This window comes from Lissotriton vulgaris, chromosome 5 (genome assembly GCF_964263255.1).
Source record: "Lissotriton vulgaris chromosome 5, aLisVul1.2, whole genome shotgun sequence".
Taxonomy (NCBI): Eukaryota; Metazoa; Chordata; class Amphibia; order Caudata; family Salamandridae; genus Lissotriton; species Lissotriton vulgaris.
Window position 1 is genome coordinate 1,930,658,753 of NC_141693.1, and position 141,608 is coordinate 1,930,800,360.

General features: G+C 46.0%; 2 protein-coding genes across 3 annotated transcripts; one reads left to right on the forward strand and one right to left on the reverse strand.

Moving 5' to 3' along the window:
- Nucleotides 1–54,208: 54,208 nt before the first annotated feature.
- On the reverse strand, nt 54,209–81,843 carry DXO (decapping exoribonuclease). The gene is made up of 7 exons (XM_086924555.1): nt 81,738–81,843; nt 75,095–75,541; nt 72,646–72,872; nt 71,258–71,477; nt 70,622–70,757; nt 60,650–60,744; nt 54,209–56,968 (listed from the first exon to the last, which is right to left on the reverse strand). Exons 2-7 carry the CDS (start codon nt 75,514–75,516, stop codon nt 56,848–56,850), a joined length of 1,221 nt encoding a protein of 406 aa, XP_086780681.1. The 5' UTR covers nt 75,517–75,541; nt 81,738–81,843; the 3' UTR covers nt 54,209–56,847.
- A 305-nt stretch (nt 81,844–82,148) lies between these two features.
- Nucleotides 82,149–119,742, forward strand: WHR1 (winged helix repair factor 1). 2 transcript variants are annotated; one of them, XM_086924557.1, is made up of 7 exons: nt 82,149–82,445; nt 99,288–99,401; nt 99,495–99,640; nt 110,982–111,217; nt 111,982–112,079; nt 115,045–115,192; nt 116,937–119,742. In XM_086924557.1, the coding sequence occupies exons 2-7, from the start codon at nt 99,290–99,292 to the stop codon at nt 116,980–116,982; spliced, it is 786 nt and encodes a 261-aa protein (XP_086780683.1). In that variant the 5' UTR covers nt 82,149–82,445; nt 99,288–99,289; the 3' UTR covers nt 116,983–119,742. The 2 variants fall into 2 exon arrangements, with proteins under 2 accessions (XP_086780683.1, XP_086780682.1); XM_086924556.1 differs by lacking the exon at nt 82,149–82,445 and adding an exon at nt 90,977–91,151.
- Nucleotides 119,743–141,608: the final 21,866 nt, after the last annotated feature.

The following is a 141,608-nucleotide window of genomic DNA, read 5'->3' on the forward strand; positions in this document are numbered from 1 at the left end:
CTCCTTCGACACCGCCACCTTCCCGGAGAGCTGGAAGCACGCCGAACTCAGCGCCCTACTCAAGAAACCTACAGCGGACCCCACCGAACTCAAGAATTACCGCCTCATCTCGCTCCTCCCGTTTCCAGCCAAAGTCATCGAGAAGACCGTCAACAAACAGCTGCCCGCCTTCCTCGAGACTAATGGATCCCTCGACCCCTCACAGTCTGGCTTCCGAGCCAACCACAGCAACGAGACCGCCCTCATCGCTGCCACCGATGACATCCGAGCCCTGATGGACAACGGAGAAACAGCGGCCCTCATCCTCCTAGACCTCTCCGCGGCATTCGACACTGTCTGCCACCGCACCCTAGTGCAGCGCCTCAGCAACGTCGGAATCCAGGAGAAGGCACTGGAATGGATCATCTCCTTCCTCGACGGAAGAACACAGAGAGTCCGTCTACCACTCTACAAGTCAGAGGCCACCGAAGTCATCTGCGGCGTCCCTCAAGGATCCTCGCTGAGCCCCACCCTCTTCAACGTCTACATGAGCCCCCTCGCGGCCATCGCACGCCAACACAACCTCAACATCATCTCCTACGCTGACGACACCCAGCTGATTCTCTCCCTCACCAACGACCCCGCCACCGCCAGAGCCAACCTTCATGAAGGGATGAAAGACGTAGCCGAGTGGATGACAACCAGCCGTCTGAAACTGAACTCAGACAAGATGGAAGTCCTCATCCTGGGCTCCTCGCCCTCCGCCTGGGACGACTCCTGGTGGCCCCCCGCCCTGCGCACCGCACCCAAACCGACAGACCACGCACGCAACCTGGGCTTCATCCTGGACTCCTCCCTCTCCATGACCAGACAAGTCAACGCCGTCTCCGCGTCTTGTTTTAACATCCTGCGCATGCTACGGAAGAACTTCCGGTGGATCCCCACTGAGACCAGGAAGACGGTCACCCAGGCCCTCGTCACCAGCCGACTGGACTACGGCAACGCCCTCTACGCTGGAACCATCGCCAAGCTCCAGAAGAGACTCCAGCGGATCCAAAACGCCTCAGCCAGACTCATCCTCGACATCCCCCGACACAGCCACATCTCCGGACATCTAAGAGACCTGCACTGGCTCCCCGTCAACAAGAGAATCACCTTCCGTCTCCTCACCCACGCACACAAAGCCCTACACGACCAAGGCCGAGCTACCTCAACAACCGCCTCAACTTCTACGCCTACGCTCCCAAACGCCACCTCCGATCGACCAACCACGCCCTCGCCGCCGTCCCCCGCATCCGAAGAGCGACAACAGGAGAAAGGTCCTTCTCCTACCTGGCCGCCAAGACCTGGAACTCCTTCCCGACCGCCTGACCCAAGACCACCTCTCCTTCAGGAAGAAGCTCAAGACCTGGCTGTTCGAGCAGTAGCAGCAAGCGCCTTGAGACCCTCCGGGTAAGTAGTGCGCTCTATAAATGTCTTTGATTGATTGATTGATTTAACAGTGTCTCCCACCTTTTCAACACAAGTACATCTATTCCTGCAATTTCACATCAAGGAGTTGCTTATATAGTGCCTGATATTAAGCCATGTTATTTTGGTTTAATGTAAAGCTGGGTCTGCAGTGAAGAGACTGCATTAAACCCTGGCTGTCGGGAACACGGGCAGAGGCGCAGTGAGGCTGCCGTGGGACCCTAGTGCAAAGAAAGGCAGTCTAGGCCCCAGTGCCACTGAACCTGCCGCACATTAATAGCTTCGCTCCTGAACACCGGACTTGAGATGCTGGTAAAATGCATATAGAAGGAGGTGAAGACAAAAGCAGAAAACACACACTATTTAAATGATGGTCTAAGGGCTAGTTTTACGACTCTGAACTGGACACATGCCCCCAACATAAGACTTACTACAACAAAAATATCCAGGAGTCACAACCATGTTTTTATACTTTAGACTGACCACCATACGACCTACAGATTAGATTGTGAGTTAAATACTATTCGTATGTAAATACCATTCAACTACTCATACATTAAGCATGCAACCAGGGTAGGAATTTTTCCCATCAGTTGCCGTTCTGTACCACCACTATCACATCATTTGGGTCCTCCTTACCCAGGAGTTAGTACGAAGACAGTCACACTATGTGAAAAGTGAGGACTGTGTGAGTGAGGAGACTGATGTTATTCGTTTCACTAGGTGGTGTCGGTATGGTGTTGGTGTGATATTTACAACTGAAAGAAAGCAGTGCAGTGAAAAGGGGGGTAGTGAGTAAAATTAGGTGGAGCTGAGTAGAATAAGTGTTTTATTGTTTTCTCTCAGACCCCTAAGTTTAAAAACAAGTGAACAGTGAAAAGTAGATTTAACATAATATCTACTAGCAAGTGGTCGACATGTTTCTGCACATAAACGGAAATTATCCTATGCATTCATCAGGACCTCGATGTTGCTACTGCTTGCATGACTTAGTGACAAGAAATAAAAAGGGAAAAATATCACCTGATTGTCAGGTGTTGATTTTCCACCACAATCTAAAACAGTCATATGGATAAGGAAAGAGAAAAGAGAAAAACAAGCATATTTATCAAAGAATGCACTCCTAAGTAGCGATATTCTTGTGGTCATGTACATACAACTTGATTGACATGATATCACTCACCCAGTATTTGTGGGGATGGCGCCTCACCTCACCTGGCTGCAGCTCAGGTAAATAAGGAGCACCGCTCTGTTAGCAAAATACAATTATAGAGACACTCAACCAATTCAAAAACCAAGGCAAGAAGTGTTACGTTATGTCTTAACTCTTATATTTAAAAATGCATATGTGGATAAATCTACTTATCCCGAATCTTTACTGATGGAGCAAGTGGGAGGCTCGCGGATACAATGTTAGGTCTTGGTTCTATTTTATCTTAACTAGAACAAATTGCTATGTAGAAATGAATTGATGTGCAAAAATGGTTTTATATTTTACACAAAAACCCGTTACGAGTCTTCAGATTCGAAACATGTATCGTCCCTGCCACGGACAAAGAAAGACACAGTAACTTTGGTATGGGCGTTTTCAAGTAAACCGCCCGGGCGTTTAATGTTAGAATGCCGCGGGATCGTATTCTGTTTGACGTGGCACTATCGTCGAAGTGGCCGACACTGCTGCCAGTGAGAGAACCTCTCACACACTTACCTCTCCGTCGGTGTCTCCCAACGTCCCTCTGGGCTATTCTGGGGAGGCACCGAACGAGAGAAAGGGTGGGTATTTCAACAGCGAACGACATACAAGTGTGATGGGTTCTGGGAATGGTAGTTTCCATTTTTCGTGTTAGCGGAAAAAATGCCGAACACTTTAATTTTTACCCCTTTAGATGTTAGCGTATTTCTAGTGTATGACGAAGGGACCTCTTTTTAAACTAAGCATGTGTCCAGGATGGCACAAGGATATAGATTTGCAGAAGTATCCTGTTTGCACCCACTTATTTAAGGAAATGCTCCCACACAGTATCAGAACCTGCTATAATGACATCCAAGGTATGGGTTCATTAAGACCCTCCTTGTCACTGTTTAACTTGTAGACCCATTTCTGTTCAATTTTAAACAGAAATTTGCCTATATCTGGACAGTGGTCTGGTATATTGGGTTGTTCCAGTATGGTCCATATAAAATCATTGGGGCCATGTCCCTTTTCCAAGAAATGAGCTGTTAGGCGTGTTGCCTGTTTGCGGCATCGGACAGTGCTCTTGTGTTCACCAATTCTAATTTTCGTTTTTCGAGTCGTCATGCCAACATATCTTTTAGGGCATGGACAGGTGATCATGTAGATGATATTTTCACTATTACAATTAGTGAATTTGCGCTGTTGCCATGGGCGCATGGTTCCTATATCTACGCTAGTGGACTTTGTTGTTTGGGGACATGCCGAACAATTTCCGCAAGGATGGTGTCCTTGTAAGGGCGGTAAATCCCACAGGGTGCCAACTTGTCTGGGTGATTTGCTTTTCGGTCTAGTATGGACCAATTGATCTTTTATGTTGGGTCCTCTCTTAAAGGCAAAGAGAGGAGGAGGTAAAGTGTCTCCACAATAGACCAGTGTTTGGTTATAATTTTGCGAACCTGGTTCGATTTTGTGTGAAAGGTATTCACAAATGTCATCCTTTTGGTTTTTTCTTTTGGGGTGGCAATGTCCAAAAGGGCGTCCCTGTTGTTATTTGACGCCCTTTTCTTAGATTGGCGGATGATCTTAGTGGGGTAGTTCTTTTCACGCAGATATTCAGATAGTGTCTCTGAGTGTTTTTTTCGAAGGCTTCTTTTGTAGAGCAATTCCTCTTCAGCCTGAGAAATTGCCCGAAGGGCAAATTCTCCCTGAGGGCTCTGGGATGACAGCTCTCGAAGTTGAGGAGCGCGTTCTGTGCCATTGGCTTCCTGTATAGCTCTGTTGTCCATCATTTGTTGCCGATATAAGAAGGTCCAAGAAGGGCAGCTCTTTTTTGCTGAATTCCACTGTGAACTTCAGGAATTCATTACAATTGTTTAACCAGTTGTGAAATTCCAGTAGGCTGGCCTCAGAACCTCTCCACACGACAAAGATGTCATCTATGTACCGCTTCCAAACAAGAAGCGATACATAGTAGGGGTTGTCCTGATTCAGTACCTTTGTCTGTTCTAGCACATGGACGTATAGATTTGCTAGACTGGGCGCGAAAACACCGCCCATACTGGTTCCAGAGATCTGGAGATAGGTGGTGTCTTCAAATTTAAAATAGTTTTCTTTCATAGCCAGCTCAGCTAGGTCCATGATGAAGGCAGCTGGGGTTATAGATTGCAGGTCCCTCTCTTGTAGTATGTTACCCACAACTTCCAGGGTCTCTGTCTGGGGGTTAGATGTATATAAAGATTCTACATCGAATGAGACGAGTAGATCCGTAGAGGTGTCAAAATTTATGCTAGGCAGTAGTCGTAGCATATCTTTCGTATCTATAAGATACGTTGGCATCTCTTTAACAATAGGGTTCAGAAAAAAAATCCACAAATGTGGATAATGGCTCCAAAACTGACCCTATGCCGGAGATGATTGGTCTCCCTGGAGGCGGTCTCTGTGGTTTATGTACCTTTGGCAGGCAGTAGAAGTAAGGGACCGATGGATGAGAGGTACATAAGTATTGGCCCTCTTGAGGGGTAATCCAGAGTGGACGTCGAGGAGGTTCCAGCTATGCCACCTCAAGCTCTGATGACAACTCAAGTGATTCTGAAACATCCCAACGTGGCAATGGACACCCCTTTAAGGGACGTGGCAATAGAAGAGGACGAAGAGGCAATTTCAACAACTTCGGCCAAAACCAGTTCCAACCCTTTTGGCAACCAGGTCCGTGGATGTATGGTCCAAACTTTCCCCAAATGGGCCCACCTTTCTTTCCTCACCAAATGCAACAAGCACAAGGACAGCAGTCTTTTTTAGGGTTTGGCCAGAGGACCAACAGAGGAAGGAGAAGACAGGGACAAGGATCCCAGGTCCGATGGACAACGCCAGTACAACAACCGACAATGGACCTGAGGAGTGGCAAAAAGATTAGACAGGACGGAGCGGGAACGAGCGGAACAACCGATCAACCAGTCTCGTGATAAATTTGAGCTCCTATTCCCTGTCCAATGAAGAAGAAAACCTTCTCAACCGCGGATTAGGTTTTGTAGCTACACATGAGGGTGATCAATTCAACACTCAGGTGGAATTATCCAAACTATTCAGGAAGGTCAGACTTCATTATTTCTTTGCCAAACAGAACCCTGAAGAGAATATAGAACTGGTCGCCAATACCGGTCTGAAAAGACCATCGACCTTTAATCCAACGACCATTGGATTACCCACACGAGTCCAAACTTTTGAAGAGGCGGTGGAGACAGACATCAATCTACTTTTCAATACAAAGAAATCCAGATCCTTTGTCAATCTACCCAACAAAGAAAGATCAGCTCTGCAGGCTTTAACAACTAATGAAGCCATCACAATAAAGCCTGCAGACAAAGGCGGTGCAATTGTCATCCTAGACACAGAGACTTACAGACAGGAATGCCTAAGGCAGCTACAAGATCGGAAGTCATATTTACCTTTAAAGGATGACCCCACAGAAAGATTGAAGACCAAGATCAGTCAACTAGTGGAAGAGGCAACATCAGAAGGATGGATTACCCCTCAAGAGGGCCAATACTTATGTACCTCTCATCCATCGGTCCCTTACTTCTACTGCCTGCCAAAGGTACATAAACCACAGAGACCACCTCCAGGGAGACCAATCATCTCCGGCATAGGGACAGTTTTGGAGCCATTATCCACATTTGTGGATTTTTTTCTGAACCCTATTGTTAAAGAGATGCCAACATATCTTAAAGATACGAAAGATATGCTACGACTACTGCCTAGCATAAATTTTGACACCTCTACGGATCTACTCGTCTCATTCGATGTAGAATCTTTATATACATCTATCCCCCAGACAGAGACCCTGGAAGTTGTGGGTAACATATTACAAGAGAGGGACCTGCAATCTATAACCCCAGCTGCCTTCATCATGGACCTAGCTGAGCTGGCTATGAAAGAAAACTATTTTAAATTTGAAGACACCACCTTTCTCCAGATCTCTGGAACCAGTATGGGCAGTGTTTTCGCGCCCAGTCTAGCGAATCTATACGTCCATGTGCTAGAACAGACAAAGGTACTGAATCAGGACAACCCCTACTATGTATCGCTTCTTGTTTGGAAGCGGTACATAGATGACATCTTTGTCGTGTGAAGAGGTTCTGAGGCCAGCCTACTGGAATTTCACAACTGGTTAAACAATTGTAATGAATTCCTGAAGTTCACAGTGGAATTCAGCAAAAAAGAGCTGCCCTTCTTATATCGGCAACAAATGATGGACTAACAACAGAGCTATACAGGAAGCCAATGGCACGGAACGCGCTCCTCAACTTCGAGAGCTGTCATCCCAGAGCCCTCAGGGAGAATTTGCCCTTCGGGCAATTTCTCAGGCTGAAGAGGAATTGCTCTACAAAAGAAGCCTTCGAAAAACACTCAGAGACACTATCTGAATATCTGCGTGAAAAGAACTACCCCACTAAGATCATCCGCCAATCTAAGAAAAGGGCGTCAAATAACAACAGGGACGCCCTTTTGGACATTGCCACCCCAAAAGAAAAAACCAAAAGGATGACATTTGTGAATACCTTTCACACAAAATCGAACCAGGTTCGCAAAATTATAACCAAACACTGGTCTATTTTGAATACAAGTGGAGACACTTTACCTCCTCCTCTCTTTGCCTTTAAGAGAGGACCCAACATAAAAGATCAATTGGTCCATACTAGACCGAAAAGCAAATCACCCAGACAAGTTGGCACCCTGTGGGGTTTACCGCCCGTACAAGAACACAATCCTTGCGGAAATTGTTCGGCATGTCCCCAAACAACAAAGTCCACTAGCGTAGATATAGGAACCATGCGCCCATGGCAACAGCGCAAATTCACCAATTGTAATAGTGAAAATACCATCTACATGATCACCTGTCCATGCCCTAAAAGATATGTTGGCATGACGACTCGAAAAACGAAAATTAGAATTGGTGAACACAAGAGCACTGTCCGATGCCGCAAACAGGCAACACGCCTAACAGCTCATTTCTTGGAAAAGGGACATGGCCCCAATGATTTTATATGGACCATACTGGAACCACCCAATATACCAGACCACTGTCCAGATATAGGCAAATTTCTGTTTAAAATTGAACATAAATGGGTCTACAAGTTGAACAGTGACAAGGAGGGTCTTGATGAACCCATACCTTGGATGTCACTATAACAGGTTCTGATACTGTGTGGGAGCATTTCCTTAAATAGGTGGGTGCAAACAGGATACTTCTGCAAATCTATGTCCTTGTGCCATCCTGGACACATGCTTAGTTTAAAAAGAGGTCCCTTCGTCATACACTAGAAATACGCTAACATCTAAAGGGGTAAAAATTAAAGTGTTCAGCATTTTTTCCGCTAACACGAAAAATGGAAACTACCATTCCCAGAACCCATCACACTTGTATGTCGTTCGCTGTTGAAATACCCGCCCTTTCTCTCGTTCGGTGCCTCCCCAGAATAGCCCAGAGGGACGTTGGGAGACACCGACGGAGAGGTAAGTGTGTGAGAGGTTCTCTCGCTGGCAGCAGTGTCGGCCACTTCGACGATAGTGCCACGTCAAACAGAATACGATCCCGCGGCATTCTAACATTAAACGCCCGGGCGGTTTACTTGAAAACGCCCATACCAAAGTTACCGTGTCTTTCTTTGTCCGTGGCAGGGACGATACATGTTTCGAATCTGAAGACTTGTAACGGGTTTTTGTGTAAAATATAAAACCATTTTTGCACATCAATTCATTTCTACATAGCAATTTGTTCTAGTTAAGATAAAATAGAACCAAGACCTAACATTGTATCCACGAGCCTCCCACTTGCTCCATCAGTAAAGATTCGGGATAAGTAGATTCATCCACATATGCATTTTTAAATATAAGAGTTAAGACATAACGTAACACTTCTTGCCTTGGTTTTTGAATTGGTTGAGTGTCTCTATAATTGTATTTTGCTAACAGAGCGGTGCTCCTTATTTACCTGAGCTGCAGCCAGGTGAGGTGAGGCGCCATCCCCACAAATAATGGGTGAGTGATATCATGTCAATCAAGTTGTATGTGCATGACCACAGGAATATCGCTACTTAGGAGTGCATTCTTTGATAAATATGCTTGTTTTTCTCTTTTCTCTTTCCTTATCCATATGACTGTTTTAGATTGTGGTGGAGAATCAACACCTGACAATCAGGTGATATTTTTCCCTTTTTATTTCTTGTCACTAAGTCATGCAAGCAGTAGCAACATCGAGGTCCTGATGAATGCATAGGATAATTTCCGTTTATGCGCAGAAACATGTCGACCACTTGCTAGTAGATATTATGTTAAATCTACTTTTCACTGTTCACTTGTTTTTAAACTTAGGGGTCTGAGAGAAAACAATTAAACACTTATTCTACTCAACTCCACCTAATTTTACTCACTACCCCCTTTTCACTGCACTGCTTTCTTTCAGTTGTAAATATCACACCAACATCATACCGACACCACCTAGTAAAACGAATAACATCAGTCTCCTCACTCACACAGTCCTCACTTTTCACATAGTGTGACTGTCTTCGTACTAACTCCTGGGTAAGGAGGACCCAAATGATGTGATAGTGGTGGTACAGAACGGCAACTGATGGGAAAAATTCCTATAAGTAGATGAATGGTATTTACATACGAATAGTATTTAACTCACAATCTAATCTGTAGGTCGTATGGTGGTCAGTCTAAAGTATAAAAACATGGTTGTGACTCCTGGATACTTTTTGTTGTAGGAAGACAAAAGCAGCCCTTGAGCTTGCATTTATGACAAATGGGTCGTGGTGGCTTTGAAGGGATGTGTGTAATCAACAACAATTTGACTCAGAGCCAGAACCCGGGGACTTTGAGATTACTTCTTGGATTCACGCCACTCAACCAATCCCTTTGTTTCATAAAACTATAAAACGGGTGCATTTACTGCATTTGCTTTATCTGGAGAGTGAGCGCAGTCAAAGTTTAATTTTCCCACGAGGCTGAGCAGTGAGACATTATTATTTTAAGTGGTTCTTTCATTCCCCGGCTCTCACATACACCGCCTCCGTGGATTGCTAAAAATGTAGGAGCGTGTCTGCTTCGTGGGAGGGCGGACCAACGGGATGTGCTAGCGCTGAGAAGCCCTGTGACAAAGGATGCGCCTACCATGTAACAAGAGGTCGAAGTGTTTCTTAACCTTATAACACCCCCGTATTTTTATCTGATCATGGTTTAATTTTCAACATTACCATCTATTTAATTAGACGCTTTCACTTTTTTGAGCGTGCATTTCTTTTTAATTGAATTCACATTTTATTATTTTTTCAAACATCTTTTTTTTTTCTTTGTTGCACTTTTGTAAGAAGGCTTTTTCCCGATCTCTGATTCCTCCTTTGTTTTTTACTGGTTTGTCTTTTCAGGGGAGCTTTCGTCAAAAAATTTGACTTTAACGACCGCAGGTGCTATTTCATATATTATTTTTGTCAGATGTGCCTCTAGGAAACATTTTCTTTTTGTACCGATGTTTTAAAATGTGAAAATGTTTTTCCTTATGTTCGTTGGTGGGGAGATCGTTCAGCGCTCGCTGCAGATAACTAACTCAGTGTGCGTTTTGCACATTGGAATTGAAGTTTACACATTGAAATTGAAGTTGATCCCACTCACTTTACCCTCATTGTGTGGCGGGTGAACTGCCGCCACCGGCGCAAGGTGCTTGTAAATAAGGCCCAGAGTATTAATTTATTTGGGCAATAATACGCTTGAATTCGAATTTCCATGTGAAGGATTTTAAAAGATCAGATACAAATAATATATTAAAACGCTATCTATGTCATGGAGGGAACAGAGACAGCCACGAATATCCTGTCTCTCAGGTTGTTTGATTGAGACCCTACAGCCACAAAATCATCACCAGTAAACAGTGCAATGTCGCATTTATTTATTGACCTGGGATGGGCTAGACAGCTTGTTAAATTTCATTGTCGTGAAGAATGTCCACTCCGTGGAGAGGAGCTCTGTACATAGGTGCATGTGCTCTACATGTATGTCCACATATGTGTGAAACTCTCACACACATTCCCTGTGAAAGGGTCCTTTATCAGAGGTCTATCAGGATCGCGTGGCTGTGTTTTGCGTTAGTGTGTGTGACTGGGGGTCAGACCAGGAGACTGATCATCGCCTACCCATGGGCCCCCTCCCTCCTGTGGTGGAGAAGGGAGGAGGTCAGGGGCAAACCTCCCGGGACAGGTAAAAGTGCACAGCTCTGCCCCTCACCTCACACCACTAAGGTGTATCTTGTGTTCCCTGGGTTATGGGCAGGCAGTAGTTCTAGTATGTGTTTGGAGGGCCAGGTGACATATCCATGGTCCGGCAGTGGCACCTCGCTGGCTTTCCTGTTATATACATCCAAGGTGGCATTAAATGCACATCGGAGAGCTATTGGCCAATGAGCGGTTTAGAACAGATGTTTCGATCATTTACTTTTCGAAGCCGCAGTCATTATGCACCCTCTTGCCTCTGCCGCAGAACATGTGGCCGTGCACACGGACGGACGGAGGCTGTGTTTCCAGTCTGCACACAACCTCTGCGGGGTTCCTGGAGATTTACTCGGGTGGTTCCTTGTGGCCCAAGCTCTTCTGAGTCATCTGGTCAAAGTCTTGACTTCAGTCGCAGTTCGCACTCCACATCTTGAGTATATGGTATGGTCTCCCCTGAAGACCACTATGTATTTGTGCTTACTTCCCTGTTTACATTTGAAATATTGTGTTGATCTCTCCGGGTAGGAAATATACCAATGTGTTAGTGACTTCAACAGGTCCAAGACCTCAGTAGCTCATCTAATTACAAAGGTAAAGGAAGCACTCTCTTCTGTTAGAGACCAGATGTGGGTAATCAACATTGTATCAGGGGAAATATTAAGCCCACTGGTCCATGCAAAACTGTCATAATCACAATGTGGGGATAAACCATCACCATGGTCATCTTCAGGAGAAAAACTGTGAACAGATTTGAAAGCAAAAAGATGATGGAGCTTCTGAGGACAGCTTTGCAACAGTGGGTGTATATTGTCAGAATCCGGCTCTTCAGGAATAGGGTGTGCTGGGGTAGAGTCAAAGGGCCACCTTGGTCAGGGTCGGACATTTGTGTTCGCATCAGATACCCCTCTGGTGTTAAGCAGTTTGCACAGCTGAATAGGAGTTGACACAAGTGTCTGGAACCCATTACAACTTCTAGGGTCTCCAGTGGCACCTAGTAGAGATCTGTCGGAGTAACCCAACTTGACCCCCTCGCTGTGAATCCTTGGGGATGAAGCACACTGGAGGGAGACGGAAGAGTGTCAAAAATATGCAACACAGTGTCCTTAAAGGCCTTGACTTGCTGGAGCATCACTGATGGCCCAGGAAACTGAGGATCAAGTGCAGAATGAGCTTCTCATTTAGGAATCTTGAGCGAGATTGGTTGGCACCTTGACGCAACTGCAACTTCTTCTTAGATAGAGGACGGTGGGATGGGGTCTACTACTGGTTCATCTTCTTATGTTTAATCTTCGATTTGGACTTGGACTTACCGGATGACTTAAACTGTGAGGAAGATATGTTCTGGGATCGATCTCGAGAACGTCTCGAAGTATCCATCAGAATGCTGTCTCTTCCTCAAATCTTCCCATTCATAGACACAGCAGATAGGCTCTGCACAAAAGACCTGCAAGATGCCTCTTACTGTATTCAGAGTTTGAAAGGAAAAGTTTCAGATCTATCACATGCTAGTGCAGTCAGCTCCCAAGAGTATTCTCTAAGTATATAGAAGTAAGAGCAGAGCATCCCTAACGTGAGGAATTACAGTGCAGGTTGGAGGACTAAGAGTCCCAGTTCTGTTCAACCCAAAGTACCACAACTGGACATTGAAGCCTGTGTGTACTCCTTTATACCCGAGTCAATATTTAAGTATGGAGAATGCAAATGCTTTCTTCTTTCCCATCTACAAGCACTTTGTGGGCTAGGCGCCGATGGTGTAGAACACAAACGCTCCTCCTGCCTGGTGAATCCCATCCAGTGTCCTCCTGACTCAATATTGTGGCCGAGGGGGTACCTGAGTTGTATTCTGCACCCCACCTAACACCTGGGTGCACCTGTCGGTGCAACTTGGTGATTGACTGCCCGAGTGTGTGGTAGCTGTGCCTGAAGAAATTGACTGTGTGGAGTCACTCCCAAGTTGGCCGTCATGGGCTGCCAGCAGGCAACACCAAAACCTCCTTTGCACTCCGGCCTGAGCTCACCCCGGCCAACGGGATACTGTGGCACAAACCCAGGGAACTAGACCGCTACCTATGTAGCAGCTTCCGCGGAAAGTGGGAGTCTGCAGGGTCGACCGTGGTGGTTACCCCGGAACTCTAAGGTAGCAAGGTCCTGTAGGATCTTGGCCGGCTACCCCCTGTTCGAGGTGGAGGGAAACTCGCATTGGGAGCCCAGAAGTAGAGAGTTTGGGCCTGTGGGGCAGACCCAGGAGATTAGGCCGACCACTGTACTAGGCCCCTAGAAGGATACGTGGGTGCTGCGGGTATGATCGGCCAGACGATTCCGGCAGAGACAGAGTGAGGCTCTTTGTGCTGGAAAATGTGAAGAGGGGAGGTGAGCTGCCATTTCTCCAGTAGAGGGCCCTGAGTTGAAGTACACTTAAGTGAACTGTTGGCAGACTGCATCCATCACATCCCGCAGGGGCAGGATACAGTGCAGTGGGCCCAGGTCTATGGGAGCTGTGGTCTGCAGCCTTAATGTGTTTTCAGCCTTGCCGAGGCGCACAGGGAAGACTAGTCTGCCTCAAGGCCCCATATGCCTGGACATTGGACAGGACTGTGCGCTATACTCTGAGAGGCCTGAATACCCCCTATAACTCAAGTCGTGAGCTCCCCCAGTATCAGAAATAAAGTGCCAGAGAGGCTGAAAACTGAGGGGGAGTGGCTAGGCTTAGATGTGCTCCATGCAGGTCTCCTCTTTTATAGAGCCCAGAGTGGGTGCACCAATTAAAGACACTGTGGTATATAATATGATTGCAAATAATATTATCCCAACCACTTTAATACACTACCACAGAAACCAAAGGATCCCCAGGGGACTCAGGATAGCGCTCAAGCCAATGCTTTGTTCCAACAATAAGAAATTTTTGGAAAAATGGTATCAAATATTGAATAAGTGCTCCCTCGATCTAATTCTGCTAATAGTGGAGGAACTGTCGAAAGTGTTGTTAGAAATAGAAGAAGAGATTAAAACTTTGAAAGATGAACTGAACAAAATTCCTGATCTAGACAAACTATTAGAGGAGGTTAACTTGAAACTTGATCGGTACGCGAAAGAGGTGAATGAAAGGAAAATCCGGAAGTATCGTCGTGATACTTTAGATTATAAATTGGAAGAGGTGTACTCTTGGGCTGAAATATACAACAAAAGGAAATGGCAACCACAACCTCAACAAAAACAATCAGCAACCACATCCTCACAAGAAAGTGTAGTATCCGATACAGATATCGCACAGAAAAGACCTCCCTTAACAAAAACCAGCAAACAAACAGCGGTACCTTCAACCAGCCAAACAAACGTTCAACAACCGACTTTTTTAGATATAAATCCAGCAGCAAACGCTCTACCTACCATATCACAACAAGAAGGGCTAAGAGGAAAAGAAACAGCCGAAGAAATCGCGAAGCGAACACGGAGTCAAGTACAGAAAATAACTTAGTGATCAACATCTCTAAGAAACCGTTAACTCCTATGCAGCTGGCAGTATTAAACAAAGGGACCACTTTTGTTCCTACGTATAGGTCTAATATTGGAGAGACGGAAATTTCATTATTCAAATTCTTCAGAAACCTTAAATTAAGGTATTTCTTTAAGGACACAATTCAAACTAACCTCACCTCAACTTGGGACCAAGAGTTCAAACCACCGAGCACATTCTGTGCTCCGACCACGCACAAAACCCTAGAAGCATTTGAAAGATCAGTCATGTCTGACATCCAGAAAATTTCCTTCAGCAAACCTAAGAGGTCCAATTTAAACGCCAAAGAATGGAATACACTAAAAAATCTCAGTAACGACAAAGAGTTAACTTTTCAAAAAGCCGACAAGGGCGGTGCCCTGATAGAAATGGACACAGAGTTCTACACATCAAGCGTCAATAATCATGTCCAAAATCAGGAAATCTATCTACCATTAACTGCAGATCCCACAGCAGAGTACCAAAAAATCTTATACCAGATTGTAGATCACGCATTGACCATGAAGTGGATTAGCCAGAAGACACATGCTTTCTTTCATTTAAAATATCCAAGGAGACCGCAGCTTTACATGTTGCCTAAGATCCATAAGGACCCCATTAGACCACCATTCAGACCCATCGTCTCGGCCTGTGGATCGATCTCAGAACCCATTGGCAAATTTGTGGATAAATTTTTACAACCGCTTGTTCAGAAAAGTGTCACATACATCAAGGACACCACATCTTTTTTGAACATGTTAAACAATGTGAAATTGGCACACAGTGAAACGTATTGGTTATGCACGATTGATGTCGTTGCATTGTACACTTCCATCCCACACAGAGAGGGCATTGAGGCCCTTGAATGGAGCTTATTGCATAGCGAACTTGAAGAATACCAGAGAATCTTGATTTTGGAACTGATGCAGTACGCACTATATCATAGCTATTTCGAATGGAATGGAGAATTTTTCAATCAATCGAATGGAACATCGATGGGCTTTGGGGGGGCCCCCTCATATGCTAATATTTTTATGCAAAAATTTGAAAGTGATCACATACTTGCTAATCAAACATGGATTGAAGGTCTAACCATGTTCAAGAGATTCATCGATGATATTTTTTTGATTTGGTGCGGATCAAGAGAAAAACTGGAAGATAACATCAAAATGCTTAATTGTCAAAATGAAAGAATCAAATTCACATACACCATATCCAAAGACTCCATATCTTTTCTTGATGTTCAAATCAACATTTACAATCATGAAATCAGTACTAAAGTATTCCAGAAACCCACGGATAGAAACTCGAGTTTGCTCCTTCAGAGTTTTCACCCTGAACCATTGAAAAAACATCTGCCTTTTTCGCAATATACACGATTGAAGAGAATAACATCTGATAGCGAAAAAGCCAAAGAATCAATTTCGCAACAAACTGCAAAGTACAAACTGAGAGGGTACCCTGACGATATCCTAATACAAGCGATGGCTAAAGTTGATAAAATCAAGAGGATTGTTTTGCTGACACCCAAAACTAAATCCACCATCCAAAAAACCGTATGCGTACTTAAATACTCATCAGATTCAGAGAAAATGAAAAGAATCATTAATAAACATTGGCATTTGGTACAATCTGAACCTGATCTGAAAGATATATACAATGAACGCATTACTTTTGCATACCAGAGGTCGAAAAACTTAAAAGAAGTACTCAACACTCCTATGAAAGAGAAGAAACCATGGAAGGGAATGTCTAAATGTTTTAATTGCATCCACTGCAACAATGTTATCTGCGGAAACACCGTAATGCATCCCACCAAAGGTTTCCCTATTGAATTAGAGCATTCTGGTAATTGCGACACCGCAAATTGCATATATTTGATTAAGTGCCCATGCGGCAAGGTATACATTGGGCAAACCGAACGCAAACTGAAAGTCCGTATCACGGAACACAAAAGTAACATCAGACTCAACAATCTTAAATCAGCAATTGCATGCCACTGGAAAGAAATGAATCATCAGATATCCCAGTTAAAATTCATGGTGATCGAGGTTATCCATCAGCGTCCTGACATGGATCCCACGAAACAAAGACTGAAAGCAGAGTTCCACTGGATCAAAAAACTGAATTCGTCCCACCCCATGGGTTTGAACGATCGCATTGAACATTCATGGGTCCTATGACTCATTTATTGTGCGCATTGACTCGTTCCATGGTCTGTTTCCCCGAATAAGTGACATTGTTTATAACTCACAACATATTCAATTGTATGCATTGCGCATGTAGTATTGCTCGTTTTATTGATTATTTCTGTTTTTCGTTTCTGTTGTTCAATGACAGGTTGTTAGCATAGCCGTAGCGTTATCACCGGTGTTTGAAGTTCAATGCGTGTGGGAGTTCTGATATCTCTGACGAGTGCATCTTTATTTATTTTGAAGCCATCGTACTCCTCTCACGTGACCACGGCTCCGCAACGTCATTGGTTGCGATCGCGGTCACGTGATACACATCTCATCCTATTAGAACCTCTGTAGTTAGCTTGTGGTTATTCGTTGAATCCACGGAAGCGCGAATGCTCCAGAAAGCTTGAAAGTTATTTCACGCTCATCATTTGAATTTCTGAATCGCTGTACTCCTTAGCTAGTGGGAGAATCCAGCGTTATTATGTTTGCACGCCACTCAGGTGGAGCACTCTTCTGCTCAGTTCGTTTGAGTTTAACGTTATGTGTGATGGTACTTTGAACTGGTGTATTGGGTCTTATTGTCAATCACGATGCCTTCGTGTTTTCTTTTTCCTTATGTTACGTAGTTGAGAGTGATGCTATGCTATATTATTTAGAATGGTTGGCCATCTGATGGGTGACTAATTTGGTCCTGTCTGATTTCCTTTCTATAGACCACTGACGAAGGGTCATGGCTGTTATTTGACCCGAAATGCATTGGGTATGAGCAAAACGTGGATTAATGTATCGACTGACAGCCCAGCATAAGAATTGTATTATGTTGGCAAGAAAGTAATCATCACGTTATTGAACCAAATTAAGTTAAAAAAGTATTTGAACTGAATAAAACTGAATGAACTTGAATGAGAAAACATAGTTTTCGTGATTATTGGAGAGCCCAGTCTAGAGGCTAGTGTCTCTAACCTCAACACTTGTTTGATATAATATGATTGCTCCATGTCAGCAACATCTCAGTGATCTATTCTGACCTCCACCATAGACTACTGGGCCTTGATGTTGAATTGTGAACCGGATGCATCAGTTTATACCGGTTGCCCTGAGTCTCGGAGCACTCAGGAGAACACCTGAGGGCACAATCACGAACACCAGCGCAGTGCACCGCCAGAGTCATACTTTTGTTGTTGGGCCCCTGCTGCAGTGGCGATCTCTACCCTTGCATCTCTAATCTCCTAGGTGGCTGGCTCGAACAACACCATGAGGGAGAGACATCATACCTAGCTTTTGCACTACTGCTACCAAGGAACTATAGGTAAGGCCACCTGAAAAAGGGATGCGGATGCTGGGGGACTGACACTGGAGGAATCCACTACGCCCCCCTCCGGATGAGGGTGCGGTTTGCTCTTAGCCAGGGGCCATGGAGATCCCCACTCTCCAAGATATCCTCCAAGCCATCACTACCTCTAGGGAGGTCCTGAAAACGAAAATCGACACCCTGGTAGCTGACATGGGGACCATGAAAGGAGACCAAAAGATGCTTGCAGAATGAGTCACAACAGTGGAACGAGGATTGACAGAGGTCCCCCCAACTCTGACGACCATGAAAGAGAAACTCAAAGATATGGTAAACAGTATCCAGACATTGGAGGTCAGAGCGGAAGATCAGGGTGATCGGACTACCTGAACGGGTGGAAGGAGGTCATATGCTGGATTATCTAGAATGCTGGTTACAGGAAGAAGTAGCACCAGAAGGAATATTCCCCTTTTATGCCTTAGAAAGAGCACATCGAGTGCCAGTGAGGCCCACCTCCCAGAGCACCACCATGTCCAGTGGTAGCCAGACTATTGCACTACAAGAATGTGGACCATATCCTGAACCAAGCCAGATTGAAATGTGACCTCAAAGTGGAAAATAGTATGGTTGTGGTCTTCCAGACTTCATCAGGGAAGTCCAAAAACAGTGCTCCACTTTCTTAGAGGTGAAACATTGCCTCCGCTAACTGGGGATTACCTATGCCACCATGTTTCCTGCCAGACTACAGGTGTTGACCTCGCATGAAGTACAATTTTTCCAGACCCAATAGGAGGTATGGATGTGGATTGATCAACACTCGCAACTTAACTCACAACAGGGATCACCCTGTTGGAGCTCTGCCACAATCAGACCAAGGTGCAGAGTCAAAAGTGGAGGTAGAGTGGCACCCTCCAGGGCAGAGGCCCAGCAGGAATGACAGCAAGCGGTGTGTTATAAACAAAATTGAGGCCTTAACATAGGTACTGTCTCAGAGGCACAAATCCTTTGTGTCACAGAGACAAGCAGGCCCTTTCACAGAGACAGGCAGGCCCTTTGACCTAGATTAGCCCTCATTTCACAATCCTAAATACGTAATCTCCATGTCCAATAGTGACTAACCTACGTCACAACAAATTCTTGGAAACAGACCAAGAACACATCTTCCTCTGACCAACATTACGTCAATCCAAGACACCTATGCAGTATAAGTATACCTCCCTTTGCCCAAGTAAACCAGAGGAGACAGAGACTTCCAGGGCGACACTCTGCCCGAGGCGCTGCAACCTGCATCATGCCACCGCTCCATCTGGCAGAGGTCTATCACCCATCTGTGGGTGTCCAGCTCAAGATCAGGATGAAGTCCCACTAAGTTAAAGGGGTTAGACTAACTCCTAGGGGGATTCTTGGCTCTATAAGACCTACACACATGCTAGGTACACTTAGGTACATCTACTTAGGCATCTGTAAGCGTGGGAGAGGGGCTGGGGACGCTCTCTATGTTTGGAACAGGTGCCACAACAGGAAGAGGCTGACCAGTATACTTGTTTAGACTTGGCTTTATTTTCAAAGTTCGTCTTGTCCGGTAAGTAAGTCTCTCTTTCGCGAACTCCCGGTTATCCGTGGTGAGGCTGTCTTCTACCAGGGCTCTGGGCACGTGTTGTCCTCGCGGGAACGCCTTCCCTGGTGCAGCGATGGTGGAACCCAAGGGAAAGAAGACGGACTGAGGGAGGCCGTTAGTCGCTAGTCTGATAACAATCCTCACCCAAGGGGACCCAGTGGTTGTGAAGGAACACCGGTGTTGAAGTACAGGCACACTCGTGTTTTGGTGCTCAGGGAAGGCAGGAGCGAGGTGAGGAAGGGAGGTATGGGAAAGGGGGACACGGGAAACACAAAGGAAAGTCACGTACGGGTAAACTCTACACTATTTACATGGGGCACTCTTTCTCCCCACCCAGGCCGCCCAACGCCGTCGTACCTGAGCAAGCCACACTCCTCCCTCGGGAGTATGGCACGGCGGAACACAGGGTCGTTGGCCTCCTGGCTCTCCTCCGCTCTCGGGTACTCCGGTTCCTCCGTCCTCTTCGAGCTTCTCCGTCTGGTTCTCCTCGCGTTCACTTTCCCTCGAACCGTCGGTGACGTCACACGCCACGTATAGGGCTTCCCCCGTTTTCAGCCATCCAGGCGTGTCCACGTCAGTAGTAGGCGGGGCCTCACCGCAGTCGTCGTACGCCCACTTAAAGGAACCAGTGGACGCTTACTCATTTGATTCCTGTCATAGGTTCCAATCATCCCTCGATGTTTCCGACTGTAGGGCAGAAGGGGAGGTATCATCAGGGGTCCACCAGTCTTCCCGGCCACCCGTCCCGACCCCGTTACACTCCTCCCCCCTTGGATTCTCCCGGTCGGGGAGAATGGGTGCCCTCGACAGATAATCAGCGTTGCCGTTGTCGACCCCTTTTTTGTGCACTATCCGGAACGCAAAGGGCTGGAGAAATAGAAACCACCTGAGTATCCTGGAGTTCTGAGTCATATTTCTCTGCATCCATTGAAGGGGAGCGTGGTCTGAGTATAGAGTGAATGCTTTTCCTTCAAGATAATATCTCAATTTGTCCACAGCCCAGCGGATCGCCAAGCATTCTTTCTCGACTGTAGGGTATTTACATTCCCTAGGGTGGAGTTTGCGGCTTATAAAGAGGATAGGGTGTTCTAGCCCATCCTCTCCCAATTGAGACAATATGGCTCCAATCCCAGTATCAGAGGCGTCTGTTGCTAGGGAGAAGGGTTTTTCAAAGTCTGGTGGTATCAGCACTGGGCTTGAGGTAATGGCCCTCTTTAGGTCTTCGAAAGCCCTGTTGGCTTCTGGGGAGGGGCATTTCCCTATGCTATTTTTGTTGTTGTTTTTGAGGAGGTCCGTCGAGGGAGCGGCCATGTCAGCAAAATTCATGATGAACCGCCTGTAATACCCTATTAGTCCTAGGAAAGCCCGAAGTTCTTTCTTTGAAGACGGAAAGGGGGTACTAGTGATGGCTCTTATTTTCCCTTCTAGGGGAGGCAATAACCCCCTCCCCTAGCATGAATCCCAGATATTTCACCTTGGGAAAGGCCGCCCTTGACTTCTTTGAGTTTATGTGTAGGCCTGCATTTTGTAAGGCCTTTAAAATGCGGTCTATGTGTTCTAGGTGGCCCTCCCATGTCTTGCTAAAGATGACAATGTCATCCAAGTACACCGAGCTGTATTCGGTGTGAGGGGCCAACACCGTATTCATTAGTCTCTGGAATGTAGCAGGGGCCCCGTGGAGCCCGAATGGCAGTACCGTGAACTCAAATAACCCATCATCGGTGGCAAATGCTGTTTTGTGCCTATCTTTTTCACGTAGCGGAACCTGCCAGTAGCCATTAGACAGGTCTAGAGTGGTGATGTACCTGGCTTCTCCTATCCTTTTGATTAACTCGTCTACTCTGGGTATTGGAAATGCATCGAATGAGGATATAGCATTTAAAGCGCGAAAGTCCATACAGAACCGGGTGGACCCGTCCGGTTTGGGTACCATCACTATGGGCGATGCCCAGTTACTTCTTGATGGTCGGATAACCCCTAGCTGAAGCATGTCCTTAACTTCCCTTTTTACATCGGCTCTCCTGGCAGCCGGGATACGGTAGGCTCTCTGTTTGACCACCTTGCCTGGTTCAGTGTCTATGCAGTGCTCTGCTAGATGTGTACGGCCTGGAACGTCTGAAAACATTGGTGAGAACCGTTGCAGCCTTTGCAGGAGTTCTTCCTTTTCAGACTCTGTCAACTCGGGGTTAATGGGTAACATGTCTAGAGTGGTGCCATCGTCTCTTGATGGCAACGTTAGGTTAGCTGATTTGGGCGGGGGCCCTATCCACTTCTTCAACATATTGATGTGGAAGGTTTGTTGCCTTCCCGGGGTGATTTGTACCCGATAGGTTGTTTTACCTATGGTCTCCACTACTTTGTAAGGCCCCTTCCATTCGCTTCTGAATTTTTGGGTGGACGACGGGAGAAGCACTAAGGCCCAATCTCCCTTGTTCATGGTCCTCCATTTCTTGCCCTTGCCATAGTGGTGTCTCTGGTTCTCTTGGGATTTCTCCAGGTTGGAGTACGCCAGGTCCCTTAATTTACCCAACCTAGACTTTAACTGTTTGGTGTACTCTAACAGGGATCTTTGTTCAGCCGCCTCTTCTTTCTCCCACGCTTCTTTAGTTATTTCCAGGAGAGATCTGAGTTGACGGCCGTATAGCAGTTCGAACGGGGAGTACCCTAGACTACTCTGTACTTGGGCCCGTAAAACGTAGAGAGCTAGGGGCAATAACTTGTCCCAGTCTCTGTTCTCGGCGGTTAGCATTTTCTTTAACGTGGTCTTGAGTGTGCGGTTGTACAGCTCAACCATGCCATCCGTTTGGGGGTGGTAGGCCGAGGTACGTATGTGTCTTAGTTCTAATGTTTGGCATACTTCCTTCATCATTTTGGAAACGAAAGGGGTTCCCTGATCTGTGAGTATTTCCCTGGGGAACCCCACCCTTGAGAATAACTCGATTAGTTTGTATGCCACATTTCTTGTTGTAGGCGCACTGATGGCAAAGGCTTCTGGGAACCTGGTATTATAGTCGACAACGACTAGGGCGTAAGTGTGCCCCCTGGTTGTACGAGGAAGGGGACCGATAAGGTCCATTCCCACCCTCTCGAATGGGTTGCCTATGATGGGTAGCGGTTGGAGGGGTACCTCAGGTGGTCTATTCATGTTCTTTTTCTGGCACACCTCACATTGGCGACAGTACTCCTCTGCTGTTTTGTAAATACCAGGCCAGAAGAAGAGTCTGGTGATGTTCTGTAGGGTCTTCTCGGCCCCGCTATGTCCTGCCGTTAGATGTGTGTGGGCATAAAACAATATTTGGTCCCTAAAGTCTTTTGGGACAACTAATTGTGGAGGGTCGCCTGCCTTCCCTTCCCTGTACAAGAGGTCGTTTCTGATTCTGAATCTAGGGTACCCTTGGGTCGGTGTTGTCTCGGCTATATGAGCTGCCTCCCATGCGTTCAGAAGAATTGGGTCGTTTATCTGAGCGAACTTGAAACCCCGATCTAACTCCCAAGGGTCGGTGGTTAAGTATGCTCCCTGTGGTTGTTCTATTTTTTTCCGGAAGAGACTCAAAAAATCCGGGTTATCTACCCCTGAGATCAGGTCCTCAGGTAAAGATTCCACTACTCCTACCTTCACTACACAAGGGTCTCCCCCCAGGGGCCTTATGGTCAGGTGAGCCACAGGGTATGGTTTCACGTCTCCGTGTACACATCTGATGTGTACCACCAAGTTGGGTCCTAACTGGGAGGGTCGGACTGGCTGCTTCTTTATTACCGATTGTTTGCAGCCAGAGTCTAAAAGGGCTTTCACACATTTACTGTTCACTTGTACCCTTACATAGAAAGATGGACCCATCTCCGCTGTGTACATCACGGCCTTTGGGATATAGCCAACCTCCATGGGTTCTTCTGTTGGTCTTTTCCGAGGACACATTCTGGCGATGTGTCCCCAATCCCCACATTCGAAACATTGCGGACCCCTTATGGGAGGTATCTCAGGGCGCATGGGGCGGGTTTTCATCGTCTCTGGAGCCTGTTTCGGTTTTCTGTCCTGCTTCGCCATTCCTGGGGTCCCTTTGGGACCTTTGTCTGTTTCCCAAGGAAAGGTACGGGGCATCGCCCTGTTGTAGTTTGAAGCCATCTCGATGACCTGTTCAGCAGTAATGCATGAATGTTGTCTAAGCCACCGCTGAGTGCCGTACGGCAAGGCCTCCATAAATTGTTCCAGATATGTGCTGGTCATCACTTCCTCTTTACTCCTACTCTCTGGTTTTAACCATTTATCGGCGGCCATCTTCAGTCGCAGGTATAATGTCTTTGGGTGTTCCCCAGCGATCCCCTTTTCTTTTCGAAATCTCAGTCTATAGGCTTCTGCATCTAGACCTAAGTGGTCCAAGATCACAGCTTTAATTGTTACATACGGTGTTATCCCCGCATGATTGGCCACTTGGTAGGCTGCTTGTGCCTCACCAGATAACAGGGGCGCTAGAAAGAAGGGCCATTTGTCTTCAGGCCACCCACAGGCTCTTGCTGCGCGCTCAAAATTAAGGAGAAAAGCGTCGGGATCTTCCCCTGGTACATATTTCTGCAGTTGCATTCCCGAGGGATGGGGTCCAAAAGCCCGTCTCTCCGTTGGAATAGGGATGTTGGCGCCCTGTACTACTTTTTGCAGACCCTCAATTTGGGCTGTAATAGTGTTTTTAAACATGTCGCGGTCAGCATCCGCAGTCGACATCTGTTGGCCGATAGCCCATTCCAATTTCTGCTGTCCCTCTATTAACTGCTGCACCACTTGTTCCATTGCTGTGTCTTGCACGGAGGGACTAGATCCCACTTCTGACACCACTGTAAGCGTGAGAGAGGGGCTGGGGACGCTCTCTATGTTTGGAACAGGTGCCGCAACAGGAAGAGGCTGGCCAGTATACTTGTTTAGACTTGGCTTTATTTTCAAAGTTCGTCTTGTCCGGTAAGTAAGTCTCTCTTTCGCGAACTCACGGTTATCCGTGGTGAGGCTGTCTTCTACCAGGGCTCTGGGCACGTGTTGTCCTCGCAGGAACGCCTTCCCCGGTGCAGCGATGGTGGAACCCAAGGGAAAGAAGACGGACAGAGGGAGGCCGTTAGTCGCTAGTCTGATAACAATCCTCACCCAAGGGGACCCAGTGGTTGTGAAGGAACACCGGTGTTAAAGTACAGGCACACTCGTGTTTTGGTGCTCAGGGAAGGCAGGAGCGAGGTGAGGAAGGGAGGTATGGGAAAGGGGGACATGGGAAACGGGTATCGGGAAACACAAAGGAAAGTCACGTACGGGGAAACTGTACACTATTTACATGGGGCACTCTTTCTCCCCACCCAGGCCGCCCAACGCCGCCGTACCTGAGCAAGCCACACTCCTCCCTCGGGTGTGTGGCACGGCGGAACACAGGGTCGTTGGCCTCCTGGCTCTCCTCCGGTGTCGGGTACTCCGGTTCCTCCGTCCTCTTTGCGCTTCTCCGTCTGGTTCTCCTCGCGTTCACTTTCCCTCGAACCGTCGGTGACGTCACACGCCGCGTATAGGGCTTCCCCCGTTTTCAGCCATCCAGGCGTGCCCACGTCAGTAGTAGGCGGGGCCTCACTGCAGTCGTCGTACGCCCACTTAAAGGAACCAGTGGACGCTTCCTCATTTGATTCCTGTCGTAGGTTCCAATCATCCCTCGATGTTTCCGACTGTAGGGCAGAAGGGGAGGTATCATCAGGGGTCCACCAGTCTTCCCGGCCACCCGTCCCGACCCCGTTACAGCATCATAGGGGTATAGGCTTTATCTTAATGCATTCTGTATTTCATGTATTTGTTCATTACTATTGCAAAATGGTAGAACTATACAAAGCCGTTTTATTTAACTGCACTGTTGACCATAATTCTCTGCTACTGTCCCAACAGTTGTGCAGCACATATAACCAGTACTAGAATAACAACTGTGCAATACATTTTATTGTAAACACACATACTGTTTCTTCTATGTACTTCTCTGAGATGAGTGACTGAATGAAAAGTAGTATATTGTTTCCATGATGCTGAGGGATGTGGATTTTATGTTATGTGGTTGCCAGAAGCTATTCCCTTCTCGTCTTCAAGAAGTTTCTAGTGGTCTCTGAGGTAGCTGGTACACAGTAATTAAGTTTAATATACATAATAGGGGCATACAATACATAATAGGGGCATACAGACCTCAGTCCTATGCCAAGCTTATTGTGTATGTTATTCCAATGCGCAGAACCTATAAGGGAAATAGGAACTACACTACAGGTGGACGTGGTGGCGACAATGAGCAGCAGTGGCATGAATCTGCAGTCTATGGCAGGTTGTGGTGGCACACATGATTCGGACTCTGATCGAAGATCCGTTTCACCCGAGACTACAGATGCAGACCTGTCCAAAGTGACTCCAGGGACTGCTGCTGAACTTAGAGTGACTGTGGTTGTTGGTATTGTACAAGTTTTTCAATTGGGTGGTGAGGGGTGGAGGGCTTTGCCCAGGGTTTTCTGTAGATTAGTATAAATGCATCTGGATCCCCCATGGCCACAGGGTTTCAATTTTTACATGCACTGCTGGGTAGCCGGGCACGGGATGTCCACAATACTGCACCGCTCCTTCTGTTACTACGCATGGGTTCACCTGTGAGTGTTGAAGTTTGAATGTAAGTTTGGATGGCAGCTTATGTCCTGGGGTGTCAGAGTTGGGTTGTTAGTTGCTTGTTTGACATTAGGGGTTCAAGAGTCGCAACTCAGTGACCTTCCTGCTATTATCCCGTTCCTGGTTGGGGGAACCAGGGGAAAAAGCTGGTCTTCGATAGGTGAAGAGATGTCACAGTAGATTCCTAGCTGTATCACATGGCGACACCTATGACCCATAAATTCATAACCTGGAACATTAGGGGGATGCACAGAATGGCCAACTGCTACGAAGTGTTTTCGTGTCTCTATAGGCAATATGGCTGAGATACCCGCCACCCCCTCTCAACACAATCCCCAAAAGGAAGGGAAACCGGAAACAGTCTTGAAGTTTTTGGATGTGGGGAGGGAGTGACCCTCCCCCGGCCGTATTTATTAAAACAAAAAATTAAAACATTAAACGTTTCATTTTATGTACAATTTCATTATCACATTGCGATGTTTGGCTCACCTTAACATATTCTCTAATACAGAGTTTCTCCTAGCCGAACTAGCATCCAACAAAAACATTCTCTAGAAAAACTGAAATTGTACATCCTAACGTTTAAGGGCCAACGGCAAGGTCATAACCGGTGTCAAGATCCCTAACCAGACTTACCCCTCCCACTTGTGAGGGGCGACAGCACAGAGGCTTACCTCAAGTGCAACTACTAACAATTTCCCTTGACTTGACGGGGGCACTTAAGACTCGACGCCATTTAAAGGTCGTTCGAAGACTTGTGTGTGGTATCTAGAAGGTATCGTGGACCTCCCCCCATCCCACACAACTTACCGCATCTGCCGTCGCAGATGACCCTGGCCCCGGGAAATTCCCCAGGAGGGGGCTGTAACCCCTCCTACAACGGAAGGGGCCTTGACCGCCTTTCCTTTACTTCCGGCGACCCGCCCTTAGACGGGACCGCCTCCCCACTGAGGGGCCAATGGCCACCTCTCCCGAGCGCTCCCATCCGTGTTGGGTGACGCCCACTCATAGGGATCTACCAATTAGTGCTCACCGATCATGACCTTACCGCCTACCAAAAATAAATACGACAATTTTTATTCAAACCTACAAAAAACATTGGTCGCTACGACCGAAGGAACATGCTAAAAAATACAACACTACACCAAATCATTTTAATCGAAACAAACTACACAATATTCACCATACTTTATTATGATCAACAACAAACTGATACTTTCACAGCCTGTAAACGGAATGGAAAAACAAACTTATAAATTCACTTTATTGCACAACAACTTGCTGTCCTCAGGGGCTGGTGGGTGGGTCAAAATTGGCTCTTCGTTCTGTCCCGAGCTCACGTGTAGCGAGGAGGTGCAGCTTCGGAGCACAAGAACAAGAGGACGTCTTCTGGTCTTGCGTCTCTTTTTATCCGTCTTCGGGGCGGGCGAGAACCCGCCCCTGCCCGCCCCCAGGGCGGGGCTGGCTACGTCGGTGTCTAGGCCAGCCCACTCTAGGGCGGGAAAAAGCGCGCCCCGGCTACGCCGCTTCGGGCATACCAGCCGAGACACGCCTCCCGCCCAAAAATGGCTTCCCGGGGGGATCGAGGCACTCCACCATACGTTCGGGGGGACCGAGTGGTCGCCCCTTTCCATATGGCTGAGATACCCGCCACCCCCTCTCAACACAATCCCCAAAAGGAAGGGAAACCGGAAACAGTCTTGAAGTTTTTGGATGTGGGGAGGGAGTGACCCTCCCCCGGCCGTATTTATTAAAACAAAAAATTAAAACATTAAACGTTTCATTTTATGTACAATTTCATTATCACATTGCGATGTTTGGCTCACCTTAACATATTCTCTAATACAGAGTTTCTCCTAGCCGAACTAGCATCCAACAAAAACATTCTCTAGAAAAACTGAAATTGTACATCCTAACGTTTAAGGGCCAACGGCAAGGTCATAACCGGTGTCAAGATCCCTAACCAGACTTACCCCTCCCACTTGTGAGGGGCGACAGCACAGAGGCTTACCTCAAGTGCAACTACTAACAATTTCCCTTGACTTGACGGGGGCACTTAAGACTCGACGCCATTTAAAGGTCGTTCGAAGACTTGTGTGTGGTATCTAGAAGGTATCGTGGACCTCCCCCCATCCCACACAACTTACCGCATCTGCCGTCGCAGATGACCCTGGCCCCGGGAAATTCCCCAGGAGGGGGCTGTAACCCCTCCTACAACGGAAGGGGCCTTGACCGCCTTTCCTTTACTTCCGGCGACCCGCCCTTAGACGGGACCGCCTCCCCACTGAGGGGCCAATGGCCACCTCTCCCGAGCGCTCCCATCCGTGTTGGGTGACGCCCACTCATAGGGATCTACCAATTAGTGCTCACCGATCATGACCTTACCGCCACAGGTCCGGATAGTTGACCGGCTATCCGGACCCCCCACAAAAATCCTACCTAAAGGTCATGTCTTAATGATTTTAACCAGGCTAAGAAGTCTCCTATGAGTAACTCATTCCCCACCCTCGACAAATGCACACCATCCCCCAGATACATACTGTCATCATTAATACAACTATGTGAGATCGAATGCAATGTCTTGGAACGGAACAACCTACTCACTTTGTTATTCAGTTTTCTAACAGAATGATTTAAAGCAGGGATCGAGATAGCCCCCCGCCATACTTTTCGTGGGATCATATGAGACCACGCAATTATGCACCCCGGAACTCTCCTTGCTAACCAACTTACCGTGGAAAGCATAGTCTCCAGGAGAAGTCGTCTACCGGTAGTGACCAAATCATTACCCCCTAAATGCACTATGACTATGGACGGCGGTGACCTCATCCGCTCTAACAAACCCTCAAAAAATGCCTGAAACTGGTCAATACAGAGACCGCCCCTTCCGTAGAAGGACACTCTGTACCCGTATTCCCCAGGTACGTGAACCATGTCACCTGCTTTGAATACGTCCGCGGCCCGTCTCACGTATGAGTGGCCCACGACCCACACCTCCTTCCTTACAGCCGGTGATGTGCAACCGCTGGCCTGGTGTTGGGTCGACTGCACAGTCCGCCCTGCCTCGTAGGCTTGCGCAACTGAAAACAAACAAAGACAAGAGGCGTGAGTACATGATTACAGCTTCACAACATGTGCAATCGCACGTACCTCTTATAACAATTGGAGGACCAACGCCCCACACGTTTTACTTGTTCTACATTAAGACCCCTGGCTGTAGCTTCAGTGGCAGCCCCTATCCGAAAGGAATGGGTCCCAAATTCGCCCGGGTCCAAGCCCGTTGCGGCAATGGCCATTGCAAGCACCCGCTGAAACTGAAACCTCGTCAGTGGGGTGGCGTCTGCATGCCTCAACAATGTCCCCCCCCATGATGCCACCCTTCGTGCTAGGTAGTCTTCTAAGCACTGTACCGGACACATGGAGGATCCGGGGGTCCGGCGAATGATCGTGCAGTCCCCCCTCCCGTCTTGGTCGGACTTGGACCTGAGAAAGGAGACAATCATCGCATCGCCCCTGATCCGGACATGTTCCCTGCACAAGCCCCCCGACACATCCTGTTTGTTCCTTGCAACCAGCTCACTAACTCTCATAGCCCCGTGAAATGCCAGCGTAAATGCAGTCCGGAACAAACAGGTCTCGAAAGGGGACGAGCACGTGTTAGGGAGTGAGGCCAGTAACTGGGCCAACCTATCCAGACCTATCGGTCGTCTTACGTCTACTCTGCGACCCTCTAGGCGTTGCCACCCACGCAGCGCTTTTTGTACCGTAAAAGACGCTGCCGGGTCCTGGATGCCATGGGCTTTGGCAACAAAGGAAATGGCGGCACGATGCCTTTGGGCCGTAGCCACCGATTTCCCAGCCCTACGTAAAGACATCAGAAAAAGTACTACACACTCTTCCTGCCCCCACAGTCCCCCTCTCTCTTCCCCCAAAAAGGCTAAATAGGCCTGAAACGCCCCTTCATATGCCTTCCTTGTCCTGGGTGCTAGACTCTCTCCCACGAGGTGACGAAGTTCGGGGCACCGAGAGACCAGAGAGCTTCGGGGAAGGGTGCCGGCTCTGGGTCCGCTGAAGGAAGGAAACCCGAGAAAGCCTGCATGTGAAAACGAGACAGTGCATCAGCAGCCTGATTCATCACCCCTGGGACATGTTTTGCTCTGAATATCACGTTCAGTTGCATACACAGTAAGACAATTTCTTTGAGCAGCCTCAAAATCAATTTACAACGGGCTGCCTGACTATTGATGCATTCTACCACGGTCATATTGTCGGACCAGAACACGACAGAATGATCTCTGAACCCGTCTGGCCATGTTCTCAGGGCCACCAGAATGGGAAATAGTTCAAGGAAAGCTATATTACCCGTCAGCCCCTTCTCGTGCCACCATAGGGGCCACTTTTGTGCAGACCATTTTGTGCCGAAGATGGCGCCAAAACCTATACTTCCTGCTGAATCTGTCCATAGCCCAAGCTCTTCGGAGGACACGGCTGGCTTGTTCCAGACGACTCGGCCATTGAAGTCCGCCAAAAATGCTAACCAAATCCGCATGTCCTGGCGGACTTCGGCCGATAATCTCGTGCGATGATGCCCTTCTCTTAAGCCAACCATTGATTGGGCAATCGAGCGGGAAAACGGGCGAGCCATTGGGATCACCCTCAAGGCAAAGTTCAACTTTCCCACTAATTGTTGCAACTGGTGCAGTGTAACCTTAGGTGCATTTAAACATACTTGGAGGGCTGTCCTGAATTTCAACACTTTGCTAGCTGGTAAACGGAAACACCCCTCCCTTGAGTCCAACTCGATCCCCAAAAACTCGAGGCAAGTCGTGGGACCCATAGTCTTACCCGTTGCCAATGGCACACCAAAATGACCCATCAACACACAGAATTCATCTAAGGCCTGGGCACATTCGGGACTTCCGGCGGAGCCCAGGAACAAAAAGTCGTCAAGGTAGTGCATTACATTTCGAAAACCCGTTTTCTTAGTAAACACCCATTGCAGGAAAGTACTGAATTGCTCAAAATAAGCACATGATATAGAGCAACCCATTGGCATACACCTATCCATGTAAAATGACCCCTGGAACCCGAATCCCAAAAGACGCTGATCGTCTGGGTGTACCGGGAGCAACCGGAACGCTGACTCGATATCAGATTTCGCCATCAACGTCCCGGGCCCCAGGCGATTCAAGATGGCTACTGCCTCATCAAACGATGCGTATCGCACCGAACAAACTTCCGGATCAATTGCGTTGTTCACCGAAAGACCATGTGGAGCAGACAGATTATGGATCAAACGGAACTCACCTGGGTCCCTCTTGGGGACCACCCCTAACGGAGAACAAACAAAATTCGGTACCGGGGGTACACTAAACGGGCCGGCAACCCGTCCCCGGCTAACCTCTTTCTGAATTTTCTCATGCACTACAGATGTATGTTGCAACACGGAAAGTTGATTTTTGCACATCCCTACCCCCTGAAAGTCCCCCACCGGGATGCGGAAACCATGTGAAAAACCGTTCCGCAGCACCCCGGCAGAAGAACGATCCGGGTATTCGCTGAGCCAGGGAATCATTGCCAAGGTATCAATCGGGGTTGGTAACGGCGCCCCTCGGCCAAGCTTAGACCTGTTTGGCGCCCCCCTTACCCCCATTCTCACCCGTTCTGGCTCTGCACGATGCCTCAGGATGGGACGACCCACACGTACTACATTCGTGTTTGAATTTACACAATCCCGGAGGCCTGGTACATTTCCCTTTGTTAAAATTAAAACAGAAACCCTTTCTCCCTGTATTGCCTGCGGGCCTTGACTGGTCGTCGGTGCTCGTACTTGGACGAAAGGGCGTCCCCACATTTTGGCGGGAGTAATCAATAACATTGCTCCCAACCAATGGCATTCTTAACATTCCCGATTCTTTCATTTTATCCCATGTTATAGAATCGTAACAATCCCAAGTCAAACTCTTATTATGTTCCTTCTCTTTCCTGAACAGGTTGTCATAACAAAACCAATGGTTACCTTGATACGATGTCGAGTACCCCATAATTCGTGATTGATAAACGGGAAACTCAGGAAGCAACTCGGGCCTACGACCCCCCAAAATCGATGTGAAAATACCCCACGCATTGCCCCAGTTGCCAATATTCTCATTCACCTTAAAGGCGGCCATTTTTGCGCGCCAAACACTCGGATGCATTAAGTCCTTCTGACTTTTAACATGCTCCATATCATAATGGTCAACAAGCAAGGAGAAAATATTCACATACTCCCCAGACCAGATCTTTTCCTTTATAGCCAAAGGCACATGTTGTCCCAGTCTCTCTCTACGAGAGGGTGCTGACTCGTCCCTTGCAATCGGCAATGGCCGCTTACCTGAACCGGACGCGACTTCTGCCGCTTGCGGCTTGTCTTTAGCCGCCTCCCTTTTCTCACGAAGTCCTTTTATCAGCGCCTGTGCCTCGGCAGCCGCGGCGCCATCACTACTATCCCCCAACCATGCTGCTAGCTGTGCTGCCAGCTCGGGGGGCATGTCTCCCTTGGGTGTCGGGGTGACGACAACAGGGATTGGATTCCCCTCGATCGGTACTGGGGTCGGCGCCTCGAGCGGGGCAGAGGGAACCGGGACGTCTCCACCGGCTGGAACCCTTCTCGGCCTCTTAGGTCTCCCTCCAGCCGGCGCAGGGCCCGTACCCTCCTCCCCGTCCCGTTCTGCCAACCGTTTCTTTATGTCGGACACTTCTTTGCAAAGGGCCCGCACCATCTGGTCGGTCGTCATTCTCTTCGCGCCTTTCTTGGGCATCTCCCCGAGGAAGTATCTAGAAGACAAAGAAAAGGATCAAAACGCTCAAAATTGGCTCTTCGTTCTGTCCCGAGCTCACGTGTAGCGAGGAGGTGCAGCTTCGGAGCACAAGAACAAGAGGACGTCTTCTGGTCTTGCGTCTCTTTTTATCCGTCTTCGGGGCGGGCGAGAACCCGCCCCTGCCCGCCCCCAGGGCGGGGCTGGCTACGTCGGTGTCTAGGCCAGCCCACTCTAGGGCGGGAAAAAGCGCGCCCCGGCTACGCCGCTTCGGGCATACCAGCCGAGACACGCCTCCCGCCCAAAAATGGCTTCCCGGGGGGATCGAGGCACTCCACCATACGTTCGGGGGGACCGAGTGGTCGCCCCTTTCCAGGATTCTTGCAGCACTGTTGCAGGAAACCCACCTTACAGCTAAAGAGGGGGCGGCACTACAGAGGAGATAGCGGGGACAGGACTATTACACCACATATTTAGCATATGCTAGAGGAATACTTTCTGGATACACCCAGGGGTTCCCTTTCCAACACAATGGAGTCCTAGTTGATCCAGCAGGTAGATTAGTGGTTGTGACAGATTGATTAGCGGGTTGAAACATAGCACTAATTATTATCTATGCCCCGATCAGAGGGCTTTTTAGAGGATTTGATTAGGGTCTTAGCCCCAGCCCTTAGTGCATTCAGTTATCATGGAAAGAGACTTCAACAGTGAGGTAGACCCCGTTCTAAATTGCTCCCACTCTCAACTTAGATATTCCCCAGTAACCAGGTCAGTATGATGGTTCGTAAATTCCCAAAACACATGGGTACTAATTGACACCTGGCGCCACGTGATTCCCTTGGTCAGGGACTACTGTTTCTTTTCCAGTCGCCACAAATTCTTCTGCACCCTAGATGTTCATGGGTTGGTACATGGTTATGAATATCTAGCCATAACCATATCGGACCAGAACCTGATCCTCCCTCACTTGGGCTGGGAACAACTGTGGTCTTGTATTCTTACCTGGAAACTAAAGCTGGAGTCGTTAGAAGATCGGTCTTTTGAGACACTATCAGGGACCCCATACAGCAATAATTTCAGTTTAAGACTGGCACTGCGTCCTCCCCACAAGTTGAGTGGGTTGATGTAGGAAGGTAGGAACCTTCTGCATGGTTACCCCACTTTTTTTCCAGGTATCGTGATGTTTTCTGATTAATCTGACTGGGATCCTGCTAATCAGGAACCCAGTCTCTGTGTTTTCTCCCCTAAATTACTTAGTTACATCATAGATTGGACATTGGTGTACACTTTTGAGTCCCTAGTATATGGTACAAAGGTACCCAGGAAATAGGTATTCCAGGGGTCACCCATGGGCTGAAGCATGCATTATGCCACACGTGGGAGACCACTCAATTAGTTACTCAGGCCTGCCATTGCAGCCTGTGTAAGTATGTGCTAGCACCTCTTACGGAAGATATAGGTTTACCTATATCTAAGGATCCTACACTTAAAATCTATAAGTCACCCCTAAGGCAGGCCTTTTAAGCCTGGAAGCAGGGTGCTTGGTTTTAAGTGTGAGGGTGCCCCTGCCTGAGCAGGACACCATTACGACTTACAGAGTCCATTCTCCTGGGTTGTAAGTGAGACAGCCATATCACATATAGAGGGGCACGGGCGTCATTACGCGATGACCATCTCGAAACTGGCTGTAACGAATCCCATCATGTTTGGTATCAAACATGTTGGAATCATAACCCCACATGTAGGCTCTCCGGAATTCGGTTTAAACCGACTCTAAACGACAGTACCCCACAGGATGAAAATCAGCTGACACTGTTTAAACCGAGTGTCACTGATTTTCATGCTGTTGCAGCACTTGGCCCCTTGAGGGAGCCAAAGCAATATAAACTGTGGTGCCTGGCGAGGAGGTGTCGGGGGAAAACAGGGCTTCTGGGCCGGTCCACACATGGGGAGCTGTGGTGTGAATGGCCCGTGGTGTGAATGGCCCAAGGGCCAGAGCAACACCAGGCCCCCTGCCTCGCTCACTTGGGGGGAGAGGAGCTGTTGTGCTCGGCTGTCTTACTGAGGCCAGCCGCACCCGAGTACTTCACAGGTGTTTGAAAAGACCATTTACTTAATTAGCAGGGCTTTGATGTGGTTAACAAAGAAGTAGGCGAAAGGGGTGGGCACTGGGGAAAGAGGCGGCACACTTACGTTTCTTGCACCACTCCCGGGCTATATCTGATCTCTCACTCATCTCCTGGCACAGCTTTTTCCTAGCCTGCAGCTTTATAACTTCTCTCCCCTAACGTGCGTGCGCTCTCTCCCTCTCTCACTTTGCTATTGGACAACTCCTTGTGAGGCCACTGGAGGTGCAGATGTGGCAGGCGCGTGAGTGTGGGTGCTGTCTGTGAGAATGTTATGGAAAACAGGGAGCTGTGAAGGAGATGTTTCCTGCAAACAAAATCCCCTGTGTAGTGTGTGAGAGAGTTTGATTGCCTTTTTGGGGCCTTTTTAGTGTGTGTGTGGCATTATTCCATGTATTCACAGTAGCTGAAGCATTTACACATGAAGTGCCGGAAACCTTCCAGGAATCCTTCACTTCTGGTTCATACACCTTTATTACATCCTGTCATTGGAGGTATTGGGCCAGATTGCCTTAGGCAGTGAGCAGCAATGGAAACATTTTCAAAGCACGTTTTGGTTTCGCCCAGGCTGCAGTTCTCTATCTTAACTGATGTGAAACTTCAAGTGGTTTTTGCTCCCGGGTTCAAGGAGTAACTGCCTCCGTCCTGGGGAGGGGCTGGGAACTGCTGTCTTATCTTAATAACGTTTGTTCTACTGAGCTAAAACAGAGATATTGTCGCTAATGACCGCAGATGGTGGTGGGGGGGGGGGGGGGGGGGGGTTGGGGGGACTGACTGTAGTTTAACAGACAGTGTGTATTGACATTGATTTTAGATCTATACCGGCTGGAAGGCTTTCCTGGACACGGATTTACGGTACCAGTCCCTCTTTCGCTTACATGCACACCAGACACTATACCTCTCTCCTTTTCTGTGCTCTGTTGGTGTTTCCTTATTGTCTTTCGTTTCCCTTCCCCTGTTTTCCCCGGCAGTTCACTTTCTGTTTTTCTCCCTCCTCGTATGCTCAGGGAGAGAGAGACGCAGGGTCTCCCTCTCTTCTGGTCTCGTAGTTTGCCACGATACATTACAATTGTGCAGCTTTTTTTGTTTCCTGCCGTTTTCCACACATAGGCTACAGCCAGACGGCAGAATGACCTTTTCCTATCTAGACAGATTATACTGTCACAAGGTGTGTGTGAGGGCCCCGTCCACCATAGGGAAGACTGCACCACCCCCCCCCCCCCCAGGCACTACGGGGGCTACAGGGCCCTGCTTTGGCCCCCCCTGGTGTGAGGAGAGAGTTGCCTTCTGCCTGGCAGGCTCAGCACTCACTGTATGTTGGAAGGATTATCTGCTGAAATATTCAGCAATCACCAGACCTGTGGATTTAAGACCCCCCCCCCCCCATTGCATTTAAACGAAACACAAAACATTTGCAAGCCAAAAGAACAAAAGTAATGCAAACACTTCACCTTTAGCTCGGAGGCCTTGCATCAGTCATCACCCTGCCTGCATTTCGCTGGTGAGCCAGCCTCTAATTGTCTGCATTTGGCAGGTTTAACACTTCCTGGCAGGGGGCTATTAAGGGGAAGTATTTGCATAAAACTATCAGAGGCAGGAACAAAAGTTCGCCCTTTCGATGTGTGGCACCGCTAACCTTAATGAAAGGAAATGACATTTTCTACCAACTTCCCTTCCTCCTTCCCGTCTTGGGACCATGGGGCAGAGGACTTAAAAATAAAGAGGGTTTGCTTTATGATTGAACAGAAATGGTCACATTTGGAATCAAACGAACAGTGCTCCTGCAACTAAGTGTGAGTGTTTAAATGTAACTAACATTGTAAGGGATTGTAATTGTTATTGATAGGAATGCAAACTGCCACACAGGTAAGAAAGAAAGCCCAGTTAAACGCTCCCACGCGGGTTCCGGAGTTAGCCTACATGCCACAGCAGCAACCACCACAAGGCCGATTCCACCCTTCATCCTTCTGAAGTCGATAAAAATGAGCACTGTTGAGTTGGGCCGATGTGATTACATTGGCTACTTTCCGCTTTAAAAATATGGCTAATTACACAAACAAGCACCACGTAAATTGCAAAAGGTTGCTGTTTTTTTAACATTCAAGTAGTTTTATTTGTGTACAATTATTTTCGTTTTTTCTTTCTGTGATTCACAAATTAATGTGCTATTGATTAATGTTGGGATCAAATGAGGTAGGCAGCAGGATTGTATACGTATGTTGTGTTACATCACATTTGACTTTGGCTCAAAAGTAACATCTCCATATATAATACTCAGCGTATATCGGCAGCCAGAAAACGACTGGGCAAGCAACAAGAACATGGGTTTAAAAACCAGCATTGGCATAGCCAATAGGTCTGGCCTTTGGGACCTTATAAGTGTTTAGCCATGCAACAGTTAATGTTGTTGCACCAAGGATATTGTGCTGCATAACTAAATAATAAGGTCCCAAAGGGGAGACCTATTGGCATAGTGCACCTAACAGTACCTTATTGCATTTCAGCACTTGCTACACAATCCTGTTGGAGAGCAGTCAAAAAAGCGAAAGCTACCATCACTGTTGGCCAAAAAAAATCAAGTGCAAAAATAAAGCCCCACATACTTATTATTTTTTGCTAGAGGACGTCTTTTTCTTAACCCCATTTTGTTTACTTGCATATGGCCCTTACGCCACACTGCAATTTCATCATAGCATTTAAATAAATTCTCTACGTATATTTATTGACAAACGCTGAGTGACCAATTCACGCTTACATTTAATACAAGCATTTGCAATGCAATAGGTCTTGCATTTAAGCAAGTTTGAGCTGTTGACATTGCAAATAACAATGCCTTTTATTTTTGTTTTTAAAACATAAATAAAAGGCTTTGTCATTTACAATGCCAATCGCTTAAACTTGCTTAAATGCGAGACCAATTGCATTGTAAATGCTTGTTAAATCTGAGCTGCAGAATCAAAGGACAATGGAAAGTATTTCATGACTGTATTAACTTCTAAAATGTAGAGCAATATACCATTTCTGAAGAAAACCGAAAAAGTAATAATAAAAGTGAAGAGTTCCACAAACACCGGTAAAACTCTGTTTCAGTTGATTTTTTGGGCGCGAAAATGAGTAACCACTGAAAAGCACAGTTTTTTAAGGTATGGAAGTCACTGGAAAACACTGAAAAAACACCACCAGAATTTACCAAGAATAGAAACTGAAAACAGGAAAGCCTACCCACATGTAAATGGTGTGGGAGGTATGATTCCATGCACTGTAAAGCTCCTTTGGGAGGTCCTCGGTGCTCTCTGTGCCAGTCTTCCCAACCTAGACAGCAAGTCAGGGCTGCTGTTGGCCAGAAACACGTTTCTGCCCTCCTGCTGCTAAGCCAAGCATGGGCAATGGAAGGCAGAACAACAGGTATCCTGTCACAGGGAGGTGTGACCACCTCCCAGACAGAATTTAGTGTATTGGGGCAGGGTGAGAGCGCTTGCCACCGCCACATAATCTGCGTGCAGGGCATACTTGGTGCTCTCCATTCATAGTCCAGTTCAAACCACTTCAGGAAGCCTTTGGCTCCCGCTCTGGCACAAAACTGGACAACAGACAGGGGAGTCTTGTCCCCCCCCTTGTCCAGCCCCTCCTTTGGGAGGGTCCCTTGAATTTCCCAAACCTTTCCTTAGGGTATATAAGGGCTTACCTGTGGATGGGTCTGTAGATTCAATGTGGGACAAGATTAGTTTCAGACACCACTTCTTCAACTGTCTGGGCACTTTGGACTTCGCTCTGGGCATCAAGGCTGCAACTAGGAAGATTTCTGCTGGTCCTGATCTCATTGCCCTACTAGTCTGCTGCAACGTCCGTGCCTGTTCACCATACAGGAACCTTCCAAGGGCTGTCGGCATCCAAGACACCTGAAAGAATCTCCCTTGAAGTGAAGGAGTCAATTCCCTGCATCTGCAGGCACCGCAACTAAGCTGACCAGTCTGCTGATCTAGAGCTCCCACAGACTCCGAAAGGCTCAGCAACATAGGTGGTTGTTCTTCACATCCCTAGAGGCCTGCCCTGTCCTCTCACCAAGTTGAAGGCCAGTATCCCTCGTAGGGGACGCAGGAACCAACCCCCTTGTGCACTGCATCAACTTGCAGTTCCAAAGGCTGGTTAGCTTCCTTCCATCAAGATCTTCGAGCTTCAAGTAGTCCCAACTTCAAGCATCTCCAGTGATCAAGATCCTCACTGCATCACTTGCATTGTGGGTCTGCATCTTTGAAGAGCTGCTCGAGGTTCTCTCGCGACTCCAGTGCCTCCGGCCTTGGGTCCTCTTGAGAGTCATCTTCATATCCTTTGGGCTACCCAGATTGCTCGGGGCCTGCCCTGAGTACCCTGCTTGTGGTGAGTTACATGGACCTTGCTGGTCCAGACATTGCACCTTCTTCGCTTTCCATGTTGTTTGCAGTTGCCAAGGCTTTTTGGTTCTCCCGATGTACACAGACTCCTCAACTCTCGACATCCGACGTGGGACAGCTCGTAAACGGCTCCTGGTCCTCACAGCTGCAGCTCCAAGGTCACTGTCAACTCTCCTGCAAGACCCGACATCGGTAGGCATTTTTCTTCTGTACCTCCTGGTCAATTCCAATTGGCATAGACTCTGACCCCTCTCCTTTCAGGAACTCTACGACCGGACACTTTCTCCTTCTCCAGCATCTGCATCCCCCTGAAGTACTCCATTGGGTTCAACAGCAGTTTCCAACACCACTTCACACGTATGGACCCGGCTTCCCTGGGGCAGGTATCCTGGTTCATATGGTATCAACGGAAGGGGGGGCTCTCCAACCTCTGTCTTCCATGGGTTTCTCCAGGGTCCACTGGGAATGGTCCTTCTTCTTTAAAATTGTAACTGCGACTTACCCATTGACTTGCATTGATTCCACGGTTGTGTTCCTACTCTGCACACGGCCTCAGTGGGGCTCCCAGTGGGGCTCCTGGTTACTAGCCTAGGGTGGTTCCTTGGGTCCCTGACACTTTTGCATCTTTTGGGTATAGTCTTGACTTGAGTCTTGGTTGGCATACCACTATTTTAGTATATGGTTTGGGCTCCCCCTGATGCTATTTACCTGTTTCAATTGAAAAGTATTGTGTGTATATCTCAGGCTAGGAGATACCTGTATGTGTTAGTGAGTGTCATATAATAAATACATCTATTTATATAAGTACAGTGTGTGATTCTTTGTCACTTAATCTATATCAATAAGATTATGTTCTGTTTAACCAAGCTGCTTTACACTTCTTCTGGACAAAGCCTGAATGCTGCTCTCCACAGCTACCACTTAGAGAGCTTTCTAAGGTTGTCTAACACCACTAAAATCACCATAAGGGTTATCTGGATTAGTGCAGGGTGCCCACTTACATAAGTGTATACCAAGCAAGCTTCTCACAGATGCCTTCTAAACAGTGAACAGAGAAAAATGTATATCAGAATCTGTGGGAGTTGGGCAACGCTGGTTGCAGAAGTTATGGCTGCGGAGCGGACTTAAGGGATATCTAGACACGTAATAGCCCAGGTCACCTGGACCTAGAAAAAAACGCTGCTTGACACCAAGGAGTATCTGGCAGAGCAGGTTGAGCGGCACAGGTGTTATGACTACAAGGAATACATGGTCAGGGCCCAAGCAGAGTGGGACCGAACTGGCACGCTTTTGGCAGGCCAAACCTGCCAGGCAGGGCTCGGTCATAGTAGAACTTGAGACTGAACAGGGGACCATACTATATAGACAGGCTTACATCAACCAATACTGTAGGGCAAACTATGCTGGCCTCTATGGAAGCGCCTCTGAACACACAGGGGAGGCCATCTCTGAATTTCTGGTCCCTTTATCTCTACCGGCTGTTACCCCTGGGGAAGCAGAGGGACTAGGGGGAGATATTGCACCACAGGAGATTGAGGGTGGGAGGCTCTAAAGGGAATGGCCAGGAGGCAAACACCCGTAACAGATGGATTCCCGGTTAAGTTCTACGACACATATGCTGTTAGATTTGGCCCTTTTTGCAGGATTATCCCAAAACATTCTGCTTCTTCCTGACCTATGTTTGTTGGTTTTAGGACTCTGGGCACTTTACCACTGCTAATCAGGGCTAAAGTGCATATGCTCCCTGTGTAAATTGTTATTATGATTGGTTCTCCCTGATTGGCATATATGATTTACTGGTCAGTCCCTAGTAAATTGCACTGAATATGCTAGGACTGGTAAATCAAATGCTACTAGTGGGCCTGCAGCACTGATTGTGCCACCCACACTAGTAGCCCTGAAAAGATGTCTCAGGTCTGCCACTGCAGTGCCTGTGCGCAGTTTGCTAACTGCCATGTCGACTTGGCAAGTGCACCCACTTGCCAGGCCCTAATCTTCCCTTTTCTTACATGTCAGTCAGCCCTAAGTTAGGCCCAAGGTACCCCTGTGGGCAGGGTGTGGTGTATGTGAAAGGTAGGACATGTCCGGATGTGTGTGGCATGTCCTCATAGTGAAATACTGCCAATTTCGTTTTTCACTATTGTAAGGCTATCTGTTCCCATAGGAAAGCATGGGAGTTAATTTATAACATCTTATAAATATAACTTAACATTGGGACCAGATTGAAAATACCGTTTAGTATGCCTGAACTCAGAATCTAAAGATGCATCTTTGAGGAAAGGTGATTTTTACATTCTGTGTTTCAAAATACCACTTTTAGAATGCAGGTATTTTCTTGCTTAGCCATCCTGTGTGCTTCTGCTAGGATGTGTATTGACTGTCTGGCTTTGGAATAACAAGGGGCTGGGGATGTGCAGTGGCTCCAGAGAGTCTGGATGAGTCAGTGCTAGGCTGAATAGGCCTGATCTGTATTTGGAGTGGTGGGAGGAGTAGCACCTGCACCTGAATAGGGCTGCATCTGCCTTCTACAATGATGGCTCCGCCCCCCTGTGGTGTGTCTGGATCCAGGGCTCACACTGACAATGGAGGATGTTGTGCACTTGCAAAGTGCCCCCCAGAACTGGTTTTGACTGGGCACAGGGCTTCTCTGCACAAAGAGAACAAAGACATTTTTTTGTATACATATTAGACCTAAAACCTCTGAACTTTGGACTACTTCTGGAATCAAGAGGAACCTTAGTCAATGAGAAGAGCTGGAGAAACGGAGAAGTACTGCCCTTACTGTGTGTCTGGGGTTGGCCTGCAGTTGCTGTTTCTGCCAAGGAAAGGAGAAGGACTTTGCTGTGTGCTGTGTCCCCTGCTTGAGGAAAGTCTCCAAGGGCTTGAGTAGAGTTTGCCTCCTGTTTTGAAGTCGTCGTGCGAGAAGAATCTCCCACACTGCCATGTCGCTGCTGAAACCGACGCAGCGCCTGTTGGGATAGTGCCCAAAGAAATCAACGCTGCGCCACTAGACGCACCCACATCATTCGCCGACGCATACCGGATTTCCACGAATCGTCCCTGTGCGGCAAGTTTTCCCCGACGCATCACCCGCGGATCGGAGTAGTCTCAAAATCGATGCATGGCTTCCCCCTATAGAGCGGACCCGATGCACTGCTCCCCTGTGTCCAGCGGAACTGTCGCATTGCATCCACGAAGGTCTCAGGAATCAACGCATCTCTTTGTTTTTCGACGCTTCCGATCGCTGCTGCTGTTTGGCTTGGTGAATTTTGTTGCAACCACAGGTACTTTGCAAGAAATCATGCATCCTTAGTTTTCTATGGACTCAGTTGCTACAACTTTTTGAGAGTCATTCTTCTTAATACTTGTATGTTGGATTTTTGTCATTTTTGTCTTAAAGTTTGGAAAAATATACTTTATTTTTTTTAAACTGGTGTGGTGTCCATTTGTGGTGATATCACTGTGTTACTGTGAGTGTTGGTACAAATACTTTACACATTGCCTTTGGGATAAGCCTGTCTGCTCGTGCCAAGCTACCAAGGGGTGAGCAGGGGTTATCTGAAGTGTGTATCTCCCTTACCCTAACTAGAAGCAAGGATCCCTATTTGGACAAAGGTACCTACCTCTGCAAACTAGAGACCCTCATTTCTAACATATGCGCACATACTGACCCCATAATTGGTAGACCTGTATACGGCCACTATGGGTTGTTTTGTAGTTTCCAAATTTGTAGCTTATTGCCTTGCAGGGCAGCTTCAGTGGCTCACTCAGTGGTTTGCACTTAGGTCGACCCCGGGGCGCGAGACGTGACCGCTTATCCCTGAGCTTCCACAACAATTTGGGAGCTCCTGAATATTGATGAGTCTCCTGCTGGGGACACTACCTAATTCCATGTACTGCGATGCTGATGGAACAGATGTTCACAGAAAACTTGTGCGCATGTCTCATACTCGTCAGACATACCCATGGGAATGCTGCAAGTGGGGACCTCCAAACTATAGGCGCTGTCAATATGTAGTCACATCCTCGGGCACTTTTAAAGTAATCTAGTCTGTCATCACCATCACTGCACTGTCCGAGCCGTGAGATAGTAATATCAGTGGTGTTTGTGGCTGAACTTCCACGCAGTTAACATAGAGCAGATAGCTGATATGGACACAAGCCTGTGTGAACATCACCGCACAGGGAGCTGCAAATTCTATTTTATTTGATTGTGTATATTCACTGGCAGTATGTCTACCTAGGCATACCTCACTAAGCATTCACACCGGTTTGCATGTGAATTCAAATACCACACTACGAGCCCATTTGAATCAGAGTGAGTACCAGCATAAAATATGTTCCGCATTGGAATTTTATATGTCTTTCTTTTTTTCATAGCACTAGGTTGGGCGAAGGAACATGGAGTACACGTTCCTACCAGCGCTGAGACGCATCAACACCTGATTATAGGTAACACCGGAATACAGGGTTCCTGTTTTTCCCTGATCACTCACTCCTCTATATATATTGTTTTCACCTTGTGGTCCTGACGAAGCGCCCCTGGATCCCTTATGGACCATCAAGATGTGCGAAACATATTGACCCCATGCCATAGCTGGGCCTGTTACCCACTTTCAAGGGGGAGTTTTAATACTTTTCCCATTGTGGGGTCAACCAAAGCCCCACAGTGATGTTGCCGCCCCGATCAGGAGAACATCCATGTGCCCTCATATTGGTGAATTCGACTTGCCTGCAGGGCTGAGATCATACCCACAGGTCTAAAGTGTTGCCCAGGAAATCAGGGTGTGTGTGGGGCCCCTCAAGTGCAGGTAGATCTGGGTGTTTAAGCTCCTCCACTAATGCCTTCCATGCGCTGGCAGCTTTGAGGAATCCCCAACCAAGTCTAGCATTTCAGACAGAGAGCTCTCTCATTATCCGACCACTGTAGGACTTCCCTCTTCCAACCTACGATACAGGGCCCCCTTGGAGTCTTCCAGTTCCTGGTGTCTCTCTTTTGGCAAGGAGAAGCGCCAGGTCCTGGAAATTATTGTCTTGTCAGTATGCAGGAACCAATAGAGGAGACAGTGTCCAGGTGTGCAGTGGACCGCTCTATCACCTCGGTCAAAGTTCCGACACCAACTTTTCAGTAGCCACCCAGCACTGGGCAGCTCCAAAACATATGTAGGAACTTGGCTCCCGGTTCTTCACACCGTGGGCATTTAGCCTCCACCGTCGCAAACTAACAGTTTATCCATCCCAGTGTGAGGTATGCCCTATGAAGTAGATACAAGTTGATCAGTTTAAATCGGGCATTGCAAGACATCCTGGGGATGCAAGACAACAGAACCTCCCATTCTTTCCCGTCTATGGGGGTCCACAGGTCTTCTTCACACCACAATCTCAAGCCATCCAGTGGTGTCAACCCCTCACCCTGGAGCCACTGATCTAGCCAAGTTACCGCCTTGTATGTGCCAGAAGAAAGTACTAGATATTGACACCTTTCTGCCAGTGGGGGTAGCCCCGACCCCCAGTGTTCCTAAATCGCCACCGCGAGCGCCCTATGTAACAGGAAGCGACCTTGCGGTAGATCGTCTCACTCTCTAAAGTCTTCAAATGGCAATACTCATACAAAACCCCCATCATAGTCGTGCCAGCTGCCACCCAGTCCCTTATCCCATGCCAGTTACCTCCATGTGGAGTTTGAGCAGAAATTCCAGCGGGATATCTGAGGCATAGGGTCACTTAGTTTTTGACCTTTGTAAGCTCAGAGTCCAGCACTTGTTGAGCACTCTACATTCAGAATGTTTTTCTAGAGGTTGGCAATCGCAGCACCAAGCAGGACAGACGGCAAAGATCTGGCACACAAGAGCCCAAATTCTCTGTTTGTTGGACTTTTCTCACCGCCCACTGCGTCAGCCAGTGTAGTTGTGCTGCCAGGTAATAACACTCAAAGTCTGGAAGGGGTAGGCCGCCCTTTGCAAAGGGTCTCTGCTTCGTGGACAGTGCCACTCTACGCCTGCCTGACTTCCCGATAAATACAATTACCAGTGAGCCGAGGTCTTGGAATACCCCCGCCGAGTTCCATACCGGGATGACTACAAAAACATAAACCAGTTGTGGTAACATCACCGGGTTCAATAGGGCAACTCTACCGATCATGGACAAGGGAACTGAAGTCCAGAAATCCAAGCTTTCCCTCCTCCCCTTATAGCCATCCCAATATTGCCCTCAAGAAGGTCAGTAGCGCTGTGATACATTTTTACCCCCAAATATGGTAGGCATCAGGACTCCCACACCGCACCCCGTTCAATTACCAGTCTATCCCTGCCAGAGACCGCCATAAACAAGCACAATTTTCTCCAGTTGACCAGTGAGCCCGAGACCCTCCTAAGATGCAAACGGAGCTCCTTTGCTCCTACGAAGTGCTCCCTCACAGTACAGAGGAAAAGCAGATGATCGTCGGCATATAATGCGATATGGTGCTGTTCGCGCCATACCTTCACGCCTCTGTAGGGGATTCCCGATCTAGCCTGACAGGCCAGCGGTTCAATGCCACAGCAAACAGCTGGGGGTGACAAAGGGCACCCCTATCTAGTACCACTTCCGACCATATAGCTGTCCGAGATCATCCCACTCCCGTCTGCATTCTAGCCACAGGGTGCGTGTAGAGCAGGCCAGTCCAGGGCACGAACCCAGGTCCCAGAGCAAACCTCCTCATTACCCTATAAAGATAGGGCCATTCCAGTCTGCTGAAGGCCTTCTCGAGGTCTATTGCAAATATTGCTGCTTCCCCCTTGTCACACGAGTCAGCCTCCAGGACACAAAGAAGTCTCCAGACATTAATTATTGTGTTGAGGGTAGGGATAAATCCTGCTTGGTTTCTATGGACAAGTGCCATCATATGTGGTAGGAGAGGCATAGCCAGGATCTTACTCAAGATCTTATAATCCAAACTGAGCATTGAGGGAGGTCTATAGGCTGTTTCATCAGAAGCTAGTTTGCCGGGTTTTAAAGGAAGCACGACTTGGGTCTCGCTCGCAGTCGCAGGGAGATTACCAGCTCTTTTTGGCAATTTGTATAGTTCCACTAACCCGGGGCCTATCTCCTCTACGTACATCGAGTATAACTCAACTGGCAAGCGGTCCATGCCTGGAGTCTTGTTCATGGACATAGATTTATTGGCCGCCCTGACCTCTGGAAGCTCAATATCCCCTCCCAGGGAGACCGCCACCAGATGAGAAACAGTCGGCAAACCTACCGGCTGCAAAAAGTTATCAATATCCGCATTTGTGCAGGTCACCCTGCTCTGATATAAATCAGCATAATAATCCTAGAATGCGGATTGATATCCTGTTGCCGATAGAGTGAGGGAGAGTGCTCCTCCTTAAGCTCCAAAATTACAGAGCCTCTTTTGGCAGGATTGGCCAACCGCATCTGGAGCACCCCGGTACGATCTCTCTCCACATGCGCTCGGATCATACCATTCCTGTAATCAACGCATCGGTTTTTCGACCTGTTTGGCCACTTTTTCTTTGGCCTCTAATAGAATCCCCTGTGTTTCCCATTGTTCGGATCTATGCTGCTCAATGTCCCGCAATAGTTGTTCCGTGGCCAAAGTGTCCCGCAGTAGTGTCTCCCAGATATCTACAGCTTCAGAGATGCATCTGCCCCTGATCACTGCCTTGAAGATGTCCCATACTACTTGTGGGCTCGATGCCGTGCTGTCATGCTCCACGAAATACTGCTCAACAGCAGTTCGTATCGTGGCCTGAAAATCAGGGTCCTCACGGGAATCCGGTTCGATGCTCCATGTGGGGATACAAGTGCGAATTTCACCCACTCAAGCCCGACAACAGAGGATTGTGATCAGAGATCCTCCTGGCTAGATACTCACGGAGTACAACAAGCTTTTGCATATCAGGTGTACAGAGGTTGACATCTAAGCATTCATGCAAGTCATGCAATTGTGAAAAGAAGGAATAATCCCTATCGCCAGGGTGAAGTGTCCGCCAGGAATCAATGAAGCTCCATTGAGTCAGCCATTCCCTCAAGGCAGTGGTTCCCAAACTGTGCGCCGCGACACCCCGGTGTGCCATTAGGAGTAGCCAGGGGCGCCTCGCTCTATGTGGGAAAGATTGCATGTGTGCTGAGGAAGCTTGGAATCATGTTGGTGTGAGTATGTGGGCCCATAAAAAATTATTAATCTTTTGATCCTACCTTCCAGCCTGAAGGCTGCAAGTGAAGCTTATTCTAGCCGCAGCACACAACAGGGGGGAATTACAAATGCCTCCTGCATAATCTGGGAACACGGTTTGGCCGAAGAGCGCACTGCCGCCAAACGCCCGTACGTGCTTTCACGTAGCCTCCGCATATGCAGCAGTGATTGATGAGCGTTATTGTTGCCCATGTTCTGCTGTGCATCTGGGGACCCTCTTCACTACAAGTAGGTGAGAGGGCCAACACTGCTTGCTCATTGACTCATTTTTTTGTCATGTCGAGTTTGAAAGGGACAAAAATAAACATTTACTGTTTGACAAATGTGCAGTGGTCCGCAGTCTCGTCGGAGAACAGGACACCATCTTTAAGTTAATGGCGGCGGCTCACAGAAGAAATGACGCACACAGGTGCATAAGTATGACATTTCTGGTGCAGTAAAGCTTTCTGGGGAACAAGAGTTATGACATTTTTAATCAAGACAAAGATTTTAAATACTGCTACATCTTCACACAACACATTAGTTAAGCCAGTGTATTTATGCTGGCTGTTGTTCCCACACTTTGTTCCTGTGAAAAAAACACGCGCTGGATTTTATAAACTAGAAATTCCAGTGGGCAAACTCGCTGTGGAAATAGGCCGCATTGCAGCCAGGATTAATTGCTCTGCCCCAGTCTGCCCCTCTGCCAAGGCCGGACAGGAAGCGTGTAATAAAACTGAAATAACATGTTTCCTTTTCAGCCTCAGTAAAAGCCGTTTCTCATTCTTCCCTCTGTATATTTCCCCATGTTAGTGACAATAGGAGACTGTAGTCACAAGCTCCAAAACGAGACTGCTCCTTTGTGCAAATCTTCAGTTAAAGAAAATTATTTTCTATTCCCTCTTCATTGCTTAAGGAAGGCTGAACTTCAAAGCGGTTTACTCTGATTAGCTGCTAGCTGTTGTTCAATAAATTATTCAGAGAGATTGTGCTAGTCATGTCAATATATACTTATGATCTTTCTTGTTAGAAAATTTGCCACCACTGTCGGCGCTGAAGGCCAAATGGGAAGCAGACCTGGACAGAGAGATCCCGGAAACGGTTTGGGCAGGTTTAGTGAGGCGAGCCAGGAACAGCACGAGGAATGCGCACTTTCAGCAGATCCATTTTTATGTGCTGCACAGGGCGTATTTAACACCGGGGAAAATCAAGAAATACTTCGGTGCGGATAATGCAGTATGCCCGAGATGTGCCCTCGAGCGAGCGGAGCTGGTACACATGTTATGGTCCTGCCCTGGTCTCCGAGAATACTGGCAGGAGGTGGGTGACACTTTGTCGGAGAGAACAATCCGTTATGATATAGCAGTTTGTTTGTTCCACTGGTTCCCCCAAACGCCTAAAAACAAAACAATGAGCAAATTTATTGACATGGGCTTATTGATAGCCAAAAGGGAAATTACAAGAAACTGGAAGGCGAGAGTAGGTCCCACACACAGGAGATGGGCCACTGAATTCTTGAAATGGGCCGCTTGTGATAGTACACAGATATCAGATGGCTCGCCGTAAACCAACGGATAGGGCACTGGACACGGCGGCGGCTTGGGAGACAATGGTCCAAGCCTTGAGAGACAGTGCGCAACAGGGGGAAGAGATGGAATTGGAAGACACAGAGGTAGGCCCAAGCACGGGACCGGGGACATCGCAAAACTAGGTTGCATTTGAAGGCGACTCCTAATAGCACCCATAGACAGGGAAGAGGTGAATAATCCTGAGTGGGTGGTGGACACGTGGGGAGGGGGAGGGGAGGGAGTTGGGGGCATTTTCAGGGGATGGGGAGTTTATAGAGTAGAACCTCAGAAAAGCAGATGAGTTCATACTTCAGAGGGAGGGTTACACCGACCACATAGAACTGGACAATGGGAAGTTTCCTGTTTATCGCCGCCCGACCTCCGGGTTGTGGGCTGAAAGGCTGTGTAAAGAAATGAAAGGAAAAGGACAAAAGCGAGAAATGAGCATAGTAACCCAATGTAACTTATGCGATAATGTAAATCTGCAATAAAATTATGTTTTAAAAAAAAATGATCTTTCTTGTTAGCCAAGCAGCATAAAAAATTAACAAATTGCATTCACATTCATTTATATTAAAATAGTAGTATAAAGTAGCAGTTCTCTTGTGACAGTCTTATATCTCAACACTTTCTTAGGGCGGGTATGGTGTACAAGAGACCTCCCAAATTTAATGAGTATCAGTAACTTATCTGGAACTGGTACTACCCTATTTCTTACACTGGCTGGTTCTTCCTTGCTACCTCAGATGAGACATTGCAGCGCTGATATAAGCTCAGCTCAGACTGCAGCAACCTGGGCATCGGAGTGGCTGTTAAATCATCCCAGACTGGGCCACATGTGTTTTATTTCTGGGAAGAGGAGTGCAAAGAGGGATGAGAAATACAGGAAACTAAAAGTGACACCAAGACTTCCAGTCTTACAAAAACAAGGGCAAGCAGCAGGTGGAAGAAGGAATACGCAGGGGTAAAACAAAGTGTGAAAGAATCAAAGGGGAAGAGAAGGAAAGCAGGACATAAAGGCAGAGAGAGGGGAGCAAAAGAATGTCTGAAGAGAAAAGGCAGCAATAAGAGGTGGAGAAACGAAAAGGATGAGGAAATCATTAGAAGATTCTTTTAACAGGCTTTTTCATAATTGAAAGTTTCACAAAGCGTCATCAACTGACCATAAAACAGATACAGCAGAGGTTGAAACAATGCAAGCTTCCTTTAATGCACAGAACAGGCAAGCATATAGCTTCTCTTTGTTTTAGCTTTTAGTAGTGCATTCTTGGGCTTGTAGTTTCGTTTTAACATACCTTCATCGGCTTGATCCCAATTAATTTCAGGGAGAAAACTGGAAGTACTCCCGAGGTCGGGCTTATATCCCCCACCGGTAAAAAAATGGTGGGGAGCCATGGCCAACTGCCAAATAGGTCAACTGAGCCACAGGTCTAAAAAGTTTGGGAACCACTGCCTCAAGGCCATAGTTGACTTACGTCATGCAGTTATAGTCTCCCCCCAATATTACTGATCCCACCAGATCTGGTGCCATTGCCCTTGAGAGGGTTGCTAGACAAGAAACTTGATCTACATTTCACCGACATAGACTCCCAAGGTGACATCACAGCCATCTAGCCTGACAGAAACCACCACGTAGCACTAGGTGGCCCGTGTGCTGAAATGGTGCTCCAGGTGTAACCCCCACCAATACCACTCTAGCAAAGGCAGAGTAATCTGTGTAGTATGCTTGCACGCTCGATCTGCGTTGTAAAGCAGCCCCCTCTTTGGACCTTAAATGTGCTTCCCTAATAGGGCCACCGGCACCCCTCTCCGAGCAAGATAGGCATACACTTTGTGTCATTTAGACATGGAGTTCATCCCTCTGACATTCCACAATAGGAATTCATATTCTACCGGGGGGGTTCCCTGTGCGTTTTGCAATATCAATCTCCACTCCCTAGGGGTCCTTGATACCCTACTCTCATGATATCCTCCCTCCTCTGTGCCTGAGAGGGCGGGATGGTTGCAACCAAATTTTTTCTTTTTCTCAAAATGCCCACACCTAATGTCCCACTGGAAGGAAGTCATGGCCGTGGACATTACACAGAAAGAGCTCCTCGTCCCCTGCCTGTTAAGCTGGTTCCTGCATACCGCTTAAAAAAAGGTCACTAGTAGGTACCAAGAATTGGCCTTCATCCCAGCAAAGAGCGAAATCACAAGGAAAAGTAAGACTGCCAGAGAACCTTGGGTCACAATTTGGTGTAGGGAAATCCAGAGGTGGGCGAAGTCTTTCTTAGAAGCGCCAGGTGAGTGAGTGCGAGGTTCACTGCATATGGCCAGGGCCTTGGAGGCACTGGTTGGTTGGAAGACCCGGACCCCCTGTCGCAGGTGGCATCCCCCCGGTGGCTTGAGGGGCCCTACCCTCCAATAGGAACAGATGCCAGGACTGGGGGCCTTATTAATGAAAGACTCCCTCTTTTAGAGGGCTTCTTAGCATGTCCTGCCGCTGACCCTTTCCTGTACTTTGAAACATTGAACAATTTTTGCTGGGAAACCTAATCTTGTAATATCGCAGGGAGAGCATGACTCAGGAGGGAGGACACCTTTAGCGATTATCTGAAGAATTGATATATGGATATCAAAATGTGATGTTGCTTACCTCTATTCGTCTTTCACTTTCTGTGGATCATTTTGTGCTTGTACTTTTTTTTTATAATTCAAGCTATATTGTAATGCTGCACTTAATATAAGTTTTTAAAAAATCCCACTGAATCACGGAATTTAGTCTGACGCTTGTCATTTAAGGATGACATGACTAAGATGTTTTTACAGTGGTACAAGAGGAGGGTATATTGCTTTACAAAGACCTTATGTCGTGTTGTGTACTTTTACAGGGATTTCTATAGTGCAGCACTGCAAACAGTATAGCCTTTCAACATTATCCACATATTTATTTAGGACTTAATTTCCTTCAGCAGGACAGGTCACAGTTAATATTTTGTAACTTCAAAAACAGCATTTGCCTTTCTAAGCTATTCTTATAATATGCTAAATCTGTGAGCCCTCTGCAGAGTGTAGACAAACTATTCAATGGGGTTCAGACCTACAGTAGAATATGGCATTATATATCACACACTGGTTAGAAAGCACACCGTGAAGTTTTCATTAAGCTGCAAGCAGAACTGCTGCCACCGTGGTAAACCTGTAGAAACATCCTGCAAAGGAAGAAATAGCAGCACTGACCAATGCAAAGTAAAAAGCAAAAACCTTGCTGAAACGAAAACATTAAATAAAATAACTTTAAATGTCCTAGCTTTAAGGTAAAATGTTGGGGTGTCGATTATCATATATACCGGCTCTCAAATGAAACGTGCCCTTAGTACTGGTCTAAAATGTTTTATTCACCTGGTTGTAAAAAAAAGACACTCATTAACAAATGTAAGTATGGCAGAAAATGGGTACAAAAACTACATTGCGTCCATCTTTGTTTAAGGAAAACAGCTGCCATCCCAAAGACAAAATATTTGAGTAGAAAATAAAACAACTATATTCTGTGTACATTACATGTACTCAAAGATTGGGCTATTTCATCTCCACTCTATGTACATTACATGCACAAGGAGATGGGCCCCCTTCACATACTAGCACCAGGGGATGCTTTGTCACTCTTATGACAAGACCGATGAAGAAAGGGGCAGCTACAGCTGCCCTCGGTATGCAAAACTGGCAGACACGGAATTGCCTTTCACCAACTTCCGAAAACAAAGAAAAGGCTAGAAAATGGAGCACTGTAAACGTTCGAAAAGGCAGTTTTTTGTTAAAAAATACATATTAAATATACATATCTGCACCATAATATTTGAACTATTGTTAAATAGCAATGCATACTTTAGTCAACAGGCTTTGCAACTATATACAGTAGCGTGGTGAACCTGCGCATCTCAAAGGGGTAATATCATGACATTTCAGTGATGTATTAAAAAAGGCAAAAATGAATCACTTTTTGAAAAATAATTATAAATAATACTAAAAAATAAGCACAACTCATAGTATTTAGCTTAAGGAGTAGGGGGTTGTAAGATGTAGGCTATAATTTTTTTTAAGGATAAATGTTTAATCAACTAATTTATTTTGATTTAGTTTTCCCCCAGAACGCCCAACATTCCCGTTTAAAATATATGTATATATATATATATATATATATATATATATATATATATATTATTATTATTATTATATCAAAGTCCTGTCCGCAGCTGCACCAACTTAACTGGGAAGAGGAGGGGAATGAAACTTCCATCAAACAAGCACTGGCAAATCTAATAGGTTTCGAACATGCAAGATATATTGGTTTTGCCATTTTTTTTTAAGCATGTTGAACAGCAGCGAGAGCTGCTGTGCAACATGGCTTAAAGAAAATAAAAGGGCTATTACACAGCCAGAGTTGACCACATAATAGTGCTCTTTTCCTCTAAAAGCCATGTTGCAGAGCAGCCAGCGCTGATGTGCAATCTGTGCAAAAACAGCACAGGTGGTGGGTGTGAGCGGGACAACACGAGGGAGGAGTGCGGGGTGGGGAAACAATGGACAGTTGAAGGACAACGGGGTGACACACGCAGCGGGGGAGTTTAGTGGTGGGGTAAAAGCAATTGACAGCAGGAGAGGAGTGTGTGGGAGGTTAAAACAAACAACGGATAGTGTGCGGTAAACAAACAGCAGGAGGGCAAGCAACATGAGTGTGTTGTGGGGGGGGGGGTGGGGGTGGAGAAGTACAGTACAGTACAATGCCATGCATTCTTGTAGAGTATATGGCCAAACGTTTTTAAAAACAGAGTACCTGAGGAGCATGCGGCCATTGAAAGGATACTGGCTGACTACAGGAAACTGTACTTGGTCCATGCTCCAAGGCAGTGACAAAAGTGCTGGGAAGAATGCAGGAGGAGGTGAGCTGCTGGGAGGCATGAGTCATGACCAGTAAGATGCAAGGAAACAAGAGTGACATGGAAGCCAACCAATAGTAAGTACTGGGCAGGCTCTAAGCCAATTTTTAAGCATTTTTTTTTAATTAACAAAAGCTTTCATTAACAGCACATGCACACTGCACTGTAGGCAAAACCTAAAAAGAATGTAAGGGATCCAATAAAACACCCTACATCCTCTCTCACCGCCACCATCTTTATGCTACAGATTCAAGACTGCTGCTGAAAATGTGTTTGGTAGTGGCTATTCACTACAGAAAGTATCACAATTAAGGGAACAAGGAAAATAAATATTTTGAGTTCTACCATTTTGTCTCAAATTTGTGGCGTAATTATAGGGGGCCGGAAATGGGCCTTTACATAAATTACTTGCTAGAAATTGATTTTTTTTTTAAATAAAATTAGAAAACAACATTATCTAACATAGTTCAGGTGGAATAAACCAACTACACTGGAAGCTTTTATAATCTACTTTACAATGTGTGACCTTTGAAATGCAAACATGTTGAAATCTTTTTGGTATTATAAAATATTTTACAGTGCAATAGCAGGAAACTTTTGCTTACATCAAAAAGTAACAATAAAGATCTTTGTTTTACTCAAAACTAAAAGTATACAGAAAATTTTAGTGCTTCTTCGTCCTACCCATTTTACACAGCCCCTTTTTGCTACAAAGAAGTGCAGAAATCACTCTTATGAAGTTAAGTGCATCCCCTTCTGTACTCCACACTGTCCATATGACTGTCACAGTTTGAAAGAAACCCAGACACTGGTCATTCGAAACGGTGTGAACTGGTTGGACCATAGAAACCCAGAAGTAGTAAGGTGGTGAGAACAAACTCTGTAATATTGCTGGTGATTGGGTTTGAAAGCCTCTGGAATCTTCTCGATCAAATTGTCCTTTGGTCGAAGGTTGCAATGCCACATATTGGTAAACAGAAAAATAGAAAGCACCCCTCGAAGAGGAAAAGAACCCTTCCAGGGGACAAAAGTGCTCAATTATCATGGTTAGCTGCCATTATCTCTTCTCACTGAAGAGTCTAGGATTGTTAAACAGTGGAACTTCTTATCACCATTTATCTTACCCAAAGTCGCACTGCCCAGCAGACCCTCATTACGTGCCACACGTGGGAAGACAAGGACAAGGATGTAGCTCTCATTTCCTGATATGGGTGGAGGAATTACCTGCAGGCTTGGTAGTGATCAAATCACTCCATTCTGTGGCATATAATGACCGTGTTGCAATTCTTTCCTGCAAACATACCTGAGAGCGACCCACCTCCCCATACCACACACAGTGTGTGTGCATACAACCTGGTCACCATACTCTTGAGCTTGTGGTTAGTTAGGACCACCTTGCATTCAGCTGCAGAGAAGCATGCAAATTATTGTCATTTTATAGATTATTATCTTTTCGACATTGAGGGATCTGTTGCCAATGTGCTGAAGACCATTCCGAGTTGCTTGCTGGCTGTTGATCTTGGAGACCGTTACACTATGTCAAAGTCCAATGACTAAGCTAGGCACTCTTCTTTGCAACTAAATCATCTATGCCGTTACCATTGTGTGAACATTTCAAGACTGGATTCGGCTCTTTTCATCTAATGAATGTCAGCTGTGCAACGTTCTTCATTGACATGCATGTTAGTTCTTAGATTCTTGGGCGCCTAAGTAATTATCCAGGAAGGAACGCGATGGAAAAATAGTTACGAGGGACATTTAAATAAATCTCTGTCCCTTTAGGTACTGTAAAAAACCGGACATGCCAAGTCAGAACTGGTTAGTCCAAGTAGGTGAATTTTGTGAGGCTTCTTCAGTAAGATGGAACAGGAAGTGAAAATGAAGATTCAGAAAGGCAATTTAACCCTTGGGTGAAATGTAACATTGTGCTCTTTTCTGAGTTCGCGAAGAAGGAAAGGCCATGATGTCCAATTATCCGACAACAATCCGACACAGAAGCAGTCTAACACACAGTTGTATGTGTGTTATAATTTACCATGGTTATCGTCAATGGCACCCAGGCAATTTAATCTTTATCAGACGGACAAGGGCATAATCAACAGTGGTGAGGCAATAACCTCAGATCCTCTTGCTAGGCAAACCTAAAAAAAAAGATAGGGTTGTCACAAGCTCTCATTAGAGATCAAGAACAAATCAGTGATCGGATAGAGCTGCTACGTTAGGCGATGTGAATCTTAAAATTGGATTTCTTCACGCTTTAAATTAAAGTACCATGTCATACACAGATCATATCACCCTACATAAAAGCTATAGCAAAAGCCTTCTATGTCCAGGTGATTCACATTTACATGTGGAGCCATCACCCAGTCGCTCATGCTAAGCTCTTCAGAACTGCCATCTAAAGCACCTCTTCAGGCTTGGGTCTTCCCCCATCTGAGCACTGAACGTCCACACATCAGGTGCCTTTGCCCGCCTGAGTCCTGTTGCACAGGACCCTTAACTATTGTCTTTTACTGTCACACAACTTCATATGTTCTGTATGCAGTGCGCTTTTCAGCCGAGCGAGCTCTAAAAAATGAATACGTAAAATTAATTTTTCAGCTACGGCAGATGTGCCATTGCTTGTCCAGAGCATCTATCTTCTCCAGCTCGTACTGTACAGCCTCGAAAACTGAGCAATGGCAACAGCAGAAGCACGTTCTTCCTCTCAGAGTCAATCTCAATGCTGTTCTTGTGTTTGTGCTTATTTTTCTTGTGCAGTCAAGGCGCTCAGGTACCATGGTGGGAGGAAGACATGGTCTGGGTCCTTGTGAATAGTGTATGAGACGTCCCGGCGTGGTTCCCAGGAGAAAAGGTATACCACCCTAGAGGGAAAAAGAGGGCAATGAAAGCAGAATTAAGCCGTCAGGTAGGGCGAGCCCATCCATTACTTAAGCAAGCACTATAGGTTTAAGCATTGTGACGATCATCCCTGAAAGGTATTACTGGATTTGAGAACAGCACATACATCTCAATATTTTCTATTGGTGATAAAAGAGGGTGGGTGGTGATGAAACGGTTACCCCCCTACAACAGTTTAAAACTATGACATTAGCCTACCGCTCCACTCAGGGAAAGGGGTCTGCCCATCTCAGAACCATTCTCCGTCCTTACTGTAACAGCAGAGCCCTTCGCTCTAATTCTAAACATCTATTGGCCATTCCTAGATTTAAAAAGTCCCGTGCTGGAGGGAAAACATTCGAGCTAGGAGCTGCCCAACGTTGGAATAAATTGCCTATTGGCCTTCGCTTGATCAAATCTGAATCTGTATTCCGCCGGGCGTTGAAAACTCACCTCTTTTGCCTATAACTTTATGTCTGTAGGGACTAGCTGTTAATCATTAAGCGCCGGGACACCCCGTTGGGGTAGCTGCGCGCTTTACAAAAGACATAATAATAATAATAACATCGCTTAGTCACTACATAGATAGCAAATACAGAGATAACCTCTGAGGTGACTGCCATTACATCAAGTAGGGTAGTAAGAGTTTTAGAAGGAACAGTTTAATAAATATCCTTTAATAAATAAAAAGCATTACACATTTACTTTATATTAAAGCAAGAATAATTTCGTTTGATGTACATTTAATGTAAATTATGTATAGGCTGGGTTTATTAGGGTTAGGCTTACTAGATTTAATTTAAGGTAAGTTAAGGGCCAATGTTACGGTTAGGTCAACGGTAATTTAATTAGTTTATTGCAATATAAACTAAGGATTACGATTAGGGTTAGCATTAAGGCTAGGTAAAGAGTAATTCCTTAATTCATTTCATGCAAATTATTTAGGAGTTTTTTACGTTTCGCTTTCATTTAAAATTAAGGATGAGGATTAGCATAGGTTATTAATGATTAATGCAATATAAATTAATTTAACATGGATTAATATTAAGATTAGGTTTATGATAAACTATTTTTACATCAAAACCAATCTATGGGTTTGTATTAGGATTGTTATATTGAATTAATTTGGATTCTTTTAAATCACAATTAATAAAGGGTTCGTTTTAATGTTTGGATAACAGCAATTATTTTGTAATGTGATGAGGTGTCAGGATTAATAGCAGGGTTGCCTTAACAACAAATACATAATTAACAGGATTACCATGAACATTAGGAAAAAATGTGATCAGTTAAATATAACAATAAAACAAATTAACGGTTTGAAAAGGACAGGTTAGCTGTAGGGTTACAGTAGAGATGAGATGCATTTTAATCTTACCATAGGAATTTAGTGGCCAATAATGCAGTTGTACGCCAAGACAGTAGCATAAAATCATGAAGAAGGGATGGTGCGTTGTGTAAATAGTAGTTCCGTAAATAAAATTATGAAAAATGCCCATAATAATATGGCTGGCGGTGTCTGATAGACACCGCCACCATATTATTCCTTTTCCGCCCCGGTCGCCTTAAGCGACCGGGTCTTTCCGTCCGCCGTGGTTCCCCCGCCATACTAATATGGCGGGGGGATTTCGAGCAAGGATGGCGGGCGGATTGCCCCCGCCAGCCTGGCGGGGGCAATCCGCCCGCCATCCTAATGACCCCCTTAAACACTTCACCGTTGCCTCATAGGGTGCTTTCCACATCCATCTGTGATGGTGTAAGAAGCTCAGCTTCAGAGTCTAGCAGGCCATACCTACTCTGCCCAAGGTGCAAACAGACCTGGGAACTGTGCAGACGATCCACTCTGGTTCACAAAAGCTTGTTGAGCAGATTAGAACAATTTGCATCAGACTCAAACTAGCCCTTCAACAGTATCAGAATCTATTCCGTACAGCATACGCTCTCGTTGCATTAAGGTAGAGCCCGCCCCCAGACACGGTCAATCAAGAAGTAATTGTGTAGGAATGTTAGACTGTATAGAAAATTATGAAAAAATACGTGACTGTAAATACATGGCCAGTGATAAAAAGGAAATCAGGGTCATGCCCCAAAATAGTTTAGAAATAGAGAGTGAGCCCTAAATAAGGGTAACATGTGAGCCCTTTTGAATTGTAAACAGTGGAGGACTGGTTGCTGGCATTGCTTTCTGTCGGCTAGCTGTTTCAGTCTCTCAGCCTCTACTTTCGGTAGTAGTAAGTTATAGAGCGTGGCATCCATCTGAATGAGAACATGCCCAACATTTTTTCTGTGATTAATGTTTTTTCTAGCATTAGTAAAAATAGATTGTATGCCCCCAAATTTGTTTGCCAAGGCTGTTTGTTCACTCTGTCATTATATTCTAGTGTATCACTTCATAGGCCTCTACAAGGAAGATTGTACTTTTTGCTGGGACTTTTACAACCCAGTGAACAATAAATTCAGTGAAGGGGTGTAGAAGAGAGAACTTTTTTAATTTTTTATGAGATCTAGATGCAAGTGGTCCCAGAGGTGAGCTTCGTACGAATGGAATGACCATGAGCGACAGTCATTGTTGGGGCATGAAGGAGGTGCATGATTTTAGTACAGACTTCTAAAAAATATTAGACTAAAACAGTTTTTGCAGCTGAGGAGCTATTATCTTTGTAGCTGTTTGGGATGACAGCGCAGAGGACTGAGAACCCACTGCAATGACCTGTGTGTACCCTTCAAGTTAAAGGTTGGAATCTGGGGAGGAGTGGCTGAACACTGTACATAAATGACATTTCATTTTATAATGTATGTTATATTAACGATAAACATTAATAAACCTAGACTGAACTTAAATGCGCCCTCTAGCTCATGGGCAAATGTTGGTGTTATTGTAAGCTGTTTCTATGATGGCGCCTAAGCATTGGGTGCAGCAACACAGGCCTCTACGTGGATCGGTCCCAGCTCCCACCGCACATCTCCCACTCCAACCCAGCAGTCAGGAACAACGGATGCTTTCAATGGATCTATGATGACGCCCCCTGGGCGGACCCAAAAACTGTATTTACCTACTGCGGAGCCCGCGCAACCTTGACCGATGCCCGGTGGAGTGGTCCTATGCAGTCTGGCCCCTTGGCCGTCACCTACCCAGCCGGTCATCTAACATAGTTTCCCTCATCTCCCCGTTTGTGTCTCTTTCTCTCCCCCTTTGAAGGAACGATGACGACGCCCCCTGGGCGAATACTAAAACTGTTTGTACCCACTGCGGGGACCAAGCAACCTTGGCTGATGCCCGGTGGAGCTGTCCTATACAGTTATAGGAGTCTGGCCCCTTGGCCTTCACCTACCCAGCCGGTCATATGACATTGTTTTTCTCGTGTCCCTGTTTGTGTCTCCTTTCCTCCCCCTCCTCCCAATGTGATTCTTTGATTCAAACTGATGTAACTATGTAACTCGCTGATTCAACTGATATCTGTGTATCCTGTAACTCGCTGATCCTCATGTAAAGCGCTCTGATACCTCCGGGTCTAGCCAGCGCTATATAAAACTTTGCAAATAAATAAAATAAATAAATGAAAATAGCATCTTAATGTAAGCACAACATAACTGGCCATGCATAAAGGAGACCTAGTAGTGTATGTTGCAGCATGGGGGAAAGAGAGAGAAATGGGCAGACTCACTGTGGGTCATCCTGCGTCACCACCTTCTTCACAAAGGTCAGGAAGGCATTGCAGAAGTTCATGCAGACTGCAGGCTTCCAGCTATTCCACTCACCCTGCAGTGACAGATGGGAGAGAACGGTGAGATGCAGGAATGGGAGAAATGGGTTACGCCTAAAGCAGCAGTGTCCAGCATAAGTTCAGGGGAAAGAATTTGTGGCAGATTTGTAGGACAATCCCAGACTATGTTAATAAGCACCATTTAGAATTATATATATATATATGCATTTAAAGTGAATATTCAGAAACACTGACCAGGCTTCACAGACATAACCTGGGCACCCCTGATGTAGTGTGTGGGGGGAGGAGGCAGAGGGGGAGTGAGCAGAGTAGTCTGATCAAAGGGTGAGGCAGGGAAGACTTGGTGTAGGTTGGAGAGACAGGTAGAAGAGCTATGGGAAGTGGGGGGCACAGCAAAATGAAGCACACAGCTTGGTAAAGGGATAAACAGGTGAGAAGCAGGGTCTGGGGATGAGACTGTTGAAACCCACGCCCTAAAGAGGGGTGGGAATGACAGACAAAGTAAGATGCGAGATATAGGGCCTGATGTGAGGAGTGTATGAGTGGGCAACAGGGGAGAGGTTAAATGCTGAGTGGTGAGGTAATGCAAGACACTTGTGAGACACAAGGTGAGAAAACTGTGTAAAGGGGCAGCAGAGACAGGTGAGATGCATGGTAACATGAAGAAAGAGACAGGCAGTATGACAGGAGTCATATACAGAAAGCGGGTATAACAGCACAGTGCAAAATCTGCACAAGAAAGGGGTGAGACAGGTGTGAAACCTTAAGAAAGGCTCATGCATAAGCACATGCAACACAAGAACTATAGAGAACATTCAAGAATGGAGCACAAATTAAAGCACAGCATAGGGGAGTGGATTTAAAGAAGATCCAGAAGGATCCCTAACTTTCTGTGATGTAATGGGTTCAGCCAAGGGAAGGTCCTTCACAATGGATCCAGAGCACAGGTACCTAAATATATCCCTAGATGTCTACAAGACCCTGGGATCTACTTTTCGGGTCTGGTATTTAGTTACTCGCTGGACAGCAGCGCATGCAATGTGTCTCGCACCACTCTTGCCCAAAGGACTCGCTTTCTTTTACCAGTCACCGCTGCTTCCACATGCACGGTTTGTAAAACCTATGTACTGCAGTACTGCTTGACACGCCGTACAGAGGTCTATCTAAATATTTCAAAACAGCTACTGCTCTTCTTGGATTCTGATAATCATAAAAGTATTAATACCCTGTGCTCAATTATATTTCATATGTATTTGTCTAGTGTGTTTTCATCAAGTCAGTTCAAGCACACAAAAATGTGATGGGAAGAATGCTTGCAAAAAGTCTACATTTTTGCCAATCACTTTAGGTAGCATTCCAATCCATAGTTTTTCACCAGAGGCTCGCAGTGTGCGAAGCAGTACTGACCCCGGTCTTAATTAGGTAATCGCTGGCCTGCGTTGCAAGGGAGAGAGTACTAAATCAAACACCTCAAAGGTCCATGGTGGCATGCTTCTGTTCCTGGAGAACTGTTGATCCCAGGAGATAAACACCAGCAGGTCCAACTCTGAGTGCCCAGAGGCCAACTACAAACCCAAGAATTAATTTACTGAGAGGAGGCGGGCTTGAGTGACACTGTAAACTCTTCAATTGCACTTGTGCCCAGACTTTAGTCTTAGTGCTGTGATCTGCTTCATTCCCAGGAAGGGACTTCGATCAATGGATTATCCAAAGAACTCAGTTGAAGCGGATGGTTGTAATGGGAGAGTAAAAAACATAAAACACAATAATGAATCTTCAAAATGTGTGTATATGTCCTCAAATCTGTACCTGAGTGCATGGTTAAAAAATCACAACAGGACCGAAAATGAAAAATCTGTGTAATGGAAAAATCTGTGACAAGTATTGAAAAGAAAGTGTTTTAATGATTTGCTGCCATGGCCCATCTTCGCTTTCATCCAGTTTATAGATTTACATCCTAGACTCTGGCCTCTTAGACCTTGTTGCCGGCTGTATGTCTGAACTGCTTCCTGAATGTTGTCATCCTTCTGGAGAGCTTACCTCCATAACTTGACGAAGGTTGACAAACTTCTCCAAGTGCCGCCTTTAGCGGTGGTATCTACTCCAGCACATAGTACTGCAAACGCAGAATTAGGAACACTTCCATGAGAGCTTAAATGCATTACCTCCACATTTGAACCCAATACTCCATTCTGAGGACTAGTGCAGGTCTAGATTCACACCTCTGAGCTCCTCCATAACCACAACTCTACTCTAGATGTGGCCTACAAACTGAGCACATTTACTACACAATAATACAGACGAGACATTCGTAACCAGGCAGACTTCTCCAAGTGTGACATGCTTCCAGGCGTGGTCTTTGGAACTGCTCACAATACCATAAAGCAGGTCTCTTCGGGTGTGGATTCTGCCCCAAAACCATTTCCTTTTTAGGGCTCGACCTCTGTCAATGCGCAAGCATTGCAGATGTCGAGACATATTATGGCCTATCCAGAGCTTACCCAAAGGGGCGATTTGATGCTGTGCCCGCGAAAAAGCTCGTGCACAGCATCAAAGCCACCAGCCTCCCTCCCACAAGCTGTCCCCAGCGTGAGCTCTGGCATATCTCCTCCCCTAATTATTCACTGCCCACGGCCAGCCGGCACATCAAAGGCTGCTGCTCCCCGTGCGTCTCTCCTTACTCTCCCCTACTATCTAATTATTTTCATACTGATGGCCGCTGCTTTAACTTTAAGCACAGCAACAGCTTTAATGTATTTTTAAATTATTTTGTGCGTCTCCCTATTCTTCCCTTCGTTTCTAATTATTTTCATACTGATGGCCGCCGCTTTAACTTTAAGCACAGCAACAGCTTTAATGTATTTTTAAATTATTTTGTGCGTCTCCCTATTCTTCCCTTCGTTTCTAATTATTTTCATACTGATGGCCGCCGCTTTAACTTTTAAGCACAGCAACAGCGTTAATGTATTTTTAAATTATTTAGTGCGTCTCCCCTTACTCTCCCTATTCTTCCCTTCGTTTCTAATTATTTTCATACTGATGGCCGCTGCTTTAACTTTAAGCACAGCAACAGCTTTAATGTATTTTTAAATTATTTTCATGCTGAGGGGGATGGTAAATGCTCTGTTCAACAGCCGCACGACTCTCAACTCAAGCGCTTCAGTGCACGCAAAGCTGTTGACAGAAAAGCGTTTTGAATGCATTAGTGAATCAACTAACAAATACCTACAAATAAATAAGTGCATGAAAGAATGACAGGTTAAACGAATCACACAGTGTGCTTCACGCACGCAGTTAAAGCCTCGGTGCCGGCTGGTGATCATGGTTAGAGCAGCGGAGGGACCGATTTAGAATTTGGGCACTTTAGTGAAAGATGCTTTTTCAGGAGCCCTTTTGCATAACGTCAAGGCCTCTTTTCAGAAAACAGTATTCAGTTGGATCAAAGTACACAATTAGAAACTGTTCAACTCTGCTGTGTACAAAAGTTTATTGATGTGTTTTTGTGTGCTCTTTTATGTGCACCAGGCGCAAAATGAAAACAGTCTTAGAAGTACAGGAGACATTTTATTTTGTGGCGCAGAGGCACTGTGAACTTACAGCGTCATCAATGCTGCAGACACACAACATATTTACAGGTTTTTTAGGTCAAGCTTGTGCTCATAAGTATGTATCCCGGTCTAACTCTGTCAATGCGCAAGCATTGCAGATGTCGAGACATATTATGGCCTATCCAGAGCTTACCCAAAGGGGCGATTTGATGCTGTGCCCGCGAAAAAGCTCGTGCACAGCATCAAAGCCACCAGCCTCCCTCCCACAAGCTGTCCCCAGCGTGAGCTCTGGCATATCTCCTTCCCTAATTATTCACTGCCCACGGCCGGCCGGCACATCAAAGGCTGCTGCTCCTCGTGCGTCTCTCCTTACTCTCCCCTACTATCTAATTATTTTCATACTGATGGCCGCTGCTTTAACTTTAAGCACAGCAACAGCTTTAATGTATTTTTAAATTATTTTGTGCGTCTCCCTATTCTTCCCTTCGTTTCTAATTATTTTCATACAGCGTCATCAATGCTGCAGACACACAACATATTTACAGGTTTTTTAGGTCAAGCTTGTGCTCATAAGTATGTATCCCGGTCTAACTTTTTGTGTATGCGTATATGTATACTTGTCTCTCTTCGAAAGAAAGTGTTTGTTTTCAGGTATCTGTGGTGACCTCCATTGATGTGTGTTCGTGTTTTTGTTTAGGATGTGATATGTGACTGTAAGTGTGTTTGAGGTCTTCTTTTGCTTGTTTCGACTTGTTGGTAGAGTCACTTAGTAATTTGTAGAGCGAGGAGACAAGCTCCTCCCCGAATGCCTGCCTTTCAATTGAAATGACGTCAGCCCAAGTTAAAATGCAGTCTGGCACTTTGAAATGCCCTCAGTGAAACCTGGAGTCTGCTGAGGCTGTTCCCCTGAGCTCTGTGCACAGAAACCAGGTCGGCCCAGCTGCCCACGTGGGTGTCTGTTTTACCAGACATCTAAGTTCTCAGTCACTCAGCACATACTAGTTACCACACCAATGTCTTTCTTTCTTTCTGTCTTCCTTTCTTCCTTCCTTTTTCTTTCTTCCTTCCATTTCCTTCCTTCCTTTCTTTTTCTCTCTTTCTTTCTTTTTCTTTCTTTCTATTTGTTTCTTTCTTTCTGTCTTTCCCTTTCTCTCTGTTTTTCTTTCTTTCTCTCTTTCTTTCTCTCTTTCTTTCTTTCTCTCTTTCTTGCTTTCTCTTTCTTGCTTTCTCTTTCTTGCTTTCTCTCTCTTTCTTTCTCTTTCTTTCTCTCTTTCTTTCTCTCTTTCTTTCTCTCTTCTTTCTCTTTCTTAGTTTCTCTTTCCCTATGTCTTTCTTTTTATTTCTTTATTTCCCTTTCCTTCTCTCTTTTTTCCTTTCCCTTTCTCTTTCTTTTCCTTTCCCTTTCTTTCTCTCTTTCCCTTTCTCTCTTTCTTTCTTTCTCTTGAGTCAATGGGTTTAAAGAGTAGATAAGAGGGTGGGCAGGTGGGATAGAAGTGGTGTCACCACACTGTAAGGCATACTGACGCATGTTTCTATTCCACCAGCTAAATACAGGGTCTTTCCTGCGTACCAGTCACACACTAGTGGGGTTCAAGCGAAGTTCAGAAAAGTTGCACCCACTCTATCGATCGCCCTCACTCTATCTATCTATCGCCCTCACTCTGTCTATCTATTGCCCTCACCTTATCTGTCTATATCGCCCTCCCTCTATCTATCTATTGCCCTCCCTCTATTTATCTATTGCCCTCACTCTATCTATCACACTCACTCTATCTATCTATCGCCCTCATTCTATCTATCTATGTATCTATCTATCTATCTCCATCTATCTATCGATCTATCTATCGCCCTCCCTCTATCTATCTATCTATTTATCGCTCTCCCTCTATCTATCGCCCTTACTCTATCTATCGCATCACAACAGCATCACTCAGCAGCATCACTCAGGGGCAACTCAACATCACTATGGGCTACCACAGCAGCACTGAACGCCACAGCATCACTCGTCGCCACCACAACATCACTCCGCACCACCACACCATCAATCTGTGCAACCATTCAACAACAGCTGGTTCAAATATGTTCTCTCAATGTTTCAAGCTTTATTACACATGTCACAAAAAGATGTTACTATTTCACTTCTGTTCTTGGATTTTCGTCACAATATTATGCACTGAACATAATCTTCACAAAAGTTATTTACAAAAGTTTAAGCTATTGCCATTATAAATTACAATAACTTTTATTTAACCCCTTCGACGCTCATGACGAGCTCAGCTCGTCATGAGTTACGCCTGTCGTACGCTCATGACGAGCTGAGCTTATCATGAACCGCAGGATTTTAAAAAAGTCAGCGCACAGCGGGAAAACGCGTAGCGCGCATGGGGTTAAGTATTAATTATTTTAAAAAATTAAAAGCCATTGTTATTTGTAATATCAATACATCTAAGTCACGTAAATGCAACACATATTGCATTAGAAATGCGATCGGTGTCGCAAAAGTTATAACTATTGGCATTGTAAATGGCAAAGCTATTAATTTAGCAATTTACAAAAATAACACCTAAATAAAAAAAAATCATTTATAAGACCAATAGCTCAAACTTTCCTAATGCGAGCCCTATTGCATTTCCAATGCTTGTTTCTAAGATCTCTCCCAACACAGGTACAACCTACTGCTATTCCCTGGCACTCGGTGTTGGTTAACCCCTCGGATTTCATGCACGCTTCTTCCCTTTCTTTCTAGTTGGCCAAAACTTCTATGGCCCTGATACAGGCTTTATTTAGCAGCACTGATCCATTGCTGCCATGCGCAGTACTCTGCAGGCGGAACAACAATATAATAACGTGTATTTGTAAAGCGAACATTCACCCAGAAGGGTATCTTGGCGCTGAATAACAAATGTTTATTGTTACCCAACTCAAAAGTACTCATTTTTATTGATATCGGAAGGTTCAGTGGACCCGCTGGGATCTGACCCTGTGACCATGATTTTTTAAACAGGCCACTACAGTGGACCAATTAAGCCACCAGGCCCAGCAATATCATATCATAATGAACCAACAGCTAACTTCTGCACCAGGCCCAGCAATATCATATCATAATGAACCAACAGCTAACTTCTGCTACGGGTCTCCTAAGCACGATGCTGGTATCCTGGGCAGAAAAGCATGGTAAGTAGAGCAACAATGAAGGCTTCAGAAGCAGGAAGTATGTTTATTGTTACCCAACTCAAAAGTACTCATTTTTATTGATATCGGAAGGTTCAGTGGACCCGCTGGGATCTGACCCTGTGACCATGATTTTTTAAACAGGCCACTACAGTGGACCAATTAAGCCACCAGGCCCAGCAATATCATATCATAATGAACCAACAGCTAACTTCTGCACCAGGCCCAGCAATATCATATCATAATGAACCAACAGCTAACTTCTGCTACGGGTCTCCTAAGCACGATGCTGGTATCCTGGGCAGAAAAGCATGGTAAGTAGAGCAACAATGAAGGCTTCAGAAGCAGGAAGTATGAGGGTTAGTGTTCCAGGGACCACTGATCTTACAATGGCAGTTTCCTTCTGGATTCCGGCTTTCCTGTCCTTCCAGCAGCCTCCAGGGCTCAACTCAACCCACCTGGGATGTGCAGCCTGTCCTTTTCAACATACACTCCCTTGACAATTTGTTGTCTGCCCTCCCCGCTTGTGTGTCAGCCAAGGAAAATAACCACGAAGGAGCTCACTGCTTTAGTTGGCTGCCCATCTTCTGATCCTATTAAAGTGTTATTACTGGCCACATGACCACACAGCAGCCATGCTTAGTCATGTTAATACTGTTCCATTAAAAGTACGGTGGCCCATCTAAGAAGTCTTGATACTGTCCAATTAAAAAGTGTCCACCCATGAGCGACGGTGATCTGACACATTCCTAAGACATGAGATCTGAATTTGGGTTTGTACACAGTCTAAATACACTCCCTACCTACCCTGTAAGCAACACCACTTATCTCAGGGTACTCACGAACCCCTACACTTGGTTATCATATCCTTCGACATCCAGAGACCCAAGGCTAGTTAAGGCTAGTCCTACACACCAGGACGATCAGTGGGCAAGATCAGCTCGCAATGGCATGTGCACATCATTAATAACATACCTCCTATCACACCCCAAGGGACCTGTTCCATCATGGCCGCCACTCACCACTAGGCTTTTACAGGGTGTACACTACTTGTGTACCCAGATCACCTCGCAAAGGTAATTGTACAATGTTCATAACTCTCTTCTAATCACACTGACAACCCCTAGGGACCTCTTCAATCATTGCCGCCATCGACTATTGGGTTGTAAAAATCGCTTTTCACCACTCGTGAATCCATCCTCCACAACGAGCGACTATGGGCTTACCGGACACGTTTGTCCAACAAACGGTTCCAAGATCCTGGGCACCCAACTAGTAAAGCCTCCGCGGTATTACAAACGGGGTGACTGCACAGGGTAGTAGCGTTTACCGCTTTCACCACACCATTACAAGATGGCCGCCACGCTCCCGGGACCATACACGTGACCTAGGGCTGTGGGCGGATGCCCAACGCGTCACGCTGACCTGCCAGTGCTATTGAAATAATCCCCGCCGCCGAGCTCACACATCTACTCGAGCTCGGCGGGGATGGGTAGGTCAATACACCCGAACGCAGCAGACTTCAGGTGAGAGCATCTAGCGCATGGCTGGGGAGGAGAATTCTTAGCGCTATAACAGGCTGTGAGCCCTGTTCTGCAGGGATGTATTTTACTTTACTGTTACTCACCGCGCTTTTACTTACCCTTACTCCAGCCACACCCTGGGCTTAGCGCTGTGGTTCAGCCCTGCCGGACACTCATGTGGCCTCTAGGTTCTGATCATTAGGTGAGTAGGGTAATGTTAACATGTTCCTTTTTACTGGCTTTGAAGATCACAGTGAAAGTGTGCTTTCATGCCTTTCATACTACATAGTGGTGTCCTCACTTAAAACCCTGCACCATATCTAATATACCACAGGCAGGTTTTTGAGATCTATGAATGCTGCATTTTTAACCTTGTATATTTACACCCTTGTTTTTAAATTTTCACCTTCACTTTCCACAGTGTGAGTCACAGTACTAGTTAGAGCGTGTGCTTCACAGTTTTACATTGCACGCTCAGTACACTTGGCATGCATCAAATACCACCAGCATGTCATTATATGTTCTTCCTGGCAATATTGTGACTGGCAATTTTGTTTAATTGTTGTTCCCTTATCCTTCCTCCAGACATAGACATAGGAGGATCCACTAAGGTAAATAATTTCAACACATATGACACGAGCATGTTGTTGTCTTCACTTTGGTCCTGAAGAATCGCGGTAAATATACCAAGAGCGAGAAACATGTTGACCACATGCACCACTAGTATCTTCTAGGGTAACACAACATAATTGGTTGACACCTAGGGGACTAGTTTCACTTTTTAACCGTAGCTAGGGGACCCCCAGAATAAAGTCTGTTCCGGTACCCCTAATTACATTTTAGCTACCTTACCATAGGTATACACCTCCCTGCCCACATACCCCCACTTCACCTACAGGCAGTTGGAAAAAAGATCTCCGCCAAAGAGCCCCTCTCTGAGGTGTGCCCGTCGGGGATTGCACCGCCTCCCCGACGAGGAGCAACCGCCGATGATGAAGCATGACACTCCTCGGGGTGTGTGAGGCAAATATATCCAACATAATGGATTCCCCAGGGTATTAATAATATCCCCTTTCTTTCCCCTCTACTTGGTCACGCCAGCAAGAACTTTCCTATCTCTGACTTCTTTAGGAACAGTACAGCAACCCCCTTTTTTAGTTTGACTCCCTAGTACTTTGTACAGACACTAAGCTGTTACTGGACCTTCCACTATTTTGAGTGGTAAATAGTGTCCTTTTGCCTCCCTCCCTCTTTGGAACCTACCCCCCCAATTAAAACGTATGTCATCTTGTTTACGTCCCACTGAATTTGAATGGAGAGAGACAATTCCCTGGTTTATTAGACACATCTTATGTTTATACTATAGCAATACGTCCAACTACGCGTTACTGTTACAAGAGAAAATAATAATATCCAAGACTTGGATCCGCTGCACGACACTGTTAACAAATAAATATATATATTTATTTATATATATTCCTACACCAGCGGAAAGAAAATTAGTCCCTGCATATGTCTATATTTCCCAAAGTCAATACGTTCATCTGTCAGTGGGATATACATGTGCCTCTGAGAGGTGCCTTATGAAGTCACATTATCACATATACCAACAGAGAGAAGACACACCTCGCAGGTGCCCTTCACCCATCGCCACGGCACACTATACCAACCCTGATCAGGTGAGAGATCTTCATGGTTTCAAAAGTCTGCATTGATACGACCTGGCCATCCTCGTCCCGATAGCCTGCAATGATCCGGGGAATGCCAGGCAGAAAAGACTGCGCCCACCACTTGATCAGTTTGTACCTAGAGCGGGAGCAAAGAGAAGGAGGAGAAAAACACAAATCAAACAGCATCTTTAATTATATCACACAGCAAGCAGGGGTGTGAGGTGGTAGACTCTGAGCTGAACATATATTTTACTTTTTATCAATCTACCACCACTACTTCAGTACTCATATTCAGCATTCAAAGACATTGTAGAAAGAGCCCTGGGGCCACAACAGGCATGTGGGCTCATGTGTTGAACTCAAGAGCACTCAGGTGTTATGGATCCATGTGCGGCCCCTACTGTAACACAGACTGCGCCAGAACTAAATGTGCACCACCATGATATCAATTGGTGTTCAATCCCTTGTAGGACTGTGGCCACACACAAATGATGGAATACCCTGTGCCTGTGTGGAAGCAGAGGCAAAAAAGGATGAAGGAGGTGCACTAACATTGCACCAAAAATAGGTGGGACACAATCAGTGTACCACAAAATTACAATGAGTAAAGGTACAAGTGAAGGACAGAGGCGGGACCTGTTGAAGCTGCGCTGCTGGTATGGGCTACGAATCTCCTTCGAGGTTTTCAACTCCACATAGCATCCCGGTGCCTTCTGGTTGGGGTTGGCTGCATCCTTGCAGTCCACCTCTCCGGAGAAGAGTAGCGAGTGACCATGTAGCTTGGTTTGCACCACCGAGCAAAATGCCTCATTCGTATTCACAACACCGCCAGTGTCAGGAGTGGCCCCAGGTTCGTCTTGACATGGAACAAAAAAAATAAAACCGTACTTAAGAAAGCGAAATTAGCCAAACATAGGGAGTAAAAAAAGGCATCAACCATCTTGAAAGTACAGGCATAAACTGACTCCTTGGTGTTTTGTGCTGCCGTCAAGAATATGTGGTAAGGTGGCAATCTTTTCCTACACAGGCAGCTCTACTCCTAGAGCAGATGTCTGTCTTTTAAGGTTTCAAAAATCAAAGGGGGGAGGGGGTCAAATCGGGGGTGAGAGGGGGGGGGGGCGGGGGAGCTTAAAGGCGTTCCACTCAGCTTCCCTTGCAGTACAACACACAATCAATGAGTGTGGAAGAGAACAATATGAAACTGAGGACATCCACCTGGGTTTTTTTCTTGTAGGACCCTCAACAGTGATGTTCGGTCAGTGGTAGGTTTTCCACCGATGTACTTATGACTCAAAGCGACAACATTTGCTCTTAATACCCAATGATGTCACTTTGAGTCACAAGTACGTCAGTGGGAAACCTACCGCTGACTGAACATCACTGTTGAGGGTCTTACAAGAAACCCAGGCGGAGATCTTCCATTTCTTACTGTTCTCTTCCACTCTCCTTCATTGCCTTTTAAGGCACTCACAAAGGGTCTCAAGAGTACTCCTGGAAATGTACGACAGAAGACCTTTTTCCAAAGTTCTCTAAAATATAAGTTACTGGTGGATTTTCCACCAGGCATACATTTCTGCATGCGCATATGTGGTGCAGCGGTACTTTGGCACATGTAACATTTTTAATAATTCTCAATTAAAATGCTTCATTTATTCAGAAATACGTAACATAAGGGGGCGTTTCGTCCTCACTGCCACCATGGAAACGTATTTACTCTTGCCTTTGTGTATCTAAGATAAGCAACTATCTGCAAGGGGTATATGAACACCCAGAATCAATATATAGTGCCAGGTGATCTACCTTTCCAAGGTTCCTGACAAAGGTGTGCCTACAATCCTGCAGTTTACCCTAAACTTGTAAATAAGGCAATTTTGCCACCAAGGAGAAATTGCAGTTGTTAGCACACTCTAGGATGCAAAATTCCACCCATCTGGATTCTGAGGATTGCAATTTACATTTCAAAATGCAGTTCTGCTTCAGTGCTTGCGCCCCATGGTAGTCCCCATATTCACATCCAGTCTCACCTGCGCAAAGGTATTGTTCAAATTTGTATCCCATGTACATCATCTCATCGTGGTCAGCGGTGCGCTCCTCACGCTGCCTCCGCGCCTGCTCCGTCTCCACCTCGCTGATGTAGTAGGTGCCCTTGAAGAGTGTGACGGCTAGCAGCCAGCCTTCCTGGTTTTCATAAGGAGTGGTCAGCAGCTTGGTCAAGTGTCCTCGCCAGGTGACAAAGTCTCGGTTCAAACAGCTGGAAGGGAAACAATTGTCCAGTGTTACTTCTACTTAAAGAGGCTTTAATTTGCCACTCTACTCTCTGTTCCTTTGGACAGACACTCCCACCAGGCCAACACCTTCTTCTCAATGTGGATCTCAGGTGACCTTAAGTCACTCGGACACATGAGAAATATTCCCGATACTGAATGGCTTGCTTCCGTTTCCTCCAAGAAAAGACCACCTTGTTCTCAAATGTTTCACATCTTGTATGCTGTGCCCTCAGCCTCCGAGCCCAGCTGTCACCAGGCCATGTCGCCAACGCCGGCAGCACGCAAACCTGTTCTCTATGTTATATCCACCCTATGAATATAGCTTGGCATGAAAAGTGCCTACAGGCGGGGACACGGATTAGATGTTGGGTTGTTCCTGCACATCCATTTTAAGCAGACTTTCCCATCTAACATTTTTATATGGTATACTAGTTTCAAAAATCACAGGCGCTTTAGGAGTCAAGCACACAGTTCTTTTAAAGCGACGTTAGCACTTTTTATAGCACAATTAATTAACTGGCTTTGCCCATACTCTGTTTTATTGCTCTCCTGTCACACTGGAACATACAAAAGGTAGAAAAAGCAGAATTACCAACAATGTGTAACCAATATTACAACACAGATGGTGCAGTGTTAACATAAGAAAGACACTAAATCTCTTGAAAGCTGCAGCAGCAATGTCTCAATACATGCTCTTATATCCCCAAGTACATCTAGCCTCTAAAACGGTTTACGAATCTGCGTCTGGCTGTAGCCAGCAACTGTGTGAATTGCCAAGGTTTACTCATGGGTTCCTGTAAAATGTACAATATGTGCCTGCATGTATGTTTTCCTGAGGGTAGGGGTGTCTGCGTTGGTCTTTATGTGCATGGAGTCCTGGAGGGTGTTTCTCTGTATGTGAAAGTGTCCCTGATTCCATGCAACATACAAACCAAACCCACAGGCTGTTAATGCTTGCTCCGCTCTTGCGGATGGTTTGAATCACGTGCACCTGTCTAGAACACTGGGTACTTTTATATTAGTTTTGTGTGTTTACATTAGGAGTCCTGGAACCCTCGCAAGGGAAGCCAAGATTGGTTTTTAGACCGCACGCCTTAGACTGCCAATCTGCAGAACGAGTATAGGGTTCTTCATATGGTACGTTCTAGCAAAGCAAAGTACACCATAAACTCATGTAGTCCTCGGGGCTTCTTTTAGGGTATAGAGGCCAGATGTGTGCACGAACTGGTCTCAACAAGAGGACGCAGGCAGTGCACCAACTGTGTATTTTATTTTGTAAACCAACCTATGTAATAGTTGAACAGTTCACAAAATAAGGCACCACTGGAGGGGACAGAACCTAGATAATTAATATTCAATAGGCAGGTCGCAATCTGCGGCTCCAGCCGATTTGCTACAATGGTGGTGTGGCGTGCAGAGGACAGCAGAGCACATCTCGGTGACTAAATTCCAAAATGGATAACTCTGCTTTTACGCACGAGGGGCTTCTTTGAAGAGAAAAAAAAGTGTTTCATTGTTTTAAACTTTACTGCAATGAGGCAGCGGGTTCCCTGGACCACTGTACACTCCCACTGTGGGCGCCAACCTGATTCCTCCCCCTTTGCAAGTCGGTTACTACCTCAATTTGGGAGTAAATAACAGATCAATGATAGTCGGAAACCACCAATGCATATCATACCGACTTGTAATCTAGAAAGAACGTCAATCACCCCCCCCCCTTTCCAAGGTGCCATTCAGTATGGGTCGCAGAATTTTACGAACCGGAAAAAGTTTTCGAAACTGTGAAATGGGTTTTGTACAAATAAATGATTTAACGACCGCAAAGCCTGTAATTTTCTAAATCTCAGGGAGTGCACACACTAAATTGCATAATACACGGGGACTTCACCCCAATATTTAAGATTAAAAAAAAATACAAGCACAAATCGCATGCATGCAAATTCTCACATGGAACCCTCACCTTGAAGCTATAGGTATTCCACGAACATGTATTTGGCTATGTCACTTTAGACATGACTTTTATCTTCAAACACCTCTCATATAGCTGCCAAGTAAAAACACAGACTTTGTTGGCCCTGCTTTGATGTCGATTATTAACAAAGCTCGGGTAATACTTGGGATCAAACAAAGGACAAAATAAGAAGAAAACCCCTCATTTGTCACACCATGAAAGCTCAGATTCGTCCCTACAAGGTGTGCGCCTCACCTCGATGCCGCCACCTTGGCGTCCTTCCGGGACTGGAGGAGGTGCCGGTTGTGGGTGATCCACCGCAGCAGGTGGTCCAGCCGCTCCTTGACGCCCTCGTCGCGCCGCACGTAGCGGTCGTGGTATCCGTCCCGTAGGTCGAAGCCGGGCTTCTTCTCGTTGGAGGGCGGCCGGTAGTAGCGCAGCCTCCGCGCGTCGTTGAAGAAGCGGCGCTCGGCGTCCAACGAGAAGACCCCGATCTCCACCGGCTGCTGGTAGAAGGGGAAGTTGGCGTCGTACAGGTCTTGGCGGACGCGCAGCACCGGGAGAGACGGGGGCTCCTCGGGGTCGGTTCCCGCGTGAAGGCGTTTGGAGGGGTAGTCATCCAGCTCCCCCAGTGCCCTCTTCTGGAATGCCGGCTGCACGCTCACTTGCTCCTCCATCCTTCAGGAGTTTCTAGAAGGAGGCCTGTGGAGAAAGCAAATGGGAGCTTGAACCAAGTGTTCCAGGATTCATTTACTGTTGAAAGGACAAAGTTTCATTTACTTCCAGCCTATGTCTTAACACTTTTTAATCAATATACAATATGTTCTCTTTCCAGAAAGACTCAAGGGGCGTGCAGTCGTGTTCTTGGCAGGGTGATTTATCCCGGGCGAATGCTCTCTATTCGTACTCCTACCTGGGCAATGGATCGCTTCCGATCTATCCTTCTGGCTGGGCTGCTGCTCCCCCCTCAGCTATCCAGTTAGCAAGTTAATCAGTCACTGCTACTTTCCCTCTTTCTTCTGTGTATTCAATTGCTATCCTACTGACTGGTCATCACTCAATATTATCTAATATGCATGACTGATCAGTCCTTAAAGCAATGCATTCATGTCTAGCCATGAGACTGATTTGTCCTTGTGTAGCCTCCTGCTGGTGTGATCAATCGCTTCCCCTTTAACCGCTTTGTCAGTTAAAGGATTATTTCCATCTGGGTGGATGATCTATTACTATTGATCCACCTAGGTCAGTGCTTTCCTATTTAGCCTTTTAGCTGCAATCAACTTGGATTTGTGATTGTTTGCTCATTCAATCTGGGTAATTGCCCTCCTGTAAAATGGATCCTTCGCCATCAAAAGACCTCGGGCCAGATGTAAGTAGCTCAATACCGGTTGGTAACAGCCGAAATTACCGAATTTCGGCCGTTACCGATCGGTATTGGGCATTTGAGATGTAGGGGCTAAATGTAAGGATTCGGTAATTTACAGAAATCGGTAATTTAAGGAATCAGTAAAGTACAGATTCCTTAAAATACCGATTCGGTAAATTACTGAATCCTTAATGTAGGGAGCACTCAAGTGAGTGCATTTCTGAGTTAAGGATGCGGTATTTACCACCAACTAAAAGTTGGTGGTAAATATCGAAAACCTTTGAAAAAGCAAATTTGTGCTTTTCCAAAAGTGCCATGTGGCAGACATACATGCCCTTAGGGCATGTATGTGTGCCACATGTGTACCCATGCACTATTCAGGGATGCAACAGAGTGTCAAAGTGCCACCCTTGTAAGTCTTCCCCCTATTAGTGATTCGGAATTTACAGAATCTGTAATTCTCATTCTTTCCTATGGGCCTCCAGGCCCATAGGAATGAATGGGATTTACCGAATAGGTAATTACCGATTCAGTAAAATTTACCGACTCAATACCTACATACCATTTACCGATTCTGAAATACCGAATCGGTAAAATTCTGTATTTTAGAATCGGTAAATAGTATTTACCAACATATGGCCCCTCATAATTCTCCACTGTATGATCAATAAGTCCTCGATCCTTCTCCAGGTTGTTTGATCAGTCACATCCAATTTATCATTCCAGCTGACTGATGGATCGCTCCCTATAACCTGATTTTCTCTTTGAACAAAATCTCACTATTTACCCTACTAGATGGGCGATTCATTGCTCTCTTATCCTGGCCTAGTGATTGATCACTATTTATCCTTCTGGAAGGATGGCTTTTATGTCATATCTTTATCTTACTGTTCAGATATGTCATTATTCCCTACAAAACTCAGCTGGGTAACCCATCACTTCCTATTTACCCTCCTAGCTGGGTAACTGTTCACCACCATCTATCCTCCTGGGTGGATGACAGAGTACTTATAATCCGCCATTTAGCTCTTGCACTACCCTTCATTCTGCAAAAGATTCCCAGATGATCAATCACACCCTATAAATCCTATTGTGTGGATAATCAGTCTTCACCTTCTTTATCATTTCTAGATGGGCATTCAGTTTATCCTTCTAGCTGGATAATCAATGTATTTTCCGCTACCCACATGACTGGATGATCACTTGTTTTCTACAAAGCACAATCGCTCCCCTTGTATCCTTTATTCCTGCATGATCAATCAACCTCCACCTGGCCAGGTGACTGGTAAATTTATTTCCCTGGGTGAGGGACGATGCTCCTTGCGAAGTCTTTAATCACTCTCTAGGATTTTCCTGATGGGATGCGCGGTCACTATTTAGCAGCACTTCATTGCTGCATGAACAAATTGATCTCAATTTATCAACGTGGCTGGGTTGTTAGGTTATTACTCCTAGCACACTTCCTTCTCTGGAGGATCTATTGCTTCCTGTTTAGTATTGCTAGCTCAGTAATTGGTCATTCTCTGTTTGGCAACATGGCTTAGTGACCGATCAAGCCCTATGACTTTTCAAGTTGAGTGATTGAGAACTTCTTGCTGGGAAACAAACAGATCTCCCACTGGAACCAAAGGTTTCACCAGTTCCAATAATTATCTATGTGTTCACAAAAGCAGGCATATCTAATTAAAGCATTATTATGACACTCAGCAGAACATGCCACTAACAATCACTCTCCAAACATTAACTTAACAGGCACACCCACCAACTGACTAACCATGTAAACTATTTGGTACAACCCTAGAGTGTCACCCACAAGCCTGCTGACACACCCACCCTATTTATTTATTTTAACATATTTATAGAGCACACAGCTACTCAGATGAGTGTCCTGGCGCTAGCGAACATAGCGAATAGGAGGAAGCACGAGTACGGAGTGGAGCCCGAATTACTGCTGAAACAACCATGTCTTCAGTAGTTTCCTGAAGTGCAAAATATTAGGCGATTGTCTGACTGTTATAGGAAGTTCATTCCAGAGGTGCGCGACCTGCACTTGGAAGGAGCGTCCCCCCCAAGCGGGCACGGTTGAATTTAGGCACACTCAGCCGATGTAGGTGAGATGATCTGAGGGCTCTACCAGGGGTGTAGTAGCTCACTCTTTTCCTAATATAGATGGCCCCAAAACCATGAAGGGCATTAAAGGCGATGGATAGGGCTTTAAACTTGATTCTGTTTTGGATGGGAAGCCAGTGCAGCTTCTTTAGGTGGGGCGAGATATGGGCTCTAGGTCCCAGCATAAGGATGGCTCTTGCGGCCGTATTCTGCACGACCTGGAGTTTCCTGAGGAGACATTCTGGTAGACCCAAATAGAGGGCATTACCGTAGTCAAGCCTGGAGCTGATAAGGGCCCGAACCACGGTCCTTCTATGGGAGAGAGATAAAAGGGGAAGAAATCTCCGGAGCACTTTCAGGGTTCCATACTGCAATGGATCGCACTCCGCTAGCCCCTCCTCTTTCAGGGTTCCGTAGCAGGTGCCGACCACAGATCGAACTTGGGTCTTCATGTTCAATGCAAAGGCAATGATGAAGCAGTCCCTTAACAAGGAGATGCAGAGGTTGGTCTCCCCACAAGGAAGCATATGGAAAGCCCTTTGCCTCCTCACAGTAATTCTGCTGCAACCAACATCATTAACTTAGTAGCATGGTCTGGGTGGCAGCAGCCTTGCTCACTTTGGTTAGAGAATGCTTTGGATGTGCTTCCTTTCAAAAGGTCTCAAGTATTTTGAAGAATGACAACATTAAATTGTGGAGCAGAACTCGCTAGTTTGTAGTTTGATGAGCCCACTGAAGGAACTAACAATATTATTGGGATAGATGCACAGCGGGTTGGTCAGATTTTGAGTGGTTTAGCTAGGTTTAGGTGCTACTCAAGTAACGTCAAGTGTCCGTGACGTTGAAATATAACCGTAAACTGTGGGATCAGTGGGTCACTGGTCCCATCCTTGGGTGCACACTGTGATTCCTCTGTGGTTCATAGAGGTTCCAGACTTGATTGGTTATGAATTATTCATATTTATTGTATTCATAAACATGTTAAGTTATTCCATTTTCAACATCTTGACTTAATAGTTAGCGTCAATCCAATGCATTTCGGGGCTATATGTTGCCCCTTCATCAGGGATGAGGTACTGTAATAAAGTTCAAAAAAAAGAAAAACTTGTAAATAGTGGTGGAGGGTAGACATAGAGCATGCGTGGTACTGGGGAAACACTAGGAGGTGTGGGGGGGAGCGGGGTGGTTAGTGACTGTTATAGGGTCACCTTCATGCGTTCCGGTCTATCCGTGTTCAAAAAAAGGGTGAAAAGGAAACCATGTTTCCATGGTAGCTTACGTGTGTCAGAGGTATAACGATAATGCTGATGTGCTACAAAAGTAAAAAAGCGCATGTTGTACAAAAGTAAAAAAGCGCATGTTGTAAGTATACGTTTAAGTTACTACGTAGCTTACAATCTGTAGTGGTTCATGCTTTCCACTAACCTGATTGAAACGGAGGTTAGACTTCCAGGCTCATCCACTCGTAACGCCGGACAGGACGCGGAGAGGTTCCTGCCGCGTTTAGTCAGTTACATTAGTAGCGGTCACGTGGGGGATAGACATGGTGAATAGACTCACTGAAGGAACAACATAGGGCATATGGCAAAAAAGCTTTTCTAATCCATGCAAAGGACTTTTGTCCCAGATGCTCTACTGCACCTTCCTGGATCAAGGATCCATCAATTCCTGTTTGGGGGATCGATCAATTAAACTGGAAGGATAATAGTTCTGGATGGGTTACTTATCTCTTCATTTTAACATTGAGGCTGGGTGATCAGTGGCGGCAGATTTAACCTGCTGGCTGTGTTAAAGCTTTTCTATTGGGTGAGGGTATCCTAGTGCTATCCCCTCTGGGGTTAGTATTAGACAACTACCAAGCTATATTGCTGGATTGGTACTAGGAAGTTACCTAGCTATCCAACTGGCGCAAATAATTGCTTTTAATGAATCCTGCGTGATTAATATATCCTTATTTAACCTCCTAACTTAGAGATCATAAATTGACCACTTAACTAGATAATCCACCCCTCCCTGTATTACCCCTGGGCTGTCTGACCCACATTCCTAATTTTCGATTTTGCCCTACATCATCATTTGGCCGGTTGACACGTTCCTAATTTTCTACACATTATAGTTTGGCTGTTTGACTGACGTTCTTAATTCTCAATTTCAATGGTTCGTCGATTCATTAGTATTTAGCTACACACAAGCAGCGTGGAATTTCTGGATTGTTGTTTCTTAAACACTAGTCAGCAGTGGACTGCTAAAATGGCTTTAGGCAATAGCTGCACTTTGATTTCCAAATTGGTGAAAAGGGAAGATTGTTTTTTCAGTATCACACAGGTCTTTAGCCTCGGACATGCTCACTTGTGTCAGTGAAATCGTAAGAATCAACTGAGCCTGATGATTCTTCTTGTTCTGCGTACTGCTGCTGGTGTCCCAATAAAGCATCGGAACCGGCTTGTAGACCTATGCATCCCCCTGTGCCAAACGAATTGTGGGGATAATCAACAGCCAGCGCACGGTATTACTCTGGTTTTCTGCATACATTGGATTGCAACCAGCAAACTGGCACTCGTACAGATGTAGATTACTTTACAACTGCGGAATATGTTTCTATGTCACTCAACATGCCCATCTGTGGGGCAAAACCTGTTGTATTGTGGGTCTGTGTTCATTACCAGCGTACTACGCTGCACAATCTAGCGATAGGAACTTTAAACATGCCGTTTCCCAAAACCTCACTGTGCAGGGGCAGGTGTAATTTCGAATTTGTAGAATCTTCTCTTTGCCAGCATGCTTCAGTACAGAAGCCAGTAACACATCCAGTCCAGTTTTGATGCACCCTGGTACGTGTAGCGCTACATTAGTAATGTGTTCATTCCCAACATACCACGCTACACAAGCTAGCAATTGGAACTTTAATCCTGCCGTTTCCCAAAACCTCAGTATACTGGGGCAGGTGTGATTTGGAAGTTGTAAACTAGTCTCTTTGCCAGGATGACTCACTGCAGAAGCCAGTAACTCATCCAGTACAGTTCTGGTAAATCCTGGTACGTGTTGTGCTACATTAGTAAAGACATAATCGGGGCTACACACATAAAAATAGAAAACAAAAGACTGGGTGATAAACACTGCCAGTCTAGTTTGCAAGACTACGAATAACCAATTAGTGAATGCAGGTCGCGTCTCTGCCCTTGTCCCTAACTGAGCTCCTGTGTGTGTGACTCATATAATCCTGGCTGGTAAACTGGCACGAATGGAGCACCGTGGGGGTTTAATTATGCCCGTTGTTTACAGTCAGGCATATTGAGCAGGGCCTAAAAATATCTTTTAGCCCTGTCTGTTGGGTCCCCGTTGTCAGTGGCTTCGGAGGTGCATAGTGGGACTTGACACCCATGGTCCTATGCGTTCCGGGGCAGAGTCCTGCTGGTCACTTACCTGCATGCCCCTTTAGATCGCCCTCAGTACTCACAGCGGCACAGAGAGGTACTGGCGCCGTGTTTACTTCAAGAAGCTGCTTCTTCTACGACACTTCCGTTGTGCCACGCCCACTTCCGGTTTGGGATTGCTGCGCTTCTCCCGAGAGTACAGTCAGCAGAACAGACTCGAATAAAGAGAAAATAACCCCCAATCCAACATGGCGGTGAGCTTACCTCCAGTCTTCAGCTCTAAGACCACCCTCGCCATTCTAAAATATTGCCCTGTATTTTAGAACCGTCTACTTCACTGAACAGACTCTGCCGCCGTTTTAGGGTCGCATGGTTTAGTTAGAAATTCACCCTGCGGAAAACTTACCGCGCTTATAATGTGCTTCATTAGAACTAAACAATAGGTACAACTAAATCAATCGTTTTTGAGTACTACATGCCACATTGCACCGCAGCAACCCAAGCTGACGGCGTGCACTTTGCTGGATGGTCACTCACGCCAGGTTTATGGTCACTCACGCCAGGTTTACAGCCAATCACCCATCACGCAACTACACGCTGACGTCACATCCGCTCGGAATGCTTCTGGTGTAATCACACCAACGTCCCAGCCAGGCTCAGTCAGTCAGCTGGGTACTAGGAGTCGGTTGACTGCAAACAGCTGCTCATAGACAACCTGGTAGAATTGCCGTGGGGGTGGTCCGGCTCTGAAATGCAGGTACTGTTTGAGGTCTCCTTATCGGCGTTTGTATGGCGGGATGAATGTGGAAAGTTTTGACTCAAAATGACTAAACTTGAGGTTCAGACCCTTTAAATAATGTATTTATTTGTGAAATATATGCATAACACCCGACGAGTGTTTACAATATGAAAATGCTTTCAGGTGTTGAACGAGTTTAACATTATTCTTTGAAACAATAAAAGTTTGTGATCTCAGTAGTAGATTTACATTATTTAAACTTAAAAGTGTACCAAAACAGTGTTAAAACACTAATATACATGTGTCTATGGATAAGCATAACTACCCCGCCCTGTTCGAACTATTTAAGTAGTAAAATGTATTAGTGTATTCGACAGTGTATCGTTATTACAATATATCATAAAACAAATACACACGGGATATTATTAATTAGTAAGTTAAAATACAAATTAATGTTATGAGGCTGATGGACCCTTACGTACACAATCTACACAAGTACAGTTAATTACTACCAATGTACCAAAGCGGAAACATCTTGATTAGAAAGTAATTGAAGGGTTAAAAGATATGCCGACACAACCATATGTATAGCATACATATTAAACATTGACTTTAAAAACATTTTCTTCAGATTATTAAGGCCAGATAGGCAGTGCTTTAAGGACTCTCGACCCACCCCACAGATCGATTATACGGACTATTGCCCTGCCAAATTCCTATCACTTTTTCGTCTGTGTAATGGAGATAGTCTCATAGATTCGTATTGGGACCGTTCTACACCAGATGTCAGGGCGTATACCCCCCCCCCCCCAAAGGCCAATTAAAAACGATATTCTTCAACGTGCAACCACTATGCCTATAATTGTCATATTTTGGTTGATGGGTTATTTAAGAATAGCCTGGTCTTATATTTCAGTTAGGTGTGTAATATGAAGCCCATCTGTTAGTTATTTTTGGACTTTCGCCTCACATGGGCTTTTGCAAAGTGCAATGGACTTTGAACATGAGAGTCTATTTTACCGATGGTTGCTCTAGTGATTTTTATGGGGGTGTTGACGTTGGTTTTGTCTCTACATGTGAACACACATAATTTTTGCTTGGCCCCACTGTATTTTTTGTTTTGTTTTTGATGTAATGCCGTAGGTGAATCTTCCTAGTTAATTCAGAGCATGGGCACTATCCCAAAAAGTATATTTTTCTCTTTGTAAAGACTTCAGACGTAACAAGGAAGTTGAAGAGGTAAGTCTTTATTGAAGAAATGCCCTGACACCGGAAGGGCTTGTAGTCTCAGTTGAAGAAGTAAGCCTCCACTGTCTCCCCAACCGTTGTCCGTTCCCAAGGTTCCATTCAAGAACCAGTGGACATCACAGAACCATGGGCAAATGCATGCAGCAGGGAAGTGTGCGAGGCACAGAGTACAACACAACACATCTCCTTTTTATCAACAATAAAGTACAATGTACCAGTGAGAACAGGTAGAAAATACAAGTAATTAAGCACAGTGAAAATGGTGACAGGGGGTATAATGAGGAGGGGAGAGTGCAGGAAGGGGAAAAACAGTGAAATAACAATATTGGAAATATACAAATAAATCAATGCAACAATTGCTTAAGGAAGAAGGAGAAAAGGCAGGAGGCTACTCACAATCAAAATCTCGCAACTTCGCGGATAGTCTGGCCTCCCTTCCTCGCTTACTCACAAGGGGCTCTCTCGTGTTTCCTTCCTCCCCGTGAGGGACATTGTGAAAGGAACAGTATTGTTCAACAGTCTCATCATCCTAGTTTTGCATATTTTTATCTCTCCAAGCAACTGGGTCATGCAGTATATATCATCCTCAGTCTCAGCCAAATTGCAGAATATTTTCTCAGGGCTGTGAAAAATGACTCTGTCCTTCTTCCTTTTTTTTTTTTTTCAAAACCACTTTTTTTTTTTACTCTGACATTGTCACCTATACGAAGGCTAGGAGCTTTGCACCCATGTTTGGAATCATAGTATTTCTTACTAGTGATTTGAGAGTGTAGGAGTTTCTTCTTAACCCCCTCTGGAGATCAAGATGCTACCTTAGATGCTAACAACCACCCCACATTATCCTTGGTGATAGGGGTCCTACCTCTCAATAACACGAAGGGGCTTAAACCAGTGGATTTGCCAGGTGTAACCTGGAAAGCCTAGAGATTGTTTATCAATTCTTGCCTCCAAGAAAGAATATTGTGGTTGGTGACTTGGACAATACCTATAATGACTCGATTTAATCTTTCTACAGTACCATTACCAGCTATGTGGTACAGGGAGATGGTCTTGTGAGTGATACCGTTATCCCTTGTAAAATTCTTGAACTCATCAGAGACATATTGGGGACCATTGTCGCTCACTATGCACTTAAGTGATCCTTCCCTCAAAATAGCTTTTGCAAAAAATTGATGATGGTCTTCATATTGGATTTACGTACAATTTTCACCTCTGGCCATTTGGAAAAGTGGTCCGCTAAAACGATCAGGTACAACTGTTCACCATTCTCCCAAATGGGGACAAAAACGTCCGTACCCAATCTTGTTCAATGCATTGGGGCTGGAAAGAGGTTGCAAAGGTGGTCTAAAAGTGCGTTGGAACTTTTCACATGCAGAACCATCCCTTACCTTTCAATTTCAAGGTCTAACCCTGGCCACCAGTAAAAGTTTTTTTTTAACTTACTTATTGTCTTATCAATGCCTAAGTGTCCTCCATGGCAAATATCAATAATTTTTAGCCACAGGCAAACTTGGGGTATTACTTTTACGCTTCTTAAAATAAGACCTCCTTCTCTTGACAATTAATTTCTCAACTTCCAGAAAGTACGCAAATGAGTAGGGAGCAGTAAGAATCCTGCTTGGGGGTGTTTGTTGTGCCCTCACCTTGTTGTTGCCGGTGAGCTCCGCCGTAGTTGGACACTTTCCCTGACGGCCGAGCGCTGCACAGAGGAAGGCAGCGCCGGGGGACTTCATTGCCCAGCAGCCTTAGCGGCCGGAAGCTGCGCTGGGTGAAACCGCGCCAGGAGGCGCATAAAGATCAGCGCTTCGCGTCGCGGGAGCGGCCGGGAGAAGCCCGGGACAAGGGCAGGGCCGTCTGTGGCCATCCGGGGCAGGAAGAGGCAGGGCAGGGCCACGACACCTGGCTGATCGGATAACGGACACAGAAGTGATTCGTCCTGTAGTGAGTGCCTCACTTTCTCACATTCTAGTGGTGATACTGTCAATCGATTAAATGGCCAAATTGCGTTCTGGTAAAACGCCTGTACTAGCTGGGACTATGGATAACTATATGGTTAAAATGGTCACAAAAATTTACTCCTGACCGCCGCCAGTCGCTGAGTCGGATTAGCCCTCCCTCTTCTCCTTCGCTTGCTGTCGATCCTGTTGTTGTTGTCTTAGATAACCCTAAGGATATAGTTATGAATGAAGGAGCTCTATCTGCCCCCCCCCCCCCCCCCCCTCCCCTCTGTAGCGCCAGATTTGGATTTGGATTTGGATTTTGCCTCTACATTGGCGGACATTTCTGTCAATATTGACGCATCGCCACCTTCTCCCACTGTTGTTCCACCCGTTGCCCGCCGTTCAGCTAGGGCTTGTAGAAGACTGACTAACAAACGTGGGGGGCAACGTAAGACCAAGAATACTGCAAGCTCTCTGTCAGTCCGGGAGGAGGCAACAAATGACATTAGTATGGGGGGATCCAATGAAGCTGTAAATGGTGACCATCTTCAACTTCTTGTAGACATGCTGTCCGCTAAACTAGAGTCTATGATTAAACCCTAAATGGCAAAAGTAGTAGCGGCAACCCCCCCACCCCCCCCACCCCCAGCGTCTTGAGACCCTACGGGTATGTAGTGCGCTCTATAAATGTCAGTGATTGATTGATTGATATGGTGTCACAAGAAGTAGCCAGACTAAGCTCACTCTTCTCCCCTTCAGCGCAAGCAGCTGCTGAAAATATCACAAATACACATCAAAATGCCATCCCTGAGGGTGTTGTAGCGAAGGGGGTTGACCATAAATTAGACCAAGTCTCAAAAGAGGTTTCCAGACTCGTGTGTCTTTTGTCCACACATTTGTCATGGACGAAGATGCCCCAGACTGCAGGCTCGGGTACATCTGCCAGAGTAGCTACAGCAGTGGCTCCTGGATTAATTAATAGTAGGGGGGCAGTAAGCGGGCTAAAGGTACACCCACGGGGCCATCTATCATTCCCGTAAGCTCCGCCCAACCTCTATTAATACCTGATATTGTAGTTCCTACCCCACTGAAGCCATTAGATGCCAATAAGATTGGCGTAAATAATACGGAGGGTCAATGGGGAGGAAAAAGCCTGTAGTGAACCTACCTCCTGATTGTGCACCATATATTGTGGTCCTGACAAACGTCCCGACTGTAGACCCAAACTCATTTGAAGCCCAGGAAGAGTTAACCATTTCTTTAGGAAACAAAGTTCTTGCTTGGTTAAACAAGCATTGTGGGTTTCCCATGGCTTTCTGCAATGACATAGTGTCAGTGCGCAGAGTTGAATGGATTGGTACCTCAAGAAAAACCTGCAGAGGCGTTATTGTAAACTTAAGACACCCGCAGCACGTACTATTAAGGGCGGCTTCCTTACCGGTCACTGAGGATAATATAAGTGTACGCCCGTTGGGGTATTTTTATAACCACCTGAGCATGACTCCTACTTCTAACTCTCATGTTGGTCATCATACTCCTACTTATCCCTCAAACAGACAGGCCTTTTTTCCGGGTTTACCACAGGCTCCTCAACCATCCATGAACATGGATTCATATTGTTACAACCTGTGTAGACCTAATCCTCAAGCACTGCCATTTGTGCCCTTGTTTAATCGATTTGCACCTCTATCATCCTTAAGTGAAAACGATTGACTGCCTACTATTGAGGCTTCCCAAAGTGCATGTTGCCGTATAACAACTTGGAACATTGCCGGTATTAGGGCCAAGGCCGGGATTAATGATTGGATTAATTTAATGAAGACCTTTGACATTATTGCACTTCAGGAAACTTGGGACCCTTTGAATAGTTTCTCCTTGGATGGTTATACACACTTTTCTGTGCCTGCGTCCAGTGGTGGGGCTGGCAGACCAAAGGGGGGCCTGTTAATTTTGTTTAAAACATCTTTAAAAGGGGTGTTAACTCAGCACAATTCTGGTTCTCAAAATTGCTTGATTGTTGAACTTAATCCCCCTTCTTTTTCAAATGTTTTGTTTATTAATTTTTATAATTTCTAGCCCTAATGATGATACTAGGCAGAATTTAGATATTATTGATTCTTTTTTGTCAGTCTATAGAACCAAGGTTAAGGAGTTCGCAGTCATTCTTCTAGGTGACTTTAATATCCATCCCTGCACCCAGACATGTACAGGTTCTTTAGAAGAGGGGCCTCCGTACTCTTCATTAACACACTTTGAGCACTCTACTAGGGGGGAAACCCTTGACTTATTTGAATGCCTGGAACTTGTACGAGTCTAGTTGTGGGGAATTAGATAATAGAACTCCTACCTTTAAGGGTAATGGCGACGGTACTGTAATCGATTTATATATTTATGTCTTGTCAGATTTTAGAAAGGGTGGTTCACTACGGTGCTATGGTCTCAGTATTTAGTGATCATAACCCCGTAGTAGTGGAGGTATTGTCAACTGCCTTTTTAACTCACTGTGGGCTAAATGGGAATGGAGGTCAGGATGTGGCGCTAAAGGATCAGGGTCGCAGACTCAAGTGGTCTTCTGTTGTTCCTGAGGATGTTCTTCATGCGGTCCTTGACAGTACTGAAAATGATGTTTTAACTTGACTGGACTCGGGGGCGGCAAATGACCAAGTAATGTCTGCCTTTAGAAACATCTGTAACTCTATTGACACTAGCCTGACAAATAATAAAAAAACGTCAAAGCCAAGAGAGAAAAAGTGGTTTGATCACGCGTGTTCAAGAGCTCACGCCGATTTGCTTAAGGCCCTTAAAGCTGTCCCTAAAGACCGTTCATTAATATCCATATTCAGATCGTCGTATAAGAAAGCTATAGAGAATAGAAAGAAGGAGATCAGGGAATTAGCCTGGTCAGAACTGTCTGACCCTGAGATTGTTAAAAATAGTGCTGATTTTTGGAGGGTTGTTAACTAGCCTTTTTTCTCAGATAAGAATCAGGCTTCCCTTGAATTAAACATCTCGGATAGTGAATGGATTATTCACTTTGAGACGATATACTCGAGCAACCTTGTTGATGATTTGGTAGATAGTCTTTCCTTCTCTAAGGAGATTCAGGGTGTCGTTTTTGAGGCTTCGGAAGTTGAAATTGCTATTGACCAGACTTTAAAAAATAAGGCCCCTGGGCCGGACGGAGTTCCAGCGGACTTTTTTAAAACGGACACAAAGCTTTGGTCGAGGGTGCTGTGTGGTGTTTTTAATGCCATAACAAAAAACAGTATTCCAGCTTCCTGGAAGGAGTCCGTAATTATCCCCGTCTTTAAGAAGGGAAGTAGGGTAGACCCAGCATGTTATCGTCCGATATCCTTAATTGACTCTTCAGTAAAAATTTTGGGCAGGTCATCCTACTTAGACTTCAGGCTTGGCTCGATGATAGAGGGCTCCTATCCAATCTGCAGTACGGTTTCAGAACTAAACGGGGTACTATGGACCAGTGCCTTAATCTGCAGATGTTAATAGACAAATATACTAGGGCGAAAGATGGGTCGTTATATTTAGGGTTCATGGACCTATCTTCGGCCTTTGACCTTGTGAACCGCACCAAACTCTGGCACATCCTTGCCGATCTGGGTCTTGATCGTGCGCTTGCTAATCTCCTAGCTGATCTCCACTCAGACCTTCAGGCTTCTGTCAGGGTTGAATCAGGGGGGCGACGCACTAGTCGTTTCAAGTCCAAAAGAGGGGTGAGACAGGGGTGCATTTTGGCACCCCTGCTCTTCACAGTTCATATCAACGCCCTCGAACTCGAGCTGAAGGCTGCAACGTTGGACACACCGCGTATAGGGGAGACAATTGTTCCTGTCCTCCTGTACGCGGACAACACAGTGCTTTTGTCCCACACAGGCCTGGGTCTTCAGCGGTTATTGGATGCTTTTGGCCGTTTCATGACATCTTTAGACCTTAAGATAAATGCCAAAAAGTCTCAAGTTATGATGGTGGGTAAAGGTTCACGGAGCAAGAAAGCTAAAACTTTCTATTGTAGCAAGGCAGAAATGCATAGAGTATCAACATTCCCGTACTTAGGAGTCACATTTGAAGATAAAGGGAGCTGGGGCCCTCAAATAAGAAATAGCCATAGTGCCCTAGTAAGAACATCTTCTGCTATTTTGAGTTTTAGCAGAAGGTTGGGGGCTAGGCCAATCCCAGCCCTCATGCCTATCTATAATGCCAAGTGCGTGTCAGTTGCAACTTATGGCTGCTCCTTATGGGGACATGGGATGATGGACTGTCTCCAGGTTTCTGAAAATAAATTTCTTAGATCAGTCTTGTTTGTACCCCAGTCAACACCTTCTTATTCTGTCTACTCTGAATTGGGGGCTGATTTTATAACAGACACAATACGAGTGGCACCCCTACTTATGTGGCTTAAAATTTGGCTTAACAGCAAATTATCTCTAAATCGGGCCATTTTGAGGGATTGTCTCCTACTTGATAACGTCCATAAAATTAAGTGGCTAACTTATGTTAGAAATGGTTTTAGGGCTCTGGGACGACCCAACCTTTTTTCTTCACCGGAGTCTATATCCCGGGTTGACATCGCTAAAACTAAAAGTGACATGCTATCGAGGCTATCGCTAATAAGAGAGGAAAAGGAATTAATAAAACCTTTGGTCCGAGCACATCTCTTGGTCGCAAACCCACCGGGCCCTGAATTCTACCTCACTCTGGTTAACCGGCCCTTTCATAGGTTTTTATTAACTCGTTTTCGCCTGAACACGATTCACCTGATTTTAGGTCAGTACACATCTTGGTGTAAACCTGATGAATTTCTTCCTTGTTCTTGTGATAGCTTTTCTATCCAAGATACTATGCATTTTACCATGTTTTGTGGGCATTTTATAGTGGAAAGGAGGAAGTATCTTGTGCCAATCTTAAAAAAGGCAGGGTTTCTGCAAGTTAGACCTGCACTTCTTTACTTACAGCTGCTAAACGACCCTAGCATTGTCTTTCATGTAGCCAATTATCTGGTATCTGCGGTGCGCACCAAGAAAGGACTCATGGTGAAAGAGAGATTGGACACATTGTTATGATGTACTGTACCTTGCACTTTACTGGTCAAATATTATCTTAACTATATATCAGGATCACAATGTTTTTTAACCTTTTTATGACAAAGTCAACAGTGATGATTTTTAAAACCGCTAGAATTTTAGTTTTTAATTAAATCATGTTATGTGGTTTTTAATTCTAATATTGTATGTTTTTAATACTGTATAATGTATGTTTCTTTATTATGAATGTATGTTTCTTTTTGTACCGTGCCTTTTTTTGATATTAATTTATCGAATAAAAGATTTTTGACTGACTGACTGAGTAGGGACATATTTATTAGTGTGCCAACCATCCTTGACATACATACTTATTTCGCACAAAACTGCAACAGCTTCTTGGGCCAATGACCATTCGGATTGAGAAATGCAGGGAATTTCTTCCAGAATGTTTGCCAAACGGAATGACTCGATATCCAAAGTAGATTCACCCACATCAGGTAAGGGAAAACGACTCAAACAGTCAGCCACAACATTTTTTATGCCAGGAACATATTGTACCGCATAATTGAAATCCATCATTCTGACAGGCATGCGTGCAAGACTAGGTGAGGCACTCTGTAGTCCCTTGGTGGTAAGAACTTTGACAAGGGGTTTGTGATTACTTCTAAGGGTGGGGAGCGAGCTTCTTTTATGGCTGACAGTAGCTCTCTTGAGTTTAATGCCATCCTCAAAAATCTCATGCCCTAAATAAGTGACACTTGTCTCCGCAAATTTGCATTTGCTAATATCTACAGTGAGACCTTTGTCTGCAAGGATTTCTAAGACTCTTGCTAAACTGGCATTGTGTTCATTTCTGTTGGCACCAATGACCGTAATGTCATCTTGGAAAATTAAAAGATTAGGTTCATCCTTAAAGATTACCTGCATTAATCTTTGGAACATAGCCACAGTGAAGGCTATCCCAAAGGGTACTCTCTTGAACCTAAAGCAACCGAAGGGTGTCACCAAGGTAGTGAGACACCTGCTGTCGTGGTTGAGTGCAACATGATGGTATGCTGCAGTGAGATATCGATTGTGGAAAACCATTTGATGCCATTGGTGTGTGAAAGCATCTAGCTGATTTTGGGTAAGGGAAACTGATCGATATGAATATTTTTATTAAGGTCGCAGAGGTCCAAACATAGGCAGAGTTTGCCATTAGCTTTTTTAGCATCAACTAAGGGTGCAACCCATTCAGCTGATTCAAATGGTTCAATTATACCAGCTCTTTGTAATTTGCAGAGTTCTACTTCACCTTTTAATGAAGAAGAGACTGTTTCTGGACTTGTGAATACATGGAACAGTATTTTTTCAGTTGAATTTTGTGTTGGTAACCTTTTGATTTCCCTATGTTTTTCGAGAGAACTCTGGGATGCCTTTTAACAATGATGTTGTGATACTCATCTTCAGATTGTAAGGACAGCACAGGATCCGGGCTATTGTGATCTAATGTTATACCCAATTTTCCCTGATCCATCCAACCAAGCATGGAAGGACCAACAGCAGAAACATACCATTTCCCCGCCTTTGAATTGGAAGCACAGTTCCCCGTAACCTAATACATAAATGGGTTCACTAGTGAATGTCTTGGGAGAGATGTCAGGATTCCCTAAATGTTTTCTTACAACAGGTACACATTTTTCTAACCATACTTTCTTGTTAATAATGGTATAAGGTGAACCAGAGTCTTCTACAATGGAGACTTCAACAACGCCAATTTTTAAATCGCACATAGGTTTCCTGCTTTTACCTTGCATATTGAAAATTTGCTCATCGACATGTAAGACAAACAGATTCAGATCATCATCATCGGAAGAATACCAATCATTTCAATCTTCTGCTTCTACAAATTTCACATTGGCATTCCATTTCGATGTGCTTTGACACATTAAAAAAAAAAGACCCCATAATACCACATTTAGAACACTTTTGTTTAAGTGCGGGCATTTCTTGTCATTCGCTAGGTGAAACTTGCTACCACATCTAAAACATTTTCTGTCCCCCTCTAATTTTTGTTTTGGGAATAAAATCCTTCTTCAGAGAACTAGTTTCAGATGAAAATTAATGAGTAGTGGTTTTAGAGTTTCTGACTTTAGCGACTGTGGAATGCTCCTCAACACTAGATTTGTTTATTTCTTCTTACAAGACTGCTTTGGCGCATCTTCCAGTCAACTCTGCACTTTTTACAATGTCAATAACTTCTTGGAGGGAAAATTCTTTTATGGCCCACAATTTCTCTTGTATATTACGATTTGCAGCTCTCATCACAATTTGGTTGCGGATAAACTCATCATGTAGCGTGCCAAAACGACAAGATGAAGCTACATTTTTTAGTGCAGCTATGAAATCCTCGACTGATTCTTCCACTCCCTGTTTATGATGAAAACATTTAAATCTATGTACTGATACCCAAACAGTAGGTTTGAAATAGTTGGACAGATCTTCGAGAGCATTGGTGTACACATCACCCTGGTCTGCAGGTCTGGGTTTCTTGTTGATGCAGTTGTACATTTTCATTCCTCGAGCTCTTAAACAATGTAGTAAAATTGCCAGAAGTGGGAATAAATGGTTGTGGAGGGGAGAGATTTCAAACATTCCATGAGGCCATTAAACAAGAAGATAGAGCAAGGAAAAGAGAGAGGAAAAAAAATTACACAAATGATGTACAACACAATGTAGCAGCAATACACTGTCTAATACTGTGATGCCAGAAAAGAACTAAGTGTAAGAACGTGATGAGCTGTGTGCACCAGGGCACAAATCTTTTCTGTGCACGACACATGAAAAAGCTATGGTCATAAATATGAAGAAATAGATAAAAATGAACACAACTGTGTGGATAAGCAAATCATTTCCACTTTGTAGGAATTCACACTTGTGAAAGGTTGAAGATGCAGCTGTGCATATTAGCAATAAGATTGACACTGGACGCCGCAACCTGAACAGCTGAGTGCATCAGCTTGAATAATTTTAAGCGCGCTGCACTCGTGAACAGGCATCAGCGTAAGCAATCACCGGTTGTCAAGGACACAGAACCGGTTTCTAGACAGGTGACCACAAAATGGCTGCATGTAGCGTAATAGCACATCGAGAAGATAACAGCCGTGAGTGTGCGCATTACAGAGGAGTAATTGACTTAAAATTTGGTAACACAGGGTGTTACAGAGAATAACCTCAATTAGGGGATGCACATGAAAGTGTGCGCATCACTGATGTGGGGAGACTTGAAAGTAGGTAACACAGCGTGTTACATGAAATGGCTGCCGACACAACGTGTAGCCCAAAGCAAAATGTCAGCGTTGTGCGCCGCGTTCCACTGACGTGGTTTCAGAACTGTACAGTCAGGCCTGAGAAGGAGTGCAGCAGGATCACAGCCCCAGGAGCTGTAGAAGGAGGAGCCGAACATTGCTGGGTCTGGGCAGGAAAAAAAATGCCTGTGCAGCAGAAGTAGATGAGTCAACCCCAACAATGGTAAGGTAAGGTAAATTTATTATGCATAGTTAATTTAAAACCAGTGCAAACATTTTACATTTTTTTTTAAAAATCTCATAAGAAAATCGATTCATTAAGTCATCATTAAAAGAGCATACAATAAAAAAAAGATCTAATGACCAGGAACATTTCTTTTAAGACAGGAGAGCATGTTCCTTTAGTTCTGATAAGCGTCTATATATTTTCTGTGTCAATGTTCGGAATATTTTTTGACAGTTTTTGCTCGATTATCGCAAGGAACTTTACATATCTGCAGTTCAGTTTCGTGTTTGCAGGGTTCAGGCAAGCCAGCACCGCTTGCCTTCTAGTACGAGTTCCTATCTGCTTGAGCTGGTCCTTTAAGAGCTGTTGGCGGGCTGGGCGCAGCTCTTGGCAGAGACAGGTCATGTGAAGTATGTCACCCTTCTCTGTATTGCAAAAAATGCAGGCGTCATGACCATTGCTCCTGAGCCATGGTGGAAAATGCTCTCTGGTGGGCAAGACCCTTAGTCTGTGTTTTAAGAACTTCAGTTTTATTGCCTTGGGGTAACCCTGACTGAAGTATGGTTGTGGTGTCAGGGATTTATAAGAGTTTAAAATCATCCATGCATGATTTCTTTTGTCAAACGTCTCTTTGTCCTCTAATAGTGAAAGAGATTTGACGGTTTTCCAAACCAATTTTTTGAACGCATTGTGCCTGAGTTGCATGTCCCAGATCGCTGATAGGTTAGTGGCCCCCAAGGCTGCCTGCAGATAAGTTCTTGCCTGAGATCTGTCCCTGCTTTGTATATCTTGCCATAGCAGCAAGTTTAGAGTGTTGGTGGTAGCAGAACGGAGTTTGTGGCAGCAGTTAATATAAGCACCCTGAATTGTATTGTATATTTGTATAGCCCTTTACTGTCACCCCAAGGGCATCCTGGCGCTTGAGATCACTGTCAGCAACAGAAAACAACATCTTAAACTGCCCTAGGGAACAAGTGGGTCTTCAACGCTTTTTTAAATGGTAGAAAGCCCCTTTGACCTCGTAAAAGGAGTGGCAGAGAATTCCAGAGTTTAGCCGCTGCAACACTAAACGAGTGTCCACCCATCCTCACTCTCTGGAATCTCGGTACTACCACCAACCACGCAGAAGAAGAGCGCAGACCTCGCGCGGACGAGTACCATCAAAACATATTCTGCAGTGGGACCGGGCCCTGTCCGTGCAAAGCCCTGAACACCAGACAGGCAGCTTTGTACTGAACACGTAAATGGACCGGCAGCCAATGTAAGTCCCGAAGAGCAGCGGCGGAGGAGCTGAAGTTAGGGCGAGAGAGGGCCAGCTTGGCCGCCATGTTGTGCACCAGTTGCAGCTTGCATAGCAACGTTTTGGGGGCTTCCAGAAGTAGAGCGTTGCAATAGTCTAAACGACTTAAGATGGTCCCACGCACTACTTCTGGTCTAGACTGTTCAGGTAAAAGGGGCAAAACTTTACGGAGCATGCGCAACAGCATCATGCACGTAGCCGTGGTCTTATTTACGTGTATATCCAGCTGCAAGTTAGGCCCAAAAGTAACCCCTAAATTACGTGCACACTCGGCGGCTGATACTGTCTCAGGAAAGGTCGAGGGCCAAAAGTTTTCAGGGAGTGAGCACGGTATTTTATCAGAAGAACAGTAAAGCACCTCCATTTTTTTGCTGTTTAACTGAAGGGAGTTAGATCGGAGCCAGTCAGCTGTAGCTGACATATAGCGGTGGAATGTTTCCAACGGGACAGTTATTTCCTTCCAGTAAAAAGACCAATTGGGTATCATCAGCATAATTGAATGCTGAGATACCGAATGATTTTATCAGATGGACCAGAGGGCGAAGGTAAAGGTTGAAAAGTATGGGGCTGATGGCCGAGCCCTGTGGTACCCCCTCCCCCACATTCCTCACCTCCGATCTAAATGGGGGCAGCGCCACCACCTGCTGTCGGTTGTTCAAATAAGAGACCAACCAATCCCTTGCCATCCCGGTGACCCCGCACTCTTCCAGTCTCCTGATGAGGGTAGAGTAGCAGACCGTGTCGAACGCGGCCGACATGCCGAGCAGCACTAAGAAGGCTGCCCGACCCATGTCAACCCGCGAACGAAGGTTGTCCAACACGGCCACCAGCGCAGATTCAGTCCCATGTGCTGGACGGACGCCAAATTGTGCCTCATCAAACCAGGTGTTCTCTTCCAGGAAACCGGACAGGGCGCGGGTCACTAACTTCTCCATGATTTTGATAGGGAACGGCAGCAAGGAGATGGGTCTATAATTAGACAGGCAGGCAGGGTCCAATGTGGGTTTCTTTAAAAGAGGTGACACCACTGCCAGCTTCCAGCACTCGGGAACGATTGCAGTGTCAAAGGACTGGAGGCAGATGGAATGCAAGGGCTGAAAAAGTTCATCTTGGAACACCTTCCAGAATTTAGGAGGCAGTGGGTCCAAGGGGGAACCCGATGACACAGTTAGTGCCAATTTACTGAACTCCTCATAGGACGGGCTGGGGAAGCAACAGAGCTGGGGTCGACTGGGGTAGACCGCCAATTGCAAGAGTTTGTTTTTGCAATCCAAATTCCAACCCCAACAATGGAACAACACAGGAGAAGGGAAATGGCAGCTAAATGAAAGCAAGAGGACAACAAGCTCCGATCTCGCGCACAATAGCAGAAAAGGATAAAGCCAGATGAAAATGAGAGCGTGCACGCCTTCCACAGCGAGAACAACAAGGCAGACTGTCGCACAGCTGGAATCAGCTTAGACCAGAAGAGGCAGCGGGTCTGACGTTGTGTCAAGGCGAAAGCAATCGTGTCTAAAATTGTAAAGACTTAAGACGAAACGTGGAAGTTGAAGAGGTAAATCTTTATTGAAGAAATGCCCGACACCAGAAGTGATAGGGTAAATGTACCTTTAAGGAATTTAATTTAGAATCTAGTTGAATTATTTTTACAATTGAATTTTCAGGCCAAACAAATGATTGCCTCTTCTCATTAATAGCTTTCAATAACTAATATCACTGTATAATTTCTTTATGTATTGAGTCAAAATCACAAGAGAGAACATTAATTATCATGCAGAGCAAAAAATCATAAATGAAAGAAGCCTACATAAAAATTAGAGCAGAAATGGGCGTGTATAGAAAAATATTCATTTTATGTTATCAAATCAGTAAAGGATACTAAAATATACAAACAATGTGACAAGAAGGTAACAGTACAGATTTAAACGCCTTCACTGTAACAGTTGTCAACACTTTTCTTCTTAATTAAAATTAAAACAGAATAATAGAAGAAAAAGCGTAGGTCGATGTTTCGGTCTCTACTTTTTCATAGACGAGACCATCTTCAGGACTGAACAGTATTACAATTGTTGACATCTTATTTTGGCCAAAGGGCAAGTATTCAATATAACTTGTATATCAACGTGATATAATGCCGTAATCAATGGGCCAAGAAGTGTGACACTAATGCCAGTGGTCAAGCAGATTCAAACGTATTGTCAATCTTATTATTGACGTAAAACCGGGTCAGGGATTGGAGTTGATGGCGAGTGGGGGCGATGAATTCGGAAATTGCGTTGCAGAAGCTGGGTCATGGGCCTTGGAGTCTATGTGCGAGGGTGCCTCTTATGATCCGTCGGCTTGGAGTTGGAAGTTGAGATGCACCATGATTGGTGTAGTGTCTTCGAGGTGGTGGTGCTGCAGATGGTTTCTCTGTGGATGATGGCGATGTCGCCTCAGTGTTCGTTGATGCAGTTCCAGTGTATAATCTTGTATCCGTTGGGCGTTGTAGTGGTTATGTCACGGGTGAGGGAGGAGTTGAGCCAAGTTTCAGTAATAAAGACCGCATCTGGGGCGAGGGTGATGATGGTGTCCCAGATTTGTGTGGCGTGTTAGCAGAGTGATCGGTCGTTGAGCAGGAGGAGGCAGGGGAGTGGTTCTGCACAGTCTGTGCGGTGGGTGTGATGAAGGTTGGGTTCAAAGGCTCAACACTTCTGCAGAGTATCTGTGGGTGGCAGGAGAACCAGCGTTCCTGGGTCTGGGCGCGGTCCAGGCGCAGACGGTTGCAGACAGGTTTGCCTTTGGCACACCAGTGACACGGCCATGCTGCGGCCTCCATTAAGTAGGTCCTGATAGGGGGGTCCTTCTGCTGGGGGGCAGGAAGGAGCAGGCTTTGGATCCAAAATTATGATTAATATAATTCAATTCTTAACACTTGGTGGGGGTTGTCTACAATTTTAGTTTGATTTACGTGAATGAGCATTGTATAAACTAAGCATGCGAAATGTATTTGGGTTCCCTATTTTATTTAACATTTATAATTTGTCAGATAAAGGTTGCACTATTTTTGTAACTAAATTTATTTCTAATTGCATTTGTGTTGGTATAGTTTACATTGGTTTTCAGTTCTTTGTACATAAACTCTACAAACATAGCTCTACAAATTAAGGTTAAACACAGTTAATTCAACCTGCACAGTACAAATGTAAAAAGTAATCAAGGAAGACTTGCAGCGTGTTATTCTTTAGAAAACAAACCAGTGCAGTAGCAAACAAAGGAAAATTAATTTCAAACAGCAGTTCAGCTGGTTGAGCCTTGGAATTATGTAATATGTCAGATTACTCATTGAGGATATTATTCCTTAATTAACTTTAATGTTTAGTAATATTGTTAATGTTGGGAATCCCAGAGTGTTAATTTAATTAAGATATAATATTGAATTAAATATGTATGATTGCTTAGGTTTAGTGTAAAGGTGATGGGGTCGAACCAAGGGATATTTTAACATTGGCGATCTTGAAGCACAGTAACAATCATTTAATCTTTTGTGAAAGGTTTCTAAGGTCGATCAATGGTATCTGGAAGTAATAACATGTATCCTTACTGATTTATATATTTCATGTGAAAGCAAGTTTTACAGTTGCATATTATATATGTGTATTTTAAATGCCATTTCAGAATTTCAAGTTGCAAGGGCATTGTTTTCGTACCACGAAAAGTGACAAAGGTTAATTATTGGCTAAATAACATGTATTTTAATAACTAAAACTGAACAATTTCAGTGCTCCAAGTAGTACAAATGAACATTGTTTTTTTTTTGTACTATTCATCTTTTTCTCAGCCATGGACCGAAAGCGGCAATTAATCTGTGACACATTTAAAGTGAAGAAACGCAAGGCAGAGCCCATCAACGGCTGCCCAGGAGAAGAGAATGTGGCGCCTACGCTCTTTCCAGGTATACACCATCTCGGGTGAGAGTCGTCCACCCCATTCCCCTCCTCCCTCTCCTCATCATCCTTCATACTAAAGCCTGTCTCTTCTGTTTCAGCTGGCCTGCAGGATGCAAGGGCTGCCTTACAGCAAATCGCATCGCTGTTTCCACGCAAGCTCTTTGAGGACTCTCTGCCCCCTGTGGTGATGAAGCACCAGATCTACAGCCTGGTGAAGGATCGCACAGCAGTTGATCGCCAGCTGGTAGGGCATTGAGATTCAAAGAGCACTGGCTCAGCATTTTGATACGATACATGAGTATTGAGGATGATGGTCATGTCATCTGGCCCATTTGTAAAACATGGCAAAACCTCAGCATGTAGAAAACCATATTGAACATAGAAGGAACAACGATTTAGGGACTAAACACACATGATATTGTACAGGTGAGGACAGTGTACATTTATGAGTACTGCAACAAATTTCCATTAAGGAATCGTGTGTGGAATATTGTACAGGAACGGTGCACCAATATACATTCACTTATGGAACATAGCATACAGATATTAAGCATGTGTATGCATATGGTCATCTGGAAAGTACCTACTTTTTTGAGCATCTGTAAGCATGCTCATAATCCGGAAAATGTAGTTAAAGAATTCTGCATAAGAAAAAAAACGAACATTTTAGGAGCTTATGTATTTCATTGAACATAAAAAAGGGGCAACATTTTGGAAAGAGTGCATACATAAAACAAGCATTTGCAATGCAATAGGTCTCGCAATTGCGAGAGTGAGCTATTGACATTGTAAATTACATTGCCTTTTATTTGTGTTTTGAAAACCTGGAAGTGGTGAGTAACCACGAACTTTGTAGGTTTTCTTAACACATACATAGTAGGCATTGTCATTTATAATGCCATATTGCATTGTAAATGCTTTTCGCAAGGTTTGTTTATTCTATAAACTATTCCTTCTGTGTCTTCCATCTCAAGCATTTTTCCATCATTCTCTCCTTTTCCACCATTCTTCCCTGAAACTTTCTGCCTGCATTACTTATACAGTTTAAACAACAATGTAGTTAAAATAAAGCAAATCAGTACAGCTCTACATATGCTTCTTGGCGTTTGGATCTTTCGCAGAAATAGGCTGCAGCTAGTAAATAAATAAGTCTCGATCCTGGAAAGCACTTTTGAGTGTGACATCAAAATTATCGTCATGAATAAGCATGTTTAAGTTAGCAGCTGGCTGGGCTGCAGTACATGAAGAGGGAATGTCCTTGTAATAAGTGCAATGGGCTACAGGTATACTTTAAAGGTGTATGCTTTATTGATACGTTTCTTAGATGGATGTAAGTATCAAGCATAAGTATTACAGGAAAGTAAGCCCAAAGGGAGAGCCCCACCAGGAGCAGCCTCCTTGCCGCTTAGCCCATCCTCTCAACTGCCACTCCACACACAGGCATACCAGCATTCCATTCACTCATTACACATACCAACATTCCAAGCTCACTCACACTGGCTGAGCAGCAAGGCAGATAACTAGGAAAGGTACAATACCAGTAAATACTAGCATACTACATACCTTCCCCCTTATAAACAACAACAAAAGAATTATGAAAGTCCAAAGCATAAAACATCAGTAAACATAGGAAAAACAGTGCATTAAATAAATGGACTTCCCCTTATTTACGGAAAAAAAATAGAAAATGCAAAATGTTAGATAAATACAATCAAAGACACAACTCGCAAGAAAGGTTTGAGGAAGAAACAGAATAAATCAAGAAAAAGCAAAGATAAGGAGAATGTGGAAAATAAGTAGCAAGACTAAAATAAATCAAGAACTTGAGATCAGAGATACCATCAAGACAAACCAGTTGGCCAGACTAGGAAGCAGATGACAAACAGTGAACATCAAATAATGAAGAAAATAGCAAAACAATGAAAAGAACAAGAAAACGTACTCCCACATACAAAGAAAAAGGTTGGTCGCGATCCAACACAAAATCCAAGTAAGAGAGACTAGAGATAATGAAAAGAAAAGATTACACCCAGTTGGATTTTAAAATAAACCCTACAAGACAGAAGATAAGTGTGAAATCACGCACACAACTAAGTGAGAAAGTGAAAAACACACACCCTGTCAGAAACTTATAAAATTAGATTCTACGCACAGAGAATTAAACAATCCAGCACTAGACTAAAAAAACTAGTAGAACCACTCTAGGTGATATTCCAATATCACAGCATATAAGCTATAAAAATGTATACATCAAGTAAGATATCCCGAGGAATATCATATAGCTTGTCGGCCATCTAAACTTATGTATGCATACCATCCAGTAACATATCCACGCAACAGTGGAATAACACATATAGCCAGTAGGCTATTAAAAAACATATACTCTAAACCATGGCACTGCCCTAACCAAACTTGCCAATATATGGTGAAAGGAAATCATTTAAAATAAAATAGGTGACCAGTCCACTTGACGGTGGAGGCCACATAGCCATAAGGCTATTACAAAATATAACTTAAGGAAATCCTTTAAAATAGAATAGGTGACAAATCCACTTGACGGTGGAATGTCACATAGCCATGAAGCTATTACCAAACCAAACATTTAACCAATCTACGCACATTAAATATGCATTAAATATGCATAACTGCAGAGGTGGAAACAAAAATAATGAATGTTACCCCCCGAACTCTAAATATAAACAGTAACAAAGTTCCACTTACAAATATTCATATTAATAAATGAATTAAACCATTACATTACCATTAAAAAGATGTGCATTAAGACTGTGAATTTACACGAAATACATTCACGAAGAAAATCTGCAAAGGAAATTACAATCCTGTCAAAATAAATACTTGTTAGAAATACGAATAAATAATATGCCCAGAAGATGGCGCTCTATGCATATTAAAAAGCACAAGTGATAGTCACTATATAGGCTGTAAAGTCACTTAGTAGAACGTTTTTGAATAAACATATTCCTAGATTGCCAAGACACTTATTTGTACATTTTTAAATAAACATATTCTTAGATTGCCAAGACACTTATTTGTACATTTTTAAATAAACCTATTCTTAGATTGCCAAGACACTTATTTGTACATTTTTAAATAAACCTATTCTTAGATTGCCAAGTCACTCAGTTGTACACTTTAAAATAAACATATTCTTGACTGCACTGCAAGGAAGACAGAATAACCTGATGAATTAGAACCAGCCCGAAAACACTTTCTTCAATTTCGCCGAGTTTTTTTTGTTCTTATATTGATTCAAATCAATAACATTAGTCTACTTCGTTTTGATGGCCTCTTCAAGAATTTAAGTTCGATTCAAGTAGAACGTTTGCTGGTTAAAGAAAAAAAAATGAAAAGAATGTACATCCATAGACTGATGAAATCCATAAACCCCTGTAGATAATAACACAAAGCAGCAGACACCGGACTGATTCCATCCATTAACGAGAGGTTCCTCTCAGATCCAAAATGGAGGCACGTTTTTGACGATGAGCCGGATGACTCGAGGCACGTTAGTGAGACAGAGCATCTAAGAGCAGGCCCAGAACGAAGAGACAGGACGAGGGAAGGGCACAAGATGACCTCACACCATGACAATGCCGGTAAGGTCGCGTGCCTGGACACACGGGCTATTTAATTTTGAAAAACGGCTTACAGTTAAACCGGCAAATTTGCGATAACAAAGCTAATTGGCAAATAATTAAAAATAAATATTAACTGATCTGCCCAAAAATAAACAAAGATGTCATCCTGGCCCAAAAAATATCGAAGTTGACATCCTTATCAACAAACTTGCCCCTCGTTTCATCCTCGTCGCCAAATGTAATAAGTCCAATGGGCTACAGTAATACTTTAAAGGTGTATGCTTTATTGATACGTTTCTTAGATGGATGTAAGTATCAAGCATAAGTATTACAGGAAAGTAAGCCCAAAGGTAGAGCCCCACCAGGAGCAGCCTCCTTGCCGCTCAGCCCATCCTCTCAACTGCCACTCCACACACAGGCATACCAGCATTCCATTCACTCATCACACATACCAACATTCCAAGCTCACTCACACTGGCTGAGCAGCAAGGCAGATAACTAGGAAAGGTACAATACCAGTAAATACTAGCATACTACAGTCCTGAAAGAAATGTCTTTAGAAGGGACAATCCTGCTGATTTCCCAGGCTACATATTGTTCTCATCGGCTTATTTCAATAGAAAAAGTGGTCAAAGCTCATGAAAGAAGTTCAGGGGCCTGTCTGGAAGTAGCAGTGATCCCTTATACAGCGAGGAGTCCGACAAAACAATTGGCTTGGCTCAGCCGACCATGCCTGCAGGTCCACTGGATGTGAAGAGAAATCCCAGGCCTCCACGGGACTTAGGGCTCTGACGCCGCACTCTGTTACCAGCGGCACCATGGCCAGCTAACTGCTGTGACTCAATGGAGATTGGTAAGGCATGGGGTGGCGGATGAAATGCCAGGCCCTCCCGCAGCAGTAGGCTGAGAGGATAGGTTGGCCGACACGCTGCAGCTTCAGAGACCGCGCGGCAGAAGGCATCAGCGCATGCCGCCTGGCCGTGTGTTAACTGCGGCACAATGTGCGATGGAGGGGCAATAATGAAGCCCCAAATGAAATCATTGCGGCCTGCTGACTGAGCCCAAGGGGGCGCAGTGCAGGAAAGCCAATGCTGTTCAGATCCGCTGAGTCAAAACAAAAAGTGCAAGTGAAAAACAAGCATTTGCAATGCAATAGGTCTCGCATTAGGAAAGTTTGAGCTATTGCTATTGTAAATGGCATTTTTTTTGGCAAGGTGTGGGAGGTGAGGGTGAGAGGGTTGTGACTGTGAGGGTGAATGAGAGTGAGGGTGTGTGTGAGGGTGAGAGGGTGTGAGGGTGTGTGGGGGTGAGGGGATGTAAGGGTGTGGGGATGTGAGGGTGTGTGAAAGTGTGAGAGTGTAGAGAGGTGAGAGGGTTGTGAGGGTGAGGGGGTGAGGGTGGGTGGGTGTGAGGGCGGGTGGGTGTGAGGGCGAGTGAGGGAGGGGGAGGGGATGTGAGGGTGTGTGGGTGAAGGTGTGTGAGGGTGAAGGGGTGAGGGTGATGGTGTGTGAGGGTGTAAGTAAGTGAGGGTGGGTGAGGGTATCCAATCCGCAGCAGCTTGGGTAGACTTTTGAAAGCCTCACTATAATCTCGACAAAATAGCATTGCTAAAGCAACCAAGAGCGGCTCCTAAAGTGAGTGGACCGCGGTGCAAATTAATTAAATAAACAAGCGCAACACAAAAGTGTAAGCGGTCCGCATTGCAAATTATTTAAATAAACAAGCGCGGCCACTAAAGTGAAAGTGGACCGCGCTGCAAATAAAAAAAATATCAAAATAATGCTATTTACCATGATAATAACACAGCATAAATGATCCTTGAGTAATCCTTTAACGTTTTGGGGGATTTTAAATTCGTCACACCATTGAACACACTTCCATCAGGCTCAAGACATTTTTATCAAAACCAAATATTTTTATCATAGAATTAATCAAGATACATATAGACATATCTTTATAGCATAGCATAGGCATAAATCCATCTATCGAATCATGTATGGCAACTCAATATCTACTGCTTCATTGTTTCTGGCATATGCAGTAGTTTATGACACTTTTTATACACAGGTATATGGACACCGTTAACAATTTGGCCATATATACATTACTTATCAGTATACATATAATTCAAACACCTTGATTAGTAATGGTATACAATAACAAGCATTTGCAATGCAATAGGTCTCGCATTTGCAAAAGTTAGAGCTATTGGCATGGTAAATGGTAAAGGTTTTATTTATGTGTTAGTTTTGAAAATAGATAAAGAAATGACATTGCAAATATAGTTTTAACCAAAGGATCATTTTGACTCTGTGAGCAATTATTGGACTATATCTGATGAACAACAACAAACAAATCGCATTTGCTGGAGTTTTGAGCTATTGGCATTGTAAATGATAATACCTTTTATTGATGTGTTGTTTTTAAAACAGAGAAATAAAAGGCATTGTCATTTTCAATGCCAATACCTTAAATCTCTCAAATGCGAGACCTATTGCAAGAGATGAGATGGTGGAGAGGGCCTTCAAGGTGCTGAAGCAGCATCACAGTAATTGGCTCTCATTAACATTTAAAAAAAAATTTAGGAGCAGACTGAAATACTTTATTGCCCACAGCTGTAAGAGTCCAGGTGGGAACATTAACTTGGCCAGAAGTTGAAGGTGTCTACATTTGTTAGAATAACCACCTCTTTAGCAGCACCCTGCATATGTTTAAAAACGTTGAAATGTGGAGCAGGATTCTAGAGTTCATAAAATATACTTTCTGCAATTGCTAAAATGGAACCTGACAACGCAGGGACTCAAACCCCCAATCTTCTGATTGAAAGTCAGACGCTTTAATCATCAAGCTACTCAGTTACGTGGCAAGAATGGCTCATTTTTGATGTTCTGTTTTTGTTGGGGGCAGTTTCAGCTTCAATCTATCGCTGAGGTTCTTGAAGAGGGCCGAGGAGTAGAGTGATTACCGCTGTCAACATGGGGAATGTTTTCCATGGGCGCAGTACGTGGACTAAGCAGCCTTAAAGGCTTAACTCAAGAGGTCGTGTTAATCGAGCTGTTTTACCAATCACAATCCTGTAATATCAAATGAAAGGACACCACACAAGTATATATTATAAAAATGTTTATTTAAAAAAAAAAAAGTTTATGAAACTGAAAATTATTCCATAAGTATGGTGCATACATAACTATGCTATAAATGCTGCCTACACCCAACTGCCTAAATTCACTTGCCCGAATCATTTTCAATTATTTTATCAACAATGTATTCATTATATGTATACAAAACATAAGTACAGTACACATTCCTAAATGAACTTTGAAGAAAACACATTTTTGAAGCTAACCTCTCCATAATAAACATGTAAGATAAATAAATTACATAACTGGCACGTGTGTCCTATGATCCTATACACATACAGGTTCTGGTGACATTTACAAACCACTCAGCCACTGGCCTCGTGGTTCATGATGGTATCAAAACCCCTCAGTTTCATAATCAAGCACATTACAGGTACCTAATTATTTATCCATACATACATACATGCAGGTGTCTGTCCATACACATATTTATCTATAAGGTTTGGCATATTCTTAAGTGTCTCCAAGGCCACAATCCTGCCTGATTTATACACGCCCCTCAGAATTAGCACCACTAAGCCCTGGTCTGCAAATGTGTTGAGGCTTTGACAAGAGGTAGAAAGGTGCTAAAGAAATGCTGAAATACAATCAAATATATATAAGTACAGTGCCACTGATAGTGACTCAATAGTTAGGGGTAAGTAGAGGCTTTATAGGAAATTGATTGTTGATTTGTTTCTATTACCAAATCTAGATGTACACATTTCTGTTTGTGCATGCTGCTCTCTTCCTCCAGTAGGAAGAGCTTGTCAGCTGTGACGCAGATGACTCCACAGTGCAGCACCCAAGTCCTCCTCACTTCTCTTGCAGTTCATTGCTCAGAGTGACAACTCAAAGCAATGCCCAACAATGATTAACTTTTCTTCTTTACTGCTTTGGGCCGCTGTCAAATGCAATTAGGCAGATCTTCCTTGGAGACGATATATGTGGCTCGGTACACTACAGCCACATTAGGGAGATGTAGACTTCGAATTGTGAAGCCACAACTATGTGTTCACTGAACAACATAACATTGTGCCCCTAAGATTACACGGTGCTGGTTTAATAAACTGTCTCAAATGTTAGAGTGTTTGTAGCAGTCTGTCCCGTTCTAGTGGCTTATTCCTGAATACCAATGCATTTGTAAGTATATTAACAAAGCTTAGAATACCTCTCTGCCAGCATATTTGTGTGTGGGGGTCAAGATATCGGTTGTTTAGATGTCGGTGTGTTGTGTGTGAATGTATTATACGTACATGGCTGGATTAATGTGCCAACCTACCTGTATGGATTTCTGTAAACGTCTTTTGTACGTGTATTTTGTATGTAATTGTGTGTATGCCTGAGTGCCTGAGCACTGTTTGTAAATGCATACTCATCTCTGTTCCTACGTGGGTTGTAAATATGTATTTATTTAGTGCACTTTTATCTAGCGCGAACTCGACCCGAGGGTACTGGAGAGCACCAGCTACACTGCACAAGGACACATTCATTCATTTTTTGGGCACAGGGAGATTAAGTGAGTTGCCCAGAATCACAGGTTTTACCTACTTATGTTTTGTGCGTCTGTATTTGTAAGTCTTTGTCCTGTGGACATAAGTATTTTCCCCTGCCTTTAGCCATCTGGAATGCTTGACTGTATATGTAAGGATCTGTGTTTGTTTTTTTTTCATTTGTGGTTTTCTGTTTATACATTTCCAATATGTTGCTGTGTGTCTCTGTCTGTGCCTATATATGGGTGTTTGAGTGAGAGGCGTGTATCTGTATTATGTATCTGGGTGTGTGTGTGTGTTGCTTTGTTTGACTCAGTTTATCTGTAAATGTGATCGATCTGCATAGCTAGATTTGTATCTGAATAGCTGTGTCTGTTGTTTTTCAACCCTGCCTCTTCGTTTTAGATATATCTCGCTTTACGTAGCTTTTTGATCCTTCTGCTTTAGGTACATGCACATCAGTACTTTTGTACGCTAATGAGTAAGTGTTGTCAGTTTCAGTGGAAGTATTGCGTCCTTTTATGTTTGTAGGTGTAATGTGTACTTAGCTGCAGCATTTCATTCGTGGATGGTGCTGTCTGGTGCCTACTCCCAGCGCACGCTGTTGATCTGCCTACGGGCCTGTCTCTGCGTGTATGTTTGTCATTGTGATCTTACAAATATCAAACACAGCGTCCGGCGTGCGCTCCAATGTATGTCTCCCCGCCTTGTGCTGCCTGCCGCACAGCTGCAGATCCGTCCAGTGTGGACGATACTGACAGCGGCCATGGGGTGTCACTGTGCATCCACCGCATGAGCGAGAAGGGCAGAGGGACTGGAGGGGAGGGAGCCCGAGCAGCGACACGTGCCGGGCTTGAATGGACACCGACCTCTGATCCCTGCAGGACGGAGTCCACAGAAGGGGTCAGCGGCTTCTGGAGAGAATGGGGGAGTGGGAGTGCAGGGGCGGGGAGGGTGCTGGGAGGATGATAGATCTGTCAGCGTTATAAAGATTTCCACCTCTCTCGGATCAACCAACCCGCCACGAGCGGTGTCCGTGATGCTTCTGTGATTGTTGAGCGTCTTCGAAAGAGGCACTGATCCTAGTCACTGGTTTCAGGGGAGTGCAATGCGCGCCTTATTCATGAGGAATGAATCTTTCGCACGGGCAGTGGGGGGAGGGGGATTTCTTCCCGTCCACTCGCCACAGGATCTCAATATATGGGATTCGCACCCTGGCCTGTTGCTTCGTTTGCTTAACGCATATCAAATATTTCAGAAAGATGGGCTTCAAACAAGGAAAAACGTGCATGTTATGGATGAAAATCGATCGGAGACCTCTGACCAGATCCCGTTTAGAGTGACACTGGTGTAGGATTATAAAGAAGCATGTACTTGTTTCACATTCCGTCTGTATCTAGAATCCGTTTTTCGCCTAATCCGAGGTTACTTTTTAACTTGGGGACTTGAAGTCGCATCAAGTATATTTCCACACTGATGTAACTGAAGGGAGCGGGCTCGCACTTTGATTCGGAGTGCCGAGGAGTAGAAGGCCTTTAAACTAGATGTTGCGGCCGGCCAGCAGTGAATAATTAGGGGAGAGAGAGGGGAGGTACTGGGGAACAGATGGCCGTGAAGCAGGGGGCGGGGCAGCGGAACCCTTTGAAGTCACGGCCTGCGGCCGTGGATAAGCCTGCAGCCGTGAATAAGCCTGCAGCGCTGGTTGGGAAGCAAATGGCTGAGGCTTTGAAGGCTCATGCATGAGAGCAGGTCACATGATTGGGCTGCACATGAACTGTTGGAAATCCTCCTTGAGAGCCAATCAGCTGCCTGAAGAGAGCCTTTGGGGAACAGAACTGGATCAGCGACATAAGGACTCACCCCTGTTTTCTATTTCTACGAAATAAAAAAGGTGCGAGACCTAAAAAAGTGTCATAGCGTCAACATTTCGGTCTCGCAAACTGTTATTCTTCGAGACCATCATCAGGACATGTGTTGCACCATGAATACGGATGACGGGTAGTTAAAACCTCAACCTTCGTGTCCTTCCGCCTCTTTATTGCATATATGTCATAGGTTCACGAAGATTGCTCTATGCTCTGCCAGTATATTATTTATGGAACGTGGTCTGAATCAGTCCCTCCCTCTCTCGCCAAACCAGTCGAGTGTCATGATCAAGCAGACCATGTAGCTTGATCAGTGACCTTTGAGTCCTTCAAATGGAGACAAGGGGGTACCAAGGAGGGACTAAAAAGTCTATTTACCAATCAGAAGCCAATATTTAAGAAGGACAATGACACAAAGCCAAAGACAAATATGGGCGGAGAGTGGTCGAGGCTTCCACATCATACCCTACTACAGAATGCCTCGCAGAGACACCCTCACGCATGTGTGTGTGACACTCGATGGGAAAGAGTTAACTTATTTCCCTAGAGATGTGGAACAAATGTGAAAAAGTGGGGACATAAATGCTAACATATACATAAGGTAATTTACAGGAAATCACCTACATTTAGGAGCACATACATGGAGAATAAAGTCCCACAGGCATGTTCACTCAAAGCAAGCTATACATATAGAAGGATCTATAGGAAAACAATGACATTTAGAAGCTTGTACATATTGAGTAAAGTACGTAAAAACACTTCAAGGAAGGAGAGTGTGGCATTGTGATTGGGTATTCTGATAGTGTCGCAGAGATGGCTATTTTATACAACATTTAGAGGCACTGACATTGCTAGAAACTGGATGCTTGTGTTTGGCTTTCCGGGAATTGTTCTTTCTAATGACTGTCCCTCAGAATCATGAAGTACGTTTAACCGTGCCTGGGGGATCACTCAGCTATACCTATAGCTGAGTCGGTTTCTTTTCTGGAGGATGGCTGATGATGACAGTAGGGATCTGGAAAATGCAGAACAAACTGAAATGCAAGAATGAAGGCTACATCTATGCCCCTGTGTATCAGTAGGGTCAGAACTACTAATGCAGAAGAAAGGCGTCTCAGCCATTCAGGCTCAAGATTTCCCACAGCACTCCATGAAGCACACCCATTCTGCCTAATCTGTCTCATACCTAGAGAGGAAGAGGATTGTGAACAAGATCCATTGGAGTTTAAAGAGTTAAAGGCTACATGAAGCTCCTTCAGAGGGGCGCTATGGACTGGTTGTTCATGGCTATGAGAAACAAAAATAATGCAGTGGTGTATGTACAATGAAGACTTACTAATACAGTGATATACGGAGCAATGCCATCCTTAATTGATCATTACATGTTGTTCCCAAAGACCCTTCTGATCTCTGCTTAGCTGGTCTTCGTTCTCGTGTTGTGAGATTACTTTTTCTGACTCTTTAGTAGAGATTATTAATGATCTCTCTCTCTCTCCATTCTCTCCACAGAGTGACATGAAGGAGCAGGGCGAGATTCGAATGTTCCAGCAAGGCTTCGACACGGACGTCTTTGGTGTGGTTTTCACGGAGGACTATGTGAGCAAAGTGCGAGCGGCTGCAGTGGGCAAGGCTGGGTCGACCACAGTGAACAAGTTCCTTGAGCAGGTGCTGCCTTCATGCCATGATATTAGCTTCAGCAAAGAGAAGATGCTGTCGCAACATGGCTTCCATGACCGTGAGATCTCGTAAGTGCATAGTCTTGCTGCACTACTCCCTTAAGTCCTCTCACAAAGCTGCGTTTAGGATCCAGAACTGAGATAATAGGCAATGATGCCAGTCAGGCATCAAGTGTAATTAAAGGGCTATATCAGAGCGTCAGTACAAGAATAAAACATGGTGCGGTGTCCGAGCTGTGCATGGTTCTCAATACTAAGGTAACAAAGGATTTCCAAGGTATGAAAGCCGAAGAGGGATGTGTGTCTGTCCCAGTATTGGACTCATAAGTGGTGCATCCGGCAGGATTGTAATTCAGACAGAGATTTGTGCAAGTCCAATTACTAGCATTGTACGCGATGCAGCAGGTCCTTGGAAGACCTGTGTGGGGTCCAGATACCAAGATAAGATAGGACACATCCGGTCAGGGTTGTTGTGCATTGCAAGACCCTGTGTGTGGGCCCAGTCCTGGAATAGAACGCATTGATAGATGTCATGGTAATCTGCACTGGCCACAGATGTGTGTGGGTGGTAGTACTGGAGTAGATGGTGCAGCAAGTCGGGACTGAGTTGTATGACATATGTTACTCTAAGCTACTCTGGATCCCCATGCTGTGCGAGTCGTTCACCTAGTAGTTGGACTTAGATTTGCATCTTCGTTATCTATTGTAATATCATGTACTGGAAGGCTGAACTATACCAGACCTCCGGACATAAGCCTCATCACTGATTCTGAATTACATAGAATAAAACCACAAGCTTCTCTTAAACATGCTGTCCTACGTTTTTTTTGCAGGCAGCTTGTTCACGCCGGTGTGCTGACAGTGAGGGATGCTGGAAGTTGGTGGCTCGCGATACCAAATGCTGGGCGATTCGTGAAATACTTTGTGAATGGTTAGTAGTTTCTATGAAAGCTATACAATAACGTTCACACGAACGTGGTGGTATTTTACAACGCTTTCACAGAAACGTACCTGTAATTCAGTATAAACCTGTCAAATTATGTAGCCAAACCCCGAGACCTCCAACATCCTATAAGCACTGCACCAGACAAAAGATAGTCTCTCTTTATGTGGATGAATGTATTCACTAGAAGAAAAAAAACACGTTAGCAGTCATCTGCTGCAAACATGCATGTGGAGAAATTCACAGGTAAAAAACCCAGTTACAGTAACATATTGGTTCCACAGCAAAACCTAGCAGCCTGAAATTTTCCAATTATTCGCCAACATGCATAACTCATGTTTGCGGGGGTTAGATACAGGGCTTGGACACTACCGCCCATGCATCAGTACAGACCCTCCAACCAACCACAAGCCTGGTGTATTTCTGAGTGAAGGTTACACTACGGCAACTCCCTCTACGCCGGAACCACTGCCAAACTCCAAAAAAGACTTCAGCGGATTCAGAACGCCTCAGCACGACTCATCCTGGACATCCCCCGACACAGCCACATCTCCGCACACCTAAGAAACCTGCACTGGCTCCCCGTCAATAAAAGAATCACGTTCCGACTCCTCACCCACGCACACAAAGCTCTCCACAACCAAGGCCCAAGATACCTCAACGACCGCCTCAACTTCTACACTCTCACCCGCCAGCTTCGATCGACCAGCCACGCCCTCGCCGCCGTCCCCCGCATCCGAAGAGGCACAACGGGAGGAAGATCCTTCTCCTACCTGGCTGCCAAGACGTGGAACTCCCTCCCCACCCACCTCCGCCTGACCCAAGACCACCTCGCCTTCAGGAAGCAACTCAAGACCCAGCTGTTCGAGCAGTAGCAGGCCCCCCCTCCACAAGCGCCTTGAGACCCTCCGGGTGAGTAGCGCGCTATATAAATGCTGTGATTGATTGATTGACTGATTGTTTGACAGTCATACCGAGATGGGAATAAATCCATTCACTGGTTTTTAGGAGAAGCCTACCAGCCAGCACAAGCTGTTTGCGAAGGTCCTTTTGTAGGTTTACCAAAAACATAGAATGGCTTAAAGCCCACCCATTACTTACTAGTGGTATGCTTAATTGGCACTCTCATGGGCTTGCTTCTGGCTTGATAGCTTTCCTTGTCTCTGTCCAGGCTCTGGAGCATATCCTCTTTACTATCCCCTTTACCATCCCCTTGAGTCTTTCCGCTGCTCACTTTTTGGAATTATTTTTTCTTTTTGCATAATTCTCCATCAGAGTGCATGTGTTTCTCTCCCTTTTGTGTTTCTTTCCCCAACATCTCCCCACGATTGACTGTTCCCTTGCAGCTGCTTTTCCTCCCCTGTGCTTCTTTCCCCGTACAACCACCCAGCCCTCCATGTTGTTGTCTTACTAGTGTGCTTATCCCCTGCCCCCATGTTGCTGTCTCTCTCTGTTGTTTCTCCTCCCACCCCCTTGTTGTAGATGCATGCTGCACTCAAATACATGTCCTCTTTATTTCCTGTTTTTGGTATAGGCACACAACTTTGAAGATGTTGGTTTATTGATTGCTATGAGCATAGGCACTATTGGTAGTTTCTTATTACATTAAATAAGTTTATAATGAGCTCTGCCTAGCTTCGAGCTAATTAATATGTCTCAAATAAATGCTTACTTTTAGCACTGTCCATTCTATTATTTCTTAGTTTCCTGCTCCAAACATGCTGGTTGTGGTCAGCTGGAAAGCTTTTTCTTCGTTGGCACAGGCCTCCTTTTTGAATGGCCAGGATAAACCTCTGCAATCGTACATTTTTGGATAACTGTATTTAGTTCAGTCAGTTGCACAACACGCATTACTGTTTAGTGTGGTCCCCCTTGCCAGTGTCCACTCAGGCTGGTTTTAAAAGTTGTGACCCTTGCTTTGCATTAGTGGCACAGTTTTTATTACAGGCTCATAAATTCCCAATGAGGCTGTTTTGGCCAACACTGTAAGCCTTTTCTCGCATTAGCGATTGAAGGACTACATGCAAGTCATTGCTATTGGTGGGTGGCACAAGCAGTTCCTGTAGTTTGCAGATCTACTGTGGCTCTGTGATACGATTTATGTAGGAGAGGACTGAGTTTGCCTGATTTAGTGGAGAGCAAGATGAGACTCTGCCGTGTCTGGTTAGAAGGGACGGTGCTCTTCGTGGCATGGAGCTGTGCAGGCTGTACTGGTGTTAGTGGGCAAGAGAGGGGGTACTTCTGCACCCAACTCGTACAGTAGACTGGGAACATTTCTGATGGTCTTGTAGTATGATGGAGCCCAACACAGTTCTACTGCTGGTTAGGGCGTCAAAGAGTGGGCTTTGTGTTAAAAGCAGAGCAGCTTAAACAAGGCAGCGGCTTCAGTCTCCTGCTTGAACTATATTTCTAGAAGCATTTACCAGCACAATAGCCTACCTCCAGCCAGAACCCCTACCACTCCTACTCCTTTCATTATCGAGTACACTACTTGGAACTCCCATGTAATCCGTAGGTCACAGCACGCCACGTTCCGTAGTGGAACGGGAGGAACCATACGATGAAGCCTACCCTGGTGGAGGGTTAGCATAAAAAACACGGTTAGGCTCTTACTTTCTGAAGACATACCTGAACAGGAGGGTGAACCCATCTGGGACATTCCCCCAATCGCCCCCTTTCTTCCGCACTGATGTTACTTGCACCATCCAACATGTTGTCAGAGCCTCACATACTTTAACCAAAACATTAAACAGGCTTCATGTGTAAAGTATTCAGAAGAAACGCATCCAACGAGCTCTCCAGGCATCTCTAAAGCACTAAAGAGGCCTCTTTCTCATTGCCTCCTCGCACTGAATAGGCATTTTAAACAACTGGAAGTGCTTTGACTTTTTCTTCCTTTCCTTATTTACTTTCATGTTTTACTTTGTTTTTTCTTTGGTTTTGTTTGTGTTAGGTCGGAAAACCCTCCTGGGTGTAATTCGAAAAACCAAATATAAAGAGGTGCTCCTGCAGGACTTCCAGAGCCGGAAAGCGCCACTGAACGTTAAGCTCGGTCTGCAGTACCACATCTACGACCTCATTGGCGCGGAGCTAGTTGACTGGTAATGTAGGACTGCTGTAGAAAGTCCTTGAAGAGTGAGTGCTTGCTTCGTTGCATGGTCTAATGTGCCTTGTGCCATGGCGGCAGGTTGGAGGAGGTGTCTAAAAGACGGGGGATTGTAGTGGTATTGATCATCTAGAGAAAGGCAGCCTGGCTGTTCTGAGTGGCCATACTAAGCGGAAGAACTAGACTGTGATTTGGTGATCCGCACAGCAAGACGTTTAAATCTCCTGGCCCCCTTTCTGTCTCCTTACACTCAACATGCCATAAAGAAGGGCAGCAACTGCTCTACAGCGTTGTCTCCTTCAACACTGCCTCACCTACTGTGCACCACAGGAAGTTCTCCCGCACGTCTCGCCATCACACTCTCTGACCCAACTCTGATGATGCATGTCTGCCCCTACATCCTGTAACCATCAGTGCTGAGACTGGCCATTGGCCACTCGCTTCCTGTCTCACTGTTCTTGGGCGAGTAGCAGCCATGCAGGGCGCTCCCTTGCCTTCACCTCGGTGCTGTACTCGTCACGGCCCTGATCTCTATGTTGGAGAGGTACCTACAGACCTATGCAGCTCAAACTCAAGGAGTGTGTCAGTACATTGCATTCATCCACCCTACCCTCTTCACCCCACCCTCCCCACTTTAGAAAATAGACCTTACTGTGAACCGCTTATCTGCGTTCGAGCCCCTTTTGTTTACATCCTAACTCTTCATTGCCCCAATATCCTTTTGGCATACGCTCCTTGAGGGCATCAATGGACCAAAGACCTTGTGGTGTGAAACGAAAACTCCCACTTTGGTGTGTTCTTACAAGTAAAGTTTGGAGGTATGGTCTCTTCAGGGTGGTGCTGTGTGGTGTGCACGCGCACACTAGCGCTGGGTTGCTTATCTCATTGTGGTGGTGGGATGACCCTTACAGACCAGTCCTTTATTGTGTCTCTTTAGAGTAGTGTGAAGTTCCCGTTCATGCTAGGGTGGAGTACCAGTGTACGGGTCAAGGTGGTGTTAGCTTACTGGTTATTACACAATTGCTTGGGCAGGATGTGATGTCGCCTTACAACCGAGGGCTGGGAATGTTTGTCTCTTCAAGGTCGTGACTGCTTGTCTATGTAGAGTTCTGTGACATGCCTTGCTGGCCAGCAGTCGAGGACTAGTCTAGTCTAGTGCAGTGCTGGGGTTTTGCTGTATAGTTGAGGACTTAACTGCGTTTCCCCAGCATGGTTTGAAGAGTGTTTGATTGTTGTGTGTGCTGTGTTAAACATGCGACACAGAGCTTCCGTATCACCATCTGTTTCTGAAGGAGGCAGCCATCGCCTCAGTGGAGGCAACCACCACTGCCGGCTGCCCGCCTTGAAAAGGCACCCCCTCAGTTCAAGCAAGAGACAAGCTTCAGCACCAACCTCAAACAGGTAACTACACCTGATCTGCGGACACAGACTCCAGCCTTGCATTTGACGGGACTCCACACCAACCCAGCCCAAACTGCAGCAGGGAACACCCGGTTACCCAGAACCGCAGTTAAACAAGCACTGCCTTTGAAGCAGAAGGGGCAGTTTCAGGGGTGGACAGTGGTTGCCTCCTTCCAAGTCAGATGGGGATACGGAAGCTCTGTGTCGCAGGATGTCCATATATGTGATCTAAGATGGTAGAAGCCAAGCAATGGTGCACAACCCTTTCTGGGGAACAAAGCTTGTGACTAACTTAACCCGTATTCTTCTAACTGCCCTCTCTGTATTCTCTCCACTAGCATCCCCACGACATCCGGGACCTTGCTGCGCCTCGCGGACACGTGACCAGCAGCGTGCCTCGCCCAGTGCCACAATCCAAGATGGCCTCCCTCTGCATATAAGTGCACTGCAGCCAACTGTGCCTTTTCCTGCCATGGCGGATCTCGCCGAGAGTCTGTGCCAGGAGTGGAGACCTGCTCTGCTAGTCTTATGACAGTTTAATTTATTTTGAAGGCGATGCCAGTACTTTCCTTTTGTTGAAATGTTGACTTAACAAAGTGGATTTCTGCACAGATGGTTTACCGCCGCTCCTAGAGAGAAGGGGCTGGGCCTACGTTTTATTTTTATAAACTATACTGTGAGGAAGTGTTTGTTGTAAAACAGCTCGGTAAGTTAATGCTTCTGCTGGCCAGATGGCTGTAACCCGCAGGTCAAGGTTCCAAGCCAAGCAGCAGATAGATGTGCGCAGTCGATAAAATGAGTGCCATTCAGTAGCGTACTCCGTATAAAGCACTACAAAGCTGAAGAGGGGGGAGGCAGAAAGCACTATATGACTGAATTGTGTTTACATCCATCTTAGAAGAGGCACAGAACAACTATTGAAAACGTTTTTCTTGCCAAGATTTTTTAGTTTCATGAATGTGAAGGGTGTTGCTCTTTTATGGTTCCAGGCCACATAACGGAGGAATGCTCAGATACCAGCTGGGAAGACCCTAGTACCGTATAGGAACCAGTCCTCGTAAAGTAGGGGAGCCTCACACTGACAAAGCTATGCTTGGAAATCCTGGCATACTATGCGACCTTGGCCCACAGGGCTGGACTGGCCGGTGCGGGCACCGGGCATTTCCCCGGTGTGCTGTAGGGGTGGGGGCCGGTTTTGTGGCCGCAGGGGGCCTCTTTTCTTACAGGGTGCCGGTTTTGCAGCAGTGCTGCAAAATCGGCCCTCTGTTAGAAAAGCGGGAGCAGTGCTTAGCGGCTAACAACCCCCTCCCCTCCCCTCTCCTCCCCTCCCCTCCCGTTCCCAGGGCCGGTGGAGATGCAACCTTCCAGGGCTGGTTGCTGTTGGCACATACCAGCTGGGGGAGCGCAGCCTAAAATCTCGACTAGCCATTACAAACCTGCATATGTAGGGCAGCTTCAGAATCCTAAGGGACCTAGCTTCACAAGCCAGTCATAAATACCATAGTCCTATGGCAGCTAGCCCTCACAAACAAGCATATGTCAAACCCTCAAATCCTATGGGAAGCGCTCTCCAAGGCCAGCCAGGACGTCCCAGCATCACACGGAATCCGGTCCTCTCAAACCAGAATATGTAGAGCAGGCTAAGATTCCCATGGGACCTATATCTCACAAGCCAGCCAAGAAGTGAGAGCATCTTATGGCAACGAGCCTTCACAAACCAGCGTATGTCAAACTCTCAAAATCTTTCCAAACTAGCTATGCCCCTAGCAGTCACAAGACCAGAGCCACAGGAGTAGCTGATTCACAGTTACCACACATTGGGATGGATTTTCATATAGAAGTGTTCTTAGCATTTGGGACCTCATTCTTTGACTAGCACAGAGCAGCTACACAGGGGCGCTGCTCGGGACCAAATATGGCCAGGTAACTTCACACCCGTGATTAGACATGGTAAGGAGCCGGCAATGCAAGTCCCAATCCTGTTCGTCTCTAAGCAAGAGAAATGTTGAGGACTTGCAAACATAAACTCCCAAAACATTGAAACCAAAGGGGGGATGTCATTGTTCTCTGAGGCAAGTCTCGCTAAGCAAGGACTTGTGTTGACCTGTGTCCTGCAGCCGCATTGGGCCTCTGCTACTGAGCAATGGGTGACACCAAGCCACCTTTACGCCCTCTGGGCTTGCAGAGTGGGATGGTGAAATCGCAGGTCACTCCTTCTACAAGATCCCCGTAGATCCTGCAGGAAGATCTGGCAGAAGCCTTTAAAGAGGACCCTGGTATTCATCCAGTCATGTTCTGTCCCTCCCTTTGTTGTGACATTGTCGGAATATGTCATGACGGAAAGTGCCCCCACAGTGAATGAAGAAAATAAGGAACCGTCATAGGCCCCGTTTACGAGTTTAGGTGTTATTGATTGCTTAGGATAAATAACGAAACCATGGGGTATGTTATTTATCGAGTGCAATAAATAACAGTTGTTACGAGTTGTTGGGCAATAACGTGGATTTGGGTGTTTAATGCACCAAAATCTGCACAATGCAGTAAACTGTATAGTTTTCACCCGCTAAATTTCGGCAAGGTTTACCTGCTGAATTGTAACGAAAGTTTGGGAGTTTAACACAGCCGATAATTACTGGATGTGTCAAAACTAAGCCGAACTCGTGATTCCATCCCGTGCATAAACTGAGGTGTACGCACGACACAGAATTTAACAAGCCACTCCTAATTAGGCCCTAATGCCACAAGAACGATGTCGTTGTACAAAGCTGAAGCTAGGACTAGGGTTTTTGTAATGGTCTGGTTTCAATTAAATGTTACTGCACAAGCCACACAAATAGAGATGGTTGGGCTTAAAGCCTAGGCAAAGAGTACTGATAGAGCTACGCACTAGGGTGTCAAAAAATAGCCAGGAAGGTGTTCAGGTGAGGGGAAAAGGATGTCATTTGTGGAGTAGGTTTGTAATTCTGCAGTCTGAAATGCTAGTTTAATGTTATGAATTCTTAATCGTCAGGTAGAACACATTACACTGCAGATCGGCTTTTCTCGTAGCTTCTTATAAACTATGCCTTTCACCCATTTGCCAAAACGCCTACGCACTTTGTTTTACTATTGTACGTAATAGTTACAATAAAAGCTGTGAAACTCCTTGTGTCCTGATTTGTTGGTGGGGAGGGAGGGGGTGGGGAGACTTCCATCTAGGCCCACGCACACGTGAAGGCTGATCCAGTCTGTGAAAGTTGCACTGTAGCATCTCTGCTGCCTAGTATTGCTAAATCTGTGTGGTTTTGGAGGAGGCCTGTGCCATCCTCTCCAGTTTCATGGCCAGTCATGGTGGTCATGCAGCCTGTGTCCATGTAAACTCCTGAGACTGCTCAGGATGGCTCGCAAGCGAGTCGTGTATCTGACTGGCGTGGCTGATCATCAGCAGCCAGTGCTTTCTGATCTCTTCAGCAACCATGAGCACAGGAAACTGGGCGTTCATTGGCATCAACAGTGCAGAGGTACAGCATGGACATCAACAGGGCAGACCTCCTTAGTGCCAAGAGGGACAGTATGGGCAGCAGTGTAAACTTTATTAGTGCCAAGAGGTACAGCATGGGCAGCAGCGTAAACTTTATTAGTGCCAAGAGGTACAGTATGGGCAGCAGTGTAAACTTTATTAGTGCCAAGAGGGTACAGCATGGGCAACAACAGAACGTGCAGCTACTTTAATACCAAGAGGTACAGCAGTGCAAGCTTCCTTAGTGCCAAGAGGGACAGTGTGGGTAGCAGGGTAAACTTCATTAGTGCCAAGAGGAACAGTATGAAATGAAATACCAGTATTTGTAAAGCGCACAGCTACCTCCAAAGTGGTGTCACTGCGCTTGGGCCCTCGGGAAGATTAAGCGAGCTTTTGCCCAGAGTCACACGGTGCTGGGCTGACCTGCCGCTGGTGCTGGGGATCGAACTGTGAGCCCCAGATTCCAGTGTCAGTCGCACTGGCCACGCGCCACACCTCTTCCAAGAGGTACAGTATAGGCAGCAGCGTAAAGTTCATTAGTGCCAGGAGGGACAGTATGGGCAACAATAGAATGTGCAGCTACTTTAGTGCCAATAGGTACAGCATGGGCAGCAGTGCAAGCTTCATTAGTGCCAAGACTTACATCATGGGCAGCAGTGCAAGCTTCATTAGTGGCAATAGGTACAGCATGGGCAGCAGTGCTAGCCATGCGGTGCCAATGGGCACCGCATGGCTAGCAGCAGAACGTAACCTCAAACCCACACACCACTAGAGTGCAGGCTTCAACAGTGCAAGGTTGCCACCATTAAAGTACAAACCTGTGCTAAACAGTAGGCACAGCCTGTGATGTAGAACAGAAATAGTAATGCAAGATTCAAGCAGCAGGTATAGCACAGGCAGTTGTGCTGCACAATTAATCACACACTTATAGCTTGTGCAGTAGCAATGCAAGATTCACGTGCAACAGCTATAGCAAAGGTACCTGCGGAGGAATCTCACAGAAAATATACAGCATGTGTACCAGTGCTGCAAGATTTACACGCACTATGAATAGTACAATCGGCTGTAGTGCAAGCTTCCCTCGCCGAGAACAAATGTAACCTGTGCATCAGTAGTCCAAGATTCACACACACACACCCACCAAGGATAGTATAGACCACCGATGTGCAAGCTTTCCTAGCATACAACAGGCGCAGCAGTTACCACTTATCTGTATAGCATAGGCATCCATAGTGCACGATCCCCCCGGCCACCGCTAGTGCAGATTTAGTGCTAGTAGCAGAGCAGGCTTATATGGCACACCAGGCACAGACAGCATAGCAGCAGTGCAAGATGTAGACACACAGGCCCGGCTCTAGGAATTTTTATTTGGGTGGGCCAAGGGTGCTTTTGGGTGGGCCACTGCCGGCCCAATTTGTACCTTCTGGAGGTAGTCTACAAGCCATAGATTACATCATATCTACTTGCAAACAGTCACCAAGATACAAGGATTGCTTCTGTGTGTATACAGAGCATGTGGTGAGTTATTTCTTGGCGCCCCACCATAACCTCTTTCTCTGTAGATACCTTCACTACCATCCTCCAGTAGTGCACTCCATCTATCTGTAGCCTCCCCCCCTCATGACCTCCTCTTCAGACTCCCTCACTACCACCCTCCACCAGTGCCCCTCATCTCTCCGTATCTCCCACCCTCCCCCAATGACCTCCTCCTCGGATTCCCTCACTGCTACCCTCCATCAGTGCCCTTCATCTCTCCAAAGCCCCTCCCCTCATGACTTCGTCCTCGAATCCCCTCAGTACCACCCTCCAACTGCACCCTCCTCTCTCCAAAGGCCCTCCTCCTCCTAATGACCTCCTCCTTGGATTCCCTCATTGCCACCCTCCACCAGTGTCCCTCATCGCTCCATAGCCTCTCCCTCTATTGACTTCTTCCTTGGATTCCCTCATTGCCACCCTCCAACAGTGAGTGACCCTCATCGCCCCATAGCCCCTCCCCCTCATGACCTCCTCCTCGCTTGCCCTCACTGGCAGCCTTCAACAGTGCCCCTCACAATCTCTCCATAGCCCCCCCTCATGACCTCCTCCTTAGTCTCCCTCTTTACCACCCTCCACCAGTGCCCCTCATCTCTCCGTATCTCCCACCCTCCCCCATGACCTCCTACTTAGATTGACTAATTGCCCCCCTCCACCAATGCCCCTCATCGCTCCATAGCCTCTCCCCTTTTTGACCTCCTCCTCGGATTCCCTAATTGCCACCCTCCCCCAGTGCCCCTCATCGCTCCATAGTCTGTCCCCCTCATCACCTCCTCCTCAGACTCCCTCACTACCACCCTCCAACAGTTCACTTCATCTCTCCGTAGCCCCCCATGACATACTCCTTGGATTCCCTCACTACCACCCTCCAACAGTTCACTTCATCTTTCCGTAGCCCCCATGACCTCCTCCTCGGATTCCCTAATTGTCACCCTCCAACTGTGTCCTTTATCTCTCAGTAGCCCCTCTCTCATGTTCGATTTCCTTTGTTGTATAGCGCTACGTACAGTGTAGGGTGTCACAGTACTTACATCATGCAGAGACAATGAATCATACAAGTATGTAAATCAATCTATAGGGAATGTCACATAAGCCAATGAGGATTAAAAGGTGTAGGTATCACAGGTCATCCATACTGGTGGGCAGCATGTTTTAAGAAGATTTGGTCTGGAGAAGCACAAACACAGGACTTAAAGCATACCCCAGTGGTTGCGGAGATGGCTTTACTGATTAAAATGTATATCTTCCAAAACAAACTCGTTATAGCAACATTAGAGTAATGAAAGACAGGGTAAATTCTAACTATATTGCGACACCAAAAAAAATAAGTTCTAATTATACCATTCAGGTTTGTATGCAGCGCTTTGATGTCAGTTCATAGGTCACTGTCCTATTTTAGGATTGTAACTTCTGTACTGCAAGTAACCCACTGAGCTATCCACATAAATACAGTTTATCTGCATTTAAAAATTAGGAACTGACAAAATATTGCTATCCAGCAGGATCATTAATCACCAGAGTTATCTGGACATTTTAGTAGTTGTGTCTACCATCCGTCATGATAACGATACAACGATATAAAATATACACAGCATACACGAATTATGTGTCATGCTGGGCCCTCATAGATTTAAAAAAAAATAGCTAATACACACATCCTCGAAGCATACATATAGCTGGGCCTTTACAGATAAAAAAAAAACGGAACAATAGCAACACATTCTCTTAACGGCTCCGTTCAAACTCTGTGGCACAGCCCGATCTCATAAGCAACTGAAGGGGTCAGGAAAGGTGAATGTGGATCAACAAACTTCTTTTCTCCAGCGCTGAAATATACATGCATTAGGACAGTGCGCACACATTACCTGGTGCCAAAGAGGATTTCTCCCCTTCCTCATGCCCCTGTACCTGCACAAGTGGGCGGGGACACAACCCACCTTCCTACACGGAGATACGTGATTGGTGGTGCCTGTGAGAAAAAGCCCAGGCCCAATCACGCAACTCCTAGAAAAATAACGTTAAAATGAACGTTTTAATTGCCGTGGCCATTTGCTGTTGCCCCCCTGACGTCAGGGCCACGGTTCATGTTTGGGTGGGCCAGGCTCATGTTTGGGTGGGCCTTGCCCACCCGGCCCACTCGCTAGAACCGGGCCTGCAGACACACCAGATATAGTAGAGGCAGCTGTAGTGCACACTGTTTAGGGGTACAGCATGTTCAGTGCAGTGCACCAGGTATAGCACAGGTGCAAGCTTCCCTAGCGCACAACAGGGATAGCATGGGCAGGCTCTATTCGTTGGGGAGGCCACAGGACCCGTAGCGGCCACTGGGCCTCTATTCTGAGGTAGTTCGCCTCTGATGTTCTGGGGTCCGTCCTGCTATGGGTCAAGAATACCCCCCTCCACGCTTGACTCTGGTAGCGATGTTGAGCAGTATCAGGTTCTCAGGGAGGTCGTGTGTTTTGCTCAGAACTCCACATTCACACAGCATTGCAATGAATGAATATCCAATCCAGTGTTTGACTTTCAAGAAAGAAAAGTACTTTAATGCACATCGGAATGGAATCGAGCTGTGCCTCTTAAGTCGCCGGCCCTCCTAATCTAGATGCCCCCGCCCTCCCCCCCCTTGAGTTAGGATAATAGCGTCATTCTGTTCAAGTGCCGATCACCCCCCATCAATATGCATGCACTCCGCCTCTCACACTTCAGCTTATTCGGTTCATATCGTTTGGTTTGTAATGGTCACTGCTCGCCGTGAAACAATCCTTTTGGACAGTCGTCTGGCTTCGTCTCGCCGTGTGTGATTCTTCCTGCTTCTGGGCGGGGGCTGCTAACGGGAACCTGTCGGGGTCTCGTCACTGGCTGTGAGTGTGGGTACCCGCCCCGCAGAGGCAATTTGTTCTGCACATTTCTTATATTGGCTTGGGGTAGTCCAGCGGACTGGAACAGGGATCCCCAACATGAAACAGTTGGGCCCTGTGCGGACAGGCTGTCCGGGACAGTGCAGCCATGCATAAGCCAACCTCCTTCCTGCGGTGTAGCATTGTACCGGCTGATCTTCCAGTGGTGCAGCTACACAGACTGAACTTCCAAGCAACACGGCCGCTTACAGGCCAATCTCGGAAATGAAATCACATTTAGGCTTATATTTATGTTGGCAACACAGCCATGCGCAGGCCAATCTTTGAGGCAACACAGCCATGCACAAGCTGAACAATTTGTGCACCACAGGCAAATCTTGGACTCTGATCACATCCCTGACTAGTTACCACAAAAGGGTTCACCCAATATAGTCACTGGGTCCTGGGTATGTATATTGCTGAGAAAGAGGGGTCCCAGTAATCACACAAAAAGTGATTTACAAAAACATCAAGATAAATCAAATCCGAAGACAAAAGGTCAATCTGCTAGCATCGTTTTGAATTACAATGAAGCTGAGCCAATTATTAGGGCAACCATTTTTGGTGCAACACTTGAAAATTCAATATAGTGCCCTGGAAAAGGGAAGGGGAAGTATGTAGTGAGTGTAGGAAAGGGTAAGTGACATAAAAACAAAGCCAAAAGGCCACACAGTAATAAATTCATTAATTCAAATTAACACCGACCATAGGTTCAAACGTAATACTCCAACATAACATGCTTCATGAATATACTTAATAATACAATTATTGGAATGAAGCTGAGAACACAAGAAAAAGTATTTTACCCTTTCCTACACTCACTACACACTTCCCCTTTCCAGGGCACTATATTGAATTTTCAAGTGTTGCACCAAAAATTGTTGCTTTAATAATTGCCTCAGCTTCATTGTAATTAAAAACAATGCTAGCAGATTGACCTTTTGTCTTTGGATTTGATTTATCTTGATGTTTTTGTAAATAACTTTTGGTGTGATTACTGGGACCCCTCTTTCTCAGCCACATACCTGACTAGGCTTTGGTAATGTCTTCACTGCTGCTAGGAACTGCTGTGGAGAGACTCTAATCCCGTAGGCACCTGGGTTTTCAGCTCTCTTTCTCAGTCTTCCTCTTCAGGTGGTTCCGCCAGTACCAGGGATATGCTTCAGCTAGATCCTCCTGAACAGTGGCTCCCCCTGCAGGGCTAGCAGACTCCTTCCCTCTTTCAGCAGCCACTCTGACTTGTAGGTGCTTCAGATTAGGAATACAGCTCTTCTAGTGGTGATGACCCTTCACCTATAGAACACAGACTGTCAGGCTGGCACCAGCAGTCCTCTGAGTATTCTGCAGAGCACTCCCTTCCTTAGCGATAGAGGACTCTGAACTGAAACAAATGGGGTATATGGTGCCACTTTTATGCAGTAAAAGCAGACAAGCAATGTGTATGAACTTTTTATGTAATGGTGTGGGGGTGTTGCTTCTTTCAAGTGTCCTTTCCATGCTGCTCTCTAGATGTAGTTTTTGTGTAGAGTGATTCTTCATGCTACAGCTTGTGTCCATCTTGGAGTTCCTACAACAGAAATAGGTGTGGGGTTTGTGCAGTTGGTTGTCAGCAGCCAAAGTGTAATAGAGTAAACACAAAAGGCTGGGCCTCTGCTAAAGCGTCCCCATCACCTTGCAAAGCATAATCTGCTCTCCCACCCTTCACCCCTACTATTTACCAAATGGCTGAGCAGGCAGGCTCATCAGCAACTCATTGCTCTGCAAAAAGCCTAGTTGAATTTCTCCTCTTCACCTCACTGTCTAGATCTCCTCCCTCCAGCTTCAAGAGTGTCAGCAATGCACTTCCACTGTCTGGGAAAACAACCTCCCCTCCATCTTGTGTGAAACCAGGCCTGGGTATCTAAAATGGATCCTGTAGGCCTCCATTGCAGTAGCTCGCTCACAGTCCCTGTGCATAATTCAAGTAAGGCATGTATAGACTGAACAGTATCAGTCTGGTAATCGGCATAAAGAACAAAATGGGAACTTTTTCTAAAACAGTTAGTAACCTATGAGTAGCAATATATGTACAAGAAGTGATGTATGTAGTCATGAAGGTTGGGTTGATTTAATATAAAGATGCTCATGGAACTGGGTGTTGTACTGGTCAATGCTTATTATTCCACAGTTGTTTCATTAACAATAAACGGTGAACAGCCTTTACAATGAAACTTTTACCACGCAATGCCTTTACAACGCGGTATTTACAACGCAAACCATTACAACGCATTGCGCTGGGGGGCGCTCTAGGATAGGGAATAAGTTTAATTTACTATCCAACACCTTCCCTAGTGTCCACGGGGACTGGTGTTGGAATAGTAAATTAAACTTTTCACTATCCAGCACCTCTAAGCGCTATGCGTGGTAAAGGTTTGCGATGTTAAAACCGCGTTGTATAGGCATGCGTGGTAAAAGCATGCGTTGTACCGTCATACATCCACAATAAACAGTTGAGTAGAAGTGTAAATTTTGTGGGAGTCTAGGGCTTACCATTACTTTGTATTACATGTATGGAGACTTGCGTTATCTGGCATGGAAGTCTGGGGTTTAAATGATTATTATAGACCTGTATGCTTTATTCCTTTCTGAAGTAGAGCATCGTGGTGCTACATGTAAATGTAAGATACTTGTAAAGCGCACTGTTACTCTACCCGAGTGTCCTGGCGCTATAGACCGCTGGGGAACCCATCCTGATTTTCCCTGTGAGATGGTCCCTTTTTTGGGTATCTCCAGGGTGAAACCAGGCAATCCTGGCGTCTATGGGGGGCCGTTGTGGCGATGAGGTAAGCTTAATGCCCAGAGTTGCCGAGTGTGTTCCCTGGTAAGAGTAGGCACTGAGGCGAGAATTATCGAGTCTGTTGATCCTGGTCCAAGACCCTGCCGCGTGGGGAATTGAACCCTGGTCCCGGGCCGTTCTCTGCTTACAGGTCTGCCGCCTCTAACCAGTGAGCCACAACACTCCACGACATACCTAGTTTATTCTGCAATTGGGCGCTTGCTAAATACCAGGTTCACTATTTCAGTGAAATAATGTCTGCACTCTGACTGTACTAGAGGCATGTCTGAATGGGGATTTTCTTAGGAGTTTTGCAATTACATAATAACGGTATTAAAAAAAATCCTTTAGTGTAATGCACGAGTCCAATAATATAATGTCTGGAAAACCGAGATCACTGTAATTCCCAAGAGATTGGGCGCCAAGACAGTTCAGGCAACAATCAGTTTAGGAAGGTGCTAGATGACGGACTCTTGGAGCGCTCTCGCCCCCACAAGAATCCTGAGGAATCCTTGGTCCCTGGGGCGACACCTGGCCGTCCTTTTTCACAGCCTGCCCCCCTGACTACGGCTCCCACCGGCGCAGAGAGGCCGCGGTACCTGGTCCCCTGGGGTCGAGGGGAAGACTGACCCGTGGGCGGTGTGGTGCGGCGCTCGACCTCGGTGCCTGCACGGCCACTGGAGGTGAGGGATGGGGTGGACCTGACAGGTGTTCTGGACAGCGCCTGCCACTGCACGGATACACCGGGCCCTGATCGCCCGAGCAGGCTGTAGTGTTGCTGCCAGTGGGGTGTACCACTGCAGCACACGCCCCCTCACTCTGTCCCTGCTGTGTGACCCCTCAAGCGTGAAGGGGCTTTGGTACAGCCCAAGCGTAAACGTGGACACGTAGGTGTATGAATAAAAAGCCCAGGGCTCTGGGCGTGGCTAAGTTAGTTACCAGCCACTAACGGTAACCCATGTGTCCTGTGTCCATACTTTCTAGGCCTAGGCCAGGACATTACATTGGCGACGACGGTGGTCTATAGCCTACCCACCGTGTGCCCTGCTGCACCGTGACCCTACCGGTTCGCACCTGGCTGCCCAGTAGCCCTGCGACGTGCCACCCTGCTCGTGGCACACTGCCCTGCCCTCCAGAGCCGCCTGCCGCCTCTGCGACGCCACAGGGACTCACCTGGTCCACCTCTGTCCCGGCGAAGACCTGCCTGCCTGCCGGTAGCTGCCCACGCTGCCTTCCGGTGCCTCCACGCGGCATCCGTCTGCCTCATGGCCCGTCCAGTGACCGCCTCCGCAGCGTGGCCTGGTGCGCCATCTATCAGGTACGGGCTGCAGCCTGCCCGCTCGTTCCCGCTGTCCCTGGGCCCAGCCTACGCCTCGCTCCCGCTGTCCCTGGGCCCAGCCTACGCCTCTCCGTACGTCGCCAGGCCCGCGCGGCACCCCAGCGGTCCCGCGCATGCGCAGTGAGCGCCCGGCAGCATTTCCTCACGCATCTCGCGTGTCCTCGGCCCACAAGCTCTGCCATTCCTCGCGCATCAGGCAGAACGGGGCCTGCCTGCGCCTCTCAAGTGCCTGCAGCTCCCCACAGTGTGTGTGAGGGCTACAAGGACCCCCCTCTGCCTGCTAGTACGGCGCAGTTGTCCCGCCAAGACCTGCTTCAGCCACCATGGCCAACGTGCCGCCCCTGTAGCCTTTTTCCATCATGGGTACACCACCCTCACAAGCTACTCAATGGAGAAAGTGGGTAGAACGGCTCGAGAACTATTTTATTGCGGCAGACATCGCAGTGGCGCGGCGCCGTGCAATGCTTTTGCACCTGGGAGGAGAGGCTATTCACGACATTTCCAAGGACATCACGGAAGGTGACCCACCCCACACACACGCCACCCTGCGGGACACCATTACAAGGTACTTTGAGCCCTTCACCAGCGCGGATTACGAACGTTTCCTGCTCCGACAAGCACGCCAACTCCCTGAGGAGTCTGTAGATGTATTCTACGCGCGACTTAAGAAGCTAGCCAGCACGTGCACGCTCCCGGATGCGGAGGACGAAATTCGCGCCCAATTCATTCAGGGGTGCGCCTCTCTGAAGCTGCGAGAGAGGGTGTTAGAAACAGACGCCATGCACGACATCCTCGCATTGGGACGCTCTAAAGAACTCTCCAAGGCCCGTGCGGCCCACATGGAGCCGAATCCAGCGGTCAAAGTCAAGACGGAACCAGTGTGCGCCGTCAAGTCACAACATCCAGACAACCGGACGAGACCTCATAGGAAAGAACAGCCACATCAGACCCAGTCCACCCGCGATCGAGCCTGCATGTGGTGCGGAGGTGCCACTCCACACAAAGGCGCCTGCCCAGCCCAAGGCAAAATCTGCAGCGCGTGCGGCAAAGCCAACCACTTTGCGAGCGTCTGTTTATCGTCACAGCGGAAGAAGCAGAGCGGCCCACCCAGGAGGGCGCGACAGGTGGCGCCACTACCGAACACGTCGAACAGCAGCGACATGGACGACGACGAGGAAGACGCCGCGTCAGTCCACGTGGTGCGCATGCTTAACACCTTAGCTGCCACGTCTTCAACCGAACCTATGTGCACCGTCCAAGTACATGGCCAAGCAGTCAGAGCCCTCATCGACACCGGCGCGACGATAAACCTCATGGCCGCCAGTGTGTACCAGTGCCTTGAAGACGCTCCCACGCTTCACCCCACCAGAGTGCAAGTGTTCGCCTACGGAACCCGGCGCCCATTGGGCCTGTGCGGAGTATTCCGAACAGCCGTGTCCCACGATTCAATGCAGCTGCAGACAAAGATCTACGTCTCCCAAGAAGGATCAGGGTTCCTCCTTGGTTGCAAGACTGCACGAGAACTCGGACTCATACACTTTGCCCTAACAGTACAAGCTCAGGGTCTGGATCATCTGGTCGCAGAACATTCCTCGCTGTTCGAGGGTATCGGATGTCTACGAGGCCCCCCCCGTCCGACTCCACATCGACCAATCAGTGGCCCCAGTAGCCCTCCGGCACAGGCGGATTGCGTTCCACCTCCGGCCCAAAGTGGAAGCCGAGCTGAAGATGTTGGAAAGCCGGCATCATAGAACGAGTGACTGGACCCACCCCGTGGGTATCCCCCATTGTTGTGGCCAGAAAGCCGAAGCAACCCGAAGCAGTAAGAAGCAGTTCTCTTTTAATGGCCAACCTGGCCATTAAAAGAGAACGTCATTTGACGCCGACCATTGATGACATCATCGGGGAGCTCGCAGGATCCAAGTGGTTCTCCAAGATGGACCTGAGATCGGGATACCATCAGATCCCTCTTCACCCAGACTCGCGTCCAATCACGACCTTCTCCACACACGCCGGCCTGTGGAGATACACGAGGCTTAACTTCGGCATCTCAAGCGCCGCCGAGGTGTTTCAAAACATCATCCACAACGTCCTACAAGGCCTCGACGGAGTACTAAACGTGAGCGATGATATCCTGGTACATGCCCCGACTTTGGAAGAACACATCAGGCGCCTCCAAGCAGTATTCAACCGGCTAAAGGAGAGAGGACTGACTCTCCACAAAGACAAATGCGAGTTTCTGCGCAAGGATATAAGTTTCTTCGGATACAAGTTCTCCGATCAAGGAGTAGGCCCAGACCCAGAAAAAGTCAGAGACATCCACAACGCGCCAGCACCCACCTCTGTAACAGCAGTCCGCAGTTTTTTGGGCATGGTGACATACTGTGGGCGTTTCATCAAAGATCTGTCAGATTTAACTGGGCCACTACGCGACCTCACGAAGTCAAATACCACCTGGACGTGGGGCCCGGAGCAACAAGAATCATTCATGAACACGAAAGCAGCTCTGTCAGCTGACACGACACTAGCATACTTCAACCCGCAAAACGAATCACAACTGCTAGTTGATGCCAGTCCCACCGGTCTGGGAGCCGTCCTGTCATAACGACAACCATGCGGAGATTGGGCCCCCGTAGCATACGCCAGCCGTACACTAACGCCTACCGAACAACGCTACTCCCAAATTGAGCGGGAGGCCATCGCTATTCTGTGGGGGTGCTGCCATTTCCACATTTACCTCTATGGACATCCCTTCTCAGTGGTTACCGATCATAAGCCCCTCATACCACTCTTCCAAGGCTCTTCCTCTCGCCCGCCCCCAAGGATCGAGAAGTGGGTGCTGCAGTTGCAGGAGTTCCAATTCACAGTAGAATACCGGCCCGGCTCGCGTAACCCTGCAGACTACCTGTCGAGGCACGCCCGTCCAGTCACTGATGCGGAAGCAGCCGAAGCAGCAGCCACAGAAGAGTACGTCCGACTAATCGTCGAACGATCAAAACCTCGTCCGATGTCCCTGGAAGAAGTATCGAGGGCCACCAAAGACGATGACTGCCTCCAAATCGCGATCCATGCGATAGAATCCGGCGACTGGAAAGTGCTACAAAGCCCAGCATCTTTTCGCACCACGGACGCCCAAGCCATCCTGAAGGCCCTGTATCAAGTCAGACACGAACTGTCTGTCTCAACCGAAGGTTGCCTCTTGAGAGGCCCCCGCCTGGTGTTACCCGGCAGTCTCGCTCAACAAGCTGCCTTGCTGGCACACGGATCACACCAGGGGATCGTCAAATCCAAGAACAGACTCAGGAGCAAGGTGTGGTTCCCCGGGCTCGACAGAGCAGTGGAAGAAGTGATCTAGAGGTGTCCAGTGTGTCTTGCGACGAGCCTTCCAAACCCTCCAGCACCCGTGATAACCGAAGAAGGTCCAACATCCCCGTAGGTGCGAGTAAGTGCAGATTTCGGCAGCCTCCCCGGGGGCAAGTACATGCTCGTCGTAGTGGACGATTTTTCTCGCTATCCAGAAGTAGAAATTGTATCATCAACAGCAGCCTCTGAGGTCATCCCAAAGTTCGAAAAGATACTTGCCACCCACGGACTCATGAAGGAAGTCGGCACTGACAATGGACCCCCATTCAACGGAAGTGAGTTCACGGACTATCTCCAGAGCCATAGCATTAAGCACAGACGAATCACGCCAAGATGGCCGCAGGCCAACGGAGAGGTCGAAAGACTCATGAGAACTTTGAACAAAACAATACAAATTGCAGTTGCCGACGGCCATTGCCTGGAACTGGCCATCTACCAATTCCTCCGAGAATACCGCCTGACCCCGCATTGCACTACGGGAGTCTCCCCAAGCAGACTTTCTTTCAATCGAGCCATGGCGGACACAATCCCGCACCACCCCACGTGGGAGCTCGCCCCAAACCCCAGAAACAAGTCCATGGAGCAGCGTGCTAGAAACAACCAGGACACATCCCGAAGGAGGAGAGCGGCAGACAGCCCCATACAGGTCGGAGATACAGTTCTGGTGAAAGACCGTCACCCCGGAGGGAAGTTCCATCTGCCGTACGAGTTAGACCCATGGATTGTGACAGAGATAAACGGCACCATGGTCACTGCTGTCAGGAACGGAGAAGCAGTCACAAGGAACGTCTCGTTTTTCAAGCGAGTACCCGAGAGCAGTGAAGACCCAGACGAGTGGTATCCGACCCCCCAACGCGAACCGCCAGGACCAACTGGAACAGGTGCCGCGGCATGCCAGACAGAGGACACCACCCCGAGCGTCCACGTCACTAAGAGGCCAGCTGAAGATCCCCACGTCAACGAAACCGGAGAATCCGATGAATCACCCGCAGCCGCGGGGGAAGGCCGGAGCCAAGCAAGGTACAGCCTGCGTCCATGCCCCAAGCCTTCCCAGAGGTATCGAGACTTTGTGGCACAGTGCTGTCATTGAGCTGACCGAGATGGCTGACCCCGCCGAGAATAAAGTAAGACTGTTCGGTTTTTGATATCCAGCCTGTTATGGGTTTTACTAGTTAAGCAGAGACTGAACCAGAGACAGTTTGGTGAACTTTGTTTGAATGCAACCACTACAACAGTCGCAGCAGTTCTGCTGACATGACAGACTTTTGAGTATCTGTGTATTTGTGTTCCAGTTATTTTTATCCCTAGGTAAAGGAGGAATGTAGTGTTGCTGCCAGTGGGGTGTACCACTGCAGCACACGCCCCCTCACTCTGTCCCGGCTGTGTGACCCCTCAAGCGTGAAGGGGCTTTGGTACAGCCCAAGCGTAAACGTGGACACGTAGGTGTATGAATAAAAAGCCCAGGGCTCTGGGCGTGGCTAAGTTAGTTACCAGCCACTAACGGTAACCCACGTGTCCTGTGTCCATACTTTCTAGGCCTAGGCCAGGACATTACACAGGCGGCCTGAGGCCTTCCGATTGAATTGGGCAGCAGGGCACCCAGCTTTGGCTGGGCACTGGGCAGACTTCCCAGAGGCGTTCTGTGGACCCAGACGGGGGTCTCCCTTAACTGCAATCAGGCTCCGGGACTCTGGCGGCTGTTGTTGGGGAGCCGCAGACCGCAGTAGATTATTATGACACCCTCCTCCCCCCCCCCCCACCCCAGCCCCCCCAGAGATGCGCTGTATTGACCGATTGCATTGGGCATCTTTCACAATCGGAGGCAGAAGCCTGGCCACAACCCCTACCTAATCTGCATCTAACATTAGCGCTTTTAGCACGCACGCATTTCTCACCTGAGGCGGAAGCCGGGTGATAGGCTGAAACATTTTAACATTAGTAAAATATTATTTGCGTCGTTCAGGTCTGTGTTTTAATTTGTGTATTCTATTTCACCTACCGCCTGAAAGAGCCTCACTTATCTAGCTCACAGTCGGTTAAAAGGCTGTGGCTGGAGACGCGCGATTAGCCCCACATAGGTTAAGATTAAAAAACTACAAGTCCCAGCGCCATTGCGCTCTTGAAGGGACTACAAGAGGAGAAGGTCATCATTTCGCGCAGCGAACGCGAGCAGCGAGGGCGCCTTAGCCGCGCCGGAGTCGAGCCGGAGTCTAGCTCGTCCGCGCACAGGCCGGGCCTAGGGCCACCTTCAATACCCAGGTGATGATTTATTCAAGAGATTTTCTCCTCTCCCTGAATTCTTCTTGTACCACCTGCTACCATTCTATTAATGTCGACAAATGGGTGGGTCCAGTTTGCTGCATTACGTGTCGAAAATTCTTAGTACCCTATCATCCTACAGACAATTGTATGTCAGCCAACTTTCTTAAAAGTGGGCTTATAAATGCCCGATCTATGTGCAAAAATGCACTTCACATATTCGATTTGGTTAGTGAAAACGAACTGGACTGTTTGTTCATAACTGAAACCTGGCTACGGGATTGGCCCAATCCTGACCTTGTTCAGGCTGTTCCCCCCGGTTATGCCATTTGTAGACAAGATCGCGCGAAACAGCGTGGTGGCGGTTTAGCAATCATCTATAGAGATGTCCTCAAATGCACCAACAAAGAACTTCCTGACATTATAGAAGCTGAAAGTATGTTTTTTAGTATCCAATTACATGATACTTTCACTTTTTCAGGAGCACTGCTCTACCGTCCCCCGCAAAATCCCCAGCAGTTTCTTACCAGTGTAGGGGAGGTTCTGAGTGATATGACTGTCAGATGCGCCAATTTTACATTATTGGGCGATCTCAACCTTCACTTAGATAACCCTACTGATAAATATGTTTCCTGTTTTAAAGAAACTCTGCAAATTCTAGGACTGACACTTAAGACCTCTGGAGCTACCCATAAAGCAGGACACTCCCTCGATTGTATTAGTTCCAATCTGGATACACTGGTGGTGAAAAATCCCTTACCTTTGACCTGGACGGATCATTATTTTATTGAATTTGACTTCAAATTTTTAAGAAGTCAAACACTGTCCAAGAAAATAACTAATAAAGGGACCCCCTCACCCAATTGGGGCAAAATAATGAGCCATCCTGATCTCATTAGATGGGCTCAAGATAGCAAACCCCCGTTGTCAGGTAATACCCTCATAGACTACCAAAACTTTGTAGGTTGGATGACCGAGATTGGCAGCAAACCTAGTCATCTACAAAAAACAAAATTTCCCTCAGTAAATCGCAAATACTCTGCTCCTTGGTTTTCAGATACCTTAAAAGAGCAATTGGCTGCGGTCAAAAAACTCGAACGCAATTGGAGACGAAATTATGGCATTGACTCCAAAACCATCTACAAATCAGCTAGGAAAGCGTACCACATCTCCATTAAAGCTGCAAAAACTAACTATTTCACTTCTCAAATTGAAGCAGCCAACAACAAACAAAAAGAAATTTTTAAAATTGTTAATAGTTTTATGAAACCTAAAATATCAACCCAAGACATTCCCCCGTCCCAAACCCTATGTGACAATATAGCCAACTATTTCACACAAAAAACTGACACGTTCATTAAGGATTTTCCTCATCCGTTAATAATAGAATCTGACATTGAGACAGTGTCTACTCCCCAACTTTCCAGATGGGAAAAATTTAATCAGATCACTCTTGAAGATTCTTTACAGGGAATCTATGCACTTAAATCAGGTTCCCCTTCTGATCCCTGCCCCCCTACTTTTTTAAAATCCATTGCACAGGAGGTTAACCCCTATATTAATGCTATCATCAACTCTTCTTTACAATCAGGAGAGATCCCAGCCCAGTGGAAGGTAGCGACAGTAAAACCATTACAGAAAAAGTCATTACAGGACCCCACCATCTTATCTAATTTACGCCCAATTTCTTTACTCCCTGCCATCTGCAAAATCACGGAAACTTTTGCCAATAAACAACTGATGGCATTCCTTGAAAATAACGACATTCTCCATCCATGTCAAGCAGGTTTCAGGAAAAACCATTCTACTGAATCGGCGCTTTTATCATCCACTGAAACCATACGTGCCGCTCTGGATCAGGGAAAATTGGCTGTTCTGATCCTTTTAGATCTCTCAGCGGCTTTCGACACGGTGTCCCATGCTATCCTTTTACATCGCCTTACCAATGCTGGCATAGCAGGAACCGTGTTCGAATGGTTTAAAAACTACCTTGCAAATAGGCGTCAGATTGTTAGGCTGGGCGACCACTCCTCAGAAGAAAAACTGCTAAAAACAGGAGTTCCTCAGGGCTCTAGTTTAAGCCCTACCCTGTTTAACCTGTATATGGTCCCCTTACTTAAACTAATAACATCCTTTAACATCAGTACTGTTGCTTATGCTGACGACACTCAGCTTGTTCTGACTCTTGATAAAAATCACATTAACGCAGAGCAAGTACTTAAAGACTGCCTGTCAGCAACCTTCAAGTGGATGGCTCTGAACCACTTAAAATGCAATTCTTCCAAGACGGAGATCATCCCTTTCGGCCCGAACAACTTCTTTACACCCCAAGATTGGTGGCCCGAAAAAGCAGAACCCCCCCCCCCAATACCATCATTGCTGCACGAAATCTTGGAATAAAATTTAACAGTGCCCTTACTTTCAATCAGCAGGCTAAGGAAGTAGCAGGTACTTGTTTCGGTATCATCAGAAGCCTGAGAAAGTTCTTTGATTTCCTTCCCCTGAGTGCCAGACGCACGGTAGCTGTAGCCCTCATAAATTCTAGGTTGGACTATTGCAACAGCCTCTATGCAGGACTCAATAAATCTGCCCTGCATAAGCTTCAAATGGTCCAACACGCAGCTGCCAGACTGGTCCTCAGACTACCTAGGAAATCCTCATCCTCCGCAGCTTTGAACACTCTACACTGGCTTCCCATACACAAGCGCATACTGTTTAAAGTGCTCGTCATTACTCACAGAGCCTTTTACCATCAGGGCCCACTTTATTTGCGTAAATACTTTAAACATTATCAACCTCTCCGAGCACTTAGGTCCTCCAACGCAAATTTGCTGCATGTTCCTAGGTTCAAAATGGCAACAAGAGGAGGCAAATCCATGGCGGTCATTGGAGCGAAAGCCTGGAATAAGGCACCTCCCTGTCTACGTCAAGCCACTACCGAACCCAATTTCAGAAAGCTGCTAAAGACTTGGATTTACTCATTGGCCAACCCTGAATGTATGAGGCTTTTAGGATATGCTACGTAGCCAGGTGTATCTCCCATCCACCTTATAGCACCTCTTCTGCCTTTTTTCAGAAATCTAAGCGCCAAGATACTCCTTGGAGTGGTAGCGCGCTATATAAGTATTTTTTCACTTCACTTCACTTCACATGGGTGCTGGCATCTGCCGAGGGGGTAGGTATTTCCTGGTGTTCCGAGGATCAGAGGACTTTAGGCCCCAATTGCTGCAGGCATGGGGGTCATTGCCTGCACCCCTAGGGGGGATCTGTGAGGGATTGTTCGCCGTGTCACCTGGGTACTCTGCACTGCTTCGCCCCCCATAGTTGAAGGCCTGTTGCGGCTGGCTGGATCTTTGGGGACCACCTGACTGGCCCGTTCAGAGGGCCTTGTGATCACAGGCAAGGGCGAACTCACCCATAAGGGGTCTTGCAATGGTAAACAAAGAGAGACCCCTCAGGCTCCTGAAACCACTTGCACAGGGGTACTGATGGGCCCACCAATCACGATAACACTGTGGCCATATTGCAGGCGGTTAAGGAGTCCCACATGGTGCTGGAACGGAAGGCAGCTGCCATAGCAATAGATGTGGGATTCCTTTGGGGGGATCACTGGGAGTTATCGGTCCACCATCGCCTCCTTGAGGCCCACGGTTGCCCCACTGCATAAACAGATGGATGATGCCCACAGAAATCTTCCCCTGTTGCAATACCAAGGCGGAGGATGTGTAAGGTCGTTCACGCGCAATAACATTAGGATAGTGGGGATGCCAGAATGGTATTGAAGCCAGTCGGCGGAGTTATTCCTAGAGGATTGGCTGCTCAAGGGGGGCTCCCTAACCCACAGGCAAAGTTCCTCAAGATTGAAAGGCCCACAGGGTGCTGGCTTGCCTGCTGCCCCCGTGGGCTCCTCTGAGGCCGATAGTGGGCAGGTTGTTGAATTATCGGGACGCGGGCGACCTACTGCAGCGAACGAGGGTCCGTGGCCACTGGGAACTCTACCATTAAATTCTACATTTGCCTGAATATACTGCCCAGGTGCAGAAGCAACGGCTCGACTTCTCTGGACCCAAGCGGATGCTTAGGTACCTGGGTATTGCCTATGGCTTGATATACCCGGCGAAGTTACGCGTCACGTCGAACAATAAGACTTTTTTTCTTCAACACTCCTGTGGATGTGTGGTCGTGGCTGGGGGATCAGGGCCATGATGTGTCACATGCATGCAGAGTTGAGCCAGAGGTGGCCTGTGGATGGCATCGAAAATGAAGGTGCCGTCAGCTGTCTCTATGGGCCCCCATGAAGGAGCGAGCAGCGGAGGAACAAGCGACTTTAATCTGACATCCAAGCACGAAGGGACCATTTCACGTCATTGGAAACTAGTGATGTGGACACTGCTGAAGGCCACTCAGACACAACTTTCCTCTGGGCGATCATTATCCCTGCCGTGGTGCCACCCTGTCACACCTAGAACTGCAGAGGACTTCCTTTAATTGCTATGTGCCCTCCGGGAGAAGGGGGGGTGGTGTCCCCCATGGCACTTGAGCCCTGATCATCCGGGTGCCCTAGGAACCAAGTCCTATTCTACTGGCAATGGGGGGTTGTATTTCAGCTGGGATTACTCTGGACTTTGCCCCCCTACAGAACCCTGCAAAGGTGCAAGTTTTCAGTGATCATGTTTAATTTGTTATGTTTTTGTTTCTGTGTAATACTGGTTCAACTGGACAAGGTATGTTGCACCTTGACAGTGAGGTGGGTGGGTACTCACTCACGTTCCATTTGCTCTCACTACCGAGGGATTTCTCTCCGACACAACCTGCAGGTAGCTGTCACTGTCTTCCTGCTTCCCCCCCTCCCACATGTCTTGCGCTGTGCTGCATTGTACTACATCCTACTTCATCAATGGGTATCATTTATTTAGGTTGAGCCTAGAGTTAGACCGCATGCGCTGCTCTGCGAGACTTGTAGTAGAGCACGGAATAGAAGCACCACCCACTCTCCGCCAACGTTTGCCATTGACTGGTGTCATTGTCCTGCGTAAATGCTGACTTCTGATTCATAAATAGGCTTGTTTGTCCCTCCTCAGTACTGCCTTGTCTTCATTAGTAACCTTCTATGGGGACTGGCCCCTTTACTTCGGTTGTTACACAGGATGCTTTATTTAGTCTGTAAGGGTCCGATTCACAGAACTACCTTAAGACAAACTTACTACTTTTGGTATTCACAGAAGTTAGGATTTTGTCTTAAAACAGACTTAAGACAGACTTAAGTTAGGATTCTGTCTTAAGTCTGTCTTAAGACAAAATCCTAACTTCTGTGAATACCAAAAGTAGTAAGTTTAGGATTTTGTCTTAAGTTAGTTCTGTGAATCAGCCCCTAAGCACTCTTTTCTTTATAGAGTTTCTCTTACTTGCAGGCACGACATGCTTTGCTACATTCATCGCACCATGCCCACTTTCTGCCATGTTTGCCCACCCCACCAGTGTTTCGAGATCGCTGCTTTTTTAGATTTTCACTCGCACGCACACCACTCATGGGACGCTGTTGTTTCATTTATTTTGCGTTCATTTATATTTACTCAATTGGACCTGTGCCGTGAACATAGCAGCTCTAGGTGTCTTCCCTGCCATGCACCTTTCTAAAGTTTGTATTTTTTTTAACTTTTTCAGTCTTCTGCTGCACACTGCACACAAAAGTTCCTTGTTTCCTATTTCTTTGGATGCCAAAAGCATCCGCCCGCCATTTCCTTTCTTTTTCATTACTTTTGTTACAATCTTGGCACCGGCACGGTTGCCATCATTGCATCAAAAGTAAGAAAGAGAAGGAAAAGTGCTTTTCTATTTCTTTAGTTTTGATGCAATCAGGGCATCCGTGCCAGTGCCGAGATAGTAACAAAAGTAATCTAAAGGAAAGGAAATGGCAGGCGGCCGCTTTCAGCATGTAGAGAAATAGGAAACAAGTATTTGCAATGCAATAGGTCTTGCATTTACGCATGTTTAAGCTATTGGCATTGTAAATGACAATAGCTTTTATTTATGTTTTAAAAACCAAAACATAAATAAAAGGCATTGTCATTAAGACTGCCAATAGCTCAAAGTTGCGTAAATGCGAGACCTATTGCATTACAAATGCTTGGCTGCTATTGGTTTCTCTTGAAAGAGGGGGCCCGGGTAAGCTAGGAGGGTTAGAAGGAAAGCTTGGGAGCTCTGTGTGCTTGGCCTGGGTCTGATTGGGATCAAAAATCGTCCCAGGCACACCAACAAAAAGTGGCCCACATTTGCGTATTGCCTTTCTGCAAAACACTTTTCAGCAAAGTTTATGAAAAGAAAGGGGCTGGGGAGCATATTTTATCAACTTCATTTGGATTTAAAGAAATGCACAGATTAGTTCACACTGATGAGCCAAATTTGTATGCAAGTGAGAACACTTCTGCTCAGGCACCCTGAACCAGCTCAATCAGCATAAATGAATGGGCCGGCGCAGCAAGAGAAAGGGGGTGATACCTCCACCTATCAATCAGCCTCTAGAAAGGCCACTCAGGCACCCACTGGGCCACTGGGGGCATCATATAGCACAGACAGCCCCCAGGTTGCCCAAAAAAGCAGCCCACAGCTCGAACTCGGCTATCGGCCCTGCGCCATTTCCCTAGTGCCCGCCTTACCAACCCAACCCTGGCTTGGGGCCATTGTTTCTTCCTGCTGGTTCTCCTGGGGACTTTTATGTCTCTCTAAACACATGCCACCGTTAGGCTGCCTTTTCTACAATGTGTGATGGCTTGTTTTAGAGGGCGGTGGAGTGGTTGACCTCACTACGGTGTTTACCACAGAAAATCCCGCTTTAAGCAGCATTATACCAGCATTGTTTTGCCTTCCTGTTTCCCATGACTCCTATTTTGTTTATAAAGTGTGTGAAACTTTCAAATATCAAAATTTGTGCAACGTCTGGCATGTTAAGGGCCTATTATTGTTACACTCTACTTCTCTGCCAGCAATTATTGTATTCACATTTGAGAAACGGTCCAGCGAGATTCGAAGGTGCATACATACATCTATAACATGCATAATCTTTATCTGAGATACTTCACAGCTATGCTGCACGCATTCTGTTCCCTTCGCAAGTCTATACCCGTGATACCTCACATCTACACTGTACCACTATGCCTTGAGCCTGTCCTCTCTAGGCTAATCTGTACCTGTGATACGTCAGAAAGGGTTCTCTGCTAAGCAGGTGGGATTTTTGTGGCCATAATGTACGTGTATATTTTTTGATGAGTTTTAGGGAGCAGACTGTCGGTCAGGCAAGTTATTCAT

Excerpts from the sequence above, each read along its gene's own strand:
- WHR1 (XM_086924556.1), top strand. The coding sequence starts at position 91,079 with ATGCAGGGAATTTCTTCCAGAATGTTTGCCAAACGGAATGACTCGATA. Across the intron at positions 99,641-110,981 it reads CAGCAGTTGATCGCCAGCTG|AGTGACATGAAGGAGCAGGG; the intron begins GTAGGGCATTGA and ends TTCTCTCCACAG. Across the intron at positions 111,218-111,981 it reads TTCCATGACCGTGAGATCTC|GCAGCTTGTTCACGCCGGTG; the intron begins GTAAGTGCATAG and ends TTTTTTTTGCAG.
- DXO (XM_086924555.1), bottom strand. The coding sequence starts at position 75,516 with ATGGAGGAGCAAGTGAGCGTGCAGCCGGCATTCCAGAAGAGGGCACTG. Across the intron at positions 70,758-71,257 it reads CAGCAGCGCAGCTTCAACAG|GTACAAACTGATCAAGTGGT; the intron begins GTCCCGCCTCTG and ends CTCCCGCTCTAG. Across the intron at positions 60,745-70,621 it reads AGATCTCTCACCTGATCAGG|GGTGAGTGGAATAGCTGGAA; the intron begins GTTGGTATAGTG and ends CTGTCACTGCAG.